The sequence below is a fragment of the Malania oleifera genome, chromosome 3, assembly GCF_029873635.1.
Source record: "Malania oleifera isolate guangnan ecotype guangnan chromosome 3, ASM2987363v1, whole genome shotgun sequence".
Taxonomy (NCBI): Eukaryota; Viridiplantae; Streptophyta; class Magnoliopsida; order Santalales; family Ximeniaceae; genus Malania; species Malania oleifera.
The window spans coordinates 64,101,190-64,225,039 of record NC_080419.1 but is presented as its reverse complement, the minus strand read 5'-3'; the positions used below and the strand labels follow the sequence as shown (position 1 = coordinate 64,225,039).

Below are 123,850 nucleotides of genomic sequence, written 5' to 3'. Positions count from 1 at the left end.
ATTTAAAGCTCCTCACTTTCCTTTTCTATTTTAGGCATGTGATCAGCGAATTAAAGGGTTGATTGTCTTTTTTTCTTTTAGGCAAGTAAGAGTTATTTCTTTACCAGATTTTAGCCTTAATTAGGATAATTATTTTAGGAATTTTCCTTGTAATGGATAGCCTATAAATAGGCATCTAAGCAATGAAAAGGGGGAGATCATTATTCAGCAAATTGTGAGAGTATTTTCTCTGCGATTCTTTGAAGAACTATTCGAACTTATCAAGATTTCCCGTGGCATTCACCAACGACTAATCAAACGGTTTTCCACCACCGTTTGTGGCGTATTCCTTATACTGAGGTTCTTCTTTCGCAATAAACAACAAATTGAGGTCATATATACCAAGGTTCTTGTTTGTCATAAACAACGGTTCGAGGTCTATCATTCAATTCTGAACATAGAACAATCGTGGGTTCCTTTTTCATTGTCAGATCTTATTATTTTGGTGGGATTCGCATCATTGATTCGCTTAATATTCTATGTGGATATGGACCCTCTGTGGGTGTGGATGAGGTATGTGTATATCCTGTGTGGATTGATTGTGATATAAGTGTACATGTGAAACTTTGTGAAGTGATTAGCATTGGTTGCATGTAACTTTAATTGCATAGGTATTTATGGTAAAGTAGAACTTTCCACCAAGGGCTTGCTGAGGAAGGTGAGTGCTCTGGTAATTTTCTATTGGTACTAGAGCTGAGAGAAGTTACTTGTATGGGCAGGTAAGCTTCCCTAACCTCGGAGACTTTACCTAGATACATTACCCGAGGGCTTACTGAGGAAGGTGAGTGCCTTAGTTTCAATACTAGAACAGAAGGAAGCTACTTGTATGAGCGGGTAGACTTCCCTATTCTCGGGAATTATTAGTAAAATTAATTATGTATGTGTGTATGTGATTGGGTAATAGAGAAGTCGATAATGATGTGATTATAGATGCATTTTTCTCAGCTGCTATTGATAGTGAAACACAAATGTATTTATACTTTGTAATTATATATTAAACACTTTAGCCACACACTGTTGTAACTTATTTCTTCCTTACTAAGAGGTGTCTCACTTTGGTGATTTATTAATCTTTTCAGGTCCTTTAGATGATCGAGCTTAGAAAGCTCTAGGGCAGGGTTAGATTTTGTGAGAGGATACAAGAACGAATATGTGTACAATTTTATGTTAATATTTTGTCCTAGTTATGTAATGTGGAGAATGTGGTTGTACTTTTTATGGGCTTGTATATGTTTATATAGTATTCTGGTATTCTGTTTGAGGTTGTTTAAATAGTTCTGCTGCATGAATGGTATCAGAGACATGTGGATGGTCTCATAACACTCCGGGCCCCATGTGACGGGTTTGGGGCGTTACAAAAGATTTCTAGCCCGTAGGCGATCCGAACTACATCTTAGAGGTGATGGTCCATTTCAAGTCCTTGAGAGAATCAATGATAATGCATATAAGTTGAATTTTCCAGGTGAGTATAACATTAGTGCTACATTTAATGTTTCTGATCTTTCTCTTTTTGATACAGATGACGATTCAAGGTCGAATCCTTTTAAAGAGAGGGGGAATGAAGAGAATCAACAAGCACCATTAAAGGATCCATTGCATGTTCTTGTTGGGCCTATTACTAGAGTAAGATCCAAGAAGATCAAAGCACTTTAATGGGATGATTCAAAATATTTGGGCTCATTCAAAAACGAGACACTCCAAGCTTGGCCAAAAGAAAGATGAAGGCGTAATAAACTTAATCCAAGTTTTTTATGGAGCTTATCATGCTTAGATGGGCGTACACATGGATTAGGTGAAGACTTTCAGTGCATGAAGACACCAGTTGATATGCTGAAGCAAGTTCAAGTTCGAGATCCATGTGGGCCCCACGCGGCAGCTCCAGTGGGCTCCACACAAAATTGGGCCTCCCTTTGACTTTCGTTTTATATTTAATTTGTAATCTTGCAATACAACTTGTTTGCTTGCATGTGCATGTCATAATAAGTTGTTGAGAGTTGTTGAAAGTTGTTAAGAGTTGTTGAGAAATTATTGAGAGTTGTTGGAAGTGTCTAATGCTTTGTCTCGTAGGCTATGCTTATAAATAGCCTTTTCATTGTAAGAACAAAAACATCATAGAATAGAATTCAAGAAAATGTGAGGTTTTGTTTCTTCTTTTGGTTCTTCAGAGAACTTGTGAATTTATCAAGAATTCTTCCTTGTGGCATTCAAATTTTATACCTTCGGTTTGTAATTCATTCATAATTATTGGATCGAGGTTTGTTAATTTATACCTTTGATTCATAATTAAGTTATAATCATTGGGTTGGGATTTGTTACTTTATACCTTTGGTTCACGTTTCATTTATAAATGTTGGGTTTGAGTTTTCTATCAAAAATCTGAATTTTAGCTTTCTTGGACAAGTATTCTAATATTGTTTGTTGGGTCTCAATGCGTGTCGATTGAGGTTCGCATCAAATCTACTTGAGTGGAGTTTGCAAATTTATCAAGTAAGGCCACAACATTCAAGACGTGCTTGAAAGAAGAACCAACTAACATTCAAGATGTGCTTGAAAGAAGAACCAACTTTAATCTACGTGATACAAGCTACAAAAGGAAAGGCGGGGGGGGGGGGGGGGGGGGGCGGCGTTGCCTAGTGGTTTAGTGTAGACTTTTTATTTCAATATGTGGGCCTATTTTATGTTTATTAGTTATAGGTGTTTAGGGGTTAAGTTATTTGAATTTGAATTTGAATGAAGGGGTTTATAAATAGAGTTGTTTTCACATTCTACAAAAGTTTAACTCAATAAAGTTTTTTTCATAGATAATTTTCAATTTTCTCTTCTTGTTCTTCAAAGAACTTGGGAACTTATCAAGGATTCTTTCTTGTGGTGTTCGAATTTTATACCTTCAATTCGTGATTCAATTATAATTATTGGGTCGAGATTTGTTACTTTATACTTTTGGTTCACGTTTTATTTACAAACGTCAGGTTGGGGGTTTTTTTTTTTTTTTTTTCTTAATCAAAATATGAATTTTAGCTTTCTTAGGCAAGTATTTCAATATTGATTGTTAAATCTCAATGCTTGTCGATTGAAGTTCGCATCAGTTATTTATTGTACAAGAAAAATGCTGAAAATTATTAGAAAAAAAATTCTGAACATAAACAAAAATTAAAAATTTACATTTCATATCTATGAAAAATATGATGAAGTGCTAAAAATTTTTAGTAGCACAATTTTTATAATCCAACATTAGTTACATTGCTTCTCAATATTCCAATTTTGGACAACAAAATAAAAAAATTTTGAATGACATAAGCAGTAAAAGAATTATAATCCAAAATCAGTTCAAGATGTTATTTCAATACGCCTTCACATCAAGATGTTCTTAGAAAAATGATGTAATTAAGATGATTATTGGATAATGGACAAGGAACATGTTGTCCTAGTTAACTTAAAAAAAAAAAACACAAAACAAAAGACATATAACCAATTCATTAATTAATAGGTAGTATAGTGTTGAAGGGGAAAAGACACATAACTTATAGTTAAGTAGAATAGCCACCAATTAGGAATGTAATTTTAAGGAAAGCATCTTATACAATAACAAATATGAAGAAGGACAAAAAGATAATGACCTCTCCTGGTTTCACAAAAAGACACTGACCACCCTTAAGATTTTAAAATTTTCATGAACATTTCCTAAGGTTTCCAAAATTCTAAAGACCTCTATTGCGATTTCTCAATAAGACAAACATCCCTTTGTATTTTGCAAAAAGATGAGTTTTAAGGGATGTGTCAAAAATTAAATGTCAAGGAAGATTCGCGTCATTTTTGAAACCTCAAGGAGGTCCATGGGATTTTTAAAACCTCACGAATGGTTGTCATTTTATCAAATTTCAAGGCAGTTCAATGTCTATTTTCCTATCAAGAATTTTATAGTGAGTTAAACAAAGAACGCTGAGCTATACATATCGTCCAACTAAGCTATTATTCTAACCTCATCCATAGAATGAATACCCCTCTAAAATTAGCTCATAAAATAAGGCTATTCACTTAAAATCACAATTATAAACTGGTTTATACACGCGCGCTGAGGTTGAAAATCCCACTAACCTCCCTAAATGAAATAATTTAATTAAGCCAAATGTGCTTTACAGTGTAATAATCATGATCAATGCCCTTTTTCTTGAAGATCCAATAGGTGATAAGATGGAGCTGACACAATAATGAAAACATTATTATAAAGATGGTACCATTCATTTAACCAACAACTAGAATAATATTTTCTGATGTTCTGTATCTTATGTGTTTAGGGGGGAGAGAGAGAGAGAGAGAGAGAGAGAGAGAGAGATAATGCACCAGTGACTTTCTTTGTGATTGAGCCCCGGAGTAAAGAGATAAAAGAAACAAGGAGAAGAAAAAACGTGGACAGGAGTCGAAGCCAAAGGTCTCTCGCAACAAGAAGACAGGTCAAGGAGCCAGGGAATCGGGGCTTGCCAAATTGTTGGGGCACCATTACATATGAGTTGTAAAATTGAGATCCCCATAGATTCAAATGTGCGACTCCAATCTTCGGCTTAATTTTATAGATTTGCGCCAATTAGAAATTTAAGTAGAATCCAAATACAAATCTATTTCAAGGTTCCAAATCGGACTTGGAATTGAAGCCACCGAATCCAAAGATGAAACCCTAAATGAAATCATTTCCTTCTTTACTTTCTAGAATTGAAGCTTCTGAAAGCTTGTGCCCTCCACAATCAACATAGTTGTTACAATGCAGTTTCTAAAAGCTCGGTATAACTGAACTCTCAACTTTTCACGGCTGTCTTTTGGATTTGAGCCCCACTTATTAAGCAGTTATATAATATAACTGCTGCCACCAGAGGAGCTAATAAAAAAACTCTCTGCGTTTTATTGAACATAGCAAAGGCAGGCAAGCATAAACAATTTCGAGAGAGAATTAATTATATATTACAACTTGAACAATAATCCAGTAGCAATAATTGATCATAATTATCAAATAAAAAAGATTTATGAGTCTGTCTTCCCTTGTTTTTGGGATTACGGTAGGGTAGGGTAGGGAGTGAGAAGCTACAAAAGATAAGAGAATTTAGAGTTGAATCACATTAAAACCAGAACCCTGTGTTTCTTCTTCTGAATTCTCCACAACCTAGTTGATCCAAAAATCCTTGGGAAATAGCACAAACTTGGTCATTTCCTACCCCTGCAGATCAGGACGAAGCCCTCTCAATTGAAGCATAGGAGATGGAAGATCTAATTTTAAGCTTCTCCGGAAGGATCTTTAGATGAGCCTGAAACCGAATCCGAAGCAGTGCCATAGTTCCACAAGTGCTCCAGCTCACCTCTTACCGCGCCCAATATAACAGCAAGTCCTGAAGAAAAGATTGGAACAAAGACGGACCGAAAACAAGTGAACAAGTAGTACTGGCAAACCAGAAGATGCAGCATTGTATGAAATGCCATTTCAAGTACATTACCTAGTGTACATGGAACAAGATAGAGGAGTGCAGGCTGACCGTGCCCGTCCATCAGATACAATCCCAGGTAAGTAAGGAAGAGACCTGTCATAGAGAAAAACAATCCATCAATGACAGCTATAAAGAAACATAATACAAAAATATATTGGTCCCTGGTTATTATATTACACATGGTCAAAGGTAATAAATGATAGGACCATTTTTTCAAGCTAGACCTCCAGTAATCATTAGACATTTGAGATGCAAGAGCTAAAAAACAATCACTATTGAAATACAAACTATAAAATGGAGAACCTACAAATAATTAGGGACCATTTAGTATTATTAATGTCAAAAATTACAAAACGAAAAAAAAAAAAACACTTAAAACTAGAAACATAAGCTAAAGATCAGAAACCAGCGCCTGTTTGGTTAAAATTTATGAAACTAAAATAAATTAAAACTACTCATTTTCATCTTTAAATCAAATACTATTAAAAAATTATTATTAAAATAATACATATTAAAAAAAAACATTATAGTAAAAATAAAAATTATTATAATTGTTTTACATAATTGTTATACTTTCAAAATTTACTTTACAATAAAAATTTTGTTGGCCAAAACAATTGAAACATGGTAAAAATATTTTGTAATTAGCTTTACTATTATTTTTTGAAGTTTATGTATATTTCTATTTTAATTTTATCTAAATTCATATGATTATTTTATTTTAATTAAAATTTTAAAAGTGTATAAAATAAACGATTTAATCCAAAAGAACTATTTCAAGATATAAAAATTATTGGAAATAGGTTGCCAAAATTACTAAAAATCAAAAAATCTAGTTTTTTTAGTTTTTTTCACAAATAACTGAAATCAACAACAAAAACAAAAGGCCAGCAATATAAACAACCATGTTTTTATAATTTATTTCTTTATAGAAACACAAACAAAAAACAACAATGATACCAAATAAGCCCTAGGTCTCCCACTATCTCACTATACATATAATAAACCTCATACACATAAAAGGCCAATAACACTCCTTAACACACAGTAACAACATCCCCCTCAAGCTTCTGCAAAAGCTTTTATCAAACCAAGTGGCAATCTTCAATGTACTTTGTCTTATTTGGATTTGAAGCAATATGACCACCTACTTGATCATCCCACATCAACTCCATAGACTGGGAATTTTAGAAACCAAAGTTCTTTCAGCACATTGTTTGACCAAATCATTCACTAGTAAGAGTCATGGCCTTGTACTCGAAATCTTTCACTACACAAGTTTCCTAAAACAAAGAGTATCTAGTCATGGATTTTTTGCCAAATGGAGACCCTACCCAATCCACATTTTTGTATCCACGAGTCCATGATCTCAATATAGAAGACCTTGACCAGGAACACCTTTGAGATTTCTCATAAAGTGGATTAAGGTCCATGAACTAATAAACAATAGTAATTGCAAAAGAAATATCTGGCCTAATGAGTGAAATTTTCTACTTTCCTGCCACCCCCAAAAAACAAAATAAATTCGACATTTTTATTGTTAAGATGCATAAGATCTTCAATAGATTAGGATGCCAAAAAACTCGATCAAGGACCTATTTCCTTTGTGATGGAACAATTCCCAAATGAGATCTTGCTATCTTAATTTTCAAGTACTTCAATGGTCCCAAATATTTAGATTGGATTTGTCCACGAGAATTGCTTTGCTCCGACAGTCTTAACTACTAACATATGTGATTACAAGATCATTCACATAAACAATGAGCAAAATTATTCCAACATCAACTATCCACCTCACCACATTGGCATAAGAGGCTACTTTGACCCACTTTGTAAAGTCGTCAATGGCCACCATAATGAATCGATGACCATTTGATGCTTTTGCTCATTCGCAATTCCCCCCACAAGAAAGTCGCCCCTATTCTTAAAGGGGCTTATGCAGAAGTAGGGGTGGCAAAACAAGTTCACAGGCCGGGTCAGGGCGGGTCGAAAATGGGTCGGGGCGTAAATGGGTTGAAGTTAAACGGGTCACAACCCTATAAACCCTAATAAATGGGCGGGTCACGGGTTACCTGTTTAAAAAAATTAATTATTTAAAAATTTAAAAGCAAAAAAAATTAAATTATCTCTCCTCTCTCATCTCTCAATGACTCTCATTAGCATTAGTATTATTAATAAGCTGATCTCGAGGTGCAACCCTAGAAGAATCAATGGACATTAAATCATTCCCAACTCCCAAGATTTCCAACAACCCAATTTCAATTCCTTCCACTATCATTTTCAATTCCAACCCTGAGCAGAAGGATTTGAAGAATTGGAAGTATGGATATGAGGATCCTGGGCTTCGACTCATCTCTGTTTTCCACTCTGCAGCACATTCTGGACGCCGCCAACGAGGCCGACAAGTGGCGATGGTGAGCGGCAAGTGGCGATGGTGAGTGCCAGACAACCCGCCTATGTCAAATTGAACCCAAAAGAGTTCCTGCTGCTCCAGCTCTCATCTCTCATCTCTCATCTTCAGACTTCAGCCAAGGAAAATGCTGCAATAGCAGCATAATAGGACAGCAAAGATTGCAGCAAAAACCAACATGGTCTGCAGCAAGGACTTCGGCAACAGGGGACTGAGAGAAAGATGCAATAGAATTGGAAATGCATCCCCAAAACACCGACTAGATCACCCTGTGTGGAGGAGGCAACCGCGACGAGGAATTAGGAATAGGATTTAGGGTTTTTCATTTTGGGTTTGGGTTTTATTGAACACGAGGCAAGTAAGCGGGTGACCCGACCCGAAGTCGAGTTGACCCATTTATAAGCGGGCGGGTCATGGGTTGACCCGTTTATAAACAGGTTGATTTTCATGGACCTAGACCCATTTTAACCGGGTAGGTCAGGACCCGTTTTGGCAAGCCTTTGCGGAAGGTTCTTACATAAGTGATTAAAGCAATGCCCCTTGCTTTGCCGCATAATGAGATTATCTCCAAATACCAAAATCAATAATAGCTAAATTTGCCAAACCACTCAAGGATATTGCGGCCATACATGATAGAATGACTTCTTCAGATTGCACACAAACTCTGACTTCCAATGAGCAACAAAGTGTGGATGCTGTTCCATGTAAACCTCCTCCTAGAGGTCACCAAGTAAGAAGGCATTCTTAGCATCAAAATAAAAAGGGCCAATAAAAAATGGCAGAGGGAAGTAAATGATTTTGGCTGCTGTCATAATGTGTGTGAATAATATAAATGCGTTTGTGCTTTACAACATTAAGCAGGCACGTGGCCCTGCTATATTTTTATATAAATTCTTCATCGACGTTCTGATTAACTGGCACGTGTTTGCTTGAATGGTTAGTTGAAAATTAAAAATAGTTCTTAAATTTTAATGATTGAAACACGTGTGAACTGCCAAATTTCACAATTATGTTGCTTAAATTTTAAGATTTAACTATGTTGATATTACATAATCGTAGAATGTGACAAGTGTAAATGATTGGGTGAACTTGAATCCTTAGTTTAATTAATTAAAATATATATTATTTTTTAAAATTTTGTACAAACATGGCATTTCATTAAAAGATTAGTATTCAATATTATTTAAAGCATCAAATATATATATATATATATATATATATATATATAATCTTATGAGGGAAAGTGGAGATATAGAATTAAAATCTTTAATATTATGCTTTAAATAATTAGATTTATGATATATATATATATATAATGATCATCAACGTTAATTTGAGAAAACCCTTTTAAACTATCCAAGCAGCATCAAATTGTCATAATCATAATATTGTTGTTTGCCCATTGAGGAACACTATTTTTTTGATCACAAATATGAAACATATCTTTGAGGTGGTACACCTAGGAAAACCATTGTTATTTTTACTAAAACATTTACAATCAAACAGAATTTAAAATTTTTAATATCAAAATATTCTATTTTTATTACAGTATGGCGAGGGGTGATCATAATTCAATTAAAATCAAATTAACCAAATTAACCGAGTAACTTTGGTCGATTTGGTTCAGCTAAAAATTTATTCGGTTCGGTTCGAGAATTAAGAATACCCTAGAAACAAATAGAGCTTGGGTATCCAATTTATCAAGACTCAACTGATGAACAAAGGGCACACAACCAAATATGCGAGGACGTTACAAAAACAAAAAAAATAAAACAATATAAAAAAGACAGGAAAAACAGATGGAGGTTCATGAGGAAAAAATAATTAAATAAAATATTTACAGCTCAATGGTTGCGGTGCAACCTCCAACCCATCTCATGTGAGCCATATGACCCCTTCATTTTCCCCTCATGTTTTTTTTCTTTGGACAGGTGGTATGCTTGATTGATACATCAACCTTTTTTTTTTTTTTTTTGTTAATATTAGTAAAGAAAATTTTATTGAAGAGGCATCAAGGGGATGCCAGCCCATTATATAGCCACACCCTGAAGGGTGTCATACAAATCAAAGATTACATCATAATCATTAATAATAGTCCTGCAATGCCAGCTAATGACTACAGTAAACCAATGTTCTTTGCTGTTTTGGATTCTTGAGGTTGAATTTTTGAACACTCGCCTATTCTTCTTTCCAAACGCACCAGAAAATTGCAAGGGGAATGAGGGAGATAGCTTTCTCTCCTCCTTTGTTGCCTAAATCCCTTTCCAGGCCCAGAGTTCCCCTCCCACTGAGTTATCAATAACCCACCTTTATCCAATCAAAATCAGTGCCATATTCCAGATTTTTGTGATGATTGTAAAAAGAGGCTAAAATGAATAGTAAGTTGTACTAGATGAATGTGGTAGTGCTCCTAAGATGAATACATAAATTGAGGCACTCATAGGTTATCAAGTTACAATTTATTCAATACTTTCACTAGAGATAGCTATACCAACAGATTCTGCGTCAGCCATGCAAAGGGCCCTGTTGGCTGCTGACAGACCCCTTTGCAAATTATCCATAGTCAAAATCTTACCATGGGTAGTCTCCCAAGCAAGGAAGGCAAATTTTGTGGGGGCTGCTGTCTTCCAAATCTGAGATCAAGGGAATTTAAAGTTGTTTGACTACAAAGGGAAAAGCTGTCAACGGAACAGCAAACAGCAAAGAAAAAGATTTATTTCCTTACTTCAGCCCACAATTATTTCCTTATTTCTCAATTCATTATTATTTTGTACAGTTAGCATATATTTTAGTTTACATGTATAGGGCTTGAAAGATTATAGTTTACATGTATAGGGCTAGAATCATGCTAGAACTTCTTTACTTTCTACGTATAGCATTCTTTTAAAGTCTATATCTAATATACAGAACTCAAGGCCAAACCATTTAGCCATTCACACAATACTTTGACATGGTATCAAAGCCAGCCGACCGCTAAGTTTTTTTCTCCCCTTAGAATTTTTTTGTCTTCTCGGTTTCGGAGGTGTCTCTCCTTTCTGTGGCTGTTGTGGGTTTTTTTTTTTTTTCTCTCTTCTGAAATTTTTTTGTTCTCTGCTCTTTCAGTATTTCTCTGGCTGAGTGGTTGTGGGCACAGCAGGTTTTCTGGTTTGCCATTTATTTTAGTGCAGGCAACAACTTTGTGTTGCTGTTTTGGGTACTTCTCTGTCTAAGCACAGCAGGTTTCTGTCCTTGCACAGCAGGCAACAACTTTCTGTTGCTGTTTCTGGTGTTTCTCTGTCTCAGCACAGCAGGTTTCTTGGTTCAAGATTTATTTTTTAGTGCAGGAAGGATGGTCTTGGTTCTCTTTGTTGCTGTTTTCGGTGCTTCTCTGTCCTTGTGAATCTCGGCACAACAGGCTTTTTGGTTCAAGATTTATTTTAGTGCAGGGAGGAAGTTCTTGGTTTTCTTTGTACCTGCATGGATTTATTTTTTGGGCTTCTAGATTTTCTGGTGGTCTTTTTCTTTCGGCACAGTCTGTTTTCTTGGGCTTCTCGATTTTCTCCTTTATTTAGTATGGAATCTGCGTGTGTGCCAAGTTTACATGCAACATTATTCTATGTGGGCTTTTCAATTTGAACTTTTTTTGAAGGGGAAAGATCTTTGGGGTCATATTAATGGCACGAATTGTGCACCCAATCCTGCTAAATCCAACGAGTCAGCGGCTTGTCCTTCATGGGCTGTGCTTGATGCTCAGATTACGTCTTGGCTTCTTGGTTTGGCTAAGCCACATATTGTCCCCAACTTGCGACCTTATCGCACTGCTCAATTTATGTGGACTTATTTAAAAACAGTATATCATCAAGATAACGGTGCCTGCCATTTCAATTAGAGCAAGAGATTGCCATGTTTCAACATGACAATCGTTCCATCCAAGACTATTATTCAGGGTTTCAAACTCTTTGGAACGAATATTCTGATTTGTTTACTACGGATGTTCCTGTTGCCTCTTTTCCCATTATTCAACGTCTTCACGAGACTAGTTGTCGTGATTGGTTTCTTATGAAACTCCGCCCCGAGTATGAATTCATTCGCTCGTCTCTGCTGAATCGCTCTCTTGTTTCTTCCCTTGATGTTTGTTTTGGTGAGTTACTTCATGAAGAACAACAACTTAGTACTCAAGTTACTCTGGCACAATCTCATGGTAATTTAGGGTTTGTCCCTGTGGCTTATGTTGCTCAACGACGAGGACCGCCTGCGCATTCTAGCACCTTGCAGTGTTTTTGCTGCAAAGAATTTGGGCATATTGCTGCTAATTGTTCCAAGAAATTCTGCTCTTATTGCAAGAAGAAGGGTCACATTATCAAAGACTGTCATATCCGCCCGCAGAATCGTCGGGCCTAAGCATTACAGTCTTCTACTATTGTACCCCCCACAGTGACTTTTGCAGCCCTTGGCTCTTCTTCAGGTGACTCCTCTGTTCCTGCACCTCCTATAGCGAATTATTGCACACCCAAAATGGTGCAACAAATGCTAATTTCGGAATTATCAGCAATGGGGCTCTAAGGTAACAATTCTACTAAACTTTGGTATGTGGACTAAGGTGCCTCTAATCACATGACGAATAATCCCACTACCCTATGTCATGTCCGGCCCTACACTGGTCAATCTTCTATTCAGACTGCTAATGCAGTTATTTGCCAATAGCTGCTGTCGGAGATGCCTATTCTAAGTTCACTGATGTGTTTCTTGCTCCTCAACTTTCCACAAATCTTATTTATGTTGGTCAATTAGTTGATAAAAATTGTGCTGTTAATTTCTAGTAATGGTTGTGTTGTGCAGGACTAGGTAAAGGGGGAGTTGATCTCGAAGGGACCTAAGGAGGGGCGCTTGTTTCCACTACTTTTGCCTGTTCCAGCACGTTGTCCAATTTTTTCTATTAATTCTTTTGCTTGTAATAATGTTTCAAATCTTAGTATGGCGTGGTAATTGTCGTTTAGGCCATCCCAATACTCAGATCTTATCTCATGTATTGAACTATGGTTTACTTGGTAATAAAAAACGTTCTTCCTTATCCCTTGAGTGTGCCTCTTGCAAACTTGGTAAAATCAAAACTCTTCCCTTCCCTTTGCATGCTAGTAGAGCTTCTCAGTGCTTTGATCTTATCCATAGTGATGTTTGGGGACCATCCCCTATTAGTTCACATGAAAAATTTAAATACTATGTGACTTTCATCGATGATCATAGCAGATACTGGGGTCTACTTTCTTCACTCTAAATCTGAGGTTTTTCATACTTCCACTCAATTTTTAGCGTATGTTCACAATCAATTTTCTGTTTTAATTAAGACACTACGCACAGATTTTGGTGGTGAATGTGTCTACTGAGTTTCAGGCATTTTTGGCTTCTAAAGGTATTATTCATCAACATTCATCTCCCGCTACTCACCAACATAATGGAGTAGCCGAACAGAAAAATCGTCATCTCCCAGATGTGGCACGTACTCTCTTGCTGGAATCATCGGTTCCATCCTTGTTCTGGGTTGAGGCTCTAAAAAACTGCTACTTGGTTAATCGTTTATCTTCTCAAGTCCTACTCATGGAGTCTCCTATTTCTGCTTATTTGCTAAGCAACCTAGTTACGATAACCTCCGTACCTTTGGTTGGTTTTGTTTTGTTCATTTACCTCCTCACGAGCGACATAAATTATCTGCTCAATCTGTTCGATGTGCATTGTTGGGATATAATGTGTGTCAAAAGGGTTTTGTTTGCTATGATCCTACATTACATCGTACATGCATTTCTAGGAATATTATTTTCTTTTCTTTGAAAATCAACATTTCTTTCCTGTGTCCTTCGTACCCTCCTCTTCTACTGTGATTCTCCCCTCATTTGAGGAGCATTTCTTGTATCCTCATCAAGTCAGTTCTTGTTTTAAACTAGGTATTGTGTATACGCGACGCTCCTGCCCACAATCTCTTCCAATAGCTCATCCGATATCTGATCCTACCATGCTCCAGATTCAGTATGTTGCAACACCTCCATAGCCTTTGGTACTTCGCTCTTCTTGAGTTTCTGTACCCCCAAATAGGTATGGGTTTCCCTTTTCAAGTTTTGGAAATTCTGTTTCATCTCTTACTGCTGCATTGTCCAATTTAGATATTCCCACATCCTACTCACACGCTGCCAAGCATGATTGTTGGCGACAAGCTATGCAAGAAGAAATTGCCACTTTAGAAGCCAATCACACCTAGGACATTGAGCCTTGTCCTCCCACCATTGTTACTCTGGGTTGTAAATGGGTTTACTCAGTCAAGGTATGATTTGATGGAAGTCTGGATCATTACAAAGCTTGTCTTGTTGCACTTAGGAATAATCAGGAATATGGCGTCAATTATGAAGAAACCCTTGCTCTTGTGGCTAAGATGACTACTGTTCATACGATTCTGGCTTCTTCCAGTGATTGGCCACTATATCAAATGGATGTCAAGAATGCTTTTCTTCACGGGGATCTAAAAGAGTGTATTTATATAAAGCCACCCCCGAGCTTGTTTCTCTCTCCGACTTCACATGTGTGTAAGCTTCGTTGCTCTCTTTATGGTCTCAAACAAGCTCCGAGGGCCCGGTTTGATAAATTACGCACCACTTTATTACAATTTTCATTCAAGCAGAGCAAGTATGAAACTTCATTGTTTCTTCGGAAAGTAGACATGGGTATTGTTGTTCTTTTGGTCCATATTGATGATATTGTGATTACTGGTTCTGATTTTGCTTTACTTGCTCAGCTCAAGACCCATCTTTCAAAGTCATTTCATATGAAAGATCTCGGGTCTCTCACATATTTTCTTGGTATTTAGGTGAATTGTAGTCCCTTTGGTATTTCAATCAATCAACATAAGTATGCTAGTGACTTGGCGGTCACAGCTGGCCTTCAAAAGAGTACTTCTGTTGGTACTCCCATGGAATTAAATGTCAAGCTTCGCCAAGAGGAGGGTGACTGACTTGCTGATCCCAGTTTATATCAGAATTTGGTGGGTAGTCTGGTCTATCTCACCATTACTAGACCAGATATTTCTTTTGCTGTATAGCAAGTCAGCCAATTTCTTCAGACTCCTCGTCATTTTCATTTAGCTGTTGTCTGTAGGATCATAGGCTATGTTTAGGGCACTTCCCTGCAGGCAAGGACTTAAATTTCGATTTCGATGGAAATTTCGATGGTCTCAATTTACGGAAATTTCGATTTCGATTTCGATTTAAAGAAATTACGGAAATTTATAGTAAATGATGGAAATTTACAATAAAACTTTAGGAAATATTAGAATAGATGATTATGCTTAATATGGTATCAAAATACATTAAAAAAATGCATATATGACAAGTTTCTAGTGTATAGGATATTAAACTGCATATCGCGAAATAAACTATGAACTGAAGAACATTCAAATGATTATAAAGTTTTGAAGCTATTCCTTTAAGATTTAAGGCAACAAATTATCATTTAAACAACTACATTTTCAATAAAAATTATACATTTAATGATCTAATACCACATGGACTTTCTTGGTGGCTCAAAGTCATCTCTCCTATCCGTATCATTAGGATTTCGAGATGACATATATTGTTTACAATAATCACTCCATGTCATATAATTTCCAAAATATTGAGTATAGGTGTACATGTGTTGTTCATACTCCTTCGTAGTCATCTGGTTCATGGCAGTTTCTACTCGGCCAGAAGATCTTCGTGTGCTAGGATTTCTTCTTGCAGGTTCTACTTGTTGTGTATGTCCATAGGATTGTTTTGCATTTGCATACTGGTCATACTCATACCCATATTCTTGACCTGTTTGTCCATACCCATAGACATGTGGTTGCCAATTTCCATATTGTTGTGCCTGCTCATTTGCATGTGAAAACAGTTGGCCATATGTAGATTGTGAGGAGTTGTTCTGTGTAGATTCATAACCACCATAACTATTAGAGTCGTGCTCTGTTCCTATACTCATAGATTCCATACGAAGGGAAAAGGTATCCTCTTCTATTTGATGCATCTTCCCTTTTCCTTTTCTACGACTGTACTGCCTATCAACTGGACGTGTCTCTCTTTGTGGACCCTCATCTTCTAGTTGGGAAGGACGTGTATATTCCACTTCTGGTCTATAATCTTGTCATCCTTCATTTCCTCCATAGTCCCCACCATCACCACCTTGCCCACTGCTACCACCAGGGTTAGATCCATCACCACCAGCATCATCGTCGTCATTATCATCATCACCACTAGAGGGCATAGTGGATGAAGTTCCATATCTAGATCCAAGATTCATTTGAGAATCATCACTACTAGATATTACTTCTTCTACCATTACCTGATTAACATCGATGTCAAAGTCATCTTGCGCATGCTTGGCCATTTGTGGATGGGGACTTCTGTCTCGTTCATCAAGATGGGATGGCCTAATCCATTGAAAAAGTGGATACTCATCCTCATCACCTAATTCAACTGATATGTCAAGAAGGTCCAGGGGATCTTGTTCAGCCACTTTGTCCATTTCGGCCTCCATATCTCTTATTTGAAGCTTCATGTTGTAATAACAAAAAACAAGCTGCTGAAGTCTGCTGTAGGCTAGTCTATTTCTTTGCTTTGCGTGAATGAGTGCAAATGTGCTCCAATTTCGTTCACAAGCAGATGAAGATGCAGTTTGTGACAAAATGCGCAATGCTAGCTTTCTTAAGATTGGAGCACTTGATCCATACATCATCCACCAATCAGCTGTGCAAGATGTTTTAAGAACACAAGTTAGTATTTACTACTTAGTAGATTGTACTTGAAGTTTGTAACTTTGTATTGTACATTTATATAAAAATACTTACCAGGTGCCATGGTTGCCCTAGCTGCTTTAGCAATTGCTTCTCCAAAACTTCTTTTAGCTTCTCTAAATATAATAATCTAAAAAAAAATATTGTTATTGAATAATTAAACATGGATTAAGACTTATTTTATTTAAATTTTATTTTAAAAATATATCTCATTTCCAATTTGATCTAGGCCCAAGGAATGTGGCTCAAGGGTGTTAAAAACTTTGTGAACTGCATTAAGAAAATAAGGATCTTCCCCAACACCTTCTTTGTATTGACATTTTGGATTTAAGAAATAAGCTGCCAATCAAATAAAGTAAAATATAAATATGTACTAAGTATTTTGATATATGAATTTCTTGAAATTTATATATATTTTATACCTGCTGCATGAAGAGGATGTTCAAGGGTTCTTTCCCACCGGTCATTGATACCTTTGAGAACCCATCTTGCACTTCTTGCACCTATTTCAATGGCCTCTTTCATCACTCTTATTGCTTCAAACACAACCCTAATGTTGGCCACACTTCACTGTCAACTATACGCAATACTCGATATATAGGCTCATAAATGTTACAAACTTTTGCCACTCTATCCCAAATTCATGGTTAAGAACTGTACTTTCAATTTCTCTACCCATTTTTGTTCGACTAAGAGCATGCTCAGCCCATTCATCAGATGTGAATAGAGATTTTAAACCTACTCTTTTTTTTTGTAGCCTATCAAGTGCAATATAGTTTGTAGCAAATTGTGAGGCCCCTGGACGCACAATATCCCCTTGACAGTGCTCCCTCATTTTAGCAAGCAACCATCCATGATTATATATAAAATTAGTGATCTGTCTCCCCTGCAAGATCACTATGCTTATTGCCTCTCTTTTTCCGATCTCTTCAAAAATGAGATCAATACAATGAGCGGCGCAAGGAGTCCAATACAAGTTGAATTTTTTCATTAATTTTAGACCCGCTTTCTTGTAGGCACTACCATTATCGGTCACCACTTGGACAACATGTTGCTTTCCTACCTCTTGCACAACATGTTTTTATAAGGAATATATGTATTCATGGTCTTTTATTTTGTCAGAAGCATCTACCGACTTTAGAAAAATTGTGCTGCCTTTTGAGTAAACCATGAAATTTATGATGGATAATTTTGTAGGGCCTGTCCATCCATCACACATTATAGTGCAGCCATATGTGGCCCACTTTTTCTTCACCTCTTGTACGTGGTCTTCCATTTCTTTTACCTCTAAATCAAGGTATTTTGTTCTGATTTCATAGGGTGTCGATGGATCGACTCCCGTTCCAGCTGATTGGCAACCCCATACCATGTTTTTAAAATGAGGTGATTTTGCCTTCTCAGGTGGAACATTATCATATATAAAAAACTTCGAAATCAACCTATTCATTTCTTCTTTTATTTTACCTCCTTTGAATAAATTTTTCAAGTTTCTTTGTTTTGCTGCATCTGACTTGTAATGTTGAGAAGGCTTTGAAATATATGGCTCTATTTCTGGCTCTCTCACACTTTGAGATCGCCTCATCTGAGGTTGCCCTGCACTACTACCAGCCCCTGAACTGCCTCCTTGTTGCCTACCTGCAAACCTACGAGATTGGTCTCTTTCCCATTCCGTCCGTTTTGAAGCATAGAATGCTTGACGATATGCAGACCTTTCATAGGAAGAAATGTCAGGCGGGTGTGCAATATCGTCAACATCATCAACTTCATCAATTTGTTGTGATTGCATCAAGTTCCCACGCAATTCATTTTTTATTTGATCCATTCTTTCTATTTTTTTGGCCTTAGCTGTTGTTTTTCTTTCTAAAACAATTCTCATTTCCTGCTTAACTTCTGGAGGTACTTTGTCGCAGAATTTTATATTATGCTGCGGGTCGTAATTTGCTAGGCGCATTTTTAATCTTGTTCCACCACCACTTTTCATTTGTATTCCGCAGTATTTGCAAATAAATCCATTCTTGACATTGGGCATCGGGTATCCATGTTCCTATGTTGGATCTCGTTTTCTTCCTTCAGACATTTTTGTAGATAATTTTATTTTCCTACAAGGTAACAATGAATCAAAAATTAGGTGTTAAATCAGTCAACAATTTTAAAATAAAATTATTTGAGACGTTTTATTATCAAGATAATATCAATAAATAAGACAAACATTAAAATATTAAATTAAATTTACAAAATTTAATGATAATGTACAAAATTACCAATAAATTATGGAAATCAAATTAGTCAAATAAATGAAATAATTTAAAATATATTAAGCTAATAAGTACTTTAATTTATTTAATTACTAGGCTATACTGATTAGATGTTAAATTACTCTAAATTTGTAAAAAAAAAAAAATTATTTGGATGTTACTCTATAATTTTAAAATAAAAATATTTCGATGCTAAATAAAGATAAATTAATTACTAAGAGAAATATTAAATTATTAAATTAAAATTTCAAAATTAATGATAATTTTTAGAAAATTATTATTAAGTAATAAATTTTTAAAATGAATATATTTAAATAAATGAAATAATTTATTAATTTATACTATAATAAGACAATAATAGTAAATTATTCTAATTTTATTTAGTTATTAAATTTACTAGTTATTAACTAATTATTTATTATACATTTATACTAACTTATTCTTTAGTATACTAGTAAAGTAGTAAGTAGTAACTAGTAAGTTAGTAACATGAACTAAGGGGTAAATGGTAAATAGGAGAGGAGGGCATTGCTGTAAATATATTGGGGGCAAGGGGGATTTTGAGTAAATGAAAAAACTTAAGAGTTAAGACATCTTATTTAAAATATAAACCAGCCTTTAGGCAGCCCTTTTATTTTGTGGAGCTGCTGCTGCTCGTGGAGGGAGGGGCGACAGAGGCTGCAGACTCTCGTCCCTCGTTTCTCGTCTCTCTTCTCTCGGTTTCTTGATCGCAGCTTTGCGAGAGCCTCGGCAAAATGGAAGATTGCAGGCTGGAGTTCTTGCGGCTGGCTGCGACTGTGTGTGACGCCGACAACGATGGAGGTGGAGGGTGAAGCCGAAGGCTAGAGGCAGAGGCTCGAAGGGCTGGCAGGAGGGGATTCAAAGGCTAGGGGTTTTCGGAGTTTGAACTTCAAAGGTGGAGGCAGGAGGCAGCAGAAATTTGGAATCTGGGGTTTTTTTTTTTTGAAGTTTGAAGATGGAAGAAGAAGACAAAAGCTTTGAGAGTTTGAGCTTGAGGTATGTATCCGAATGCATGTTAATTTATACAAATAATTTGTGTAGTGGTCGGTGGAATTATTTGGTTGAATAATGGATCTGCAGAGTGCAGAGTATCTCTGCGAGATTTTTGTTTTCACTGTATAAGCTCACAGGTTTCACAACGTGCACAATCACGTGGGAAAAGGTAAAAAAAAAATCTGAGAATACTCAGAATAGTGCTGAAATTCCTCCCTCCAATTTATTATTTTTTTTCTTCCACATGATTTTTAGGAAATTTCAGAAGAACAGCCGAAATTTTCCGAAAGCTCGAAATTTCAGTCGAATTTTTTCAAAATCGAATCTGTCTCTCAATTTCCTTTCAGGACCCCTCGAAATTCGAAATTTCGACATTTTGACCGAAATTTAAGTCCTTGCTTATATGACATCATCAAAAGAAAAGAGCACAAGGCTATGATACCATGACGAATTTTTTAGAAGAAGAATAACCATTCTTATTGAATTTCAAGAGACACGATTACAAGATAAATAGTAGAGGAAGGCCACCAACTTAGGAAGGCCACAAAATCAGCCAATCAAATCACCACAAAATCAGCAAATCAAATCAACAGATCTCTAGGCTAGAAAACAGGAAACTGATACTACTAGAAACTGAAATAGTAATTTCAGATTTTAAAAAATAGAATTTCCTAATTTATTCCTTAGAAATCCGACACTTTCCATCCAAATTCCCTATAAAAGTGCAAAGATGCTGCAAGTCCATAAGACTAAACCATCACCACTCTTCTCAAAACCTATAGAAGAGATATGGGTAGTGAATTGTGTTCTAAGAATATTCTTTAGCATTGTCACTACAAAGAATATGAATTGGTTTTCAGGGTTGTTTGTTTGATTTGATTGGCCTTTGTAATGAGTTTATGTCTTAATAAGTGACTGAACAGACACCAGAGTTTTTTATGGAAACTTTTTTTTTTTTCTTTTGATAATAAAAGAACAAATTCTTTAATAGAATTAGAATATGGAGCTAGGAGAATAAGACATCTCTGTAACATAGTCTGGAAAATCCAGATAACAAACACAAAGAAACAACCTAAAGACTGAAAAACAAGAGAGAGAAAATGAGCACGAACTACAAATAACGCCAATCATGCTGAATATCTGGAAAGCTCACTCCCTTAAAATTCCCTTGTCCCACTCATCAAATAGAAGCCAAATAATGTATCTTTTCCCATGCCAGCAACCGAGATGACTTCTTCCCTAGAAAAATGTGTGCATTGAACTCCATCCACAACCCCTAAAAGATCCTGCAAGTAAAGCACATTTCCAAAGTGCTCTCTTTCGTTTTTTTGGCAATTTTAATTTCCCTAAAATTGGTCCTGACCAAATCAGACGTATTATAAGAAGGAAAGTTCGTAAGTCACTTTTCCCTTTTTACTCCTTACAAAAAATTAGAAGGACAAAAAGTCAAACATTCAAATGAAATCCTACCTCCCTCCCAAAAGAGACACTATGCATGAGAGGTTGAAGTTGCTGCCTATCTTCTGTGATGTACTAGCTTACCCTCTGTAGTGGATAGCTTCTCTTTCTTTCTTCAACATCTGTTACTCATGATTAAAGTGTTGAAATGTTGTTAAAATTAAAATAAATAACTTTTATTTTTGTCTGACAAAAAATAATATTTATTTTATTTTATAAATATTAGAAACCACACAGTTAAAAATAAAAATGATTATGTATTCAGATTCAATAATCAGCTCAAATTAAAATTATGAAATGTTTCACAAAAACATATTTGAATTTACTGTTCAACAAATAACACTTAATTTTAACAAAGCATCCCCTTAATTTCGAAAGCAAAGTCATAGAATATAGTGAAAAACTTAGTATAGTCTTTCATTAAGTAAAGTCAAGTCATCATTGAACGTTGTCGACTAATAACAAAGTAACTAAAACTCAACTTAGAGACAACATACTACGACCCTAAACGTGTGAATGAACTACAAAAAAGCATTTGCAGCCCATTCATTGACTTGAGAAGCAAAAAGGACGCAGTGATGCTGTCTTGAATCACACTTTAGATTAGATCCTTGCCTCAAACTAGAAATGCTTCAACTTTTCCAAGGAGTGGGTATGACCTAGTTGACGATTAATGTGAAGAGGTGTCGCTGTAGAAAAATAGCCTATGGAAAAGCAATAACGAATTAAATCAATATTGACCTCCAACTTCATGTCCTTTGGCAACTGTCTTCCTTGTCTTTAAATCCTAAAGAGAAAAAAGTTAATCAAATAATTCGAGAATTTTGTGAATTTTCTTGCAAACTTAAGGACGAAAAGGAGAGATAGAATTAGGAATATATAAATAGAGGATAGCGAAGCATAGGAGCAGGTTCTGTTGTCCCTAAGCCACAAACAAGTGTAGTAGATCTGTTTGCAAGATACCTATCGTAAGGTCAGTCACAAAAGAATCTTATAATCGTCTATGAAAAGAGGTGCTAGATGTAAGAAAAGTTGGGGGCATGATGTTAACTTTCAGTAATTTCATTTAATCTCAATCAGAATTTTGGATTTGGGATATGTCTAACAAAAACCAAGTTCAATTCTGTTTTGCAAAATTTCAGAATTTTAGCCAAAATTTCAGGTTTCAAAATTAAAAATTGAGAAAAGAAAAATCTAAGGAATTTCATTTCAGTTCTACATTTTTCACAATCATAAATTAGTTTTTCTGAAGTTTCATTCACATTTTCTTTAACTTGAAGTTGAAATTTCCATAAAATCAAAATTTCTGTCGATATTTCTGTAAATTGAGACCATTGAAGTTCTATATAAATCCAATTTGGTGATGTGAAGTCAAGGAAAGAAGTTATTTTGCAGGATCTAGGTTCTCTAGATTGTTTAGTTGAGGAGGGGCCTTTCTCAGAAGATCTAGCTGGTAGGGTTCAATTGTCTAATGAGTTTGAGAAGGTTCCCTCAAGGTATAAGGTTAGTTGGCTGCAGACATCTGAACTGAACTGGGTTAAGGAAGAAGATTGTAGTACAGGATTCTTTCATCAGGTAGTGAGTGGTAGGAGTAGGAACTCCATAAAAGCTTTGGAGGATGATAAAGGTGTGCTTATTAGGGACCCTGAGTGCATTGCAGGTGGAACTAGTGTCCTATTTCCACAAAGATAACAGAGTGGATTCACAGGCCTTTTGAGGAGGGGAAAATATTAGAGGTGCAGTGTTTGAAATGGAAAGAAAGTGAGCTCCTGGGCCAAATGGGTTTTAAATGATGTTTTATCAGGTTGGTTGGGATTTTTTGAAGGATGGCCTCCTAGAGTTTTGCACTAGTATTTCCATAATGGGGTTGTAGATGGGAGCATTAACTTGACTTCTATTACCTTGGTGCCCAAAAAAGATTGAGCCACTAGAATCAAAGATTTCAGGCCTATTAGTTTGGTGGTGGTGTGTACAAGATCCTTAATGAAGTTTAATCCAAGAGATTGGCTAGTGTCTTTGTGGATTCCATTTCCCATGGTTAAAGTGCCTTGTTTGGCAATAAGCAGATTTTATGCAGCTTTGATAGCTGATGAGGTTGCCAAAGATGTTATTTGTAGGAAAAAGAGGGGTTTGGCTTTGAAAGCTGGATTTTGAAAATGCTTATGATCGTGTCAGTTGGGGTTTCTTGGAAGTAGTGATGAACAGAAAAGATTTTGGATTGAGATCGAGGAAATGGACTAAGTGGTGTCTTTCATCTGTGGCTATTTTGTCCTAGTGAACTGCGTGGCTAAGTCTTGGTTTAGAGCTTCTAGGGGCCTAGGACAGGGTGATCCCTTATTCCCTCTCCTCTTCACTATTGACACTGATGCTGAGTAGAATGATTGATAAGAGGTGTTGATAGGGGTTTGGCAGAAGGAATCATGGTGGGCCATGAGAACTTACCCATATTGCATCTGCAATTTGCAAATGACACCATTCTTTCTCTTTCAGAAAATATGAGCAGTTTTGCCAATTGGCTAACCATCTTGCAGGTGTTGAGAAAGTTTCAGGCCTTATAATTAACTTCTTTAAGAGTGGCATTGTCGGTATTAGGTAACTCAAGTCCTTTTGCTTGGTTGACAAGGTGTGGTGTTCTGAGTTGGCCTACTACTTCTTTAGTGTCCTCTTTAAGTAGTAACCCTACTTCTGATTCTTCTTTGGACTCTGTTTTTGAGAGTTGTTGGGAGGGGTTGGATGGGTGGAAAGGGCCTTTCTACTGTTCAGGTTGTATTACTTTTATTCACGCTTATCTTCCTTCTACTCACTTGTATTATATCCCTTAATACAAGTGGCTTGGTGATTTGGAAATTAATGAAGGATTTCTTGTCATGACAAGTAGGTGGGTCATGGGTGGGATAGAGACCATCTTGTAGGGGTTTGACGGTTGTGAGTAGGTCCAAAAAGGAGGATGGTTTGGGTCTGGGTAATTTGGTGTCCAAGAACATTTCCTTTGTGGGGAAGCAGCTATGGTGTTTTTCTCTAGAATCAAACTCTCTGCTTGATTCAGTAAGACCGAAAATTGAATTAATTGATTCAGTTTGGTTTTTCCTGATTTTTTAAACTTATTATATTTGTTTAATTCTTAGCACAGGTCCATGTCAAAAGGTCCAACTTTTTAGATCCCTTTACAAGGTTGTGACAGCAGCCCTTCTACCCTTTAGGGAGGTCTATGTCTAGCCCCACGTAGGCAGTGAGCACAATAGGAGGAAAGTGAGGGGGGTTTTTTAGAAGGGGGAAGGGTCTTCCCTTCTTTCATTTTATTGATAATCGAACTGAATTTATCTTTTTTAAAATTCATGAACTGAAACCAAACTAGTACTGAAAGTTTAAGTGAGACTGAATATTGATTTAATCGGTTTGGTTTGGTTTGGTTTTTCCTGGTTTTTTAAGCTTATTGAACTTGTTTAACTCTTAGCCCAGATCCATGCCAAAAGTTCCAACTCTTTAGATCCCTTTACAAGGTTGTGGCAGCAGCCCTTCTACCCCTCAGGGAGGTCTAGCCCCTTGCAGGCAGTGAGCACAATAGGAGGAAAATGAGGTGGGATTTTATAGAAGGGGGTGGGGTCTTCCTATGTTTCACTTGATTGATGTGGGACAATGCTCCCAAGAGTCAGCAGCTACAGTGCCCCTCAACAAGCCTTTTGTCCCACATTGGAAAGGAGAAAGGTTGGGGAGCCTCCCCTTCTCCTTAAAATCTTGCCCCCCATACTCTCTTCTTTTCCCACAAAAAGCATGGCATAAGAGGGATAAATTAACTGAATTTCTGATTAAAATTATTTCAAAAATAAACATAAGAAATTAGAAAAGAAATAGATATATGGTAATTTATTGATTGGTTTTCCAGTTTTTTTGGTTCATTGTTGTGTAAAACTGAAACTGAAAATTGATAGCAAAAAGCTGACCGAAATGTTAAAACAGTTCCGTAATTTTTGTACACCTTGGTAATTGGGAGAGAATATGTTCTTGGGAGGACAATTGGATCGGGGAGGCTCCTTTGGATCTAATCTATCCTTATGTCTTTCATTTATCTTCTCTTCACGGCACCCCTATTTTTTCCTTCCTCCCCTCGCATGAGGTTGGACACTCTTGGGATTTCCATTTCTCGATGAACCTTAATGAGAGAGACCAGTGAGCTCGTCCCTCTAATTAATGTGTTTCATCCTTTTTGGCTCCATTTGGGGAGTGACAAAAGAGTCTGGTTTTTAGACTACTCTTAAAGAATTTATTGCAAGTCCTCCTCTCATTTGGTTCATGATCCCAGTTCTACTCCTTTTGACCTTCACTTCTTCCTCTTCCTTCTAAGATTAAGCCTTTATGTGGACAATGATCCTGGGAAAAATTAACACTAATTACTTGCTTCAGAAGCAAAGAACAAACAAGTCCTCATTGCCTGATGTGTGTGTCCATGACTTTGGGGAGAACTGCTAGACTAGTTCCTTCATTGTCACTTCTCTTGGTCACTATGGAATAAGATGTTTGGTATTCTTGGGGAGAATTGGGTTTGTTCTTCCTTGTCAGAGGTGTTGTGTTATGATGTTTAGGGGTTTTGAGGAGGGGAAGGAGAGAGGTTTTGCAATGATTCTCTTTTATGAATCATAGAAAAATAAATGTCAACAACTGAAAGACAGCAGCACAGAAGATGCTACTTCACCAAGAAGGCATCAATCATGTATCATCAACAAATAATACAAGGAAGGCTTGTTATAGACTTATAGCTTTGTAAGAGATGGATTTGTCGCATAGGTCTGGGCAAACCTAAATTTTTCTCCCCCTTCATAGAGCTTGGGACTGAACTGAAGGTGAACAAAGGCACCCTGTATGAGGGGGCTCTCCCCTTTGGCCTCCCTACACCTAAAACTTCCCCCTGTAACCAAATCTAATGCTTACAGTCCCTTTACTTCTCCAAAGGACCCTCCATGGCAGTTGAAAAGTCTTCATCCTTCTGGAAAAAACCCTGCAACTGAGTCCCACTCCCAGGTCTTTGATTCTAGTGATGCCGAACAACATTCAGGGCCTCCATTATTGCAGGCTGATGCCACTGTCTTTACCTTAATTCCAGCTCCTTCAAACCACCCGCAGGCCTTTCAATCCACCCCCAATCAGGCTGATACCCATGACAATGCCAACTTTGAAATGTTGGATGGTTGAGACCAGGAAAGCACACCTTTTAAGGAGCAGGTCTCCGTGTGGGTGTTATGGAAAATGAAAATCATCAGTAAAGCCATCGGCGTGTCTTTTGATGGCTTTGAAGACAGGGCTTTGAAATTGTTTGAAGAGATTGAGAAGAAGAGGAGAGGAGGCACTGCTTAGCTCTAAAAAACCTATGGGCAGCAACAATAAACTGGACACAAACAGGGAGCTGAAATGCCTGGAATGTACAATAAATTATGATAAACTGGGTGGATGCGCTGATATGGAGGGAAACAATAGTTAGGTGCACACTTCTAAACCATGTTAAGGAAGCTCATTTCCTGGAAAGTGAGGGAGTTAAATGATAAAAGATATAAGGAGCCTAATCAAATCTTTTCTTAAAGAGTGGAGAGTGACATTGTTTGCTTACAGGAAACTAAAGTGGAAAATATGGATCACTTCTTAGTTAGAGATCTTTTGTGATGGGAGAATTGTGGATGGATCTCCCTTGGTGCTGTGGCAATGCAGGAGGCATCCTCATTTTGTGGAATCTCAACATCGTGGAGATGATTGATCATTCCACCAACTCCTTCTCTGTCTCATGCTTGTTTAGAAATCTAGATGACAATTTTCTATGGATTTTCACTGGGGTCTATGGCCCAGGTGGAGTACCTCATAGACATTTGTTTTGGACTAAGCTTTTGGAGATTAAAGGCCATTGGATGCACCTTGTGTTATTAGGGGAGACTTCAACATGGTGTTGTAACCCCATAAAAGAAGTGGGGGTGGAGCGGAGAAAAGATGTATGGCCGTATGGGAGTTCCTAGACTGCACCAATGTGAATGCCCTCATTGATCTCCCTCTATTTGGTCGTGCTTTTACTTAGTTCAACTCTAGAGACCCAACATCCTTCTTGAGAATTGTCGAAGTCCTTATCTTAGTGCATTGGAATACTCACTTTCCCCAAACCACTTAGGAGTTAGCGCACGTTCGATCATTTCCCTATCATCATTGACACGAGTGGAATCAAATAGGGACCAACCCCATTCCACTTTGAAAAAATGTGGTTAAAGCACAATGGCTTTGGGGACCTCATTAAGCATTAGCTGTCCACGTTGCACGTTGAGGGGAAAGCCGAGACTTCGTGATAGCTTCAAAACTAAAGGGTTTGAAAGAGAAGCTCAAAGTATGGAATAAAAGCACTTTTGGGAACATTCAGGAGAAGACCATTATTCTGAACAACATCAAGATCCTTGATGAGCAAGAGCTAAGACAAAGGCCCAATTTTAATGGAAAGGCCAAGAGAGTTTTGTTGAAGACAGAGCTGACTGAGGCTCTTATCCTTGAAGAGATCTCTTGGAGGTAGAAATCTAGAGCCGTACAGGTCAAGGAGGAAGATTGGAATACCATAATTTTTCCATCGAACTACGAATGCCTATGGTAGACTGAATACCATTTCCAACATTGAAATCGAAGAGAACACCTTAATTGAGGAGGAGGGCATCAAAAAGGGAGTTTGCAACTTTTATAAAGCTCTTTACTTTGAATTCGAAATTTGGAGACCTGTAGTGGACGACATCAATTTTAGATCTATTAGCCCCTCCACTGTACAGTGGCTTGGGAGACCCTTGGAGGAAGCTAAAATCCTCCAAGCCATTGGAGATTACAATGGAGACAAAGTGCCAGGGCCAGATGAGTTATCCTTATCATTCTTCCAATCAAACTGAGGCGAGCTTAATAAAGTCCTTGCTATGAAGCTTAAAAAAGCCACTCTGGAAGTAATTGGGCAATATCAACACACCTTTGTGGCAGGATGACAAATCATCGATGCAGCCATAATAGCTAATGAGGCAGTGGATACTTGCTAGAGGGAAAAGAAAAATGGGATGGTATGCAAACTTGACACGAAGAAAGCTTTCGATCACATCAATTGGAGCTTCCTTCTCTTCACTCTCAAGAAAATGGGTTTTGGGGAGTGGTGTTGTAGTAGGATCGCTCATTGCATCAACACACCAAGCTTCTCAGTGTTAATCATGGGTGGCGTGCTGATTTCTTCGGCTACTCTAGAGGTTTGAGATAATGGGACCCTCTATTCCCTTTTTGTTCATCATGGTGATGGAGGTGTTGAGCTTCATGTTGATAAATGATACAAGAGAAGGGCTGCTTAAAAGCCTTAGAGTTGGCAAGCACAATAGGTCTATAGAGGTCATACATCTCTTGTTCGCTGATGACACTATTATTTTTTGTGAGGATGACCTTCACGACATTCTGAATCTAAGATTTATCTTGGCGGGGTTTGAAGCAGTTTTGGGTTTGAAAGTTAACCTTGGACAAAGTGAATTCATTTCGGTTGGAGAAAATGTAGATGGGCCTCTCCGTGCTAGTCTTTTGGGCTACAAAATGGGTACTTTCCCTATTAACTACCTTGGGCTACCTCTCGACGCCAAATTCAAAGATAAAGGAGTGTGGAATTCCATCATTTAAAAATTTGAGAAAAGGTTGGCTGGATGGAAGAGGAATTTCTTATCAAAAGGTGTTACTCAACTCTCATCAAAAGCACCTTGACAAATCTCCCTGTTTAAAGGAATTCAAAGGAAGTTTCTTTTTTTGTTTCCACCGCCAGGGGGGGGGGCTTTGGGGCGAAATTCAAATTTCACCTTGTCAAATGGGGCATGGTGAAACTGTTAACGGAGATAATTCATGCAATTAGGCTGTAAATAATGCTGAAAATCTGGCAGCATTTAAGTGCTGAAAATCAGGCAACAACTATGTAAATCTCTTCTATATAATGAAAGAAAACCTGATGGAAAGGGGCATTCAGACCAAAATTAACATGGTATTAGAGCCCCTCTTCTGATTCTGTCGTTTTGGTCTTAATCACTGGGTGCGATTCTCATCGCTGTTTTTTTTCTTTTTTCTTTTTTCTTTTTTTCTTTTTTTTTTTTTTTTTTTATGTGGTGTCTAGTATGGTGGTTTTGAGTTTTGTTTGGGGCTGCCGGAAATTTTTTTTTAGTTGCGCACGCTGTCCTTCATTGCGGGCTACTCATCTCAGTGTTTTGTTGTGGTGGTTGCGCGCGCATCTTTGTCGCTGTCAGCAGTTTCTGTGGTTGTCAGCTTCAACGACTCCTGGTGTGATCGACGAAGGTTCTGTGTTTCTTCTTCTGTGCTGTGTCGTTTTTCACACAAGGCAAGTTCGAGTTAGGCTTCCGTATGGGTTTTTTTTTATTTCTGTTGGGCTTTTGTAATCTAGTTGTGTCTTTGGACCTCTTATTATTTGGATTTGAACCTGATTTTAGTTAGGCTTGCTGTTTATTTGGTTGACTGCTTGGGCTTTTTTTTTTTTGGTGCCTTTCATCATGTCTATTAAAAAGACTATTGTTCGATTTACTGGAAAGAATTTCTCTACGTGGGAATTCCAATTTAAAATGTTCTTGAAAGGGAAGGAATTATCAAATCATATTGAAAGTTCTGCTCAAGTTCCCACTGATGAAAAGGAATTTGCACAACGGGAGGTCAAGGATGCTAAGCTGATCTCTTGGCTGTTGGGGACAATTGAGTCTCACCTTGTGACCAATCTTCGTTGTTTTACTACGACTCAGGCTATGCGGATCTCCATCGTATTTACCACCAAGATCACAATGCTCGGAAGTTCCAATTGGAGTTGGAAATTATATATCATAGCCAAGGTAATTTACCTATTGAACAATTTTATTCTGGGTTTAATAATCTTTGGAGCGAGTATTCTGCTATTGTTCATGCTAAGGTTCCCTTTATGACACTCACAGCTCAAGCGGGTCATGCTAAGAGTCAATGCGATCAGTTTTTTATGAAACTTAGGCCTGAATTTGAGCTTGTTCGAGCCAGTTTATTGAACCATAATCTGGTTCATTCTTTAGATATTTGTTTAGGAGATTTATTGCGTGAAGAACAGCGGTTATCCACTTAGATGGGTATGACTTCTAAGAAGGTATTTTTTGAGGCTATGAATGTAGCATATGCGGCACAAGGGAGAGGGAAGAACAAGTTGTAGTGTTTCAGTTGCAAGGAGTTTGATCATATTGCTCGTGACTATCCTAAGAAAGTTTGTAACTACTGCAAGAAAGAAGGCCGTATCATCAAAGACTGTCGAGTGCGTCCTCAAAATTGCCAATCCAAGCTTTTTAGGCTGCTATTCAGTCATCTTCTTCTTCTTCTGTGCCACCCACTATAAGCTCTGACTCATCTGTTCTCACACCAGCAATGGTCCAACAGATGAATTGTGTCTGCTTTTGCGGCCTTAGGCTTACAAGGTACGACTACTAACTCAACTTCTTGGATTGTTGATTCGGGTGCTTCTAATCATATGATTGGTAATATGACGAGTCTCCATGGTGTTCGTAAGTATAGAGGCATGCAAAATATTTAGATTGCCGATGGCAGTACTCTTCCAATTACTGCTGTTGGTACTTTGGGCTCTTCATTTCGTGATGTTTTTGTCTCTCTTGGATTGTCTACCAATTTGATTTTTGTTGGACAATTGGTAGATAATAACTGTGATGTTCATTTTTCTCATGGTGGTTGTCTTGTGAAGGATCAGGTGTCAGGGACGGTGATCGCGAAGGGGCCTAAAGTCAGTTGTTTATTCCCTTTACAGTTTTCTATTCCTATTCTTGTTTCTCTTGCTTGTACGACTACTGCGAATAATAATGAAGTATGACATAAGAAATTGGGTCATCCAAATTCTGTTGTCTTCGCTCATCTTATGAAACATGGTTTCTTGGGCAATAAAGATTCCCTTTCTTCTTCTAATGTATCTTTTGATTGTGCTACTTGTCGTCTTGGTAAAAGTAAAACTTTATCTTTTCCTGCGCATGGTAGTCGTGCTTCTAATTGCTTTGAGATTGTGCATACTGATGTTTAAGGTGTGAGTTATGTTATTTATCATGGTCAGTATCGTTATTTTGTGACGTTTATTGATGATTATAGTCGATTCACTTGGATATAATTTCTCTGCTCTAAAGCTGACGTGTTTTTTGTCTTTCAAAAATTTGTTGTGTTTGTCAAGACACAGTTTAGTACTAGTATCAAAACTTTGTGCTCCAACTCAGGGGGGGGAGTACATGTCTCATTCTTTTCAGGATTTTCTTCAGCAAAAAGGTATCATTTCCCAACGTTCTTGTCCTTATACCCTTCTACAAAATGGAGTCTCTAAGCGTAAGAATCATCATCTCTTAGATGTCGTTTGTACCTTGTTGATTGATTCTTCTATATCTTCTAAGTTTTGGGTAGAAGCTTTATCTACTGCTATCTATTTGATCAATAGTTTAAATTATGATTCTCCATATTTTCGATTATTTGGCATATCTCCTGAGTATCAATCCTTTCATACTTTTGGGTGTGTTTGTTTTGTTCATCTACCACCAGTTGAGCGTCACAAGCCTGCTGCTCAGTTTGTCACGTGTGCCTTTATGGGATATAGTCCTACTCTGAAAGGATTTGTTTGTTATTATGCTCATGCAAACAAATTTTGGATCTCCTGGAATGTGATTTTCTTCGAAAATCAATATTTCTTTCAGTCTCAGGTTATTTCTGATACTCCTATTACTCTTCTCCCCCCTTTTGATGATGTGTCTTCTTCTATTAAGTGATTTAAACTAGGTGTGGTGCATCATCAACGTCCTCCTTCTTCAATGCCCCTTCCAGACACTAATCTGTCATCTGATTTTGCGGTTCCTTAGCGCTCCACCCGGGTTACACATCTCTCGGATAGGTATGTTTTCTTCATACCTCGCCTACTGCCACTCTAGACACTATTTCTTTTCCTCAATAATATACCCAGGTAGCCACCCAAGCATGTTGGCAGCAAGCCATGCAAGAAGAAATCCAAGCTCTTTAAGATAATCACACTTGGGATCATCTCACTTGTCCCTTTGGTGTCAAACCTGTTGGTTGTAAAAGGGTGTACTTAGTCAAGTTTCTATTGATGGGTCACTGGACAAATATAAGGCCCGTCTCGTGGCCCTTGGGAACCGACAGGAGTATGGTATTGATTATCAAGAGACCTTTGCACCGGTTGCCAAAATGACTACTGTGTGGATTATCTTGGCACTTGCTACATCACAATGGTGGTCTCTTTGGCAGATGGATGTGAAGAATGCTTTTCTACATGGGGATTTGAAGGAAGAAATCTATATTTCTCCTCCTCTTGGCATGTTTGCTACACTTTCCTCAGAGGTTTGTCAGCTATGCCGATCCTTGTACAGACCAAAACAGGCTCCACGTGCATGGTTTGATAATTTTCGCTCTATCCTGCTTGCTTTTCATTTTACTCAGAGTCAGTTTGATTCCTCTCTTTTTCTTCGCAATACTTTTGGAGGAATTGTATTGCTTCTGGTGTATGTTGATGACATTGCAATTACTAGCTCTGATACTAAGTTAATTAAGCAATTACAACAACATCTCAAGGCCTCTTTTCACATGAAAGATCTTGGTCTCTTGCAGTACTTTCTTGGCTTTGAGGTGCAGCTTACTCCGTCTGGTATGTTGTTACACCAGCACAAATACATGTAGGAGGTGATTTCATTGGCTGGTCTCCAATTGGGTAATTTTGTTCTTACTCCCTTGGAGGTAAATCTTAAGCTTCGTCAAGAGGAAGGTGAGTTTCTATCAGATCCATCCTTGTATTGACAGCTTGTTGGGGTTTGAACTACTTAATGATTACTCATCCTGATATTTCTTTTGCTGTGCAGCAAGTTAGTCAATTTATGCAAGCTCCCCGACATCTTCATTTAGCTGTTGTACGCTGCATTATTCGATTGTTCTTTCCTAAGGAATCTTCCGTACAGTTGGTGGGGTATAGTGATGCTGATTAGGCCGGATGTGCAGATACTCGTCACTCTGTTACTAGCTGGAGCATGTTCTAAGGCAATGCACTCATTTCTTGGAAGAGTAAGAAGCATGACGGAGTTTTCAAGTCCTCCACTGAGTCTGAGTATCGTTTTATGTCTTCCGCATGCTCTGAGATCACATGGCTTTGTGGGTTATCGGGTGAACTTGGTTTTTCTCAGCTTCATTCCACTCTTCATGTTGATAATACCAGTGCTATTCAGATCGCTGCTAATCCCGTATTCCACGAGCGTACGAAACATATCGAAGTCGATTGCCATTCCATACAAGAATCCTTTGACAAACAAGTGATTACTCTTGCTCACATTCCCACCAAACATCAAACTGCAAACATATTCACTAAAGCTCTTTCTCGGCACCGGCATCAGTTCTTGGTTGACAGATTGATGCTCTTGATTTACCAACATCAATTTAAGGGGGGATGTTAACGGAGATAATTCAAGCAATTAGGCTGTAAATAATGAGCTGTAAATAATGCTAATTTGGCTGTAAATAATGCTGAAAATCTGGCAGCATTTAAATGCAGAAAATTCAGACCGAAATTAAGAGAAACAACCCTTTCATTTAGGAGGCTTGGGTTTGAAGTCTCTCCACATTTTCAATAAAGCCTTATTGGGGAAATGTTTATGGAGACTCATGACTGAGAAAACCACCTTTGGTGGGGAATTATTGTTGTGAAATATGGGTTTGAACATAACGATTGGATCTCCTAGGCTAACAGAGGACCACATGGTGTAGGGATGTGGAATTTCATCGAGGGTTGGAATGATTTTGCTTCTTGTATTAGGTTTCAAGTGGGGAGGGGGAGCAACATTTATTTTTGACACGACTCATGGCGCAATCAAGAACCTTTTAGTGCCTTATTTCTAGCCATCAATGACTTGGCACGTGATAAAGATGCTTGCGTCAGTCAACACCTTCAAACCTCAGATCAGAGGCTCTTTTGAAACATCCTCTTCCTTAGAAATGTGGTAGATTGGGAACTCAAACAGCTCATGGGTTTCTACAACTTTCTTTATAGCTTCCAATGCCATAATAGCACTGATCTTCCTATTTGGGCCTTACAAGAGAAGGGGGCCTTCTACAGGAAGCTCTTGTCAAAGTATTGTGTGAATGGCTGAATGGTTTGGCCTTGAGTTATGTATATTGTGTATAGACTCTACAAGAATGCTATACATGGAAAGTAAATAAGTTCTAGCATGATTCTAGCCCTATACATGTGAACTATAATCATTCAAGCCCTATACATGTAAACTAAAATATATGCTAACTGTACAAAATAATGAATTGAAAAATAAGGAAATAATTGTGGGCTAAAGTAAGGAAAGAAATCTTTTACTTTTCTGTTTTCTGTTCCGTTGACAGCCCCCCTCAAATTGATGCGGGTTGATCAACAAGAATCAATTTGCTACTTAGGAAGCAACGTCGATGACGAGTGAGAGCCTTGGTGAAGATATCCGCAATTTGTAATTCAGTTGAAGTATGTGGAAGAGTGATAACACGAGCTTCAAATGCTTCATGGATAAAGTGACAATCAACTTCAATATGTTTTATGCACTCATGATAGACAGGATTGGCCTTGATCTGGACAGCACTCGTATTATCGGCATGTAGAGGTGTAGGATCGGTCTCAGAAAAATCTAGCTCAGCAAGCAAATCTCGAAGCCAAATAATTTTAGAACAAGCAAGAGGCATTGCCCGGTATTGAGATTCCGTCGATAACTTAGAAACTCTGTCTTGCTTCTTACTCTTCCAAGAGATCAATGCATCACCTAAGAACACACACCAACTAGTGATGGAGCGGCGTGTATCCGCACAACCAGCCCAATCAGCATTGCTATAAGCAGCAAGCCGAGTAGAATTGCCTGCAGGCAAGGACTTAAATTTCCGTTGAAATGTCGAAATTTCGAATTTCGAGGGGTCCCGAAAGGAAATTGAGAGACAGATTATTTTTTGAAAAAATTCGACCGAAATTTTGAGCTTTTGGAAAATTTCGTTCCAAATTTCGGAAATTTCGAAATATTCGACTGTTCTTTCGAAATTTCCTGAAAATCATGTGGAAGAAAAAAAAACAAAATTGGAGGGAGGAATTTTAGCACTATTCTGAGTATTCTCAGATTTTTTTTTGCCTTTTCCCACGAGATTGTGCACATTGTGAAACCCGTGAGCTTATACAGTGAAAAAAAAATCTCGCAGAGATACTCTGCACTCTGCAGATCCATTATTCAACCAAACAATTCCACCGACCACTACACAAATTATTTGAATAAATTAACATGCATTCGGATACATACCTCAAGCTCAAACTCTCAAAGCCTTCTTCTTCTTCTTCCATCTTCAAATTTCAAAAAAAAAAAAACCCAGATTCCAAATTTTTGCTGCCTCCTGCCTCCACCTTTGAAGTTCGAACTCCGAAAAGCCCTAGCCTTCGAATCCCCTCCTGCCAGCCCTCCGAACCTCTGCCTCTAGCCTTCGGCTTCACCCTCCACCTCCATCGTTGTCGGCGTCACACACAGTCGCAGCCAGCCGCAAGAACTCCAGCCTGCAATCTTCCATTTTGCCGAGGCTCACGTAGAGCTGCGAGCAAGAAACCGAGAGAAGAGAGACGAGAAACGAGGGACGAGAGTCTGGAGCCTCTATCGCCCCTCCCTCCACGAGCAGCAGCAGCTCCACAAAATAAAAGGGCTGCCTAAAGGCTGGTTTATATTTTAAATAAGATGTCTTAACTCTTAAGTTTTTTCATTTACTCAAAATCCCCCTTGCCCCCAATATATTTACAGCAACGCCCTCCTCTCCCATTTACTATTTACCCCTTAGTTAATGTTACTAACTTACTAGTTACTACTTACTACTTTACTAGTATACTAAATAATAAGTTAGTATAAATGTATAATAAATAATTAGTTAATAACTAGTAAATTTAATAACTAAATAAAATTAGAATAATTTACTATTATTGTCTTATTATAGTATAAATTAATAAATTCTTTCATTTATTTAAATATATTCATTTTAAAAATTTATTACTTAATAATAATTTTCTAAAAATTATCATTAATTTTGAAATTTTAATTTATCTTTATTTAGCATCGAAATATTTTTATTTTAAAATTATAGAGTAACATCCAAATAATTTTTTTTTTTTTACAAATTTAGAGTAATTTAACATCTAATCAGTATAGCCTAGTAATTAAATAAATTAAAGTACTTATTAGCTTAATATATTTTAAATTATTTCATTTATTTGACTAATTTGATTTCCATAATTTATTGGTAACTTTGTACATTATCATTAAATTTTGTAAATTTAATTTAATATTTTAATGTTTGTCTTATTTATTGATATTATCTTGATAATAAAACGTCTCAAATAATTTTATTTTAAAATTGTTGACTGATTTAACACCTAATTTTTGATTCATTGTTACCTTGTAGGAAAATAAAATTATCTACAAAAATGTCTGAAGGAAGAAAACGAGATCCAACATAGGAACATGGATACCCGATGCCCAATGTCAAGAATGGATTTATTTGCAAATACTGCGGAATACAAATGAAAAGTGGTGGTGGAACAAGATTAAAAATGCGCCTAGCAAATTACGACCCGCAGCATAATATAAAATTCTGCGACAAAGTACCTCCAGAAGTTAAGCAGGAAATGAGAATTGTTTTAGAAAGAAAAACAACAGCTAAGGCCAAAAAAATAGAAAGAATGGATCAAATAAAAAATGAATTGCGTGGGAACTTGATGCAATCACAACAAATTGATGAAGTTGATGATGTTGACGATATTGCACACCCGCCTGACATTTCTTCCTATGAAAGGTCTGCATATCGTCAAGCATTCTATGCTTCAAAACGGACGGAATGGGAAAGAGACCAATCTCGTAGGTTTGCAGGTAGGCAACAAGGAGGCAGTTCAGGGGCTGGTAGTAGTGCAGGGCAACCTCAGATGAGGCGATCTCAAAGTGTGAGAGAGCCAGAAATAGAGCCATATATTTCAAAGCCTTCTCAACATTACAAGTCAGATGCAGCAAAACAAAGAAACTTGAAAAATTTATTCAAAGGAGGAAAAATAAAAGAAGAAATGAATAGGTTGATTTCGAAGTTTTTTATATATGATAATGTTCCACCTGAGAAGGCAAAATCACCTCATTTTAAAAACATGGTATGGGGTTGCCAATCAGCTGGAACGGGAGTCGATCCATCGACACCCTTTGAAATCAGAACAAAATACCTTGATTTAGAGGTAAAAGAAATGGAAGACCACGTAAAAGAGGTGAAGAAAAAGTGGGCCACGTATGGCTGCACTGTAATGTGTGATGGATGGACAGGCCCTACAAAATTATCCATCATAAATTTCACGGTTTACTCAAAAGGAAGCACAATTTTTCTAAAGTCAGTAGATGCTTCTGACAAAATAGAAGTCCATGAATACATATATTCCTTATTAAAACATGTTGTGCGAGAGGTAGAAAAGCAACATGTTTTCTAAGTGGTGACCGATAATGGTAGTGCCTACAAGAAAGCGGGTCTAAATTAATGAAAAAATTCAACTTGTATTGGACTCCTTGCGCCGCTCATTGTATTGATCTCATTTTTGAAGAGATCGGAAAAAGAGAGGCAATAAGCATAGTGATCTTGCAAGGGAGACAGATCACAAATTTTATATATAATCATGGATGGTTGCTTGCTAAAATGAGGGAGCACTGTCAAGGGGATATTGTGCATCCAAGGGCCACACAATTTGCTACAAACTACATTGCACTTGATAGCCTACAAAAAAAAAGAGTAGGTTTAAAATCTCTATTCACATCTGATGAATGGGCTGAGCATGCTCTTAGTCGAACAAAAATGGGTAGAGAAATTGAAAGTACAGTTCTTAACCATGAATTTTGGGATAGAGTGGCAAAAGTTTGTAACATTTATGAGCCTATATATCGAGTATTGCATATAGTTGACAGTGAAGTGTGGCCAACATTAAGAGTTGTGTTTGAAGCAATAAGAGTGATGAAAGAGGCCATTGAAATAGGTGCAAGAAGTGCAAGATGGGTTCTCAAAGTCATCAATGACCAGTGGGAAAGAACCCTTGAACATCCTCTTCATGCAGCAGCTGTACAAATTGTTTCAATCTCCAAAACTGTCCTCAACTCCGTCTTGTTCTTTGGTACATAAGGGTAACTCTCTTGCTACTGCGTTTTTAGGTGTTATTCCTAACTATGTTCATTCTTGTATAATTGATTCTAGCGCAACTAATCATATGACTGGTTGCTCCAAATTGTTCTCATTCTATAGTTCGTGTGCAGGCAATGAAAAGGTCAAAATTGTAGATGGTTCACTGTTGGTAATTGCCAGGATAGGAACTATCAAACTCACTTTGTTGTTAACTCTCCATGATGTGCTCCAAGTTCCAAATTTGTCTTGCAATTTGTTGTCCATTAGTAAAATTACCTGTAATCATCAATGTCAAGCTAATTTCTATTCTTCTTATTGTGAGTTTCAGGAATTGACCATGGGGAGGATGATTGGTAGCGCTAAGGAAAAAGATGGACTCTATTATTTTGACGATGGACCTAACTCGAGTAGACAATGTCAAAAGTACTTGCTTAAATTTTGTTTCTATTTTTAAAGATAATGATAATGTTATGGTATTATAGGTTAGGCCATCCTAGTTTTCAATATTTAAAATACTTGTTCCCCAATTTATTTTGGAATAAAAGTCCATCTTCTTTTCTAAAAATCATTGTGCATCATTTTCCACCAACCCTACAAACCAACTACACCATTTACTGTGATTCATAGTGATATCTGAGGCCTATATAGAACATCTACGTATTCTCGAAAAAAATGGTTTGTGACCTTTATTGATGATTGCACGAGATTAAGTTGGGTTTATTTGATAAAGGAAAAATCTGAAGTGGAAATAATTTTCAAAAATTTTTACACCATGGTACAAACACAATTTCAAAAAAATATTCAAATATTGCGGAGTGATAATGGTCGAGAATATTTCAAAAACAGTTTGGGCCAATTTTTTCTTGAAAAAGAAATTTTCCATCAAAGCTCTTGTGTTGACACTCCGCAACAAAATGGTTTGGCTGAAAGAAAAAAAAAACTCTTATTGGAAGTAGCTCAGGCATTGCTTTTTACCAATCAGGTACCTAAATATCTTTGGGGTGAAGTCGTTCTTACTGCTACATATCTCATAAATAGAATGCCTAATACGGTTTTAAGCTTTGAAACACCTTTTGATGTTTTTCATAAGTTTTATCCAACAAATCGGCTGTTTTCTTCTTTACCACTAAATATATTTGGTTGTACCACTTTTGTTCATATTCATAGTCATAATCGAGGAAAACTTGAACCCCGAGCCACAAAATGTGTGTTTGTTGGTTATGCTCCCACTCAAAAGGGGTATACATGTTTTGAACCCATTTCCAAAAAAATGTTTGTTACCATGGATGTTACATTCTTTGAATTACATCCCTATTTTACGCCTCATCTTCAAGGGGGGAACCAAAACAAAGATTTGGCTACGTTTCATGATTTTTTCCAAGCTGAAGACTCGCAAAATGATCCTTCTCCAACTTTGATTATTCAACCTAAAAACCCAAAATTTATTATACCAGAAGAAAGTGAGTCGAGTTTGTTAGATACTGAAAAGGCAAGTCTTCCTATAGTGTCATCTCATGGTGTTCATGATCCTGTAATGACTAACAAAGGAGAAATAGAAAAAAAAAAAAAAACCACAGCATTGGTACCATTAGACATTGTCTACTCGCGACAGAGGACAACTCGAAAGAAAGGGTCTTCCAATCCTCTACACTGTCCAAAATCCATAAACCCTCTAGGTAACGTCCTCACCGAGCCTTTACCTAATGTTCAGTCCATTTCATCTTCAAGTTCTGAGTCCTCTAGTTCTGAACCCAAGTCTGGTTCCAATCCTGAGTTCGATGATTCTAAACTTCCCATTGCTGTTCAGAAGGATGTGAGGTCCTGCACCCAACATCCATTGTCCAATTATGTGTCATATGAAAATCTCTCACCTGTTTTCCGTGCTTTTACCTCACAATTGTCTTGTATAGAGATTCCTAATGCTGTGCAGGATGCTTTGAAAGTTCCTGAGTGGAAGGAGGCTGTCTTCGAGGAGATGAAAGCTCTTCAAAAAAATGGCACGTGAGAGTTAGTTGATCTACCAAGACGAACGACAACTGTAGGATGCAAAGAGGTGTTTACCATTAAGTATAAATCTGATGGTTCTCTAGAACGGTATAAAGCTCGATTGGTCACCAAGGGATTCACTCAGACCTATGGCATTGATTATTTGGAGACATTCGCCCTAGTCGCAAAGCTAAACTCTTTAAGAGTTCTTTTGTCACTTGCAGCTAATCGTGACTGGCCTCTTCAATAGTTGGATGTAAAAAATACATTTCTTAATGGAGATCTAGAGGAAGAAGTGTATATATGGATGCACCTCCAGGATTTGGTGAAAAGTATTGCACAAGAGTGTGTAAACTGAAGAAGTCCTTATATGAATTAAAATAGTCACCAAGAGCCTGGTTTGAGAAATTTACTCAGTTTGTCAAAAATCAGGGGTATACTAAAGGGTAAGGTGATCATACGATGTTTATAAGACATTCACAAGATGGGAAGATAGCGATACTAATTTTGTATGTAGATGATATAATTCTCACTGGTCATGACATACTTGAGATGAACCGATTGAAGACTTCTCTCTCATCAACATTTTAGATCAAGGACTTAGGATCTCTGATGTATTTCCTTGGAATGGAGGTTGCTCAGTCGAAGAAAGGGAATGTTGTCTCCCAATAGAAGTATGTCCTTGACCTCCTTAAGGAGATTGGGATGAGCGGTTGTAGGCCAGCAAACACTCCAATAGATCCCAATCAAAAACTTGGAGATGACAAGTAAGGTGATCCAGTGAATACAACTCGGTATCAAAAGTTGGTGGGAAAGTTAATTTACTTATCACATACACAGCCCGATATTGCTTTTGTTGTGAGCTTGTTAAGCCAGTTTATGCATTCACCCTACAAGAAACATCTTGAAGCAGTTTATTGGATTCTCAGATACTTGATAAGTACACCAGGCAAGGGTTTACTCTTCCAGAAGACCACACAACAGAACATGGAGGCATACACTAATGTAGATTGGGTAGGCTCAATTATTGACAGGAGATCCACGTCAGGATATTGTACTTAGGGGAAATATGGTCACATGGCGAAGCAAGAAACAGAATGTGGTTGCAAGGAGCAATGTCGGGCAGAATATAGGGCTATGGCTAACGGAATTTATGAGATGCTATGGCTGAAGAGAATTCTTGAAGAGCTGCGGATGCTGGTAAACATGCCAATGAAATTGTATTGTGACAACAAAGCTGCCATAAGTATTGCTCAAAATCCAGTACAACATGACCGCACGAAGCATGTAGAGATTGACAGACACTTCATAAAAAGAGAAGATTGATAGTGGAGCTGTTTGCATTCCTTTTGTTCCTACTACTCAACAAATAGCCGATATCTTCACCAAAGGACTTTTCAGACCTAGTTTTGAGCTCTTTGTAAGCAAGTTGGGCATGATAGATATCTACGCTCCAAATTGAGAGGGGGGGGGGGTGTCAAATTTCTAGGGAATAAATTAGGAAATTCTATTTTTTAAAATCTGAAATTACTATTTCAGTTTCTAGTAGTTTCAGTTTCCTGTTTTCTAGCCTAGAGATTTGCTGATTTGATATTCTGATTTTGTAGTGATTTGATTTGCTGATTTTGTGGCCTTCCTAATTTGGTGGCCTTCCTCTACTATTTATCTTGTAATTGTGTCTCTTGAAATTCAATAAGAATGGTTATTTTTCTTCTGAAAAACCCTTCAGAAAGTAATGCATATATCTATTATGGAAAGAGGGATTCTAGTATTTTGCTTCGGTATAGGATTTAGTATCTTCTCTCTTGTCTTCTGCAGTTGACAGTTTCAAAGAGATGCCTTTCTTGGATCATTAAAGCAGCTTTATGTTGATTGTTTCTAGCTTATTTTTGTCTCTTGTTTTTATAGGAAGATATTTTTCTCCCCTTTGTACATTCTTTCTTTTCAATGAATCACTTCTTTGCAATTAAAAAAAGAAACACAATTCACTGCCCATATGACTAAGTCAGGAATACCTCACTCATCATATTGGACTCACACTTACCACAAAGTGGAGTTACTGAAAGAAAGAACAGGCATACTTTAGGCATCACTTGTACCCTCAATATTTCATATGAATGCACTAAAATGCTTTGGGGTGATTTAGAACTTACAATTTGTCATCTTATCAATGCCATGGCATCATCGGTTCGGAGGTAAATCAATGTCTTAAATTTTTCATTTAAACTAAAATTTCGATGGTACGAAATTCCACGAATTTCAATCGAAATTTTGATGTCTGTCAATTTTTCTTTTGATTTTGAAAAATTATTAAAATTAGCACTAAAGCATAGAATTCTTTTATGAAACTTGAGAAATTGTTAGTAAATATAACAGGAAAGATCTGAACTATATATTATAAATAAAATACATTAGTAGTGTATATGTGGTGTATAAGATGCAATAATTGTAGTATAATAACCATATTAATTAAACATTCAATTAATATAAGTGAAATCCATAAATTAGTTACATATTGTTTACAAATATAGATAATTAGAAATAAATAGGAAGACTAAATGTTGTAACTAATTCCTAAGTTTAATTTTTCATAAAATTTCAAAAGTATGAAAACCATAATCCATATCCCTCTTGTAGCAATCTTTAGCTTCAACAGAAATAATAAGAATAATAAAAAATGAAGACTAAACAAGAGAGAAATTTCAATTTGAGTTTTGAATCTCGAATTTTAATTTCAAAGAAATTTTATTTTATAGTTGATATTTAGGAATTCAATAAATCTGAGATGATTCAAAGAAATTTCAGTGAAAACTTTGAAAGATAGAAATTGACAGCCTATTTGATTTTGAGGGTGGTGGAAAGTTGAAATTTTAACAATTTCGTGTAAATTGAAGACCATTCATTCAAGTAATACATTCCATCCTTCTCAATCCCTCCATTAATCATCTTCTTGATCTACAAATCTTCAATCACACTGAGAATCATAGAAAGCTACAAAATAATAAAGACTAAGTGACTCACACATAACAAACTTAAGAAAAATTCAGCGCATACAATAAAGTTTTAAGATCCAAAGAAAGAAGAACAAAGAAGCAAAAAACCCTATTCTTCCTCCATGGGCCACAGTAGCAGTAGATGCAAAAGACTGAACATGGAGCTGCCAAACTACGCAAACTAGGTTATTATACTCCTCCCAGGACATGTTGGATGATGTACTCATCCCATTAGTAGAGCTGCCAAATTAGATTCACCATACGCAATGACTACTTTGTTTCCATGGAGACCCCAACATTGACAGTAGTATGGTTCAAGGATCAGAATTTCAATTTCAAAGGTATCGATTTATAGAAATTTCAAGAAAAAATAGGATTTCAATTTCAATTTACAAAAATAACAACTTACAGTCAAACTTAGAAATTATGGAAATTATGAATGAAGCTTTAGGATATATTAGAATAGATGGTAGTAAATAATGTAAAATATAAATGAAAAGCCTCAAATTTTTTTGTTTTTCTTCATTTTTGAACTTGACTATCTAAAATCTCTACCAATATATTCCAAATTTAGTTCAAAATTTCCTAACTATACAGAAGAAGATAGGACAAATTTTTGAAATTCTAGAAATTTCGGCTGAAATTTTGCAAAAGAAACTGAAAATACTTTTCGTTCAGCTTTCAACCCCTCTTAGAATATGAAATTTCAATATTTTAGTGAAACACATGTACTGTCACAACTAAAACATCTACTAGAACCACCACCTCCTCTTCCTAAAACTCACCCTCTTCCTCTAATACTAACTTTGCCATGGCTAGATGTAGCACCGACCTAAACTCTCCTTCAGACAACAAGAAACGAAAACTGAAAACCAAAAACAAAAACCACCAACGTTAATTTGGGTAGTAATTAAAACCAAAAAAGAAAAGGGCAGCCCAGTGCACAAAGCTCCCGCATATGTGGTCCAAGGAAGGGGCATACCACTCTATAGTACGCAGCCTTACCTTGCATTTTTTCAAGAGGCTATTTCCACGCCTCAAAACCGTGACCTCTAGGTCACACGGCGACAACCTTACCGTTGCACCTAAGCTCCCCTTCATATTAATTATAAAACCAATACACATTAAAATTTTGATTTAAAAAATGCTAATTTTTGTCCTTGAATCAAATAAAAATTAAAAATATAATGTAAATGATAAAAATAAAAAAAAATGAAAATTCAAAAAATATTATAATAAAATAAAAATGATTATAATTATTTCACTTAATCATTATATTTCAAAACACACTGTTCTAGCGCTACAAGAACAATCTTATTAAACATGAAAATTGAAAAATAGTAAAAATATCTTTTAAATGACTAATTATTTTTTTAATTTTTTAGAAATTTTAAGGATATTTTAATTTATTTCAATTACATTTTGAATTCAGTCATTTTTAAATTTTAATTAAAAATTATGTATAAAATAAATGATTTAATTCCACAAATTAATTTTGAATATCAAAATATTCTAACAGCAGGCAGCCAAATTATCTAAAGACCATAAATCTGATTTTCAGCTTTTCTGGAAATAATTGAAAACTTGCAACATAAACAAACAAGTTGTCATAAATTGTTTCTTCACTGTATAGAAAAGAAAGCAGAAAACAGAAATGATATCAAACAGGCCAGCAAACACTAAACCCTAAACCTTAAATGCTAAAACCCTATGTACGGCAGTACTCTCTCATAGACCTATTCTCTCAGTCAGGTTTGAAGAATTTCTCATGCAAATCAAAGAAATGGTCTCTGATACTCATCTTTGTGAGAAACAAAAGATAATCCCAAACATCCTTCTCAATCTTGTGGATCATTGCATGGAGCTATTCTTAATTCCAAACTATTCCATAACCACACCTACAGCTCATTATTCTCCTTCACCCCTTCCTCATATTTTTTTTGAGTCAATGGAGAGGAGTGAAGCAATTATTTAGACTTGCCTTGCATTGATGTACACCTCCACTGTTTAAGACAACAACAAATAAATCGTTGAGCCAAACAACTTGATGACTGCCATATGTACATTTACATTAGAAGCCACAAGAACAGCCTTCAAAACAAGATCAAACGCACAGCACACAACATCACTAAACCAGATTCTACTACTACCCCAATTAGAACTTGGCTGAAAACAAATAAATACTAAATCAGCAGGAACGGCAGCACAGGACACAACATCACTTTGAAGAAGCTGCAGACATGCAAAGAAGCACTCTAAGGCTTTAACCATCAGCCACATCCACAACAAAACATCAGCTATCACAAACAAGCAGCCACAAGAACCTCGAAGGAAAACAAACAACTAGCACAACCTCAGTGGAACAGCAATCATCACAAACCAGAAATTACATCAGTCTGAGACATTTTGCAGGCATGAAGAAAAAACCGCACTGCAACTCTTAAAAACCAGCCACGATCATACCGACAGTTTTACAGCACTACAACACTCAGATGATCTAAAATAAGAAGGAACTTCCTTCATATACGAGATTATTATGGACACATGGTGCAGCCAACAGGAAGCACACAAACTGGACAAGAATCACTAGTTAAATGACTCTCTAACAAGAAGGGGCTCCTGATTCAACAACCGTCTAGAAAGGTTAAACAAAAATTTTAAAAATAAAGAAATTAAAAGAAGAAAGAGGCTAAGGAACTAACAGTTCAATCAGGTTTGAATAACATTATTGCTTTGAGATCATGTTACAAACCTGCGAAACTTGGTTGATTATGGGAACAATCAAATCAGGATCAGAAGAAGAAGAATGGGGACAGAAGAGAATGGATGTGAGAAGCAATTGGCCAGAGAGCACACATCGTACACTCTATGCTTGACACATACATTATTAAAATACACTGTCACAACAAAATATCCCGACAAAATAGAACACAAATACCCTAAGCAGTAGTAGCTTACCACCACAAACAATTTTATTTCACAAAAAGGGACATGACTCATATATCAGGCTAGAAGAGGTATTTTTGATTAAGATGAGGCTCTGAACTTTGGAGAGAAAATGCCTCATCCAATTCGCCAACTTCCTTCCAACTCATTTCACTAACAAGTGCTAGACTCCTGTAGCTTTAAGCACCAAAAGGCAACCCTAGTACTTGATGGTAACGGGCCCCATGCAGTTGCATCCAATGCAAAATTATGATGCTTTGTCTATAGATGTAAATGATGCCTAGACTCATCAACTCTACTTGGTATGCCAATGTTACTAATGCAATTTAATTGTACACTAATGCTCATCAAGCTTCTTGCTCAATAATCAAAAGCTGATACATATAGGTCAAGCATGTGTGTGTATGTGTGTGCGCACAGTCTGTGAGTATGCACCAGATCTCAATGAATACAATAGGATCTACGGTTACACAAACCATTGAGGGTAGTTCCAGACTTGGTCCAAGACAAACTAGTATAGAGGATTTATTAAAATCATAGAATTCAGAACATGGTTTAGGAGCTGCACTGACATCCATGCTCATTTGACCAATCAAGCACAGATCACAACACTTCATATTCATGCTAGACTCATCTATAGCATGCTATAGCTTGGAAGCATATAGTTTATAGAAAGAAATGAATTTTCCAAAACACTTCCATCTCACCAGAAAATGAGTCTTGAGACAAAATGAACCATCCCAAACCTAGACATAAATCTTCTCCCTTGTCATTCTAGGGAAACTTCTAAGCAAGCACAGGCAATATTCGACAATTTACAACACAAGCAGTCTTTGACAATTTACAAAGGCATAGTCCATACAGAAATATTCTGGCAGGAAAAGAAAACAATGTGATAGCATGCAAACAAGGAAATCAACGTGCTAAAATGATACCAACCACATCCATATCCAATTGTCAGCCAAAGAAAATATCCATCTGATACCCTCTTCTTAGTTGCTTTGTCATATCTGCAAGAACCAACAATAATACATAAGAATTACAAGGCTAAAATATATGGTATTTTCTCTACCTCTATCCTTTAGGCTTTTGATTAGGGATATATTTGAGTAAACATGAAATGTATTGATTAAACAGTAGGTAGTACATTGGGGCATGCTGGGTATAAAATAAATTTTCATAAACTATTTTGAAATGGTTAATCTCCACAATATTGTTAGATGAAAGACTACTGTGGAAGGGATTTATTGTAAGAAAAGCTAATATTAAATAACATAATTTGAAAGTTGTAGACACCCCAATTTTAACCAAGCTTTTCTAAGGAAACCCTTCGTAATAAAAATTGACTTTGTATCCCGGGAATGGGAGGATCCGATCGAGTCCTGAGTCTTCAAAACTGAGTCTAGTTATTTTAAACTGAGTCCCAGTATTTTTAAACTGAATCGAGGATATTTTTAAAATTGAGTCCCGATTATTTTCACTCCTGGTAATTTTAAATTGAGTCTCAGTTATTTTTAAATAGAGTCCCAATTATTTTGAGTCTTGGTTATTTTAAACTGAGTCACAGTATTTTTAAACTGAATCCCGAATATTTTTAAAATTGAATCCTGATTATTTTGAATCCCGGTAATTTTAAATTGAGTCTCAGTTATTTTTAAATAATCCCAATTATTTTGAGTCCTAGTTATTTTAAATTGAGTCCCACTTATTTTTTTGAGTGTTGGTTAGTTCAAATTGAGTGTCGGTTGTTTTGCATTGAGTCCCTTTTATTTTAAAATTTGAGTCTGGATCCTTCTGTTTCTGAGAATTAAGTTCACCCTGTGAAGCAGCCGTTTGGATTAAATTGGGGGCCAAAATGCAACATGCATGAAGAGATATCTAGGGCAGCATCTTGGAGGCAGCACAGGCATGCACTTTGTTAGGTTTTGGCCAGCAGAAAAGCCAATAAAGGCAGCCGAGAGCACTGCTCACGACACACAGCACACGCAGTGAACAACCATTGGGGAGCCTTCACTTTTACACACTTACCCTCCTTCTCTTTGCCTAACTTCACAACTGCTCTCTCTCTCCCTCTCCATCACTCTCCCTCTCTGTTCACATTCACACACAGCAGCTTCCACACGCCCACAGGGGGCCAGCCTTCACAGCCGCAGGAACCACACAGCAAGAGCAGCCGGCGACACTCCCTTCTCTCCCTCTCTTTCTCACACACTGCTGCAAACACACACCCACGCACACAGCAACATACTGCTGCAAACACAGAGCAACACACTGCTGCAAGCACACAGCAACACACACTTTGCACACACAGTTTACACATTCATATAGAACACACACAGCAACACACACTTTATAACACACACTACACACACACTTAATCACTTTATCCATGTGATTTTATTTGATTATTTCATATTATCATGATTCATGATTTTATTTTTTCATTTTGTTTATCCACATGTATAGAAATATTATTATGGTTTTTTATTTCATTTTTTATTTTTATGTTGCTATTATAATCACATACATATTTATATCATGGTTTATTATAGGTTATTATGTAGGTAATTTTGAGATTTACCATTGCTTATTGTTTTTAACATCATATGTATATTTATATTTCATTATGGTCTATTGATTTATATTGTTATCATATATTTATTATTGTATACTATTTGTTATTATAATATTATTGTTTATTATTTATAAGAAGTGTTGCTCTTATATTCATGTGATGTTTATATTTATTAGGGTTTAGAGTATTTCATGTTGATTTTGTTTAGGCATTTTCATAGTTTTAGGATGTTGATTATTTTATGTTTGAGTTTGTTTAGGGTTTTGATTATTTTTACAGTTTTAGAAGTGTTGATTATTTTACGTTTAGGGTTTTGATTATTTTTAGAGCATTGATTATTTTATGTTATCATTGTTTTGGTATTTTTAGGATTGTGATTTTCTTGCATGTAATTAGGTTTTTGATTTATCTCAGTATTGTTTCATGTTAATTTTTAGGGTTTCCATATTATTGCATATTGATTCTTAGGGTCTCCATATTGATGTTAAGGATTTCCATATTATTACATATTGCTTTGGAGAGTTCAATTGACGTCCATATTGATTTTTAGGTTTTCCATGTTATTACATATCGATTTCTAGGGCTTGATTTATTTCCAAATTATTATTATATGTTTCCATATTAATCGCAAATTGATTTTTTTTTTCTTAGGGTTTGGTTATTATTGTATATTACTTTTTTTTGGGTTGGATCGACAAGGTATGTTTATTTTAGGGCTTGCCTTGTTTCAATTCCATAAATTTGTCTTATTTGTTTCCATGTTTGTCTATATTACATTTAACTTTTGGAGTTTGATTCATTGCCATGTTGTTAAGAGTTTTCTTTATTGTTAATATTAGGATTTCAGTATTGAAGTTTTGACTATTTATTGTTAGGTTCTTTTTGAGATATATAATTATCATACGATATTATTAATATTACGTGTTGGCCTAACAAGGCTTATGAATCTTATTTTGATGATAACAAATCAAGGAAACTTAACATGTTTGGTTAAGTGATGATGTTTCAGGCAACTCGAGTATCAAGATCAAGTAACTCAAGTGATCAATATCAAAGTGCTTGACAAAGTCTGTTGAAAGCTCGAACTTAATGTGATAAGATTTCATGAACATAAAGCTTAAAGTCAAGCTCAATATGAAGAATGAAAGCTGTGCATGAAGACTTAGTGATTAGAAGAGTCATAGTATTTAAGAAGTCTCATGTAAGTACTTCAAACATTTCAATATCAATGAATGAAGCTCTTAGGTTTCATTATTGACTTAGAGACTAAATTTTGAAAATCCCAGAAAATATTTTCAAAAGTCTCAAAACAATATGGCATGTATAAAAGTTAATAAAATTTTTTTTGGAAACAAAAATTGTAAAAACATATGTTGTTGCACAATCAGGCAACTGGCCTATTTTGGTTAGGCGACTGACCTTTATATGTTGAAATAAATTGGGAAGACATAATAGGCCCAGTCGACTGACCCGATGAGTTCAGGCAACTGACCCCATTCTGAATTTGGAATTTCGCTAGATTTTAAAAGATCAGGCGACTGACCCCAATAGTCCATTCGAAACTTGGGGAATACGAAAATTAAACTTTTTCCATCTATAAATACAGTTTATATCAAAGAATTAAAGACATCAATACATACAATCAACATTCAAGCATAATACTTTTCTACTCTTCAAAAGCTATCTTGCTTAAACTCTTGCTGAAGTTTCTACCGAGAATTTGCTGATTAAAGCCTTCGGTTCATTGCATTTATACTAAGTTTCTCAATCCAAGAAAGAACTCCGATGATAAATTATTGAGCTTCATTTTTCTATATTGATTGTGATTGAAGTATATTGTGATATTCACTTGTAATAATTTACTTTTGCTGAGAGAGTCCTTTTGTACACAAGAATTGTTCTTGTTTCTCTTGTTGTTTTTTACATTTCAGGATTGTTGAATTGTTGGACTACCGAGTGTGGGGTATCGCTTGGAGAGGAGGGCTCCAACCTACTAGAAGGAGTGTTTAAATGGTTTGCTCCGCCCGATTAAGGGAGTGGTATAGTGAAATCCTTGGGTGGTTTGCCTAAGGCGAGGACGTAGGCGAGTATAGCCGAACCTCGTATAATCTCGATGTCTTTCTCTTCCCTAAATTTCTTTAATTTTCTGCATATATAAATTGCGTGAGTGTTTACTTAATTGCTGGAAATTAAATAGTTACTGGGAATTGCGGAAACTTTGATTAAAGAAAGTACGTTGATTGCGTAAATCTTGATTAAAGGGAGTACGTTGATAAATATCAAAGCTCATTAACATACTTAAACTTAAGAAACTTATTTGATATCAAAATTGGATTTTTTGGAAGCCTGCTGAAATTTTTATTTTGCTTCATATTGTGAAATCAAGCTTATCTTATTGCTTGGATTGATATATTGAAAAGTTGAATTCTAAATATTGAAGTTCAGACCTTTATCATCATTCATTAATAAATACTAAATCTTGGATTGAGTGTTGGTCATTACAAATCAATTATACTTGTGTAATTGCTGAATATAAAAGAGTTGGAAAAGACTAAAAAAAAATTATAAAGAAATTTAATAAAAAAAAAACCCAATTCACCCCCTCCCCCCATTGGGAGTGCACCTTACTTTTTAATTGGTATCAGAGCAAAGTTGTAGTAAATCTTAAACTAGAAGCAACATAAAGATCTCTATGGCACACCTAGGAGTATCTCCCTTTACTGAGGGTCAATCCTCATCTAGACCACCTATTTTTTGCGGTGTAAACTACACCTTTTTGAAACAAAGAATAAGAATTTATTTACAAACTATGGATTGGAAAGCATGAAAAGTTGTCACACATGGTGACCTTATCCCCACTAAAATTGTGGATGATAAAGAAATACCTAAAGAAGAAAAAGAGATGACCGACAATGGTCATAAGATGTTGCAAGTAAATTCAAGTGCTATGAATGCATTATATTGTACTCTTGATGAAAATGAATTCAATAGGATTATGACATGTAAATCAACTAAGGAAATCTGGGAGAAACTTGAAGTAACCTATGAAGGTACTATTGTTGTAAGAGATAATAGAATCAATATGCTCACTAGTGAGTATAAAGCTTTTAAGATGAATCCTGATGAGACCATTACTAGTATGTACACTAAGTTCACCCATATAATAAACTCCCTCAATGCCTTAGGAAAGAATTACTCAACTTATGAAATGATCCGGAAAATCCTTAGAGGACTTCCACCAATTTGGGAACCTAAGGCAACTGCAATAACAGAATGAAGAAACTTGAAAAATACTTCCCTAGATGAATTGATAGGATCACTCCTCACTTATGAGATGACAATAAATGAAAGAAATTCTGAGAATAAAAACAAGAAATCAATAGCTCTCAAAGATGCTAAAGATAGCTCTAGTGAAGAAGAAGAAAACGAATTAGACAATGATGATATAGCCTCATCACTAGAAGGCTTGGAAAGTTTTTCAAAAAGAACAAGAAGTTCACTCGAAAGTTTAAAGGTTCAAAACCTGATAAAGGGGAGACAAGTAAAAAGAACAAAGAATGAATCCCCTACTTGTTATAATTGTAAGAAGGTTGGACATATTAAACCCGATTGTCCACAACTTAAGAAGGACGCTAAGAAGAAGAAAAAGAAGACTGTGAAAGCTACATGGGACAACTCAAGCTCAAGTGAATCAGAGGATGAATCAAGCGATCAAGAAATAGCGAACATCTGCTTCATGGCAAAAGATGATGAGGTAAACTCCTATACTAGCTCATCTAAAGAATCTAGTGATGAGTCATGGAGCGATTCGTGTGATAGTATGCCTTCATATAGAGAAAGGCAAGCTGAACTATTTGCCTTACATAATAGGTTCATAAAAGTAACTAAAAGAAACATAGCACTGAAAGAACAAAATGAAATACTTAAAAATCAACTAGAGACTTCAAAATCAGCTGAAAAAGAAAAGGACTTCTCAAGATTTGGTAAAGCTAAAAGTAAATGGTGAAAGCAAGAAGGAACTTGAAATAAGTAATCTTAAAAGTAAAATTGAGAATAAAGAGAAAATAATCTACAATTTTTACAAAAGGAAAGGAAAACTTTGAAAAGCTTATTGTTACTAAAAGAATGTCACTAGACAAAGAAGGAATTGGATTCAATGGAGTTGAAAACAAAAGGAAAAAGAATCTTTACATGGGGTACTTTGTTAAGGAATCCAAATACTATGCAAGCACATCCTCCACTAATGCTTATGAACACACTACTTGCTTCTAGTGCAAGAAAAAAGGACACATATAGTTTGAATGTCCATTTAAAAGAAAAAAATAAAATCAAGAAAGTATGGAGGGTAAAAGCTGAAACTAAACCTGAAACCAAAAAGCCTAAAAAGGTTTGGATGCCAAAGAGTAACACGTTGAAACCCTCTTGTAGGTATGCTTTAGGACCACTCCATCAAAAGAGAAATGGTACTTGGATAGTGTTCAAGACACATGACCAGAGACAAATCCAAGTTCACCACATTAATGCTTAAGGATGGTGGATATGTCACTTTCGGAGACAATGCCAAAGGTAAGATAATCGGTATTGGAAAAGTAGGTAAATATCCGTACTTGACTATTGATGAAGTCTTTCTAGTAGATGGATTAAAACATAATCTACTCAGCATTAGTCAACTAAGTGATAAAGGATTTTTAATAATCTTTAAACAAAACAAATGCATAGTTGAAAACAAAGATAAGAATAAAATCTTGTTCATTGCAAAACGAGTTAATAATGCGTACTGCATAAACTTTGAAAACTTGATTTCTCAAGAAGTCACTTGCTTGGCAGATATGAATGAAGCAAGCTGGCTGTGGCATAGGAGACTTGGACATGCAAGTATGGATTTACTTTCTAAACTAGCTAAGAAAAACTTAGTCAAAGGTCTACCCAGTCCAAGTTTGTAAAAGACAAAATCTGCAATGCATGCCAACTTGGAAAGCAAACTAAGACTAGCTTTAAAAGAAAAAAACATATTTCCACTAGTAGGCCCTTAGAGCTTATTCACTTAGATTTATTTGGTCCTACTAGAACTCAGAGTCTAGGAGGAAAGCATTATGCTTTTGTCATTGTTGATGACTACTTTAGGTTTACCTGGGTACTCTTCTTAGCCTCCAAAGATGAAGCTTGCAAGATGCTAATTAACTTATGCAAGAAGCTCCAAAACAAAAAAGGATATGGAATTTTAAATATTAGAAGTGATAAAGGAAGGGAATTTAAAAATAAAGAAGTTGATAATTTTTGTAATGAACATGGAAAAAATCACAATTTTTCAGCACCTAGAACTCCCCAACAAAATGGAGTTGTTGATAGGAAAAATAGGTCTCTTCAAGAAATGGCTAAAAACATGTTAAATGAACATAACTTACCAAAGTCTTTTTGGGCTAAAGCCGTAAATACGGCATGCTATGGTAATAAATAGAGTTTCCATAAGATCAAATCTAGACAAGACACCCTATGAACTATGGAAAAGAAGAAGGCCTAAATATATCTTATTTTCAGGTATTTGGATGCAAGTGTTTTGTGTTAAATGATAAAGATGACTTAGGAAAATTCGATGCAAAAACAGATGAAAGAATATTCTTAGGATATGCATTAAAAAGTAAGGCATTCAGAATCTACAACAAAAGAACACTCATAATTATAGAATTTGCTCATGTCGCATTTGATGAAGCAAATTCATTTACTAAATCAATTGACATTGAGGAAGTTGAAACAACACAAAAATGAGAAGACTTAGAAATTAAAGAAGTCAAAGATGAGAACAATGAATCAACGTCAAAAGACGAATCTACCGAAAAACCTGAACTACATAAAGAATGGAAATTTGCAAGAAATCATCTAAAAGATCAAATCATAGGAGAACCCTCACAAGGTGTATCTACTAGATATTCATTGAAAAATCTATGTAATCATTATGCATTCCTATCTCAAGAAGAACCAAAGAATATTGAAGAAGTTTTAAGTGATGATTCATGGATAGTTGCTATGCAAGAAGAGTTAAATCAATTTGAAAGAAATAAAGTATGGAAATTAGTTCTTAGACCCGATGATCATTCAATAATTGGAACAAAATGGGTATTTAGGAATAAAAAAGATGAAAATGGTATTGAAGTAAGAAATAAATCTAGACTAGTGGCTCAAGGATATAATCAAGAAGAAGGAATAGACTACGATGAGACCTTTGTTCCCGTAGCTAGAATGGAAGCCATGCTATTAGCACATGCATCTCACAAAAAATTTAAACTATACCAAAAGGATGTGAAGAGTGCATTCTTAAATGGATTCATAAATGAAGAAGTCTATGTGGCACAACCCCCAGGATTTGAGGATATCCACAACCTTGATCATGTGTTTAGGTTAACAAAAGTTTTATATGGGTTGAAACAAACCCCTAGGGCTTGGTATGAGAGGTTGAGTGGATTTTTACTAGAAAAGGGATTTTCTAGAGGAAAGATAGATAGCACATTGTTTATTAAAACTAAAAATAAAGATATGCTTATCATTCAAATCTATTTCAAAATGGGGAGAAAACTTTGAAAGCAAAATTGAGATAAAAAAAAGCAAAATATGAGATATGACTATGAAATGATGACATTAAATTGGTTATTACATCTGAAATTGACAAAGCATGATTCTAAGATTCAAACTGAGATATGTACATTGCTGACATTCATGATATACATGGCTGATATATTGATCTTGAAATAAATATGAACTTAAATTAATTCTGATAACATCTAATATTTCATTTTTCAAATATTGTTAAGAGTATGCATATTCTAAGGGGGAGCCTTCTTAAGGTTCACTCACTTTTGCAACTTATTTGTCATCATCAAAAAGGGGGAGATTGTTGGCCTAACAAGGCTTACGAATCTTATTTTGATGATAACAAATCAAGGAAACTTAACATGTTTGGTTAAGTAATGATGTTTCAGGTAACTCAAGTATCAAGATCAAGTAACTCAAGTGATAAATATCAAAGTGCTTGACAAAGTCTGTTGAAAGCTCGAACTTAATGTGACAATTTCATGAAGCTAAAGCTTAAAGTCAAACTCAATATGAAGAATGGAAGCTATACATGAAGACTCAATGATTAGAAGAGTCATAGTATTTAAGAAGTCTCATGTAAGTACTTCAAACATTTCAATATGAATGAATGAGGCTCTTAGGTTTCATTAAACCCCGGAAAATATTTTCAAAAATCTCAAAGCAATATGACATGTATAAAAGTTAACAAAAATTTTTTTTTGGAAACAAAAATTGTAAAAACATGTTGTTACACGATCAAGCGACTGAACTGTTCTGGTCAAGCGACTGACCTTTTTATGTTGAAATAAATTGGGAAGACAAAATAGGCCCAGTCGACTAACCCCATGAGTTCAGGTGACTGACCCTATTCTAACTTTGAAATTTTGCTAGATTTTAAAAGAACAGGCAACTGACCCCAATAGTCTAGTCAACTGAATTTCGTAAAATTCAAATTTAAGCAGCAAAGAAAAGTTTCCATATATATTGCTTGGCCCTCAAACTTTATGAAAACTTGGGAAACACTTCAAGTAATTTGGGGAATACGAAATTAAACTTTTTCCATCTATAAATACAGTTTATATCAAAGAATTAAAAAAATCAATACATACAATCAGCATTCAAGCATAATACTTTTCTACACTTCAAAAGCTATCTTGCTTAAACTCTTGCTTAAGTTTCTATTGAGAATTTACTAATTAAAGCCTTCGGTTCTTTGCATTTATACTGAGTTTCTCAATCTAAGAAAGAATCCCAGTGATAAATTCTTGAGCTTCATCTTTCTATATTGATTGTGATTGAAGTATATTGTGATATTCACTTGTAATAATCTGCTCTTGTTGAGAGAGTCTTTTTGTACACAAGAATTGTTCTTGTTTCTCTTGTTGTTTTCGACGGATCAGGATTGTTGAATCGTTGGACTACCGAGCGTGGGGTATCTCTTGGAGAGGAGGGCTCCATCCTACTAGAAGGAGTGTGTAAAAGGTTTGCTCCGCCCGGTTAAGGGAGTGGTATAGTGAAATCCTTGGGTGGTTTGCCTAAGGCGAGGACGTAGACAGGTATAGCTGAACCTCGTAAAATCTCGGTGTCTTTCTCTTCCCTATATCTTTTTAATTTTCTGCATATATAAATTGTGTGGGTGTTTACTTAATTGCTGGTAATTAAATAGTTATTGGGAATTGCGGAAACCTTGATTAAAGAAAGTACGTTGATTGCGGAAATCTTGATTAAAGGGAGTATGTTGATAAATATGAAAGCTCATTAACATACTTAAACTTAAGAAACTTATTTGATATCAAAATCTGATTTTTTGGAAGCCTACTGAAATTTTTATTTTGTTTCATATTGTGAAATCAAGCTTATCTTATTGATTGGATTGATATATTGAAAAATTGAGCTCCAAATATTGAAGTTTTGACCTTTATCATCATTCATTAATAAATACTAAATCTTGGATTGAGTGTTGTTCATTACAAATCAATAATACTTGTGTGATTGCTGAATATAAAAGAGTTGGAAAAGACTTAATAAAAAGATTTATAAAGAATTTTTCTTTAAAAAAAATTTAATTCACCCCCCTCCCTCTTGGAAGTGCACCTTACTTCTCATTATGATATAAATGTATTCTAGTAGCTTTACTATGGAACAATACTAGTATTTACGCGTTATGACGTATAAATTGTTATTATTATAGGGAGAGTTATAATATTGTATTAGTAATTATGTGTTGTTAGTATGAGATATATATATATATATTATTATCATAGTAGTATTTTTATTACAGATAATGTATTCTTATTATGATAACTATTATTATCACATGTTTTTGGTATTTTCAACTATATTCTATGTTTATATTTCGTATTGCGATATTTATCCCTTCTAGTATTTTTGCATTATTTTATTAAGTATTTTTGTGTGGGGGTGTACTTATGATTTCAAAAAAAGGGCATGTGCTTTTCAAGCTTTACGTGTCTTAGTTCTGAGGGATACTTTATTATAAATATACCATGTAAAAAATGCGAATATTTGAATGGCTTATTATTTTGCATGCATATTAGTATTTTGTAAATTTAAAAAGGGAGTAAAATAAAAAGACTATAAAATTTAATTTGGGATAATTGTCAATTAATTAGGTACCGTTCATAGAACAGGTGTGTAGGGGGTGCTGCTACCTTCCCCTCACATAATCGAACTCTCGATCCCTACTTTGTATACGCAGACTGATTCTATCCTTAAATGGGTAGTAATCACGTGTTCTAACCACACTCCAAAAGGTTAGTGGTGACTCCGACATCCAATTTTTCCAAATCATTTTTCATTTGCCCTCCTCCGGGCACCCTTGCTCTTGGGACGTCGCAACAGAAGTGATGACAGTTGTGCAATTTAAGAAGTTATTTATTGTCATATAGCAAAGGAGATGCCACCCCAAGCTTCTAAATGGTGAGAAAAGGCAAGTAAAAATGGAATTCTATATATATATATATATATATATCAAATATGAGACATACAACACATAGAAGATGAGAATGTTCAAATGAAACTGAAGCATAACCATATTGTTCCTAGAATTTCATCCAATAATAAACTGGCTTCACAAGCAAACTTACATTCACCATCACTATCAATCTCACACTCACCACCACATATTTTCTTTTGATGATTATTCAAGAATAACATAGGTGTTCTTGATGAAAGATCATTATAAGTTGTTTTCAAATCTTTATTGGCAGAGATCCACACTCAATTGGAGCTAGGATTCGAATTGTCTCGTCAAATAATGCCTTAAAAGTACTTTCTATTTCTTTTAATGATTTTAGGGAATAAGGCACATCTGCACATATCATTATTCCCGTGTCTCTACATCACAATAAAATGGTGCAGCAGAACATGAATCAAAACTTGAAGTTGCTTGTGTTCTAATATCTCAAATGTCTACACCAAAAATCTATTGGGATGATGCTATTCTAACTAGCATCTCATTCACACCAACCTTCTTCAGTTCTTCATAATCAAAAGTCCTTTTTCTGCATTATTTCCATCTCAAGATCCATTTTTCCCTTGCTTTACATATCTAGGTCGCATAAGGCTAGTTTTATGCCTTAGGAATGGTTTTAAATAGTGGCTGCAACTATTATATGATGCTGTCTTATAATGGTTTTTTGGGTCCTTGATACTAGCACACCGCTAAATCGTTGGGAAGAAAAATCACAGCCATAGTGCTTTTTTGGACTGCTACTGGGACATAACAGCCACCACAGCCGTTACGTAACCGCGACAAAGTGAGGCCTTCTCATGAGATTTTGAAGAAACTGAAGAGAACCAGCATTTTTACTGCGAGAAACTTATTTTGGCTGTGAGATTCCGCTTGGTTGTGCAAGATTTCAAAGAAACTGAAATGAAACTGCATCTATACTGCAAGCAAGTTACTGTTTATTTATTATGTTACTGTGAGACATAGAAAAAAGCTGAAACAAAAGTGCATCTGTTCATAGAGAAGTTGGATGTTTGCTGCAACACTTTTAGAAGTTAAAAGAGAAATGGGTGCTACCAGCAACTTCATATTTTGGAATTTTCTTGAGGGATTGACTATTTCTGCCATGTTATTGTTCCTGTCAGCATCTTTTCATGTTTTATACTGATATTTTTGGAGTTCTGTGTGAGAAATTGACTGCTAGGTCTGCAAATTGGGAAATTTTTTAAGAATTACAGGAAAAGATGACCTAGAAATGAAAGCATGCTTGTAAGCACTTGGTAAGGTTACGTACTTGGTGCTGGTATGTGTTTTAATCCCTTGAAAATTAATTTAATGTTTCTTATCTAATAAGCTTGTTAATTTGCACTAGATCCAATATCTTTCCCATTCTTGCTCTCTTAAAAAAATAATTATAATAACGGCAATTGCCTTGCTCCGTAGCATCAAATCCTGGTTTTTTTTCATTTTTCTCCCCTTATCATTGCCTACCCATCCACTCCAAGAAAACAAATGAAGAGAAGAAGAAGAAGAATAGAATGAGCCACTGTGACACATTTGATTACCAAGTAGCTTGCGACTCTCAAATGATTGAACTTATTGTATTTTTTGAGTTTGATGGTATTTCAAACCCACTATTTCTTAGATTGGTTAGTTAACATGGAAAACTATTTTGATTGGCATGAATTTTCTGACCACCAATGCGCGTCCACTTTGCTAAATGTAGACTTACTGGATTGGAAAAGGATTGAAAAGGATATATGTTATTTTGGAGAACAAAAAACTTGGTCCAAACTCTAAAATGAAATATCTTTTAAAAGATAAATATGTCCCATTTTCTTATTGGAGACAACTAGTGGACCAATTGTTCGACCTTAAACAATTGTCTTCTAGCATGTGAATATTTTGCTGAATTTAAGGAATAGATGAAAGCACAAAGATTGCCACCCTGTTCAAAAAAGGGCTAAGATAAAAAATAGTCAACCAAATGACTCCTATCGCTTTATCTGAGGTTTATAACATAGCTCCGCACGTTGAGAGATTTCTCCCAGTTTCCAAAACAAGAACATCAACTTTCATGGTAGGAGCTTCATCAACCTAGAGCAAGTTCTAAGTGGAAAAATGATGGCCATAACCTTGTCCAAAATGATCTAGAGACAACTGAATTTGTTCAAGATGATTACCGAAGTATTTCAAGTTCTATGAATGATTGAGTAGTTGAATATCATGACTATATTAAATTGGCATATTGTTAGTGCATAATTTCCAAACCCTTTAATTGATTCCTTCTAGGAAGTGAGCAATAGTTCTTTCCAAGATAAGACTATAGACTCGTTTTGGTGACCTTGGGCATAGTTGATGTTACCAGCAGGCCGGAAACAGACCTTGACTTGCCATTAGACTTAGATGCTGAGAGTTGCAATGAAATCAAATATGAGTTGTCAACTAGTAACTACAAAGATTAGAATGTTTGTCAATGAGTCAAGTTTTGAACCACAATTGGCCACTAAACCAACAACTACAACAAGCCTTAAGTCCCACTAAGTGGGGTCAGCTACATGAATCCTTCTCTGCCACTCCTAATCCAATTAATGAGCAACAACTATTTGCTCTAGACTTTATTCAAGATTCTTTAGTTGTTGAACCTATTAAAAGAAGTCCCCTTGAGATGATTTCTTCTTCATCCATTGAAGATGTTCTCCCATCACCAACTTCTTTATTTCCACACATTCTTTAACCAAATCTGGTGAAACATTTCCTACCAATTTTGAATATTGACCTAATGCATATTAACTTGATCCATCATTGGATTTGGATATTAAATTAATTTCTTGTTTGGATGACCTGTTACATAACATACTTTATCAAAGGATTTGGGAGCCTCCTATGCTTGCAAGTGGCTTCACGAGAACAGCTAGTGCTTCTCAACTTCAAGCTTTTATGTTGTTGACATCAGTGTAATCATACATAAACCATGATATGGATGATTTGAAGCTTTTGAGTTATGAGTCTTTAGTTTGAGTATCTCTTTGTGAATCTCCTATTATGCTAGAGAATGATAATTTTTATGCTAGTTCTTCATTTTTCTAATTGGTTGAAGTTGTTCCAGATTGTTGAGTTGTTGCTACTACAGCATTGTAAAACTCAAGGTCGAGTTTTCTCAAACACTGAGAGTTTGATAGAAAATAGTTCGTGGATAGTTCTAGATGATCAAATTTTATTTGAAGATTTAAGATTTGGGGATTTTATATTTTCTTGAGAATATTTGTTTATTTTAGTAGTTTTGAATTACTTCAGGGTTATTTAATGAATTTTTATTGTTTTGGAATTTGAAGTTATTTTGTAGTCTTTAATAGTTTTTACTTTTAGGGTTTCTTACTTGCATATAAATATAAGCATATGATGGAAGAATAAGCAGCTTTTCAATGATTGAGTTTGACATTAATTTATCTCAGAGCAGCCTCTCTCCCTCTCCCTCTCGTCTATTTTTTCTCTCCCTCTCCCACATGTCCATCCTCTCTCTCCCTCCTCAATCTCCTTCTTCCACTTTTCTTGTTCTTCCTCCCTTCTTTTTCATCCTCCTATTTTTTCTTCTTCCTTCTGCTTCTTCCCTACTCCTCTGTCTGTTTCTCTCTATGTTCTGTTACATTTTCTGTTCTGTTTCTGTTTCTAACTCAGTTCAGTTCTGCAGCTGTTTCTCCCTTCTCCTTTCTTTCTTCTTGTCTTCGTTCTACCGCTCAATTCTCTATCTCTGTTTCTGTCCTACATTGCTTACTCATACTCCTCACTCTTCATTATTCTTAATGATTGTTCAACCCAAACATTTGCATTTTCAAGGGAATTCGACAAAGGGATTCCCACCTTATGTCCCTTCTTTTCCTCTTCATTATGGAAGTACAAAGTAAGGGGTTTTGAGAAGGGGAGGAATCTTTTTGAACATGTGTTGCTTTTGCAGTTATTTGGTGCATTTGGTTAAAGCATAATGCGAGAATCTTCATTGGTTCTTAGTCCTGCTAAGTTGATTTCAAGTATGGTAATTTTCAATTTTTTTTTATATTCTGGCACTGGACTTTTTAAACAAGTTTCTCTCGGTGACTTGAAGAGATTAGAGAGTTTTGCTTCATTAATTTTGTCATGTCATTATTTACTTTGTTTTGTCTTTTATTTCTTATGTACTTTTCTTTGCTTGAGGATTCCTCATCCTTGTTTGTATCTTTCATCACAAAATACATTCTTTCTTCAATAGAAAAATGTGGGGCAACAATTCGGCTACTCCAAAGGTTGGGTTTTAGGGTGAGATATCAAGTTACTAGATAACAAAATATTCATTAATAGCTAAAATGATACAATGGACGGACAATAAGCCATTCTCTGCCAAATAATTAATAATAATTAAAATTTTTAATCCCTTTTAGTGTCGGACAGTGTTAACCCACAACAAACCCCTATCGAATGAGCCTAGAAAGAAGCAAGAGAAGTAACTTTCTCTCAAAGAAAATTCGAAGGAGTCTTCTGATCCTTGAAATTTCTCACATTCTTTCAGGCCAAAGTAATAATAATTACGATAACTGCCTTTTAATCCCTTTGAGTGTTCAGACAGTGTTAACCCACAACAAATCACAACAGAATAAGCCTAGAAAGAATCAAGAAAAAGTAACTTTATCCCAAAGAAAATTTGAAGGAATCTTCTGATCCTTGAAAATTTTCACATTCTTTTCAGGCCAAACAGTCCAAAAAATATGGCATACTGGACTCTTCTCAAAAATCTCAAAATCTCACTAGCTAAAAAGCATACACATTTTTCAGGGCCACCCATACCTCTCCAAAATTTATTATAAATAAATAAAGTCCCCCACTGTATGTCGCCAACCAACAATGGAGAAAACAATGAGCACTAGACTCATTTGACTCACAACACAGTACACACACATCTGAGTTGAGGTCCTCACAAGATCTCCTTATCTGAAGTAACTCATTCATATTAATCCTGTTGAGAACTGAAATCCAGATGAAAGCATGAATCTTACTAGGAATTGAAGGTTTCAAAATATGAGCAAAAAGAGACTATTATTCAAGTTTTCAATCAAATACCTAAGTGGTTTTGAAAATTAACGGTAGAAAAAACACTTAATGTGGAGACAGTATTATTGCAGGGATGGATAGAAAAGAAATGGGTGGGCTCATTGTCTGGTTCGAGGTAGCTATGCTTACCTTTGAAAATTTATTGCCAAGGGATAGGATTTTTTCTTTGGTACCACTACCATCAATTTAGGGGATTGTAGCAAGGAATGGAGTGCAAGATCAAGTTAGAAGGGGTCTGACTAGCAATGGGGACTCTTTTAATACAATCTTTCCATGATGTTCCTTTTTTGGAAGTTAAGGCACAGGTCAACAAGATTTTCATTGGAGAGAAATTTTGAGGTCTGAAGCTCTCGACAAGGTAGCCTTTATCACTTAAAAAACCACATGATAGCACATTTTAACCATTGAAATCTGCAAAGGAGCTCATCAATGCTTAGTCATTGTTAGTGTGAGTACGACTAATCTCTTATTTTCTCATCCAATTTCATTTAGCTGACTTTTTCTTTGGGAGTTTCTGTATAGCATGTTGGGTGTTTCTTGATTTTGCATTAAGACCACGTTGGGTAATCGGCAATGAGACTGGAATTGCAAGAAGAATTTAAGTGAGTAGTTTGGATGCCAATGTTTGGTAGATAGGTTGCAGGACAAGGATGGTATTTTTTATTTGTTGACATGGGATTAATTGATATAAAAAGGTAAAATCAAAACCAATTGCTCTCTAGAAACAGAAAAGCATTTCCAATCCTCCTTGGGGATCCCATTCCTATTCCTAAGCCGAATGGCATTCATATATCATGTGCAGCCCTCATTCTCGCTACATCATTTGTGTTTGCAAACACACAACTCTCTCAAATTGGAATGCTTTCCTTAATCCATCACTTCAGTTGTGTTCAGAAAACATGGCCTTGGGTCCAAGACAGAGGAGCTTCTTGCTGAGCAAGACTTTTGGAGGAGAATCAAACAAAAAGTCTTGGAACTCCATCATACATCCCTCATGCTGTCTTTGGGCTTCTCTGGATAAAGCGACATCATAAAGCATTAGATGTTGAAAAATTACCCTTCAAAAACTTCAGAGAAAGACAGGTCACAACCCTTTATTCTTGAGAAGAAACATTCTTTTAGCTCGAGTGTTTTGGACAGTGTAAATTCTCTTGATAAGTTAAGCGCATAGGTAGCAGTGTTTCTCCCATGTATTTATGTAATTGTGCCTTTTATACTTTGAGGATGTGCTACTTAGCATCTTACCAGAAATGGTGTAATACACTTTAACTTAAAAACATATATTGAGAAAGAGTTAAATTGGAAGGATATATGAGGATGTCGTAAAGCCCACCATTTTGGATTAATATGAACTAAAAGAAATAGAATCACAAAAGTTAACAACTATACCTGAAGGCAAATGAAATAAGCAAACCAGGGAACAAAATATCCCCAAAGCCAATCATATCGTATCCACCCCAAGGGTCAAACAACCGGGGAATTCTCAAAAGCATGGGAATGGCTTCTCCACCACTATTATCACCACGAGCAACCTGCAAATAAAAAATAAAAGATGAATTAAATAATCATGATATAAATAAACGCAAACAAAGTTGGAAGGACGGCAAGATCAAAAGTGTCTAACAGGTGTAGTTTTAAATTCTTGCTCAAAAAGAAGCTTGAACCCAAAACTCATCCCAACCTTACATAATTTTTTGCTAGAAAAAGGAAAAAAAGAGACTATTAAGAGAATAGAAAAGTACAAAATAGGAGAAAGAAGAAATCCTCAGAAAATAAATAAACTAAAAGAAATAAAAATCAAACAGCACTGCCCACCAGTCACACCGTAAATCTGAAAATGTCAATACTCTGAAACAAACAGCAGCAAAAGCCCACAACAAGGCCAAATACTGAATCCTATCCCAAAGCAACAACAAGGACATCTTCGTTCCCATGAGTATACATGCCTTCTTCTTCAACTGAATCCCCCCACAAAACAGAAAAAACCCACACCTCCACAATGCTGAACCATCTCTGCGCCTCTCAAATCAAGAAAAAGAGAGCCATCCTCCAACGACTCTTGTCACCAATTTGCTCCAAAAAAACTAAATAATTCCACACCATCCATAAGAAAGAGCAATGAAGAAACATGTGAGAAACAAATTCTGAGTTGTCCAAACATAAGCAACATAAGGCAAGATCAGGAGATAAAGCCTTAAAAGGCCTCCTACTCTGCAACAGATTGTCAATGTTAACTCTACTACAAACTAGTAACCAAATAAAATCCTTAATAGCATCTGCGCCCTCCAACCAACATGGCATATGTGCCCCCTAGAGAACATGGCCCAAATGCACTATAGCAATCAAATCCCGAGGCCTTCTAGAAAAGTGTAGCTATAAGGCCCTTTAACCAACAATGCAAAAGCTCACAACTGTCCATCCCACCAGTTGCAGTCTCCAACCACGTTCCCACCACTCATATCAGAGGGACCTCCAGGGTTCCAATGAAGTCCCCTGAGCAACATTAATAATTCCCTGTTTGCATGAACAATACATTCTAGAGTCTCAGGTGTTTAATCCCCATTCAAATGATCGACTATTCAGCAATTCAATGGTACCCACAAATGCTGGCCATGTGCATCTCGAGTTTACTTTGTCATATGACTTGAATGTGACAAAGGGAAAAGGAATGTATAAGGCTTAACATCTAATGGTAAATCCAAGAATAAATTCTACTAAAAACCAACCAAACATCCCAATCCAAAAAAGAAGCCAAGACCTTTACATTTCACCCAACCTCCTCTTCAAGAATACCTCCTCAACACAATCCACATAGAGTCTAAACAACAAAGAAGAATCTGGACAAGCTGACGTCAAAATTAAGCCATAAAAATTTGCTGCAGAGCTCGTGCCAAGTTCTTAGTTTTTAGTTACTGAGCTAGCAAGTTGCTCCGTGCCTTTGGAGTATTAATCTAGACATTTCCTAAACACATACATTGACCAGGGTCGCATCCCCCATCTCCCCCCCCCCCCCCCCCCCACCCCTCTCCCAAAAAAAAAAAAAAAAATCACACACACACACACAAGTGAGAGGGTTTGAAAGAATTGATTTTTGTGTAGTTAAGGCAGAGTAGGGGCCTGCCAAGAAAAAAGCGGGCCATCAACTCAATTTCATTGAAGGCCATGCTATTTCTCCCACCAGATGCAACAAAAAAAAGAGCCAAACCCAACATTTTCCTTTTTCCACCTGGAATTCTTCCTTTTTCATACTCGATGTTACATCCATGATAAGATGTGTAGCATGATCATCGATGGAGGGAGTTGCACTAACGTAGCTAGTACCACATTAGTAGAGAAGTTGGGGTTGCAATGCATAAAACATCCTAGGCCTTGCAAACTTCAATGGTTGAATGAGTGTGGGGAGGTTAGGGTGAATAAGCAAGTGCTAATTGTATTTTCAATTGGAAAATATTTTGATGAGATTTTATGTGATGTCGTCCCTATGCATGCTAGTCACATCTTATTAGGCAGGCCATGACAATATAAATGACGTGTCACTCATGATGGGTTCAAGAATAGGTGTTCCTTTATAAAACATGGGTGAAGTGTGACCCTTGTACCATTGACTCCTAAGCAAGTGTATGAAGATCAAGTGAGATTGAAAAGAGCAAATGATGAGAAAAACAAAAAAGAGGGTGAGAATAAAACAAAAGAAGAGGCAGAGAGCATTGAAAAAAAAGAGAGGAGAGAAAATGAGGGCAAGAAAGGAGCTGAAATTAGAAAAAAAAAAGTGGTAAAAATGAGGGAAAAACAGCGAGAGAGGAAAAAGTGAGTTTGTATGCAAAAGAAAAAGAGTATAAGAAAGCTTTTTATGCACAAAGACCTTTAGTTGTACTCATGTACAAGGAGGCATATTTGATCACTAACGAAATCACCTCTTCCTTGCCTAGTGTTATTGTTTCTTTGCTGCAAGAATACAAGGATGTCTTTCCTGTAGACGTGCCCAATGGTTTGCCACCAATTAGAGGAATTGAGCATCAAATTGACTTCATCTTCAGGGCTACGATTCCCAACCGTCCGGCCTATAGGAGCAGCTCTAAGGAGACTAAGGAACTTCAAAGACAAGTTGAGGAGCTGCTAGCCAAGGGGCATGTGAGGGAGAGCATGAGTCCGTGCGCAGTACCCGTGATATTGGTACCGAAGAAAGATGGATCATGGAGGATGTGCGTGGACTGTAGAGCCATCAATAAAATCACTATAAAGTATCGTCATCCTATCCCTAGACTAGATGACATGTTAGATGAACTGCATGGCTCCTACACCTTTTCTAAAATTGATTTAAAAAGTGACTACCATCACATAAGAATGAAACCGGGTGATGAATGGAAAATTGCATTTAAGACAAAGTACGGTTTGTATGAATGGATGGTTATGCCATTTGGTCTCACCAATGCACCTAGTACTTTCATGCGCTTGATGAATCATGTGTTGCGTGCATTTATAGGCAGATTTGTTGTTGTCTACTTTGACGACATCCTAGTGTACAGCAAGAATCTTAATGATCACTTGGATCATTTGAAAAGTGTACTGGATGTTCTTAAAAAAGAAAAACTGTTTGCTAACTTAAAGAAATGTAATTTTTGCATGGAAAAAGGTCATTTTCTTGGGTTATATAGTGAGTGCTAAAGGCGTAGAAGTGGATGAGGAAAAGGTGAAAGCAATAAAAAATTGGCCAACACCTAAATCTATGACTGATGTACGTAGTTTTCATAGGTTGGCTAGTTTTTATAGGCGGTTTGTGAGAGATTTTAGCACCATTGCTGCACCTTTAACTGAAGTGATAAAAAAGAACGTGGGGTTTAAATGGGGTAATGCAAAAGAACATGCCTTTAAAATGCTTAAAGATAGGTTATGTTCTGCTCCATTGCTGCTTTTACCTGATTTCAATAAAACTTTTGAGATTGAATGTGATGCCTCGGGGATTGGTATTGGAGCTATTTTGATGCAAAATAAGTGTCCCATTGCATATTTTAGTGAAAAGCTCAATGGGGCAGCATTGAACTACTCCACGTATGATAAAGAACTGCATGCCTTGGTGAGGGCATTGGAGACGTGGCAACACTACTTGTGGCCTAAAGAATTCGTGATCCACTCTGATCATGAATCATTAAAGCATTTGAAGGGACAAGGTAAGCTAAATCACCGCCACGCCAAATGGGTAGAGTTCATCGAAACCTTCCCATATGTCATTCAGTACAAGTAGGGGAAAGAGAATGTCGTGGCTGATGCATTTTCTCACAGGTATGCCTTAATTACTACACTTAGCACTAAGCTATTGGGTTTTGAGTACATAAAGGGTTTATATGCTAAAGATTCTGATTTTGCTAATGTGTATGAGGCATGTAATAAAGTTGTGTTTCATAAATTCGATAGGAATGATGGATATTTGTTTAGGGAGAATAGACTTTGTGTGCCTAACTGCTCCTTAAGAGAATTGCTTGTGCGAAAGTCACATAGCGGGGGTTTGATAGGACAGTTTGGGGCATAAAAGACTTTAGATATTCTGCATGAACACTTCTTTTGGCCACATATGCGTAGAGATGTAAAAAAAGTGTGTTCTAGATGCATTTCATGTAAACAAGCTAAGTCTAAGGTCTTACCTCATGGCCTTTATACTCCTTTGCCTGTGCCTAGTGAACCTTGGGTAGTCATTTCAATGGATTTCATATTAGATTTGCCTATGTCCAAAGCGGGTATGGACTCTATATTTGTGGTGGTTGATAGATTTTCTAAAATGGCACATTCTATTCCTTGCCATAAAACTAATGATGCCACAAATATAGCCAATTTATTTTTTAGGGACATTGTGCGATTGCATGGCATTCCTATGACAATTGTGAGTGATAGGGATGTTAAATTCCTTAGCTACTTTTGGAAGGTTTTGTGGGGAAAGTTAGGAATTAAGCTATTGTTTTCTACTACTTGTCATCCTCAAATCGATGGTCAAACCGAAGTAGTTAATCGGACTTTAGCTACCTTATTGCGTGCGGTCATTCAAGGAAATTTAAAATCATGGGAAGAATGCATACCACTAGTTGAGTTTTCTTATAATAGAATTGTGCATGTTTCTACTAATTTTTCCCCATTTGAAATTGTTTATGGTTTTAATCCTTCGACTCCATTGGATTTGATGCCGCTACCTGTGAATGAGATAACTAGCTTAGACGGACGAGACAAGACTAACTTGGTGAAGAGGATCCATGAACAAGCACGGTAGCACATTGAAAAGAAGAACCGACAATATTCATCTCAAGCTAATAAGGGGTGCAAGTTCGTTACTTTTGAACCGGGAGATTGGGTATGAGTGCACATGAGAAAAAAGAGGTTTCCTACTAAAAGGAAAACAAACCTACACCCGAGGGGTGATGGACCTTTTCAAGTGTTAGAGATCAACGACAATGTATACAAGTTGGATCTGCTAGGTGAGTATAAGGTCAATGGAACTTTCAACATTTCTGATTTATCCCCATTTGATGAAGGTGATGATTCGAGGACGTATCCTTTTAAGGAGAGAGGGAATGATATGAACCAACAAGCTCCGATTGCACGGGATGATCTGCACATGCCAAGCGGGCCCATCACAAGAGCTAGAGCTAAGAAGGTCAAGGAGGTCACGCAAGGACTAATTGAGAAGTTGCTTGAGCAAGAGTCAATGAGGGTCATGGACACTAAAGAAAAGGACTTTCTTGAAGAGCCTAAGATAGTAAATTGTCTAAAGACGCGTGGAGCTGGAACCTTAAGCCAATAAGGGCTGTTAGGGGAATTTTTATGGGCTAAATAGTAGGCCAATTGTGTCAATTAAGCATGGCATGTGACTTGCACATGTTTCATTAAATGACATGGCATGTGACTTGCACATGTTTCATTGAATGACATGGCATGCATAAGGTCATGTGGGGCTATTTTATTGGCCAAATTGATGTCATAGCCTATTTATATTGGCCAAACTGATGTCATGGGTTTCTTTCATTTTCTATAAGTAGCCAACTCTCTGTTGTATTAGAAAGGAATATTTTTTTGGCTGAATACAATTCCAAGTGAGGTTTATTTCTCTTCAAGTTCTTCATTGAACTTTCACTGAACTTATCAAAGGTGCTACCTTTGTGGCGTTCATCCATTAATTTGATATTCTTGGTTTGTGCTTCACGTCAAGCAATAGGTCAAGGATCCACTACCATGTCGAATCTTATTTTGGGTTTGGGGTTTTGATAAATATGATTTGGGGTCTCCAAACATTCATTCTTGGGACGTTCATTCTTGGGGATTCGCATCAGACCTAGATTTATTTTTTTGTTACAGGTATGAATATTTGAACGTATTTACTCATTTCTACCAAGAAATAAAAACTCGGTTTGGCATTGTTATTCAAATTTTTTGATTTGATAATGCACTTGAATTTGTTCAAAATTAGCTTCAATCATTTTGCTTAGCCTAAGGGATTATTCATCAACATAATGTATACACATACCCCACAACAAAATGGAGTAGCACAAAGAGAAAACAGACATGTACTCAACATAGCATGATATCTCCTCTTTGTTATGCATGTTCCTAAAACGTTTTGGATTGATGCTCCTTTTATAGCTTGTTTTTTTCCTACTAGGATGCCCCTCTAGTGTTCTAGAGGGGCAAATAATACCCTTCTCCATCATGTGTCCAAAATCATCCATGTTCTCTGCCATGCCTTGTGTCTTTGGTTGCACATGTTTTATTCATGTTCCACATACTGGGCAAGAGAAGTTCTCTCCTCATGCTCTTAAAATGTGTCTATGTCGAGTACTTGAGAACTCGGAAAGGTTATAGATGTTATGATCCCCACACTTGCAGGAAATATGTTAGTGCAAATGTCACCTTTCTTGAAGGGACTCCTTATTTCTTTAGGGCAAGGTCCTCCTTGGATGAATCTATTTTGAGTCCATCAATGATTTTTGATTCCCCTCCATGGGCTAATCCTTCAATTCCTTCCCTTATCCCTCTCCAAAAATCTTCTGCTTCTCTTCAAATCCATCAAATACAAACAAAGATACATTAATGGTTTATGAACAAAGGAAAGCAAGCACAGACAACACTACCACCATGTAGCCACCTCTTTTACCCATCATTATTTCAACTTCTAGTATTGAAGATCCATCCCAATGTGACTTGCATTTGCCTATTCCTCACCGAAAAGGCACTCGAACATGTACGCAACCCGTAGTTACTTATCCTATTGCTCCTTATGTTTCAATTCTTCACCTTCCTAGTCCTACATTATTTTGCCTTGTCTATTTCCTTTGGTTTTGTTCCTTGCATGCTGAAGCGCTTGCCAACCCTGAGTGGAAGCATAAAATGGATATAGAAATGGATACTTTGACCACTCAAGGGACATGGGCCTTGGTGGATCTACCTCCCGATAATGCTTAGGTGCTCTATTGAACTTCTTAAGGCTTGATTGGTTGCCAAGGGGTACACCGAAACAGATGGTATTGATTATTTTGAAACCTTCTCGCATGTTGCTCGACTAAATTTTGTTCATGTGTAGATCTCATTGGCAATTAATTTTGATTGGTCATTTTGCATGTGAAGAATGCCATTCTATGTGGAGATTTACAAGAAAAGGAATGCATGGAGCAACCTCCTAGGTATGTTGCTCAGGAGAGGATGGTAAAGTATGTAGATTGCATAAGGCCATTTATGGTCTTAAGTAGTCTCCTCAAGCCTATCTGAACAAATTTAGTATTGTGATCTCTACATTTGGCTTCATTCAATGCTATTCTGATCATTCAGTCTTTGTCTGCAAAACAAAGGTGTGTATGGTACTTCTAGTTGTTTATGTTGATGATATCATCATCACCGGTGGAGACCAGAGCGGGATTATAGATGTCAAGCTATGGCCTCAAGCTAAATTTCAAATTAAGGACTTGGGTACTCTGAGTTACTTTCTTGGTATTCAAATTGTACAATGTAGGAAAAGGCTGAGGCTATCTCAGTGAAAACATACCTTGCACTTGCTAAGTGAGACTAGTTTGTTAGAAATTAAACCAACTAATACTCCTATGGATCCTAACACGAAGCTATCTAGGGATGTTGGACCAAAATTTGAAGACAAGCATCGATATAGGTAGTTGGTTGGTAGGTTAATCTACTTGACTGTCACTAGACCTGACATATCTTTTCGCAATAGGGGTGGTGAGTTAGTTTATGGAAAGACCCAAACAACCACATTGGGATATTGTTTTTAGGATTTTGTGGTATCTCAAAGGCTCTCCCGAAAAAGGTTTGATTGATATATAAGTGTAATAAAAATAGTGAAATCATGGGATACTCTGACACAGATTGGGTTGGCTCTATTGATGATCGAAGGTGTACTACTGGTCATTGTACATTTGTGGGATGTAATCTTATTACCTAGCATAGCAAGAACCAAACTACTCTAGCAGGATCTAGTGTTAAAGCAGAATACCCAGCTATTGCTCATACTTTGAGTGAGCTTATGTGGCTAAGATCTCTCATGTCAAATATGGGGTTTTCAGTAACGAAGTTAATGGATATGTTTTGTGATAACCAAAATGCCATTTATATCACTAGCAATCCAAAATTCCATGAAAAGATGAAGCACATTGAATTTGATTGTCATTTTGTGAGGCATGTTGTATTGAAGTAGGTTGTGAGGACTTCTTTTGTCAAGTCTACAAATTAGCTAGCCATTGTTTTCACAAAGCCTTTATTTACACCTACCTTGTCTAATGGTTGTAACAAGCTGGGATTGAATGATATTTATACACCTCCAACTTGAGAGGGGGTGTTAGAAGAGAATAAGTTATTTCACAAATTAGGTTGTGTGAGTGGGGTTTTTGTCCTCAAAGACTTTTCTTGTTAATTAATATATAAGAGGGCAGACCTGGAGCTGTATGTAAGTCTCTAGGAAACTTCCGCCTCAATCTTTCTCTTTCTTTTTTCTTTTCTTCTCTTCTTCTCTCCTCCATCTCTAACTTTACAACAAGAATTCTTCCCACCTTCTTCTTAGACACTTATAAACCTACTCGATAAGTTTGTGACATTCCCCATGTTTAGCTCCAATAACTTTCCTTCAAGAAATGGATTTCTCATATATATATCTACAATGCCATTTACCAAAGTCCTATTATCATTTAAACAACATGTGCATGATATAAATTGTTGACCCACAAGGTAAAGTGGTTATCTGACATAGCACCAAAGCTGGTTGCCAGGAGGTCCTAGGTTCTAGTCTTGTTGCCCGCAACTATTATTTGTTTATTAAGAATTACCCTATTTCTTATAATGGATGTTGTTTGTTGTTTGTTTCTCTCCCCACGTGCTTCCGGGCTGCACGTGCAGGGGAATGTTAAGGCCTGATATACACTGTTGGACCACATTCTAACAACTTAAGCTTTTGGGTGAAGTGGTAATCTAACACACCTAAAACTCCCAAACCACACACTTAAGAAGGTAAGTAAGGTCAGAGTACTCATCTCATCAAATGATATTTAAAAATATCACCCTCATTGTCTGACAAGAATACAACTTAAATACATTCAAGCCCTCTAGAAACCAAACAAGGAATAAGGAAGATGGACATAAAAGAATAGAAATAACTTGAATAGGGTCAATCTTCTCCCCTTAGATAGCAACCTTCTCAACCCAGCAAACCTCTTCTCAAGTTTATCAAACACAGGCTTCTACACACCATTTTCCTTGTGCTTAGCACCCAAAATCAGCCCCAGATGAGTGATGGGAAGGGATCCATGGGCAGGTGGTAAAATATCTGCCACACTCTGCCCTATCTGACAACCCTTCCCCTGCTCTATCCAACGGGAACAATTACACTCCTCCCTGGGTTTAACCTCAGCCCACCCAAAAGTAGCTTCAAAAGGCAAGGGAATACATCTAAAATTCAAAATTTGATCCTCAGCTGCAAACAAAAAAAATAATGGTATCATCCGCAAATAACAGATGAGCTACTCTCACTGCTTCTCCCCTATAGTCCAGTGATTTCATCGATGAATAAAATTATCAAATGAATTGTAATTACAATTGAAACGATTGAAAAAGAGATAAGAATTAATATATGTTCTAAAGTGGAAAATATCATGAAAAATATTAATTTGGTCATTCTATTTGAAACAGACCTTAGCATGAATTCTACCACTGCTGAATACCAACCATGGCATTAAAGATATTCAGTTCAAAAACTGAATTTCTTTTGATTTTGTAACTCTTTTTTTTTTTTTTTGCAAAGTATCCTGTACATCCATTCATCCCATGATTTTTTCTTCCACATATCATGCAAGAAAATTGCCTCCTTCATGTTTCCTTTAGTAGGATTCAAGTGTTATTTATGAAAAAATAATATTATTTTAAAAAAAATGTTGAACTCCTGTCAAACTATCTCAAAGCACAATCAGTAACACTTCAAACGAATGAGAAACATCAAAACTTAAACAGGTCTAAGAAGAGACAGTAAAGCCAAGTGCACAAGAATTCTAGAAGTGGCACTCTCTCAACTTCACTGCAGTGTTTCTCCAGAATTTGTCATGAGTTAAACAGTACTACAAAGAGAGGATTTTTCCCTCAATTTCTCATTAAGGATTTCTGATGTTTCTGTGTAACTAATTCAACCAAAAATAACCAACAGAGATTTAGCACATATGCCAATTAAAAGCAATATATTCTCCCAGAAGTAAGTAAGTATGCCAGCATATTTCAGTTATGTTACTGTGCAAGCATTTGAAAACAATAATTTGACATTAATTAGACACAATCTACAATGCTGTAACCATTAGTCACCAACACATGTTTGCATAAGCTAATGCATAAAAGGCAATAAGGGCATAGAATCAGTGCATCAGCTATTGCCAGTTTGCCCACTCTAACCATAGATGTAAAATAGATACAGATATAAAATATCAAATCAAGAAACTTTTCATCAAAAATATTTTCACTGCTAGTGAATATCTGTATCTAAAATATCTAACAGTGCCAGAAGCATATAGAGGCGAAGCAATGACAAAAAGCAATTGAATCATTCAATCAGCTCTGTTTGCTCACTGATCTTTGTCCCTATTTTAACTTCTGTATATATTGGGAATCCTATAAGCGGACAAACACAAGTAGAGATAAATGAGATATTCAACCAAAATCATGGTAAACAGGACTTTGTCATCATAACATCTCGTAATAAATTTTAGAAGTTCCCATTCATTCAACAATCCAAGAAAATGCCTCATATTACAATTATAGTGTCCATATAAAGTTCGACTTATATTTTAATACAAGAAAAAACGTACTATATGAGATTAAAAAAAACTTACCGCAATCATAACACTCTCATGAAAAATATATGGTGATAAGAAGACCCAAAAGATGTCATAAACAAATGCGCAACAGAGTAGCACTGAGGCAACCTGAGCAAAGAAACATTTTCTCACAATAGCTCTGATATATAAATAACAGGAAAATAACACACTAACAACACAAGTACCTTGATATTAGGTAATCGAGCCATCTGCAAGACTGTTATCATCAAGCATATACCCTGTGAACAAGGAAAATCCCTTTTCAAGTACAGAACAGCAAGAAGTAAGGATTCGCAAATCACGCAAATTTTCCCTGAACTGATTTCAAGCAAAATAAATCAGCATACAATATACCCTAGTGAATTGATGGAAAAATATTAAAAGGTAAATCTGCAATCTATTTAAACACATGCCTGCATTAGCACTTCCCCTACATACACACAAATTCCTAGTAAGAAAAGTGGAAAATCATTGGCAAAAAAAAAATTGCACAGAAACTAAAGGCTCTTGAAGTTGTTGCAAGACAGTCATTAGTTCATAGACCAAAATCAGCATAGAACAGCGGCTGTCAACCCAAGGACAATTGCAATCCCACCCTGGATACAACTTAAATAAAGCATCACGCCAACCATTTGCACTACTATAATTGCAGAATTTCAAAAAGAAAAAGTTGATGACATTATAAAAGCACTGAAAAAAGGATCACTACCGAATCCTTCAATATCATAGATGAATAAACAACATAATGAGTACCCATGGAACACAACTTATTGAAATATAACTATAGAAGGCAGTTATAAAGTCAGCTGAGCTTAGTATTAAGGGAAAGTAATATAGCATGCATGGTATAAGTTCTTCTAGAGCAAAGAGACGCATAGTTTTTAAAAATTTTAAATTTTAAAACACGCAAAGTGAAGGCCAAACACGAAAGGGCAACAAATACCCATGCATGAGGTAATTAATTATACAAAGAAGTTTGTCAACTCTTTTAATGAACTTAACCTATTCTCTTACTAATTTGTACCTTTATCACAAAAAAATAGAAACTACAATTTTTTTTTCCCTTCTTCGTTTTAAAACAACTATAGAAATACAATCACAAAAGAACAATAGTGTCTTCCCATCAGTACATAGTCCAAAGCAATTTAAAGGAGATTTATATTTGTTTCTAGTTTCTTTTGTGCAACGAAGATGACTTCCTTAGCCCCTTTAATGAATCTTTCTCGCCTTCGCAGAGCTAAAGGAAAGAATGAATCTTTCTCGCCTTCGCTGAACTATAGAAACGGATTAAATACAATCCCTGCAGTCTCTGCTCTGGATGAATCTTTCTCGCCTTCACTGACCTAAATAAAAGGATTAAATACAATTCCTGCAGTCGATGCTCTGTTCTAATAATAATAACAATAACAATAACAATAATAATAACAACCTGCAGTCTCTGCTCTGCTATAATAATGGTGATGATGATTATGATGATGATAATAAGAATATGAATAATAACAACAACAAGACCAAAAAAAAAAACGGAGATTTATATGGAGATCCAGTCTTACAAGGCCACTACAGAGTTCAGACATGAGGGACCCATGGACCTGACACACAAACAGTTGGTCGTACTGAAAAATGTATTGTAAATCATAATAACAGCTACTAGAAAAAGCCAACGCACCGGTGAACTATGAAAAGGTATGGATGTTTGGAAACATTGAACATTTTCATTTTCAGAACACAGAATAGTCATCCAAAATTTTTAATCAATATTTTCCATTTTACATTTTTTTTTTTTGGAAAAAGTAGAGCACTGTCACGAAGTAATTATATTCTCAGTCATAATTAATCTACCTAGCCAGATGAAATCTCTTTTAAAATTATAACCACCTCAACATCATCTTTTCAATACACAAAAACCATTACTCATTTCGAACCAAAATATCCAAATAAGTGTACCCATAATGTACTGCACTTTTTAGAGCAGATATTACACCATGATCCCATTCCTGTTCCATGGACTGACTGGAATGTTAAACATTCTGGTGAACACTAATAATGATCCACACTAATGCAAAACATTTAATAAAAAAAAAAACACATCTGTACTGATTGCAAGCCACCAGAACTCCATATAAAGGATATCAATAATAGCCAGCAGATTGGCACATTTAAAAAGTCATATAAGGTACCCTCACTTTAGACTGTCACCATTGCTTCAGAGTGGATCTAAGGTTGCCTTAAAAAATGAACTATTATTTAGCACACCTAAGAAAAGTTTTTTGGTTCAAGAAAATGGATACCTATGTCAACAAATTTCTAGAAATTACATATTCACACTTAATGTATTTTTACAATAAATAAATGGTTAATTACAATATATAGTACTCTACATTTGAGGTTTGTCATAAATAAGGGTATGAAATTTTTCACCTTTTTTTTTTTTTTTGGGTTTGGGAGATCAACTACAAAAGCTATATATCTATTAAGAAGATTAATGAAAAATTTTAGGGAAAAGAAGAGGGACTTGCATATGATTTTATTCTATGGTGCATTTTAGAAAAAATGGGAGTACATAATATGTATATTAATGTCATTGAGGATGTTTGCTATAGAATAATGACTAGTGTTAGGACAAATCTAGGAATTTCCAATTTTAGGTGTACATCAAGGATCTGCTTTGAGCCCTTATCTTTTTGCACTGGTCATGGACGAACTTACTAGCATCCAAAATAAGATTCCATTGTATATATTGTTCAGACATGACATTGTCTTGATTGATGAAACTAGGGATAGAGTAGAATCTAAGTGGGAATCATGGAAAGAAGCTTTAGAACCTAGAGGTTTTAGGATAAGTAGAAATAAGAAACAAGACATAATATATGACATGTTTAGCCATTGTAGGAGGAATATTAGAGAAAAGATTAAACTTAATCATGAAATTAATAGAACTACTAGATTTCAATACCTTGAATCTATTATGCAAGCTGAAGGAGAAATCAAAGAATATTTTATCCACAGAGTTAAAGCAAGGTGGATAAAATGGGGAAGAACTTCAGGCGTGTTACATGATTGTAGGATACCTTTAAAATTAAAATTAAAGTTTTATAGGATAGCATAAGACCATCTATGCTATCTGGATAAGAAGGGCAACTAATAAACAATAATCCAAAAGGTAAAAGTTGTCAAAATGAGCCAGCTAAGGTGGCATTAAAAAATAAATTAATGAATAAACATATTCATAGTAAGTTAGGCATAGCACCTAAAAAAGACAAGGGACGGGCAGCTCAAATGGTACATGCATCTGCAACGTAGGCCAAACAATGCTCTAGTGAGGAGTGGGCTAATTACACTAGTGGCAGTATATGGCTAGGGTAGACCTGCACTTGGAATGAAATAGTGACTAGGGATTTAAAAGCCTTAAATTGTCCAAGGATTGCCCATGATCGTCTAAATTGGCGAAAAAGGATTTATGTAGCCAACCCCACCTAGTGGGACTCAAGGCTTGGTTTTTTTTTCTCTTTTTTTCTTCTCTCTTTTTTACACAAAAAAAACCTACTCATAAGAGAAGAAACAAAAATACAAGCATTTGAGAACAAGATATCCTATAGAAATCAATTAAAAGCAATTACAAAGGTGCTGCGCTCCAATCTCTTTTGAGGTCAAACAATGAAATCCCCCAAAAAATACCTAAGTGCCAAAAAGACGCAAGAAAACAATCTCTTCCATAACAAATATTAAAAAGATATTGGAGCATTATGAACAGATAATAATCTAAAAAAGAAAGACAGCAAAGCCTCCAGCGATATCTCTTCTGCCAATTATCCTTTTAAAACCAAATCATATAGCCATTAGCCACTTCAAACCGTGAGAGAAGAAATACCAATGAGCAACCTTGGGAAACAAAACTCTAGGTGCTGGCATGAGAAACATTGCCACTCCCTCTAGTATCCCATCCACACCAATGAATTCCATACTTACTTTAACCTTGTGTCATACATATTTAGCCTCTAAAAGAGAACCTCCATAACCATTTCCAAACTAAAGAAATGTTCATAGGTAAGGTGGTCGATCATGACATTCACACTCATTCTTAATATGCACATTTCAACTGGGTCATGCAGCCACAGCAGAAGAACCACCATTCTCCATTGAGCTTCACCATGTAGTTCATTTTATCAATGATCCTGAGCTTAGTTATTTACATGGGAATATCAATTATCTTCATAATAATGTAGGCAAGGAGAATCTCTCCATGCACCATTAATAATGCCTGGTCAAATCATTTTAAGAGAATTCTTTTCATTGTAGGAGGAAACTCAATAAGTCCAGTAGGATAAAAGAAATTGTTAGCAGTCTCATAATCTGGAGTCAAAGCATACAAAAATAATTTCAACCTGCATTTTGATTTTTTTTCTCTGGATCAAACAGTCAAAAATTACCATCCAGCACAAATATGTCGACAACAGAAGAAAATGCATTTATATCTCAACAACTGCAAAATTCTTTCATTGGGAATGCATGTTGTGGTAAGGGTGGTGATGGAAGAAGACAAGCAAAAGAAACTGACATAAATAGATGAAACCTACCAAGATATCTTGCCCAACCCAAGCATATGATGCATGCTGATTTGCAGCCCAGAAAATTGCAAACCCCATACAAAATAATAACACTGCAATTGAGAGAACAGACACCTCCCCCAAAAGAGGCAAGTTCACAGTCTTTTGCCCCAGGTTTCTGCGTTTTCTGCTAATCCAATAAATTGAACTTTTTGGTAAAGAGAGAATAATAAAAAGACAGAATAAGAGGAAAACTATTACAAAAAATGGGTGGTTAACAGCTTCAGCAACACAAATAGGAACATTAACATACCTCAACAGCAAGGTTACTGTGCAAGCATGCATTCCCTGTAAACAGAAGCAACTTCAATCAGTACAATCCAGAAGTCAATCAGTCTGATCTATTGCAGTAAAGTTCATTAATTAATAAATCACTCCAAACTTGTAAGGACCGTTGAAACAGGATCCTAAAATCCTATCTCTAGCAGCATGAGACAGTTGGGAAAGTTTCATACTCTGGAAGCTCATAAGCAGAGCTATTAGTTGAGAAGGGATCAAGAAGAAGAAGAAGCAACTTGTGAACCATGATTTGACGTCTAAGCCTATAATACGCAACTTGTGAGCCACAATAATAGGTCTTTCAATTTACACAATACTATTAACAGCACTTCTCAAATGCTCAAGGATTTCATGAACTTAAAACCCTCCCAACCTCTATGCTTGTATCTTCTCTCTCTTACTATATCTTCTTGTATTATCAAAAAAAAAAAAAAGAATACTTTGAGGTGTATGTTAGAGCATCTTAGACCTTGATCAAAGCTTTTTTTTTTTATCATTATCATTATTTTATTTTTTTATAATAAAAGAAGATATATTAAGAGAGAGAGAGAGAGAGAGAGAGAGAGAGAGAGAGAGAGAGAGAGAAGATACAAGCAAGAGAGGATAAGGAATCCTCAAAGAAAATAAAAACAAAGATTAAAGGGTAAAGACCACCCAAAACCTGCCCCCAATCTGAACCACTATTACCCACCAGGCAACCACCCAAAACCCTAAACACTACATGAGAAAACCTCATTTCAGTCCTTTCCCATTGCTGCAAATTGGCCAATTCCCATTGCCTCTTCCTAACCTTACTATGCCACCATCCAAGTAGACTTCTATTAGAAGAAAATATGATACTTTAGAAACTAGGGTGTGTGACCCCGCCCGCAAGGGGGGGGGGGGGTGAAGAATTGTGTTTGTGTCCTCGAAGTTTTCCTTTTTTTTCTATTAGTAATAAATAAGTGGACAGACGTGGTCTGCACATAAGGCTCTAGGATAACTGCCAACTGTACTCCTTCTCTTCCTCCTCTTTTTCTCTTCATCTCTAACTCTTACATGCTGTATTTTCTTCTTTGATTCTTCAATATATTGCAGATTTTTAACATAGTATCAAAGCAGGTCCTCTGAAACTGATTAATCTAAAATAGTTACAGCCCTTCTCTTCCTCTCCTTTTCTCTTCCTTGTCAATCCTCACAGTAGAGATTTTTTTCCTGGTTTGACAGTCGTTTACGGTTTTATATCCTTCTCCTATCAGCTGTGTACAGACCCCTACTGTCTCCCAAGGACTGCTGTTGCTGTTCTGATGTTTGTTCTGACTGCTGGTCCAGTGATGATACTGTTTTGATGCTGTAATAGTTGTTAACATGCCTGCTTTTTTGCTTCTGGCTGCTACCAGGGTGGTTGTTGAGTGTCTGCATTGCTTCCTTGTGGTCTGCCCTGATCTGTGTGGTCAAAGTGTGGTCTTCTCTGCTCTGCATACTCAGCCAACTTTGACAGGATCAGTGTGCTATTTGTGTCTGTGATTTCTGGTAGGATATTGTAATTTCACTTCTGCAGTAGTAGCTTCCTGTTGAAGTTCTGGAAGATTAAGAGTGCTGTTCCATGCCTGTGTTTGAGTGCAGTTTTGTGCTGTGTTTGCTGTCTGATTTCACATAGCTGCTGTGTTATTCGTTTCGGTACTGGTGTGCAATGATTGGAATGTGTAGGGGGTGGTTTTATGGCCTCTACAGAGAGTGCTTCGGCAAATACTGTTAATGAACAGATCACAGCCATCAAATTGGTTGGATCCTCCAACTATTGTGGTCTCAGGCAGTGCGTGCGTATATTAATGTGAAAAGTAAATCCAAGTATTTGTTCCATTCTCCTCAGACTCTAGACACCAAGAATTATGAGGATTGGATGGAACAATGACATTGCTTGTGTGGTTGTGGAATAGCATGGAGCCACAAATCACAGCAAATGTGATTTTTCGTAGAACAGCCTAGGCTAGGGAAGACCTTCGTGAAAGCTTCTTACAAGACAAAAATCAAACTTGTGTTTTTGACCTATAAGAGAAGTTTCTCAAATATGACCAAGCAGGTTGGTCCATTAGTGAGCATTATAACACTTTGCAGGGGTATGTGGGAGGAATTCCACATCTATCAAATAGTTAGCTCTGACAATGAGATGATTAAGAGGCAATAGGCAGAGTTTTTAGTTGCCAAGTTTTTATCTAGACTGAGTCCTAAGCATCAACCCATCCATGATAAAATTCTTGCTAGTGGATCCATACCTTCCGAGAATGAAGCATATGCTAGAATCCAACATATCACCAAAGATTCCTCTAAGTCTTCTTCTTAAGCTTCTCCCATGATGGTTCAGCCATGGTTTGCACTGCCTCCAACCAGGGTAAGGGGAAGTGCTGGAGGATGAGGATGGGCTGGCAAAGGTAGTGTATCAGGATGAGGAGTTCATCATAGCAATTCCTGCATTTGCACACATTGTCATAAGGAAAAACATACGGTTGATCATTGCTAGGATCTCATGGGAGACCAACTTCAGCCAATAAGTTTGTTGCCAATGGTGATTCCACTATTGAAAGTTCAAGTGCACCAGGTCACTCCATTGGGGGAGAGTTGAGTACATTATCTACCATGTCCTGAGAGGAGTATAACAATCTCGCTTGCATGGTTCAGCAACTTCAAACTCGGTCTTCTATATCTACTGCTACTATGGTCCATTCAAGTGTAGTTAGGATTCTTGCCCCATCATCCTCTTCACCCTGGGTTATTGATTCTCATGCCTCCTCCCGTATAACAGGTAATCCTAATTTGTTTCAGTCCTTGAAACCTACCATTTTACACTCTAAGGTTACTCTTGCGGATGGTTCAATTACACCAATTTCTAGTTGTGGCGATATTCTTTTGTTTCCTTCTATGTCTCCCTCCTATGTATTATATGTGACTAAATTTCCCTTAAACTTGTTATCAATTAGAAAATTAACTAAATCCCATCAATATTCATATTATGTGACCTTCTTTCCTCATTGTGCTATTCAGGATCTGCAAACAAAGAAGAGGATTGGTGGAAGGCTTCAGAAGGATGGCTTGTACTAATTAGAATAGGTAGGAGGCAAGATTGAACAGAACAAGACCAATACTGATTTCATGTCTCGTAGTCAACATATGCCAAATAAAACAGGTATGCGATTAGCTGGCTCAAAAAAGAAAGGAAGTTGTAAATTTGCAATAAATTGAAGAATCAAAAAAAGAAAATACAGCACTTAGGGTTAGAGATGAAGAGAAGAGGAGGAGGAGGAGGAGGAGAATAGTAAATAATTCTCCTATAACCCTATGTACAACTCCTGGTCTACCCACTCATTCATTAATATATTAAAAAAAATCAAGGACAAAAATACCCCCACTCATACAACCTAATGACTAAAATACCATATTTTCTTCTAACACTCCCCCCTAAGCTAGAGGTGTACAAATATCACCTAACACCAACTTATCACAACCATTAGACAGGACGATCTTAAATAAAGTCTCTGTGAACTTCGCCTAACTGATCCACAGATTTCACAAACAGAGTCCTCGCTACCTTCTTGAACATAGCATCCCTTACAAAATGACAGTCAACTTCAATGTTCATTGTCCTCCCATGAATACTACATTGGTAGCGATATAGATGGCAGCTTGATTATGACAAAACATATCTATCAACTTTGTTGCCGAGAATCCCATCTCTCTTATAAGAGATTTAAGCCACATAAGCTCACTCACAGTATGAGCCATAGCTTGATATTTTTCTTCAGCACTAGATCTTGCTATAGTAGTTTGTTTCTTGCTATGCCACATAACAAGATTACCTTGCACAAATGTACAATATCCAGTAGTAGACCTTTGATCATTAATAGAGCCAGCCCAATCTACATCAGAGCACCCCATGATCTCACAATTTGTATTACATTTATATATCAACCCTTTGCAGAGAGAGCGTTTGAGATACTGCAAAATCCTACAAACATCCCAAAGTGGTTGTTTGGGATTTTCCATAAACTGACTCTCCACCCCCACTTCAAAAGATATGTCAGGTCTAGTAACAATTAAGTAGATGGCATTTGAAACGCAGGCCTAGTAGAGCACCTATCAAGAGAAGTGAGTTAGTTATTGTGTCTGGCATGAAAATGGTAGGTGTAGGCCTAAAAACTCTTGGAATGAAGTAGCAAGAAAGGATTTAACAAACCTTAAGCTAATAAAGGAAAATCCTCTTGATCGGGTGAATTAGGAGAAAACGATTCATCAGTGGGACTTAAGGATTGTTGTTGTTTATAACAGTCAAGTACATCAACCTAGCATCCAACTGCCTACATCAACATTTGTCTTCAAAATCTAGTCTGACATCCCTAGTCAACTTCATGTTAGTGTCCATATGAGTATCAACTAGTTTAGCTCCAAACAAACCAGGCTCTCTTAGCAAATCCAAGGTATATTTTCACTAAGATAAATTCAACCTTTTCCTACACTATACAATTCCAATACCAAAAAAGTACTGCAAGGTACCCAAGTCCTTGATTTGAAATTTAGCTTGAAGCCACTACTTAACATCTACAATCCCGTTTAGTCATTGCCAGTAATGATGATATTGCTAGAGGTTATTTATGTCTTTTAGTACAATTATTACTTTTACTAAGCGTGTTAGTATGTTAATTAGTGAGAGTAAAGGTATTATTGTCATTAGAATGTATTTAATTTGTATTATAAATAGAGGGAGAGGGCTATCTTAAAGTTAGGTCATTCATTTAATCAAAATCCCAATGTGGGATAGTGGACAATAAATCACTAGAAAGCAATGAATTGAGGGTTCTCCATCTCTCTCAAGACCCTTGCTAGCATATTCCAACTTTGAGATAAGCTAGGCTTCAATATTGTATTTTTAACTATTAAATCACTTTTTTCTTACAATAATGGAATATTTCTAGCTTAGTTAGGGGTTTTAAATCGAAAACAAGGTTAAAAGTGTGCCCCAACACCCTCATAGGAAAAGAAAAGGAAACCCCTAGAACAATAAGGACATTCTTAGAAAGAGAACCATCCGGACAACACCCTAGCTTCCTTTATTTTATAAAAAGGAAGCCAGGCACACTAAGAGGAGGAGGGGGGAGCTCACACATTGAAAGGGAATGCACACGTTCAAGAATAAAGGGAGTTCACATTTGGAAGGAGGTTAAAAGGTTGGGAGAGAGCACATGTTTAAGGATTGGGAAAGGTTCAACAGTTTATGGCTTTCATGGGACTTCCTAGCATTCTTGGCATTCTTATTAGCTCCTAGAGAAGGTTGCAGGTATGATTTTTTCTCCCTCATTCCTTGAGTTTCATTTTACATACGGCCAATACTAGAGCATGCATCATGTAAACCTTCATCTAGTTTGCATTCCATGAAAAATCCCAACTTTATAGTGTAGATATGCATCGTATTTCTTATAAGTGCTCTCATATTTTTTTCATTGATTAGACTATTCCCCTCTGTTCTAACTCTTTTTTCTATCTTTTATTAGTTTCGAATCTCAAGAACAAAACGAGTAGATAATGGAAGGGTTAAGAAAGATGGTGAAAAGCAAGAACAGCCGAAATGAAGGAGAGGGTATCAACTATGGTTATGCGTGTTTTGCAATGCTCCGTAGGTCCAACACCTGCCTGGGTGGATCTCTGAACCACCTTAACTCGGATGGCGAACTCAAAATGGAAAGTATAAAATTGGGAATTTCAAAGCAAATTGACAAAGTCACCACAAACCTATTTTATCCTAAATGAGATAAGAAAACCTAATTAATTACCGATGATCATTTGGTCAACTAGATACACCTAGGGTCTAAGGAATCAATAGTCAAAGTCTATGTAACCAGAGTCAAGTTAGAGAGTACAGCTATGTGAGGGAAGGTGCTAGCACCCCCTACACACCCGCCTTGCAAATGGTATCTAATTAGGCTAAGATTACCTTTAAACTTAATCCAACAAAACTTAGACTCTTTTCTTTTAAATATTTACCGACTATTTAAATATTTAATAGCCCCACACAAGACAGAAATTGCCTTCCTCTCAAGATTCACGAAAGCATGAACAAGAGAATTGCTGACTGTTCTCTTTATCCTCCTTCCCCTCTTATTCTCTTTGTTTCTAACCCTAAGGGCTGTACTTCCTTCTTTGATTCATCAATTTATTGCAAATTTACAACTTCTTCCTTTCTTTTTTTATCAGCTAACTACATACCTGTTTTATCCAGCATATGTTGAATATGAGACACAAAAGTAGTACTGATCTTATTCTGCTCAATCTTGCCATTTACATTTTCTAATTCAACATTCCCCAAACCAATAACTTCCTCTATACCCTACCCTCCATTGGAGGTGAAGACTTCAAGGAATGAGCCCCATAAAATCAGAATTATCTTATCCATAACCAAGTTGTTCACGAACCTCATCTATGAGTAGCTCTTCGTTACAATCAAACTCATTAATCATATCACCCTCCTTATCTGAAAGGCCACCCCACTTTTTCTTCTCCAACAGAATTTCCCCACTAACCTTTTTTCTTAAATCTGTTTTCAACTCATCCAAATCCTCAATGTAAAAATTACCATCTGTATTTTTTGAGGAAGGTACTTTTTCTTCTAGCTTTTCGAATTTACAGAACGGCAATGATGGAGCTAGAGACGCAGACGGAAACCCAATAAAAACAGATAAGGAAGACTTGAAAGGAAGATTGAGATCTTACAGAAAATTGAGGAAAATACAGCAAAATCTTCTAAGGGAAAACAGAATTGAAAGCTATTGTAGTGTGATAATGAACTGGAAGAATGGGATGAAAAAGATAATAATCTATTTTTGGAACAGATTAGGGAATTCAAGTATGTTTGTGTAACTCCTCCTCATCCTGAGGATATCAATAATTATACGGATGCTATTCAAAATTAAAACTCAAAGCAGGAGGCACCTTTAAAAGAGGCAAGAGACTTTTCGTGGGTCCTCTTATTCTGAACAGTCAGGTAAGGATTTTTTCAAGTTTATCTGCAGTTCCAAGTAATCTTTTTGAAGAGGAAGCTTTGGCTAAAGAAAATCACATGGATAATTCCTCTGATAGCCGGCTTTTATTTCACTTTGGGACTGATCTTTATTCTGGGATTGATACTTTTATTACTTGCAACAAGTCAATTAATTCTGGCAAAGGTATCTTACCTACACCTATGGTTGACTGTACTGAAAACAATTACCTTTTTTTTCCAAAGAGAATCGAATCCTTTAGGAGGGACTTTTAACTCTTGATCCACTAGGAAATGAGAGGGACAACCAAGACCCTCAGGAGATCTTAGATAGGATGGGGAGCTTTGCTGTTAATCCTTTAGGCCAGGCTGTTAAGGTTGTTGTTTCTACCTATGAAAGGAAAAAGGGTGGATAAAGGATAGCAAAAATTAGCTTCCAATATAAACTATGGCGGGGGGAATAGTAAGAGGGTCAGGAGCAGCAAGAGGGTAGAATGAAGATCTTTTGGAATGTTAGGGGTCTGGACTGCCTTCATAAACGTTGTCAGATTAAAGAGATCATTGCTAAGGCTGCCCAAGAATTTGTTGTGATTCAAGAGTCCAAACTAGAGGTGGTTGATGGCTTCGTTGTTAGGAGTGTATGGGAGTCTAGATTCAAAGATGAGGTTTGGTTAGCTTCCACAGGATCCTAGGGGGGTATTGTGATTACTTAAGACACCAGGTTTGCTAGATGTTCTTATTGGTTCCTTTTCTGCATCTATTTTTTTGGATGTTAAAAGGTAAGAGCTAATGGTGGTTTACCTCAGTTCATGGACAGAATATCCCCCATTTGAGGGGTGTTTTGTGGGAGGAATTAGTTGCGGTCAATGGGTTGTGCTCCCCCAAATTGGTTTGGGGGGGTAATTTTAATGTCATAAGATCCACTAATGAGAAATTGGGAGGCCATAGGATTACCTCAAGTATGAGGGGTTTTGATAATTTTATTAACGAGTGTGATTTGAGAGATATTACTTGAACACTCAATTTACTTGGTTTGCTGAGGGTACTAGATCCTAGAATTGATGGGTTTTTGTTTACCCCTGATTGGGAAGATAAATTTCCTACTCTTATTCAAGGAGTATTTCCTAGAGTGATTTATGATCATTGTCTTTTGATTCTTGAATCTAATCCTATAAAATGGGTCCTACTCCCTTTAGATTTGAAAATATGGGATTGACCCATCATGATTTTTAGAATTGGGTTAGGATTTGGTGGGAAGAGTGCACTATGGAAGGTTGGGAAGGTTTTCGTTTCATGAAAAAATTGAAGTGTTTGAAAGAAAGATTAAAAAGTTGGAATTTGGAGATTCTTGTTGAACGTCCTAGGAAGAAAGATATTCCTAAGGAAATGGATGTGATTGATAGATTGGTTGAAGAGGGTCCTCTTTCAAAGGACATTGTCAGTAGACAAGCTCAGTTACCCAATGTGTTTGAAAAAGTTGTCTTTACGGAAGACATCAATTGGTGACACAAATACAAATTGGATTAAATATGGGGATTGTAACTCTAGGCTCTTTCATAGTGTGGCAACTAGGAATCTTTTTAAAGAAATTGAGGATGATAGGGGAGAGATTATTAAGGAAGCTGATCTTATTGCGAGTTTGATTACAAATTTCTATAGAAACCTCTTTTTTGAGGAGGAATTTGGAAGAATAATGGTAGAGGAGTTGGATTGGTGTCCTATAACAGCTGACAAGCTGCTTGGTTAGAGAGACCTTCTAAGGAAGGGGAGATCAAATGATCAATTTTTTGAGATGGCTAGAGAAAAGGATCCTAGACCAGATGACTTTACCATGGCTTTTTTCAAGACAATTGGGAGATTTTGAAGGGCAATATTTTTAAAATTTTTATTGAATTCTTTGATAATGGAGTGGTAGGGAGGAGTATGAATTCTAATTTTATCACCTTGGTGCCCAAAAAAGAAGGTGCTGTTAAGGTTAAGGACTTTAGACCTATTAGTGTACCTACTAGTGTTTATAAGATCTTGGCTAAGGTGTTTTCTAGAAGATTGGCTACTATTCTAGAGGACACTATGTCTACTAGTTAGAGTGCTTTATAGGTAATAGAAAAATCCAAGACGATGCCCTGATAGCTAATGAGGTGGTGGAGGATGCCATTCAAAGAAAGAAGAGTGGGCTTGTGTTGAAATTGGACTTTGAAAAACTTATGATAGGATGAGTTGGAGTTTCTTGGAAAAGGTCATGGCTAGAAAAGGTTTTGGTCTGAGGTGAAGGAAATGGATTAGAGGGTGCCTATTTTCTGTGACCTTTTATGTCTTAGTTAACAGCAAGGCTAAGTCTTGGTTTTGTGCGTCTAGGGGCCTAAGACAAGGAGATCCTCTCTCTCTTTTCCTTTTGACCATTGTGGTGGATGGTTTAAGTAGAATGATTGAGACAAGTGTAAATAGAGGGTTCATGGAGGGAATTAAGGTAGGTAATGAGGAATGCACCATTTCGCACCTTCAGTTTGCAGATGATACTATTCTCTTTCTATTTGATTATGAGGGTTGTTTCTCTAATTTGTTGACAATCTTACAGATATTGGAGAAAGCGTATGGGCTGAAAATTAATTTTTCTAGGAGTGGTTGGTTTGGGTATAAATATGGATCCTTTTGTTAGGTTAGCAGGGTTTGCCATTTTGACTTGGCTTATTATGTATTCAGGTGTCCCCTTAGGTGGTAGTTGTAATGTTGACTCCTTTTGAAACCCTGCTTTTGAAAGAGTAGCTAGGATATTAGAGGGTTCAAAAGGAGCTCTCTTCATTCTAGGGGATCGTATTACCCTTATTCACACTAGTTTATCGTCTATACCTTTGTATTACCTTTCTCTGTTTAGAATCCCTTTGAGGTTGGCACAGAGGCTGGAGAAGATTATGAGGGATTTCTTATGGGAGAGTTGGGGCAAGGGTAGTAGAGATCATCTTGCAGGGTGGGAGACTCTGTGTAGGCCTAAAAGGAGGGAGGCTTGGGTCTACGTAGTTTGGTGTCCAAAAACATATATTTGGTGGGGAAATGGTTACAGCACTTTCCTATAGAACCTAATTCTCTCCAGCATAAGGTAACTCGAAGCAAATTTGGAATAATACAAAATGGGGGGGTTGGTCGAGTGAGAAATAATATTATTGATTTGAGTCTTTAGAAGTCATATTATATGTTTTGAGTCCTTGGAAGTTTGTATCTCAGATTTATGATTATTCCCTTCCTAACATCTAGTACTCAGTGAGCAATGGGGAGCAAATTTAGTTTGGGGAAGACCATTGGGCGGGGGATGCCTTTGTTCGTTAAATTCCCTTGTCTATTTTTTTTTTTTTTTTTGGAATAGAAAAATAAATTCATTAGATAAAGAAAGAATTTACAATCAAGAGAGAAGACATCTCCTTAGAAAAGTCTGATAAGATAATCAGGAAAACCAAAAAAGAAAATTGGAAAAAAAAAAAAGAAAAAGAAAAAAGAAACACAAGATGCCCTAAGAAGAGACTGACAATCGCACTGAACATTTGAAACACACATTCCCTTGAAATTTCCATAGCCCATACACCATAAAGAATCTTTTCCCACACCAACCAATATGGTAACTTCTTCCCTAAAAATATACGCAAATTACGTTCCTTACACAAGCCCCAAAACATTGCAAATAAAGCACAATTCCATAATGCAATTCCTTCCTTCTTTCTTCTAAACCCGACAAAAGAAATTGCCAAGAACTTCTCCACTGTTCTAGGACAAACCCAGCTCTCTTCAAAGTAATTGAATAAATTGTTCCAAACCTTCCATGCAAAATCGTAGTGCATGAAAAGGACTGAAAAATACCCTAAACAATTAAAGCTAAGCATACATATATCAGGAAGGAGTGCCTTTAAAGGTCTACCCATCTACAAGTCGTCATTAGTATTTATCCTATTAAGAACAACCAACCAAAGAAAAGCTTTAATTTTAGGGGGGATTTTGACCTTCCATATAACCTTGTAAAGAGTAAAAGAGAAATTTGTCCCAACCAAGAATTCAAAGAAAGATTTACAAGAATAGACTCTCGAAGAATCCAACAACCAATATGTCATCATTTTCGGAAGATACCCTACAATTATTCAACATAATCAACAAGGAATATAACTCAATAGTTTCCCTATCATTCCAGGGGCTCCTAAATGAAAATCCCATGAGGGTAAAGGACCACCCAAGTCTACTCTAAATGAAGAAATGGGATTATTTTGCCCTGAGCTCAAGTGAAAAAGGTGAGGAAAAGAGGTGGACAAAACAACATTCCCCATCCATAGGTCTTTCCAAAAATGGATAATATAGCCCTTACCTAGAACAAATTTAGCATGGGGAATAAAGAGAGGGTAAATCTGAGATATAACTTTCCATGGACTTTTCAAAGAACATCTAAAACCCAAACCACTCTCCCTCTTAGTCCTACAAACCACCTCCCAACTCACCAAATGATCCCTAGAACCCGCTACCGCTAACTAAAGAACAACAACAACAACAAGCCTTAAGTAACTAGGTGGGGTCGACTACATGAATCCTTTTCTGCCAATTCACCCGATCAAGAGTGTTTTCCTTTATTAGATAAAGGGCTATTAAGTCCTTCCTCACTACCTTATTCCAAGTCATTTTAGGCCTACCCCTACCCCTTTCATTCCACAAACGATAACTAATTCACTCCTCCTCACAGATACTCTACTAGGCCTGCATTTCAAATGCCCAAACCATCTAAGCCGCCCCTCCCTTATCTTGTCTTCGATGGGGGCTATGCCTAAATTATTGCATATATGCTCATTTTTTACTTTATCTTTAATGTGCATTTATCCACCTTAACATTTGCATTTCAACAACTTTTAACATTTTATACATATTGTTTCTTGGTTGCCTAACATTCTGAACCATAATAAATACTTATTACCGTCTTAAAAAACTTTCCTTTAAATTTTAAGGATATTCTATGATCACACAACAAACCTAACGCACTCCTCCATTTTACCCGATTTGCTTTAATTCTAAATACTATGTCTTCTTCAATTTCCTCTTCTGCTTGTATAATATATCCAAAATATTTAAAAACTATTAATGCTATTAATCTCTTGATTATCAAGTTTAATCTTCTCTCCACTACTATTGCTTACATTACTAAAATTACATTTCATATATTTTGTCTTATTCCTACGTATCCTAAACCTTATAGACTCTAATGTGACTCTCCAATGTTCTACCTTAGATTCCACTCCGCTCCTACTATCATCAATCAACACGATATCATCTGCAAACAACATACACCAAGGGATCTCATTTTGAATATTCCTAGTAAGTTCATCAATCACTGAAGTAAAAAGATAAGGACTCAAAGTAGAACCTTGATGTACACCTATTGTGATTCGAAAATCTCTAGATTCCTAGTCACTACTCTATTAGACATATCCTTAATGACGTCAGTATATCTACTGCAAACCCCCTTTTTTTTCTAAGACCCACCAAAGAACTTTCATAGGTACTCTATCATAGCTTTCTCTAGGTCAACAAAAAACCATATGCAAGTTCTTTTCCTTTTCCCTAAACTTTTCCAAGAAGCTTCTTAAAAGATAAATAGCTTCTATTGTTGATCTCTCAGGCGTAAAATCAAATTGAATTTCTGAAATTCCCTTTCTAGTCTTATTCTATGTTCAATTTCCCTTTCCCATAATTTCATGAATGGCTCATAATATTAATTCCACGATAGTTATTACAGTTTTGAATATCTCCTTTGTTTTTTTATAAAGGTATTAATGTACTTTCCCTCCATTCTTCTACCATTTTCTTGGCTTTTATAATAATGTTGAATAGATTAGTTAACCAAATGTTTCCTTTATCCCCTAAACATTTCAAAACTTCAATTGGTACTTTATCTGATCCTATAGATTTCTCGTTTTTCATCTTTTTTAAGGTCATCTTAACTTTAACAACTCTAATTTTGTGAATAAATCTCCAATTTTAGTCTTCTCCTCATTTGTCACTTTCAAGTTTAATCTTTCACTTTGGTTTCCATTAAACAACTTATCAAAGTAACTTCGCCACGTCTCTTTTATGTCTTCTTTTCTATAGTTAAGACATTATCATTCTCATCCTTTATACATTTTACATCACCTAAATCTTTGCATTTTCTTTCTCCAGCCCAAGCAAGTTTATAAATGTCTTTTTCTCCTTTTTGTATCTAATCTAGCATATAAAGTATCATAAGCTCTATGTTTAGCTTCACTAATAGTTTTTTTTTCATTTTTTCTCCCCTCTTTATATTTTTCAAGATTTTCTATATTTTTACAATTTTGCCATATTTTATATGAAATTCTTTTTGCCTTACAGTGTTTTGGACTTCTTGATCCTACCATCAACTTTCTTTCCTACTCAAGTATCTTTCTTTGAACTCCTAAAACCTCTTTTACTATCCTTAAGATAGGATTAGCCATTTTATTCGAAACAGTATTTGCATCTACTTCATGGTTTTAAATAAAGGCTGCGAACATTATGTAACAGTTTTTAGGTCACTACAGAAGTTACGTTACCGCTACAGGATTGTTACACCAAAAAATTTATTTTACTTTTTACTTTTTAATTTTTCTTCTCACTTTTTCCCTCTCTTTCATAAATCATTCTCAATATACCACGTGGCGAGAGGGGGAAAAGATTATAATGAGGTGACAATGATACAAAATTTACTATTTCTTTAAATACTAGTAAGCGATGCATTAATTAACAACTTTAAAATACTAACTTGTTAGGAAAATATTTTATTTTGAGAATATCAGTAATGTGATATTTATGTTCTATATTTTTCAACTTCTGCCTTCTTTCTTTTCTAGCTATTTTATATTTGTATTATTCGTATGTCTTAGGTGTCTAATAGTTTAATGGATTATATAATGTATTTTGTTTTATTAATTAATTTAGCACACATGAATTTATCACAGATAAGAACAATGAGAAGTATAAATATGCACACACACGTAATTTTTCTATCAATGGTGGTTTAAAACAAATGTAAACTTGTTGCCCTTACCAATTATCTTAGTTACTCGAACTAAAGGATCCAAAATACACTAAAACTCTTTCTAATAAGGGCTAAAAACTTAAAACATGCAAGTACGCTAATATGCATAAGGTTGTGCGTGCTTCAAAAAAATTCACGATCGTTACACCCGCTTCCTGCTATGTAACATCCGCTACTCCCGCTTCCCATTACACCCATTACTATTACATTACCCTACCAGCTACCGCGATTTAAAACCATGATCTACCTTATCCAATACAATCCAATCACACTCTTTCGTGATTTTATCTTTGAATTTTACTATATTATCTCCCTTCAAGCTCCATCATCTAATCCTTTTGAGTTGATTTATTATCCTTGACCAAAGAAAATCTCTCATAAAGTAATAATTCTTTCAATCCTACTAGCAATAGTTCAAAATATTAAGGAATGGAAATCATTAATAAAAAATTAGCCAATTTGTTGAATTATCCTGATTTTGATTACTTCAAAATTTGTATTCCAACATTGGATTTATTATTTGTCTATTTGTTGCCTAAAAAAACTTTGTGAATTTCCACCAAGAGATTTTTCTAATGAAAAAGCTTTTAATGCTACCCAAATTAAATTAAGAATTCCTATTGGAATTTTAAAAATAGAAAGAGAATACAAAAAAAAATACTAGAATGATAGGCCTGAATTAGAGTAATCCTCACTTCCAAAGAAAAAGGGCTCCTTTCCACCCATCTAAATGTTTGGACACTCTCTCCACCACTAGATCCCAAAAACTAGATGATCTAGGATTAGCTCCCAAAGGAACCCCTAGAGAGGACAATGGCCAACCCAGCCACCAACTTCCATGGCCAATTCCCTGACACACCCTGCACGCACGTTAATAGCTGCAATACCACTCTTACCAAAATTTGTAAAACCCCCGAAACCCTTTGAAATATTAGAAGAAGCCCCAAAATGTAAATGAAAGAAGGCTTATGGTCCTCTAGAAAAAAAGATAGTAACATCTGCAAACTTTAGGCACGACACCGTGATCTCCTCCCTACCCACTTTAGGGTTTTTCACTAAACCTCTATCTACTGCCCTATCAACCATCCCACTCAAAACATCAGCCACTAGCACAAACAAAAACATAGAAAGAGGATCCCCTTGTCCAATCCCCCTCGTGGCCTTGAACCAAGATTTGGGTTCAACATTCACTATCACCGCAAAATTCAGATTAGACATACAACCTTTCATCCATCTATGCCATCTCTCTCCAAACCTCTTCCTCACAAAAATCTTATCTATAAAGTTCCAATTCACTCTGTCGTAAGTTTTTTCGAAGCCCAATATAAAACAAGCCTCTTCTTCTTCCTCCTCCTAATATCCTCAACAGTTTCTTCGCAATTAAGATTGCATCTACAATTTGTCTACCCCACCCCCCCCCCCCCCCGGGCGGCGGAAAGAAATAGTCTTATCAAGCACCACACTAAACCTCTTAGCTAGCACTTTGGTGATAATTCTTTGAAAACCTTCATGAGGTCATTCTTCACCACCACCCAACAATCTAGATAAAAAGCTAAATTAAAACCATCCAGTCCAGTAGCTTTATCCCTCTCAATCCCAAAAATTGTAGCCCTAACTTCCACTTCCTCAAAAATTCTCTCTAACCAAGCTATCTTATCAATAGGCAAAGGATCTCACTCTAATCCTTCCACTATCAATCTACACTCATCCTCCTCAGTATACAAATTATAATAAAAATCAGTGTTCTTAAGAGGCAATTACATTAGAATCGAAGATAATAAACCCCCTATCCACCTCCAACTCTCTAATAAATTCTTCGCCATTTTTCCAGTGGCTATCCTGTGAAAAAATTTAGAATTACAGTCACCATCTCTAACTCATTTAAACTTTGTCTTCTACTTCCAACTTCTCATATCCTTAAAAATTAGCTCTTCCAATTTGTTCTTTAGAGAAACCCTTTAACCTCTTCGTCCCTCGAATGGATCACACTCCTTCCTTTCTAACTCTTCCAACTCTCCTAGAATAATAGACTTTTTAATCCTCCTCCCTATTCCACACTTTTAAATTTTCTTTCGAATTCTTCATAAATCTAAACCCCTCCCAGCCCCTTTCCACATCCTCACTCCACAAGTCACTAACCAAGTTCTAAAAGGAGCCATGCTCTAATCACAAATTCTCGAACCTATACAGGGTGGGACCCCAAGGCACTTTCCTAGGTTCCAACAAGATAGGAAAATGATCAGAAGTGGGTCTAGGTAATACCACTATAGAAAGATTAGGAAACTCCTCCTCCCACTTAATCGAAAGCAAAAGCCTATCAATTCTACAAGCGACCTCCCTAGCCCCACCCACTAACCATGTAAAATTGGCATTGCCTAAGGGAAGATCCCTCAATTCACTCCCTGATAACCAAATCAAACTTTTCTATAAAGGCATTAACCCCACCACCCCATTTTTTCCTAAGGGAACCTAACTACATTAAAATCGCCACCTACAATCTGCTATAATTGGTTTGGGCCTAAAGGGTTCTGAATAATGTACTTCCAATAAAGCGTATGAAGCTATAATTGGTTTGGGCCTTCTAGAAATCTGCTCTAAGCTCACTGGTGTCGAATACTGAACGAAATCTCATCGTATTCTACTTTGGATTCATGCGGTGCAACTGTGAATTGAGTTTACATGATTGAGCTGAGGATGAGGAGAGAAATCAAGTTTTCTACCAAAATAAAACTTTAAAATCTGGTTTGCAATCGCAGGGACATCATCACCATTACAGCTTGAACTCCATATTGAAGATTCAGGACGCAATCCCTTGAGGAGAGAAGAGGGGCCTAAGCATAGGATGAAGGGATGAGCTGCAAACCTTAATGAATTCCCTCGTATCTTTCATTTATCTAATCTCCATGATACCCCTATTTCTGCTTTTCGTTTTCTGCACGGAGAAAGGCCTTCATGAAATTTCCATTTCGGAAGAAATCACAATGAGAGAGAGATTAATGAGTTGGTCCTCTTGACTTGGTTGCTTTATTCTTTTCATACTCATTTGAGGAGTGACAAAAGGGTTTGAAGATTAAGACACTTCCAGGAAATTCTCTAGTAAATCCTTTTTCTATTGTTTGACTCCCTCGAAAATAAAAGCCTTCATTTGTACTGCAATACTTGAAAGAATATTAACCAATGACTTGCTTCAGAAAAGAAAACCCAATAAAGCACCATCTCCAGGTATTTGCGTCCTTTGAGGAGTGGAGAGCCTTGTGCACATTTGTTTCTTCATTCTCCTTAGACATGGGCTCTTTGAAATAAATTATTTGGTATATTTGGTGAGAACTGGGTTTGCCCATCCTCATGAAGGCATTTTTCACCATCGCATTTAGAGGTTCGGAAAGGATAGGAGATCTTTACAGCGATGCTCAATTATGGCTATAATTTGGTGTGCTTGGATGGGAAGGAATGCCAAAATTTTCAAAGGAGTGGCTATCTCCAGTAACTTGCTTGGAGTAGGGTGACTTACCTTTCTTCATTGTGGGTGTCAGCAAATGGTTTTTTTTCACCACATCTCTTTAGAAGACATGCAGCTGGACTCGTTCACTCTTTTGCATTGAGTTTGGTTTTGGGCTTAGACTGTGAAACTGGTAATTATTTATTTTTATGCAAAATGAGAAATTTTTCTCTTTCTTTTTCTTTTTTTTTGGATAATAAAAGAAAATTTTCAATAATAGAATACAAATATACAGCTAGGAGAACAAGACATCTCCTCAACATAGTCTGGATAATCCAGATGAAAAAAAAAAAGAGCAAAGAAACAACCTAAAGACTAAAAAATAACAGAGAGAGAGAGAGAGAGAAACCAGCACAAACCAACACTCCAACACATAATACCAGTCGTGCTGAAAATTAGAAAAGCTCCCCCCAGTAAAATTCCCTTGTCTCGCGCACCAAAGAGAATCCAAATAATGTATCTTTTCCCAAACCAACAACTGAGACAACTTCTTTTCTAGAAAAATGCGCACATTACGCTCCATCACAACCCCCTAAAGACTGAAAAAAAAAAAAAATTCCATAGCGCTGTCCTTTCCTATTTCCTGCCAAAGCCAGTGAAAGACACTTTCAAAAAATCCTCGACTCTCTTCAAACTCCTTATTCCAAATCATCCAAACAAAGTCACAATGAACGAACAAATGCAATGAACATTCCGAACAATTAAAACAGAGAACACAGATGCCTGGAGACATAGCATTCAAAGGTCTCCTAACCTGCAGCAAGTTATTGGTATTAATTCTATCAAGCGCAACCAACTAGATAAAAGCCTTAATTTTAAAGGGGACTTTGGCCTTCCAAATGGAACTATAAAGAGGAAAAGATAAATTAGACCTATTCAAGAAATCACAAAAATATTTGCAAGAGTAAAACCCCAAAGGATCCAAAGACCAAGACAGATTATCCTCCTCTAAAGAAAAATGACAGATATTCAATAAGACTAGCAAAGAGGATGGCTCTACCATCTCCCTATTGTTTAGCGATCTATGTAAGTGAAAATCTCAAGAAAGCAAAGGACCACCTAGATCAACAATAAAAGAAGATGGACCCATCTTGCCCTATGCTCAGGCAAAAAAGTGAGAAAAGACGTGGACAAAACTACATTCCTAAACCAAGGATCGTTCCAAAAAACAGGTATTACTACCTTTTACACTGGGAATTTAATATGGGGAATGAAGAGGGGATAACTTTGAGAGATATCTTTCCACAGACTCTCCAAAGACATTCTCAATCTCAATCTCAATCTCAATCTCAAATTAGTATCCCACCCATTCTCATCTAATCCATACTTAAAACTTAACAACCAAATGCCAAAGGGAATAATTCTCTAACGGAAACCACCAAAGCCATTTAGCCAAAAGAGCTGTGTGTTTAGACACACCAAATTTTCAATACCCAAACCAACCTCCTAACCTACCCACCACTCTCCAACTTACCAAATGATACCTAAAACCCCCAACCACCAACCACAAGAAATCCCTCATTATCTTATCTTCTCAATCTTATTAGCAGAAACTTGAAACTTGAAAGAAAATATAAAGGGATACTAGAAAGACGAGCTTGGATAAGCATTATTCTACCACCAAGAGAAAAAAGAGCGCCTTTCCACCCATATAGTCTCTTAGTAACCCTTTCCACAATAGAATCCCAAAAGCTAGAAGATCCTGGGTTACCCCTCCAAAGGAAACCCAAGATAGGACAGCAGTCAATCCGAAACACAACACCCCATCTCCGCAGATAACTCCCTCACACAGTCCATAGACATATTGATAGTTGCAATACCGCTCTTCCCCATAGTAATCTTAAGCCCAAAAACTTTCTCAAAAACGTGAAGGAGACCCAAGATATTCTTAAAGGAGGGTTTGCAATCCTCTAGAAAGAAGATAGTATCATCGGAAAACGGAAGGTGCAACACCCTCACCCCCTCTCTCCCCACATCCATACCTTTCACTAAACCTCTAACCATTGCCCTATCCTGGTCCTACTCAAAGTATCAGCCATTAAAACAAATAAAAATGGGGAAAGAGGGTCACCTTTCCTAATCCCTCTCGTACCCTTAAACCAATATTTAGACTCGCTATTCACTAAAATCGAGTAGCTCACATTATGCAAACAACATCTAATCCAATGCCCACCATCTCTCGCCAAACCACTTCCTCACAAAATTCTTATCCAGGAGCTTCCAATTCACCCTATCATACGCTTTCTCAAAATCCAACTTAAAGATGATTCCCTTCTTCTTCCTTCTTTGAATATCCTCCACAGCCTCATTAGCAACCAGAATGGCATTCACAATTTGCCTACCGCCCACAAAACACTCTGAGCCTTAGAAATAGTCTTATCAAGCACCATACTCAGCATATTAGCTAACTTTAGTGATGATTTTATAAACACTGGAAACTAAGCTAATAGGTCTAAAGTCCAAAATCTTAATGGATTTATTCTTCTTTGGCACTAGCGATATGAAAGTGGAATTGATACTCTTGCTTAAAATCCTGAATTTTTTCTCCCTGTGTTTTCGTTTTTGTTTTATTCTTCTTGTACATTCTGCATCTCTAATAAAATTTCTTTGTTTATCAAAATATATATGTATTTATGTATGTATGTACATATGTATCTATTCACAGACAGTCATCCTTCGAAAGTTTCCACTAACCAAAGTATAGTCTCAATTTCATGCAGCCAATGCAACCAACACTAATTATAGTCTCAAACTTTCAACACCAACAAGATATAAAATCACTCTAAAATAGAAAGCTAGTTTTGCAACCCAATAAAACAATCCTGTTGGACTTAAAATAAACAGGAACAAAACATTGTTAGATTATTAAGAAGATTAACAAAAAATAGAACTTTCTAAAGTAAGAATGTTCAGTGAAAATAACTTTCCAAATTACAACTGATAATCTACTAAATCCCAATGAAACAAGCCCACAATGTAATGAATTCTTGCTCAAAACTAAACACCTTAACAACTACTAGCTCAAAACCCATGCATAAATTTAACCCATATTTATACTATATATAAAAGCACAAATATTGTAAATCATTTTGTGGATCATTATCTTTTCAAAGTAAGACCAAAAATTCCTAAAAGTTAATTTTTTTACCCTATATATCTTAATCTTAAAAATAAATAAATAAATAAAGACTAAACATTTCTAAAAGAAATAAATTTTCATGCTACATATATAAGTGGAAATTTCTGCAAACCATTTTCTGAACAAAAATATCCCTTTTTTTTTTTTTTTTTTTTAAGTAAGATTAAATATTCCTGAATCTATAGCATATACGGAAGCACGAATAGTGTGAAACACTTTTTGGACAAAAATATCCTTATCTTTTGAAAGTAAGTCAAAAAAAAAATTTCTGAAAAATTAACAAAACCAGATAAAATCGACTAAATATTCCTAAAAGCATTAAATTTGTATGATGAAATAATTCACCAAAATTAGATACAATTACATTTAGAATGTCTAGAAATTCTTATTTAAAAATTAAAAAAAAAATTTCATGTGGTTAAAAAATAAAATAAGCCAGCAATACACACACACATATATATATATATAAATGTATGTACAATAAATTAATAAAAGTACAAATAGCATAAATGATTTTGTGAAAAAAAATATATATCCTTATGTTTTAAAAATAAGATAATAATCTTAAAATAAAGTAAATTTAATCAAAATTAAATAAAATTATATATAAAATATATTTTGGATAAGTTAAATGTTCAAACCCAAAAAAAAAAAAAAAAACCTTATTTGGCTAAAAAAAAAAAACTAAACTAGCAGTACTATATACAAATAGTATAAGTCATTTTGCAAGGAAAAAAAAATATTAATATTTTAAAAATAAGAAAAAAAATTCTAGAAAAGTAAAATTCAAGAAAAATTAGATAGATACATGATTAAAATTTTTATTTTAAATAGTATCAGTAAAATTCTATTCAAGTTAAAAAATATAAAAATAAATATGTAGTGTAAAGACTAAGTAAAAGATATATCTCAAAATAAAATAGGTTAATTCTTTTGATATCATCTAAACTTATGTTGAAGTATCTAGTATCATTTAGATAGATAATAATATAACTTCTGAAAATTTAATTTCAAAAAAAAATTTATTGACCTATAGGAACTCCCACATAATTTATTTGAAAAAAAAAAAACCTCATTAATTGATCATTAAGTAAACAAAAAATAATTATAATAAATATTTTTGGTAGCAAATCACAATTTAGAAATTGGAATAGATTTATTAATATTTTCATCGGAAGAAGTCATATATTTTTAAAATTTTTCTTGTCCCTACATCTACTTAGTGTCATAAGAGTATCCCAAGTCAATGTTTTTATTTTATAATTTTAAATAAAATATAATTTTTTATAAGTAACTTTGAATATTCATACTTTAATATTTATAAACTAAATTATAATAATATGTTATTGATTTTTAAAATATATATATACATGAACTTCATTAAGGATTATAAAAATATTTTACATCATAATATTCACATAAAATCACATGCAATGCACATGACACACTTCCTAGTGGATTAGAACAATTCCAATACACAGAATATTCCCAAATACGCCCAACCCTATCTTAATATTTTTAAACCAAAAAATAACCCAGCATGGATTATAATAATTATATTAGAAAGAATATCCCAAATAAAACCAATTAATTTTTCATTTTGTCTTAAAATGTGACCATCTCTTGAATTTCATCGCAGTAGTATGATAAAATTGTCATAGTTCAGCAATAAGAAATAGCAGCAAGGAATTATCTATAAGAAATGCAGTACCTCAATACCACCAATGCAGAAGAGTACAATCAGCAGCCATACAAACCAAGATGACATAAAAAAGTAGAGCAGCACCAGAAAAGTTGAAGCCGCTATGACAAAAACCACAGCACCCTTTGCACTAATATCAAGAACTTCCTTCTCAGAATCAACTTTGACTGTTCCTGCATTAGAAGATTCCTAGCCCACGGATAGAAGACAATAAATTAATTTAAATACTGCATCCCTGAATAATTATCAATATGAATTAAGACAAGTTAAAACATTGAAGATATAAAGTTATAAAGGCATTAAAAGGCCAAAAAACCATACAACGCAAAAATGACAGACTAATTACAACACAAAAATCCCTCTTCTTCAGAGGTTCTCTAATTTCTACCCTTATATTTATGGGATTTGGTAAGGGAAAGGACTTAAAGGAGAGAAAAGCTTTATGGTGGTGCTCAATTATGGCTATCATTTGGTGTATTCAGTTAGAGAGAACTGCTAGAAATGCTAGGATTCTTAAATTGCTTGGGAGTAGAGTGGTGTTTCTTGCATTGCTGTGGTGTTTGCAAATGGCTTCTTTCAGCATGTATCTCTGTTAGATTTACAGGCGGGATTGTTGCTTTGCTCCATTAGATCTGTCATGTAATTATTTGCTTTTTCATCTAACTGTTTTCCTTTTGTATTGGGAGGATATATTGTTCTCCCTGTTTTTATTTCTCTCTTCGTTGTATTCATTCTTCCTCTAATATGATGCTTTGTTTACCCAAATATGTAAATGGTAGTAAATAAATGTAAACAGAGGCTTTTTCTCAGGTTAAGCATATCATGCAATTTCTAGTAGTGTATAAGTGACATCGCTCCTCTTTTGTGAAAAAATTGCTTGCACTGTGATCCAAGCTGATTCTACAGTGGACTCCTGAGTTGAAAATTTAAAAAAAAAATCTATTTTAGATATTAAAATGTTCTAAGAAAGAAGATAAAGAAATTACAACACAGTAGAGGGCAATAAATCCTCAAAAATGAAGAAACCAACCCAAAAAAAAAGAGGGGGGGGGGGGGAATACCTAATTGACACTAAATCAAACCTTTTTTAAACCCTTTCTATCAATTCACAGAGCACTACAAATTTGCTAGTTCATGCTGGTTCCGAGCAGGAAAGAAGAGGGATCATTTGGTTGGGAGGCCATCTCTGGGCCTAAGGGTGAGAAGGTTTGGGTTCAATAAGTTGGTATCTAGAAACACTGCTTTGTTACATGCATGGTTATGGTGTTTGCCTTGGGAATGAACTCCCATTGCACAAAGTGATTATAAGTAATTTTGGCTTGTAGGGGAATAGATTCAACTCTATTACGAAGATAAGATATGCCTGTGAGAGCCCTTGGTAATTTATTTTGCACATTTATATTTTGTTTGTTCTTTCATTAGGTATAAATTGGGTCATGGTTTATGTATTTATTTTTAGGAGGATGTTTCGCTGGGTGATGTTTCTTTCTCTAATCTTTGTCAGCATCTTTTCCATCCTTCCGTGGTTGATGATGCCTGTATTTCTTCTTTTATGTTAATAGCTGGTGATGCTGTTTCTTGGGACTTCCATTGTTGTAGCACTTCTAAATGGAGGGATATTCAGGTGTGGGTTTTGGATCTTTTCAGGAAGTTTTCTTGTAAATCCTTTTTTTATCATTTAATTATCTCTAACAGGTCTGTCCTTTTTCATCATAATATTTGGAAGGCTAATTTTCTTCAAGATAAAGGCATTTATTTGGTTTCTAGTTCTTAATAGAGTAGCACCAACCAAATGTTGCAGGGCAGTAGGCCCTATAAGGCATTATTCCCACATGTACATTATTTATGTCATGACAGTGCTAGGATTACAACAACAAAAACAAGATGAAGCCTCAAGTCCCACTAGATGGGGTTGGCTACATGAATCCTTTTCCACCGATTCACCCGATCGAGAGCATTTTCCTCCAATAACTTAAGAGCTATTAAATCCTTCCTAATTACCTCATTCCAGGTTATTTTAGGTCTACCACCTATCCTTTTTAATGTCAAAAAAAATAACTAACTCACTCCTCCTCACAGGTGCATTACTGCCTCTATGTTTCAAATGCCCAAACCATCTAAGTTGGCCCCCCTTATCTTTTCTTCAATCCGTGCTATGTCTAGGTTATTGTGTGTATGTCCATTCCTTAATTTATCTTTTAATGTTATACCACTCATCCACCTTAACTTTCACATTTCAGAAACTTTTACTTTTTTGTACATGTTTCTTAGTTGCCCAACATTCTGATCTAAAAAACATGGCTGCCCTTATAGCCCTCTTATAGAACTTTCCTTTTAATTTTAAAGGGTATTCTACAATCACACAACACGATTGATGCACTCCTCCATTTTACCAAACCTACTCTAACTCTATGTGTATTACATCCTCTTCAATTTCTTCTTTTACTTGCATAATAGATTCAAGATATCGAAATCTACTAGTGCTATTAATATCTTGACTATCAAGTTTAATTTTCTCTCTAATACTCCCCCTTACGTTATTGAAATTACATTACATATATTATGTCTTATTCCTACTTATCCTAAAACCCTTAAGACTTTGTAATGATTATTAAAAGTTCTAAGTTAGATTCCACACAACTCCTACTTTCATCGATCAAGACAATATCATCTACAAACAACATATACCAAGGGATCTCGTTTTGGATATTCCCAATGAGTTCATCAATCACCAAATCAAAAATAGAACCATGATGTACACATATTGTGATTGAAAATTCTCTAGATTCCTCTCCTACAATCAAAATGCTGATCATTCCTCTATCATACATGTCTTTAATGACCTTTGTATATCTGCTAAAGACACCTTTATTATCTAAAACCCACAAACTTCCCTAGGTACTCTATCGTAGGCTTTCTCTAGGTCAATAAAAACCGTATGCAGGTCCCTTTTCTTTTCCATAAACTTTTTCACTGATCTTCTTAAAAGATAAATAGCTTTTGTTATCAATCTCCCAAGCATAAACCAAATTGATTATCATGAACTCTTATTAGTCTTATTCTTTGTTCAATTACCCTTTCCCATAGTTTCATTATATGTCTCATAACCTTGATCCTGCGATAGTTATTACAATTTTGAATATCACTTTTTTATTAACCTGTTTTCCCTCCATTCCTCCAACATTTTCTTGGTTTTAATAATAGTCCTTAATAGATTAGTTAACGATAAACTTCCTTTATCCCCTAAACATTTCCAAACTTCAATTGGCATTTTATTTGGTCCTATAAATTTCCCACTTTTCATATTTTTTAAAGCCATCTTAACTTCGAGTACTCTGCTTTGTGCATAAATCTCCTATTTTTAGTCTTTTCCTCATTTGTCACTTCTAAGCTCAAGCTTCCAAATTGGTTTTCATTCTAAAGTATCTTCGAAACCTATCTTTTATGTCTTCTTCATTGATTAAGACATTATCATTCTCGTCCTTTATACATTTTACATTACCAAAATCTTCACATTTTCTTTCTCTAGCTCAAGCAAGCTTATAAATGTCTCTTTCTCCTTCTTTTGTGTCTAGTCTAGTATATGAAGTATTATAAGTTCTATGTTTAGCTTCACTAATAGCCTTTTTTGCATCTTTTCTTGCCTCTTTGTACTTTTCAAGATTTTCTATATTTCTACTACTTTTCCATGTTTTATACCAATTTCTTTTTGTCTTTATGGCTTTTTTGTACATCTTGATCCCACCACCAAATTTCTTTACTGCCCAAGTATCTTCCTCTAGATTCACCTAAAACCTCTTTTGCTATCTTTATAATAGAGTTAGCCATTCTATGCCACATAGTGTTCGCATCTACCTTGTCCCCTATAGTTCAATCACTCTCTTTAATCATTTTATCTTTACATTTTACTATATTTTCTCCCTTCAAGCTCCACCCACTAGTCCTCCTACATTGATTTATGTTGTTCTTTCTCTTCTATCTAATATTAGGACTCTATGTTGTGTAGTCAAACTTCCACCTAGAATAATTTTTCAATCTTTAGATGATAGATGACCCCCTTCCTAGTTAAGAAGAAATGTATTAGGCTCTTTGCCCACTCTTGAAAGTTATTAAATGTTCTTCTCTATTTATAAATCAGGTATTTAATAACCAAATCATAGGACATGGTATCTAAAGCTGTATCACCTACTTAAATTTTATCTCCATAGCCATAGCCTCCATGTATCCGCTCATAACCTATATTGTCCTTTCCAATGTGTCCATTCAAATCAGCTCTTGTCTTGTCTTTTCAGACATTGGTATCCCTTGTATAATACTATCCATATCTTCCCAAAATTGTATTATAAGGTTTTTTGGTAAGCCTATTTGGGGAGCATACGCACTAATGACATTTACTATCTTTAGAACTAGAGCTATCTTGATTTTTATGACAATATTCTTTTAACATCTACTACATTATCTTTTAGGTCTTTTCTACAATGATTCCCACCCAATTTTTATGTTTCTCTTTTCCAATGTGCCAAAATTTAAATCCTGATTTTTTCAATTTCTCTAGCTTTCTACCCTAGCCATTTCATCTCACGAAAGTTCCAGGATTGCTATCACTTTTTCTTTCTTTCTTTTTTTTCCTTTTTTTTTTTTTTTCTTTTCTTTTTCTTTTTCTGCATTGTTCAGTTACTTGGAGATAGGACTAGATCATTTGGGTTTGTTTGGTTGAGATTGTTTAGTTTTCTACTAATCTGTCAAGAGGTTTTGGAAGGAGTAAGGACACTAGTAGACAGTGGAAATGTGCAGTTTTTGTTGTTTTGTGGAGCATTTAGTTGGAGAGGGATGTGAATTTTCAATGGAAGGGGTTTATTCATATCACTGTTCTAGGAAAGAATCTGGTTTTTGGCATATCTTTGAACATTTTCCACTGCTTGCTTTTAAGGGGTCTGTTTTTTCAATCTAAAACATGATGGGCAGGCTATTTTGACGTAACTTGTTTTTGTTTCTTTGGTTATTGCAATTTGTTGTTCATCACAGGACCTGCCAAAATAACATATTATTTTGTAACACTCCCCTTCATGCTGGAGGTGTAAAAGTATCACATAACCCAGTTTGTAACAACCATTAGACAATGCAGGCTTAAATAGAGGCTTCGTAAAAACATAGCCTAACTGATGTACAAATTTCACAAAGTTCCCTCACGACCTTCTTTAACACAGTGTCCCTAACAAAATTAATACCAATAACATTAGGAGACCTTTGAAGGCTCACTCTCCAGATGTGTGTGTGCTATGTTATGGGAATCCCAAAACAGCATCCAATCTCATTTTTGGATTGTGATTTTGCGTGGAGGATATGGAATAAACTCTTTGGTATTATGGAAGAGAGTTGAGTTTGCCCCTATTCAGCCGAAGGCCCATTACACATCTCATTTGCTGGCTTTGGGAGAAGGAAGGATAGGGCAGGTCTGTTGAAGTGTGAAAAGCTTGCAGTCTTAAGAGGTTTATGGCTGGAACATAACACGCAATTTTTTTTCTGGGAAGAAGTTAAATTGGTCATTGGTGTGGGAAAAGTTTCAGTACATGGCTTCTTTATGGAGTGTCGGGTTTGGAATTTCTAGAAAGCTAGCTTTCAGGATTTAAATAGGGATTGGAGGAACTGGTTGGCTTGATTTTTGTTGTTCTGGTTTTAACCAGATTTTCTTCAGGAGATATCTTATCTCCCTCCTTGTAAATTCTTTCCCTATTAATGAAATTTCTTTTGCTATAAAAAATAAATAAATAAAAATTAAGGTCAACTTCAATGTGCTGTGTCCTCTCATGAAACAGTGGTTTTATTATCACAAAACATAACTATTTGCTTTGTTGACATAAAAGACTTCAGCCACATAAGCTCACTCACAGTATGAGCCATAGCTCGACACTCTGCTTCAGCTTTAGATCTTGCTACAATGATTTGTCTCTTGCTAGACCAGGTAACAAGGTAACCTCCCACGAATGAGCAGCATCCAGTAGTAGACCATCTGTCATCAACAAAGCCAGCAGAATCTACGTCACAGTACCCCACGATTTCACAATTTCTATTACATTTATATACCAAACCTCTGCCAAGAGAGGCTTTGAGATACCACAAAATTTTAGAAACAGCATCCAAAAGTGGTGGTTTAGAATTTTCCATAAACTGACTCACCACCCCGCTACAAAAGAAATGTCAGGTATAGTGACAGTCAAGCAGATCAACTTGCCAACCAACTACCTATATGGACGTTTATATTTAAATTTATACTTAAAGTCCAACCCAGCATCCCAGAAAACTTCCTATTGGGATCCATAGGAGCATCAACTGGTTTAGTTTCCAACAAACCAGTCTCACTTAGCAAGTCCAACGTATATTTTAGCTCAAATAGATTTGTCCCTTTCCTACACTGTACAATCTCAAAACCAAGAAAGTAAGTACCCATGTCCTCAATATGGAATTTTTCTTGAAACAACTGCTTAACATGTAAAATCCCAGCCGAACCACTGTTGATGATGATGATATCATCAACATAAACCACTAGATCACACCTGTCCCCTTTTTGTGGACAAAAACTGAATGATTAGAGTAGCACTAGATAAAGCCAAATGCAGAGATTACAACACTAAATTTGTCAAAATAGGCTTAAGACCATAAATGGCCTTCTACAACCTACATACTTTACCATCCTGCCCCTGAGCAACATACCCAGGAGGTTGCTTCATGTACACCTCGTAACAAAAAGGCATTCTTCACATCCAAATGGTACAAGGGCCAATCAAAATTAAGTGACAACAAGATCAATACATGAACAAAGTTTAGTCAAGCAAGAGGAGAGAAGGGCACAAAATAATCCATACCATATGCTGAATGTACCCCTTGGCAACCAACTGAGCCTTAACCTATTTGATAGAGCCATCAGAAGATATTTGATGGTATATAGTGTATACGCAACAACACCTAACCAAGTCATGTCCCTCAAGTGGTCAAGGCATCCATTTTTACATCCATTGCATACTTCCACCCAAGGTTAGCACGCACTTCAACGTCGGAGGAAGGGATAGAAACCAAGAAGAATAGACAAGGCAAAAGAATGCATAGGACTAGAAGGTGAAGAACTGAAACATAATGACTAATATGATAAGCAACTAAAGACAACTGTGCACATGTTCAAGTAGCTTTCCAGTGAGTAATGCGCAAATCCAAGTTCGATGGATCTCTAATACTAGAAATCTAAAAAGTAAGGCGCAAAAAAAAGGCAGCTAAATGGTGGTAGTGACGTCTGTGCTTGCTTTTCGTAGTTCATAAATCCTCAATTGTCTCTCTAGATCAGTAGCTGATGGATTTGGAAGAGGAGGAGAAGATTTCTTGAGAGGGATAAGGGTAGTAAAAAGAGGACGAACACAAAGGGGGGTGGGGGGGAGGGATTCAGGGAACATAAATCATTGATGGATTCAAAATGGGTTCATCCACTGATTAGCAAAAAAAAAAAGATTCATCCACTAGAGAAATAAGATGTCCCCTCAAAAAAGGTTACATCATGCTATCAGACTCTGCCAATCTTACTGACATCCAAAAAGCTTACTCCTTTAAAATACCCATAACATACCACAATAATTTTGTGTAGTAAATCTTTTCCAAAACCAGCAGACAATTCAACTTCTTCCCCAAAAAGATATGTGCATTATGTTCCATCTATAACCCCCACAACACTACCAAAAAAAAAAAAAACACACGCACACACACGCACATTTCCGTAACACGGCCATGTCTTTTCTCCTTCCAAAACCTATGAATGAAATAGCCAAAAAGTCCTACGCCAACTTCAGACAAACCCAGCTTTCTTCCAGAACACCAAATAACTTTTTCCACACTCAGCAAGCATTTCCTTATCTGCAACATGTCATTGGTATTGATTCTATTAAGCACGACCAACCAGATAAAAGCCGTAATTTTGGGGGGGATTTTGGCCTTCCCAATAACAGAATAAAAAGGAAAAGAAGAATTAGAACGGGCCAAGAACTCACAAAATGATTTACATGAATACATCCCCAAAGGATCCAAGGACCAAGAATGAGAATCCATTCCCAAAGAAATATGGCAATTATTCAACAAAATCAACAAGGATGTAGCTCATCCAATTCCGTATTATTAAGAGATCTTCTAAAATGAAAATCCCAAGAAGCCAAGGACTACCTGGGTCCATAGCTAAATAAGAAATAACACTATTATGCTCTGAGCTCAAATGGAAGAGACAAGGAAAAGAAGTAGATAGAACAACATTCCCCAATCAAGATCTTTCCAAAAACACATCTGAGAGCCCCTCCCCACTACAAATTATGTATGGGGGATGAATAGGGGATAAATCTGAGAGATAATCTCCACAAGCTCTCTGAAGAAAATCTAAAACTAAAATTGGTGTCCTAGCCAGACTCATTCAAACCAAACTTGCTTCTAATTAATTTATGCCAATGGAAAGAATCCTCTAAGGGAAATCACCAAATCCATTTAGCTTAGGGAGCAATGATTTTAGACACCAACCCACCCCCCACCCCACCTAAAAAAAAAAAAAATTGACCAACATACCACATCCCAACTCACCAAATGATCCCCAAGACCCCTAGTTCCATACGACGAGAAATCTCTCATTATTTTCTCACTTGCTAGCAATCCATACACGAATCTGACCAGTAATACAATGGGATACTAGACAGACAAGCCTGAATAAGAGTGATCTTACATTTAATTCTATTTTAGAAGCTAAATTATATATTTTACAATTTTTCTTTTTCTTTTTAATTTCTTTATTGGTAGAAGCTATGACATGTATCAAGATTTAAAGGCATTTGAATGGGGAAAAAACATATTGTAAAAGTAAGGATATTCAGCAGAAATTTCAAAAACTGAAATAGAAGCGAGAAGTTAATAACCTTTGGTGATAATTCATTATAACGTTCGTCATTCTGCTCACATGCAATAAAATCTGACCACAGTGAAGCAGAAACAATTGTTCCAACAGCCATCAACCATAGGAATACCACAGAGTAGTCAACAACCGGGCGATTAGGGGCGTAAAGCAGAAGTTCCACTGCATGATGAAATATAGTTAATCATATATCACATTACAATGCAAATAAACGTAAAAATTCAATTTCAATACAGCTAAAAACAAAAAACTGAGAACCCCACAGAAGGTACAAAACGAACAGCTGGAAAATAACAATAGGTTTAGCCAAAAATTCAACTTCTGCCATTTTGCACTCATTCTTTTGTGAAGGACAGCTTGTCATTCATTGTGCATTATTCCTAATTTCACATCTCTTTTTTAGAAAAAATAAAATAAGCCAAATACAAAAAAGATAGGAAGAAGAAAGTAAAGAAAAAAGAGGAATCCAGGGGAGTAACTAAGCTAAGGCCCCTCCTAGTAGAAAACAAATTCCCATTTCCAAGAATGCATTTGTTTTGAATGAAATTTCCAAAATTTGTAGAATTTTGACTCAATTTCAGGAATTCCCAAATTTCAGCAAGTATTTGAAGTAAAAAATATTGAACCCAATTTAACTTCAAACCCTCCTGAGACCAAAATATCAGGAAATTACCAAAGTTTAAGACCACACTCCTTCCTAACCCATGCATCTATCAATACAGAAGATATCTTTCCATCTGCTGAAGGTTTCAATAGTCCTTAAGCGATAAACATAACCAAGCAAGCGTTTGAACGAATAGAATAAATTAATAGGCTCACCTCTCCCTCCACCTGCGATAGATTTATTAAAAGTCTCTCCTCCTGACTTTGGAATCATGACAACAGGAATTGTAATATTCACAGTAGTATCATCTTCAGAACAAACCATTTTGAAAAGATCTGACAATGTAGCGGAAGGGAGGGCACAAAAAAAAAAAAAACAAAGAAGTTAGGTTTAATATCTGTTAAGCTGACTAGGAAATATCAACACGGTTAAATAGCTGAACATCAAATATCAAAATTAAAACATCAGATTCCAGCCAATAATTAAACCTTCATTGTCATTTATCACCAACAGAGCTGCTGCTCCTCCTGATTGTGCAATATCTGCTTTCTTCATGAACGCGCAATCACCACGCATAGACAAGGCAGCACATTGTGATAACTGAAAAAAGCAAAAGATACAATTTATTGTTTATATAAAATGATCCCTGGAGACATCATGATGCATCTTTTGTCAACCCCAAAAACAAACTTAAAATTGCAATGTTTCACAAAGATATTTCCAAAGTTTTGAGGAATGTTTTGAAAAACATCTAACATAAGTTGCACTAAGGGTGGGAAGGTTTTTTCTCTATGAAAAAATTGAAGCATTTGAAAAAGAAACTGAAAATTTGGAATATTGAGACCTCTGGTGATGTTAGATCTAGCAAAAAGAATATTCTTGAGGAATTGGCGGTGATTGATAAACAAACTGAGAAGGCTTTCATTCTTTAGGATATTGCTGTTGTCCAATGAGTTTGAGCAGGTTGCATTAAGGGAAGAGATGAGCTGCGGGAAAAAATCTAGGATGAATTGGGTCAGAAGCGGGAATTGTAATTCTAGACTCTTCCATAGGGTGGCTAATGGCAGGAGAAGAAAAAATTTTATTAAAGAGCTTTAGGATGATAAAGGAGAGGTTATTAGGGATTTGAAACATATTGCAGGGCTGATTATTGATTTTTATAGGAATCACTTCTCAGAGGAGGACAAAAGGAGAGTTATGGTCAAGGGGCTAGATTGGTGTCCTATATTAGCTGATAAAGAAATTTGGCTAGAGAGACCCTTTGAGGAAGAAGAGATTAAAATTTTGGTTTTTTGAAATGAATAGAGAGAACACCCCTGGGCATGATGATTTTACAATAGCTTTCTTTCAGTACCGGTGGGATATTCTGAAGGCTTGCTCAAAATTTATCTTGAATTTTTACATAATGAGGTAGTAGGGAGGAACATAAATTCTACTTTTACAACCCTAGTGCCTAAAAAGGATTGTGTGGTTAAAGTCAAAGATTTTAGACCAATTAGCATAATCACAAGTGTCTATAAGATTTTGACTGAGATGTTATCTAAGAGATTGACTACTGTTTTGGAGGACACTAACCCTCTTAGCCAAAGCGCTTTAAGAGGTGATAGATAGATCCTTGATGCTGCATTGATAGCTAATGAGGTGGTTGAACACACTGTCCATAGGAAAAAGGCGGGTATAGTGCTGAAACTAGATTTTGAAGAAGCCTATGATAGGGTGAAGCCTATGATAGGGTGAACTAGAGTTTCTTGGACGAGATTATGGATAGAAAAGGTTTTGGTTTGAGGTGGAAGAAATGGATTAGAGAATGCTTATCTTCTGTGGTCTTCTTTGTTTCAGTTAATGGTGAGGCTAGGGCTTGGTTTCATGCGTCCCAGGGTCTTAGACAGGGCGATCCCCTCTCCCCTTTTCTCTTTATATTGTAGTTGATGGTTTGAGCAAGATGATTGAGAGAGCAGTTGATAGAGGGCTTGTGGAGGGGATTAAGGTAGGAAATGGAGTGTATCATTTCACATCTACAATTTGCAAATGATACTATTCTCTTCCTCACAGATAACATGTGTTGCTTTTCTAATTTGCTAACTATCCTTCAGGTTTTCAAGAAAGCTTCTGGCTTGAAGATTAACTTTTCCAACAGTGGTCTGGTGGGCCATGGCATTAATGTTGATCCTTTTGTTAGGCTTGTCGGTTGTGCGGTTTAGAATTGACCAATTATAAATGCAGGTGTTCCCTTAGGTGGTAATCCTAATGCTGATCCTTTCTGGGATCCTATTCTTAGAGAGCGGCTAGGAGACTGGATGGGTGGAAAGGAAATTTTTTCACCTAAGAGGATCAGATTACTCTTATTCATGCATGTCTATCTTCCATTCCCTTGTATTATATTTCTCCTTTTAGAATTCCTATGAGAATGCGCAAGCTTGATAATTAATGAGGGATTTCTTGTGGTCAAGTGGGGGAGAGAGTCAGAGATCACCTTGTAGGTTGGGAGACTGTGTAGGTCTAAAAGGGATGGAAGTCTAGGTCTTGGCAATTTGATGTCCAAAAATATTTCTTTGGTGGGGAAATGGCTATGGCGCTTTCCTTGAGAATCTAATTCTCTTTGGCATAAGGTAATCTATAGTAAATTTGGTCCAATACAGAATCGGTGAGATGCTAAAGTTGGGGATAGTATTACTCATGTGAGTTCGTAGAAGTTTATTTCTCAGATTTACAATTGTTTCTTTCCTAAAAAATCCAGTACAGGGTGGGAAACAGGGAGTGGATTCATTTCTAGAAGGACCTTTGGATTGGGGAGATGTCATTGGTTATTGCTTTTCCTCATCTTCATCAAGTCTCTATTCTTCATGATACCCCTATTTCTGATTTTTTTTTTTTCTTTTGCAAGGGCTCTCTTGGGAGAAATCTCAATAATAGAGAGATTGATGAGTTGGTTCTTTGAACCAATTTGCTTTATTCTTTTCACGTTCATTAGGGGAATGATGAAAGGGTCTGGAGATTTCTCTTGTAAATCGTTTTTCTCTTATTTGACTTGCAACCCTAATGAGGATTTTTTGGTTTGTACTCTTTGATTTGGAAGCTGAAGCTCCCTCAAAAATAAAAGCTTTTATTCAGACTGCAGCACTCGATAGAACCAATACTAATGATGTGCTTCAGAAGAGAAGGCCTAACAAGGCCATAACCAGATGTTTGTGTCCTTTGCTCGAGTAGTGGGGAGAATTGCTCACATTTGTTTCTTCATTGCCCCTTAACTTGGGTTGTCTGGAATAAATTATTTGGTATATAAGTGGTGAAGATTGGATTTGTCCCTCCACTTTAAATACTTATTATCTATCACTTTTGGAGGGTTTTGGAAAAGGGAAGGATAGGAAAGCCTTGTGGCGATGTGCTACTATGGCTGTTATTTGGTGTCTTTGGTTGGAGAGATGCTAGAATTTTCGAAGGGATCGCCACAGTTAATAATTTGGTTTGGAGTAGAGTGGTTTATCTTGCATCATTGTGGGTGTCAGCGAATGGCTGTTTTCATCATGTTTCTCTGGGAGACCTGCAGTGAGGCTGGTTGGCTCGGCTTCATTGACTTGGCTTTCAGACAATGATGATTTCCCGGTGTAATTTTTTGTTATTGTTGTAAAGAGAGGATTTTTTATGCTCCTAGTTTTCCTTTCTTTTCCACCTTTTATTTTGTTGCACATTCTTATCTCTTCTAATAAATTTCTTTGTTTATTAAAAAAAATTTGCACTATGGTCAATTAAGTCCACATTCCAAAGCAATTTGAAGCCTCTAAAGAAAAAAAGTTAATTATTCACTCATGATGTTTTAGTAACTTTCCATGAAGTAGATAAGAGAAATTTAATGAAGTAAACAGTAACAAACCTTTGACAAGGAATTGGAACAGCAATTTAAAGGATTTGAAAAAACAGCAGGCAATTTGAGATCATTTTCAGCATGACTTGGCAATGAAGCACCAAATCTTGCACTTAACCCAACTACACTTTCGCCTTCCACACCATTAACCCAGTTCTTGATCTTGACCTGAAAATTAAATTCAATAAGCACTCCAAATCAATTTATTAGAAACTAAATAGTCAGGACAAAAAGCAAAATGCAGATACAATCTCTGCAATAATTACAAAAATGGGGTAAATTGCACTGAACTCCCTTTTTTATAATAATTGCACTGCCCCCTCTTAATATGAAGCCAAACCATTTTGCATCATTAAGTTCAAAATGGGCAAAGAACCCTCAAAAGTTCGACTAGGTGACACTTTACACCCTTCGACTAGAATTGCACCATAACTCTAATGGAAACATGCATGTGATGCACGCATAACCCATTAGTCTTTGTAATTGAAAAATATTTCCGACACTTCCATACAAACAGATTCATACTATTTCTTTTACTTAAAAGTTCTTTGTTCTTACACCTCTTTTCCCTCCAATATAATATCAATAGATTCAATACAAATCATATGATAACAACAACAACAATCACAAATTGAAATAATAATATTCTAACATTCGCAAGTTGGTTTATAATAGATAAATATTAATGATTCGTCATAGAGAAGGTGTTGATGATCTATTTGAGTCAAAGAAGAACAAGTATAACATTTTGTAAATTATAGGACATGCAGACATACAACATAGATATGTGTATCTGCATATGAAAGGAAGGGTGCATTCATTGGGTTTGCCTATCCATTAATGAAAATTTAAAAAAATAATAATAAATGAATAAATAAATAAATAAATAAGGCGAAAAGGGTAGCAGGCAACTTAAAGTGAAAGATGCACAACTTTTGGGAGTTCCCTCAATCACCTTTAAGTTTCAAGTACGAAAAGTATTATCGCAACAATGCTAAGGAGGTACAGGCTGTACAGTATAATTTACCTCACATGCCATATCACACAAGAGATTGCATGAAACATAATTTCTGAGAGGCCTCCATTGCTTTTCCATAAAAATGAGAAAAAAGATATTGAATTCCTAGATTACATGAAACATAATATTTTAGAGGCTTCAATTGTTCACCCATGAGAATAAAGATTGTGTTTTCCATAACTCTACAGTTTTACAACTTTTATTATTTGATAAATGTTCATATACTTAATCAATGCAATGTTTTATACTCGAGCAATCTGATGGTCTAATTTATATAATCATTTGTATTCAAGCATCACTCCACAGCTACACCCTAACAGCACAAAAGCAGCATCTCCAGCAAAAAATCTTTGACAGCATTTTCAACAATACAATTTCTTATGGCAATATGCCAAGCTTCACCTCCAATCTGATTTCTTCTTATGCATTTTCTTCTTCATTTATAATTACTTAATTCACTGTATTCCTTGAATCTGATCTGTCAAAACCCTGTTGCAATGAAACATTAGTTCCTCAATCACCCAAACATCATTCCATTCATATTTATTCTTGGCTAGTTGGTGAAGAAACAACTTCCCTAAAGGAGAAAGACTCCCTCTCATCAAAAGTACTCCCTTCAACCTCCCTACTTACTTCATGTTCCCCTTTCCCATGCCTTGCTCTAGGGCCAAAAGTCTGGAAGACACCCAAAAAAGATTTCTTGAGCAAACTACTGGGTAGGTGTTCAAATTCCACATAGTTAAATGATAAGTTGTTTTGTAACCAATTACAACACATGACATGGCTTGGGAAAAAAATTATAGCTTTAAATTATGAATTTGATCACAATGGGTGTGCATCCAACAAGTCTAGCAGTCCTATGTGGTAAGTTTCTGAAAGTGGATAAAAAAGTTTGGGAAGATTTCTTCATTCTCATCCATTTCAATGCTGGAAATGGTGACATCTTCTTTTGGTACGATGCCTGATGCATCTCCTCCCCACTTAGTTCCCAATTTCCTATTTTTAATTATTATGCATGCTGACCACTCTGATAATAGAAATTCTTGAAACATCCACTTTCTGAGAAATGCCCATGATTACCAGCTAGACTCTTTCGCTGATTTCTATGTCTACTTATACAGAAATGTCCCCAATTCAACAAACCTGAATGCCTAAATGGGAGCTTAACAAAAGTGGACTTCACGGTCAGTTCATTCTACAAGCAACAGTTGGACAACCCCTCTGAGGGCAGGATTAGCTTCCCCTAGGAACTATTGGGAGAACTCCAGCGCCAATGAAAGTTCTTTATTTTTTTTTGGGTTAAGGGGCAAGTTTGGGGAAGATCCTCACTATTAATAATCTCCGGAAAAAAATAAATTTGGTTAACAAATTCTTTTTAGCAAATATGATGTTGAATTTGTTGACCATATTCAACTTGACTGTGCCTAGATCAGCAATTTTGAGAATCCAGCTACTGCTCTAACTAGCCAGCACTGGGCTACAGCTGAAACTATGAAAAAGGAGATTGGGCTTGGAAAGCATACCTACAAAAAGGGGGAATAAACTTGTCATTGTTCCCACTCACCAATTTTCGGATATGTGGACTGGGAGAAACTCCTTCAACTATTTCTTTCACAATCCTCAAGGAAAGATAGCTCACAACTTTTGCAAATTGGTTTAGTCTATTGTACAAGCTGGACACATACAATTTTGTTGGTTTCTTGGATACCCTGCCACACAATTGATTCAACATTTTTTCTGTATCTTATTTTTCTTTTCTTGTGCCTGAGAGGCACCCCCTTGGAGCCATATTAATGAATTCTCACTCGACCCATCAAAAAAGAAAAGACATTAAACCCATTTCAAGAAACTAGTGCTCAAACTACTAGTGGGAATGAAAGCAAGAGGGGAAACAAGGGTATTGGGAGGCTGTTGAATGCAGAGGGATCTGACAATTGGTTTATGGATGACTCATGAAACCTCTCCCTCTCTCATCACAACTAACATTGCCATTATGGCTGTTACGGATCATGAAAGAAGTGGATTGCAGAACATCAGTCCAGATAGAGAGATTGAATAAAATCAGAGTGTGAGTTTTAATTTGTACTTAAGCAGAACCCAAATCAAACTTGGTGGGTGAGGGTATCTTCGGTGGAAACAAATTGCCTTTCAGATGGATTTGGCATATCCGTGTTTGCAAGATTGGGACGAGGAATTCGAATCATTCAATTTGGTAGCCCCATATACTAAATAGTGATTTGATCAATAAAAATGGGGAATTTTTTGGAGCTAGTGTTTGGCTAGAAATAAAGGCAAAACTCAGTCTTCCTTTCTAGTGGATCTAAACGGGGTGGATGGAGAGGCTTTGTGCAAGAATTTTGTACACTAGCTAGGGGACTTTTTTCATGGCAGTGTTGTTGAGTGTGAGGGGTTGAAGAGTAACAGTCAATAGCTCTAAACTGAAGGCATAGAGAAACAAGTCTATGCTCATTGTGACAGTATGATGAAAGTCGAGCAGCCTGTTGATGCATTGTCAATTGCCAAACACCTTCATTTGGAAGGTTTGATGCTCATGAGTCACGACAGAGGCCCCAGGGGTTCACTGTGAAGAAGATGGGGTGGGTCAGGCAAGTCAACAATAGTGTTGGACATGGGCCAACTCGTGGATAGTGAAAGGTTGAAGGACTTGTAGAAAGTAATTCCCAAACAGGCAAGAATAGTCTTTAAGGGAGTCATTGTTCCAAAGATGTGTTCATTACCATGTTATTTTTGTGAAGGCACATACTCTTGTCAAAAGGAAGGGGAGCCTAGGCGCAATGGTAAAGTTGTTTCTGCGTGACCTGCAAGTCATGGGTTCAAGGCATGGAAACAGCCTCTTGTAAAAATGCAAGGTAAGGTTGTGTACTATAGACCCAACATAGTACGCCCATTCCCTAGACCCCGCATATGTGGGAGCTTTATGCACCGAGCTGCCTTTTTTTTTTTTTTTTTTTTTTCCTTATTCCTGTCCAAAAGAATTCAGAGGACCAATGTCTAAGTAAAGGGAGTGTCCAAAAGGTTGGCTTTAAAGCAAAAAATATGATGAATTGTTAAGATTAAAAGTGGTAGAGTGAAGGGTTTTGAGATAAAGGTTGAAGCAATTCTAGTACCAGACAAATTGCGCAGACGAAACAAAATAAGGACAATGGATCACCAAGTGATTCTTCTACAAAGAAAGATAACAATACCAAAAATCTCAGATTCTTTTCAAGTGAGCTGAGTGCAGGTGAAAAGAGTATTCTGTGTGCCAGGTGAAGGTTTGAGAGCTGTAGGAATGGTGGACAAGAGCTAATTTGATTGATGATGAAGTTGATGTTTAAGGTATAAGGACTCTAAAAATGCCAAAGTGGGATCAAGTGGGTGGCAAAACCCCTGGCTGGGGAACGTCAACAATATCTAAGGTTTATACCTATTACACACCATGCAAAAGGGTGTGGAAAAAACGAATCCTCCTGTTGAGACTAAAAGAGTCATGGCAGTCATGGCATGCAGGTAAGTAAAATTTTAGAGGGAATGGCAATGGCAGTTTTTGAATTGAGGAGATATTGAATAGGCCAAAGCTACTTTCAATAAAGATGGTTAGTGAGGAAAATCCAATTAAGGAGAAAAACAAGTGACTGCTGTGTGATAAGGACTATTTTCAAATGAGGTTTGCCATCAATTTGGATATGTATCATAATCTTCTAATTTATTGCATGATATTCTTATGCAACCTCATCTTCACTCGACGTTATATAGGGTGTTTCTATCTTCAAGGATGATGGAACAAGCAAGCAAGGAGTGACAAATGAATAAGCAGACTAAGGCTGGTATTTTGCCCACCCCTGGTTCTCATGTGAGAGAGAAGAATGGCAAGGACGTAGAGGCACAAGAAGTGATAGATGAAAAGGGTTTGTGGTTGTCAAATCCTGTTGGCAAGCAAGTACATTTGGATAGCAGTAAAAGTCGGGCAAAGAAGGCACAACAAAAATTAGCTAATTTTAAAGCTATATTAATTATGATGGAAAGGAGCTGAAAAGGGGTTTTCTTTTTCAACATTCGTTAGGTCTATTTCTATTTCGTTTTGGGTGTTTTTGTAGTTCTTTTTCCCAAATATTTTTCTCTCTCTTTCTAATAGGCAAAAACTATTGGTTTTTCTTTATTTATGATGTTGCAGTTATATACAAAAGGCATAAATTTTTCTCTTCAATAGAATAACAGGAAAAAGAATACCGCAATGGATGCATTGGGTAGAGGGTGGCAAACACATCCTATAAGTCCATATGCAAAACAAGCTGCAGTTTTAGAATTATCATTTACAAATAATCATTTGACATTCACGAACAACCATTTCACAATATTTCAGAATATGGGACACAATGTTGATTGTTACATAAGAGAAAAATTACTCCTGTATATGTAACCTGCAGTTGTTCAAGGCTGGAGGTCTAATCTAGAAAACTGCAATAAATATTTCCAGGACGAGTTTGATTGATAATCCACAGTTTTACTGTCACATTTTTTGAATCATTCAGTCATTTGTCCGTCAGGGGTCAAATGAAATGGAGTCTAGAATGTAAAGCATACACTGCCCTTTGTTTGACCATTTGACAGAAAATTTTCCACATATAAGAAAGAAAGCAAGTAATGTTTTTAGATCAGTTGCAAGATAAAACCATAATGCCCACGGTTCCTCTTTTTTTTGTTTTTTTGGGTAACAATTAAAAGCTCAAAAGAGCATGGTCGATCATGCTACAATATATGCATAACAAATTTTACAGGGTATCCCTTCTAATGCGGTCCTAGAAGGGCCTCTTACAGCCTCAATACAGTCGTTTTGTCCAGACACAATACCATACCGGAGTGTATTTTTTTTTTTTTTTTTTTTTATCGGGTGGAGAGTGGGGGCAGAGAGGGATGAAGGGAGGGAGCAAAAGAATTAGCGAACCATAGAAGAGAGGAGTTTGCTTCTATTTGCATGAAATTACACCACGAGCTTGGAATTAGATGGAAATTTCAATCTCCACTTTCCTGCAGCTCCATTTATAAATTAAAAGAAATGAACTTAGCTCCCTAAACCCAATTCAACATCAACAATCTCGCATTTAGAGCAAAATTTCCAAAACTCACGGCATCAACATTCCAATCGAATCCAATTTAGCTCTCCTTCTTTCTGAAATTCTTCCCACTTCCCGAATCAAGGAACGGCTCCAAACAAATAAACGACACGAAAGAAAATAAGATAGACAAATCATGTTTGATTTGATGATTTACCAACTGATATTTATTTTTGCAGTTGGGGGATTTCGGAGTCGAGTCATCGTCCAGCGAAACGTCATCGGCGACCGCGACTGACACAAACAGAACGAGAAGGATCTTCGCCGATAAGCGTAGAGTCCCTGCCGGGGAGGCCATGAATCCCCAATTGCTTCAGGCGGGGGCAAAAAAGCAGACTTGTGTATGGAATGGAAACGGGCAAAGAAGACGACACCCGGGGTGTCTTAAATTGGAAAATCCAGCTGATCGGAATGTATTATCTGAAATTGGAATCCATGGGTTGAGTCCACGTGGCTATTTGGACAAATTTTAAGAGAAAGACGAGTGATGAACGTAGAATCTAAAGTCCACCTTACAATATTTTATATTAATACTTCTACCTATATCATTTTTTTGGATTAAGCACCGGTTTCTACGTGTCCATTTTACAATCCAAGTGACTAATCTCGCACCCCTTGAAGCTGACCCCACAACTTCAAAGGGAGGTAAATTTCAGGAATCCAGAGGCGAAAATGAACTCAAGAGGGTTTGAACACCTGACCTCGTAAGAGGTACTCTCACAATCCGCACTACCACCCGAACCACACCTTGAAAGTACTTCTACCTATATCATTGGAATGCATCTCAAGTCATATATTTCATTTATATGGATCTAATATTAATGTGTTATGTTGTGATTTGTGAGTTATAAAAATTATTTTTTATAAGTTTTTCTCAAATTTTAAATCTCCAAAATTCAATTTCGACTCATCCCACTT

At 36.2% G+C, this 123,850-nt stretch overlaps 1 protein-coding gene across 2 annotated transcripts; it reads right to left on the bottom strand.

Moving 5' to 3' along the window:
- Positions 1–4,968: 4,968 nt before the first annotated feature.
- LOC131150887 (signal peptide peptidase-like 2) lies at positions 4,969–123,427 on the bottom strand. Of its 2 annotated transcripts, none has more exons than XM_058101945.1 (14): positions 123,090–123,427; positions 116,810–116,968; positions 113,427–113,538; positions 113,154–113,273; positions 112,339–112,496; positions 103,415–103,594; positions 80,983–81,017; positions 80,700–80,856; positions 76,308–76,361; positions 76,138–76,230; positions 65,177–65,319; positions 47,532–47,602; positions 5,520–5,603; positions 4,969–5,414 (listed from the first exon to the last, which is right to left on the bottom strand). In XM_058101945.1, the coding sequence occupies exons 1-14, from the start codon at positions 123,228–123,230 to the stop codon at positions 5,302–5,304; spliced, it is 1,620 nt and encodes a 539-aa protein (XP_057957928.1). In that variant the 5' UTR covers positions 123,231–123,427; the 3' UTR covers positions 4,969–5,301. The 2 variants fall into 2 exon arrangements, with proteins under 2 accessions (XP_057957928.1, XP_057957927.1); XM_058101944.1 differs by having other exon boundaries at positions 80,700–80,859; positions 123,090–123,362.
- Positions 123,428–123,850: the final 423 nt, after the last annotated feature.

Bases quoted from the DNA above. Each gene is read 5' to 3' on its own strand.
- LOC131150887 (XM_058101944.1), bottom strand. From the start codon at position 123,230: ATGGCCTCCCCGGCAGGGACTCTACGCTTATCGGCGAAGATCCTTCTC. The intron at 113,539-116,809 runs GTTTGTTACTGT...TGCTTTTTTCAG, and splicing joins GTTCCAATTCCTTGTCAAAG to TTATCACAATGTGCTGCCTT. The intron at 103,595-112,338 runs GTTATTAACTTC...TCCGTGGGCTAG, and splicing joins ATAATGAATTATCACCAAAG to GAATCTTCTAATGCAGGAAC.